Below are 144,179 nucleotides of genomic sequence, written 5' to 3' on the forward strand. Positions count from 1 at the left end.
AATGTCTGGTATTAATATGTTTTATTCATCCAGAGTAGCCACTTCTTTTGGTTAAGTTAACTGCACCTGTGTTTCTCAGTGTAGTGTAATGGGTCATTTTCAGGGCATGAAGGGATTTCCTTTTTTAACCTCTGTAGTCAGAGTGCCTCTTGACTGGTCGAACCAGGGCCATGTATTCAGCTTCAGTAATTGATAAAGCTACTGCGGGTTGTTTTCTGCTGCTCCAGAAACTACAGCTCCATGCGTTTTAAACCGAAAACCAGTGAATGACTTACGGTCTTCTTTGTCTCGTGTCCAGTCCACAACAGTATATCGTGTGACGATTTTGTTCTCCTTTCCATTAAATTGCAGCTTTAGGTTCTTAGTCCCTTTCCAGTGTCTGACGATTCTTTTAACTGTCTGCTAGTGAGGCATGCCTAATTCATTGTTGAAGCGACTTACAACTGCGATTGCGTATGCGAGGTCAGGTCTGCTTCGTAACTCCGCATACATCAAACTGCCTATAGCTTCTCTGTAGGGGACATTTCTCATGGCCAGCACCGGTTTTTAAGCACAAGCGATACAAACCGCCGCTCGTGGCGCCAAGCTGCGAGTTGCGCAAGGGGCGCCTATGTGCAAGATTTGTATACGATGCTTATCACAATTAGTAGCTAAAACTAATACGGTAAAAGTGTCGAGAGAAAATGAAGAAGGGAGGGAGCCAAGTGACTGCGATCTATTGTTCTGATGCCCAAGGAATTTGGCTTCTACTGCCTCTTTGAGTTTAAATTGCTCTTTGAATTTCTTCTTGAAACTTTCCTTCTCTTGTAGGTTTTTACTGAAAACAAAAAGTACCGTCAACATAAATTTCAGTAGTTAATATGTTACACCTATTATTGTTCTGATAAATACATCGATCAGCTATTGTAAAGTTCAAGTTTAAGAGTGCTTCATGTTGCTTAATCCCAGACTGGAAAATGCTCTTATTAAAGCACAAAAAAAGGCGAATATGTCCTGACCAGAGTTAGAGATATAAAAGAAGGAAGCTAGTTTTTCGACTTATATGGCACCTTCAAAGACACATAAACCCAAACATCTTGACATATTCGGTACTTTTACTTGTTAGCATTAGCACTTAGGTCATGTAAAATAATACATTGTGTCCACACGATACGTGATGTCATGTCGAATAACATGACACATGCCATCATGTTGTCCAACATGACATTTGTCATGTCGTACAATATAACACATGTCATTTAAGTTAAATATACATGCAGCCCCACTCTGGGATACTTTCTATTATAAATGCACCCCTACTCTTGGATACTCCCTGTCGTACATGCATATCACTCTCTAGCAGTAGTATTTGTCCTTACACCCTCACCATACATATAATTGAGGGTGGGTTTGGGGAGGAATGGCCCCCTCGGGGAGAAAATCGATCCTTCCCCCACCCCACTCAGAAATCAAAAAATGGGTTTTCATCCCTCCCAGGAGCAAATCCACCCACAGAAATTTTATCCCCTCAGAAAAACTTTTTTACCTATTACAAGTATGCTCTTCAGCCATATGATATTCTATATTGTTTACTATGGCTGGTGAATCTTCTGGATTTTGGGAACAGCATCATGGACTTGCGCAACACGCAGATGTGCAAACACCTGGCAGCTAAGGGAGCTTACTGCGCTGGGAAGTAGAGTTAACTCGTGAAAAAAGTGCGAATAAGTCAAGATGTTTTGACTTTTTACATCCATAACTCTACCCAGGTCATATTCGCCTTTTTTTGTACTACGATAGGAGAATTTTTCATTCTGGTTTCCAACATTTACTCTACCATAATTTGGACCCCCAACCGATGTAGATTCTTGTTGACTCCGGCGTCGATTGATCCGGTATAGTCTTTTGTATGACCGATCGAACAATGTTGCTTATATCGTGGCCACGGATAAAGCTTTCACAAAATTACAAGACGATCATTAATTGCGTGTATTTCTCTTCTTCTTGCGAAATTTGAACTGATGCGTACAATTTTGAAACACTATTTGTCGCGCGTAAAAAAACTCACGAAAAAAGGTTTTTCTTTGCAAGTAAAATACGAATGAAGCTAGAGTTTTGAAAACCAGTTTTCAATTTTATCGCAAGAATGCTTCTTTTTATTTGACTCACTTTAAAACGTTTCTGCTCATTCAATTAACATTTGCGTATTACATTTAACTCGACTTTAAACCATCGTATTTCGACGTCGGGTAAAGGTTATTGGATAAAAAAAGTATTGTTTTGATTTTATCCATTAATCTACCTTCGTGCGAAGTCTGAACCAATTCACAGAATAACGTGTTTTTTTTGCACGTAATATCCGAAAGAAGCAAGATATTTTTAAACGGGTGAAACTTATCTTAGACACTGGTGTACCAAATTGGAACCATCAGTCGCGCTCCAGTCCGGGGTTATTAAAGGGTGACTGTTTTTATACATAAAATCCGAACAAGGGTACTGTTTTTGCACGTAAAATCCGAACGGTACGTATACAGATGGTGCCATTAGCTGAACGTTAATTTCTGTCCAATTAAAATCTTTTGCAAAAGGAATTAATCGATTGGCACAATTTGCCTGGACGTCAGCTCCGGTTCGTCGTTCAAATCTTGCTTAAAGTAATGTAACATAGCTACAGTAAGACAGATGTTCGAAATGCTATACATATGTCCTCTGATCCGTGTTAAATCAAAAAATTTTTACTCAACGTTCCTCACATACAGGTGGTATCAAGCAGCAAGACACCGTCAATTCGCTCTGTAACGATTTCAGTTGCGACTAAGTTGCTTTAATCTGTAAACTGCTTCTTAAGTCTCACGATATATTTGTACTTTTTTTTTATAACCGTCCGTCGTGCTCACATATGTTATACAGTTCACATTATCGGTTTCGACTTATTGTCATCATCAGATCAGATTTGATAATGACAGTAAGCCGAAAACGGTAAGTGAGTTGTATAACATTTGTGATCAAGATGGACATCTGTAAATAAAGTGACAAACACGTCTGTGGACCCGTCTACAGACTGCATGTCTTCGATGGATACCTTTATCCTTAAGATTCCTGGTGTTAAAAGCAATCTCTGGGACACTGACGTAAATTCCCGCTTTCAGATAGAATTTTGGGAATGCTATAACAATGTCTACGAGATCCATGTCTAGGTCATGTTTAGTAGATACAGGAAACAAATACCTTAATGAATTATAGTGAATCACTGGGACATATGTCTCTTCGTAGTTTAAACCCTTTGTTTGTGCACGCCCTTAAAGTATTAGCCGTACCTTTTAGCTAAAAATGTGTCCTTAGAGATTCTTTTTAGTTTTTAAAATCCATTTGGTGTCCATTCCCCTTAACGCTCGAGCGGGCGCTCTGGCGAGCGGAGTGCACCACTCGTTAAGAAATCTCTATAAAATATAATCAGTTGGTACCTCTGTGTTCTTCTCTCGTGTATTCTTTCATTGTTCTCTTGACTTCTGCTGTGAGCAATCATTTCTGTCTGTGATCGTTAAAAGTGGAGTTATTTCATATTTCTTCTGCCTGTGTGTAGCTGGCGCACAAAGTGCGCCGCGCGCCTGCTGATGTCCCGATACCAGTAAGTTTTCTTTTTTTTTTCGTTTTATGTGCTGTACAAAACCTTAACGTTATAGTACTTAATTGTTTTACATATTTTGTAATTATTTTTGCTTTTATAGGACTAAAAGATGCCTTAATGGCGCCGAGGTTGAGTGGCTACTCAATGAGGATCCAGTTTTTCTTGTATCAAATTTCGAGTTTGATGATTGTGAAGATGAGGACGAAGAAGAAGAAGAATAAGTGATCACACAGAGTGACCATGATTCAACAAGTAAACAAGAATGTGCTTCTGAAGCCGAAGAAAGTGATGTCGAATCTTTCAAATGACAAGTATTCCATTAGAAGAGACAAAACGTGTAAGTGGAAGAAACCTTGCAGGACAGCCGCAACAGAGACAAAAAGTAAGATCATTGTCAAGATACTTTTCCAGACCTAAAGCCATAGCCAGGGATGTCAAGGATGATATAAGTTCAAATGGTTCAAATGGCTCTGAGCACTATGGGACTCAACTGCTGAGGTCATAAGTCCCCTAGAACTTAGAACTACTTAAACCTAACTAACCTAAGGACAACACATACATCCATGCCCGAGACAGGATTCGAACCTGCTACCGTAGCGGTCGCGCGGTTCCAGACTGTAGCGCCAGAACCGCTCGGCCACCAGCGGCCGACGATGATATAAGTGCATTCACTAAAATAATCAGCATTGACATGATCGATGAGGAGGTCAAATGTACTAACATGTATATTCAACATAAAAATACTAGTGCAAATTATGTGCAAGAAAGCGATGCCAAAGCCACGACGAGAGATGAAATAATAGCGTTGTTTGGATTGATGTACATCTTCGGAACGAAGAGGGCTAGCCATACAAATGTGAATGAACTTTGGACGACTGATGGGTCAGGCATGCAGATACTTAGAGCTATGATGTGCTCCAAGCGTTTTCTGTTCCTATTAGGTGTCTCAGATTTGACGATAAAAGAATACGACAAGCGAGACAAGAAACGACAAGTTAGCCGCTATTTGAACAATTCTTGGCGAGTTTATTGGAAACTGCAAAAACAGTTACAGCGTGAGTGAATTCGTAACAGTGGATGAAAAGTTACAAGCATTTAGAGGACTCTGTAATTTCATTCAGTATATCCCAAATAAACCTGCGAAATATGGGATAAAGATGTTTGCTCTCTGTGATGCGAGAGCTTTTTACACCAGTAACTTGGTGGTCTATTGTGGCACGCAACCTCAAGGGCCATATGCTGTTTCAAATTCTCCTTCAGATGTGGTCAGCATGCTTACCAGTCATATTGAAGGAAGCAATAGGAATGAGACTACGGATAATTGATATGATAATTACGCACTAGCATTCTCCTTAATGACCAGAAAACTCACATGCATTGGAACAATGAGGAAAAATAAACGTGAGATTCCGCCAGAATTCCGTCCAAAAATTCGTCTTTACTTGGGTACCAAAGAATATTACTTTGGTGTCCTACGTACCTAAAAAGAATAAAGCTGTGATTCTCCTATCTACGATGCGTGATACTGCAGCTATCAGTAAAGAAACTAACAAGCCTGAAATCATTATGGACTATAATGTCACAAAAGGAGGAGTTGAAATTGTTGATCAAATGTGTGCCTCCTGTTCTGTAGTAAGAATACGAGAAGATGGCCTTTGGAAATATTTTTTGCGCTGATGGACTTGCAGGTATCAATGCCCAAACAATTTACCATGAATACTCTAAGCATCCTAAAATTCGATGAAGAATATTCCTGAAAGGCTTGTCATATATCCTAATGGAACCACGTCTGCTATAGACAGCTAAGATTCCATCTCTACCATCTCACATTTCAGCTTTCCTTCCAAATAGCAAAGAAGCAGAAGTAGCAAAAGTTGGAGAGTCTTCTTCAAAGAAGCTTGGACGATGCGTAAACAGCGGAAATTCTTCTAAGGATGACGGATATGATGTTCTGTGACCGTATAGTAATATGTCACGTAATCATTCATCCTTACTGGTTTCCTATTCCTTGATGAACTTCTGAGCGTTTGAGAACTTTTAACATTGAGCGTTTGACTTTTCTGTAAGGATGCAGAATTTTTATTTGCATCTGATGGATTTGAATCTTCTGAGGTGCTTTCATTGGAGCTGCTTTGACCAGATAAAATACATTTTGCCGCATGATTATTCTCATCCGTAATAGGCTCCGACTCAACTATTTCTGTTATATATTGCTTAATTTCGGCACTAAAATTCCTGCTCCCGAGAATTTTCAGGCACTGCTATACAGTATCATCGTTCTTCTGAACTGTATTTTCTTTAAATATCACCTCTCTCGCCTTTATTAATTTTCGTTGATTAGGTTGAAATAGCCGATACGTTTTGCTCTATTCGCAATATCCTACCAGTAAGCATTCAATGCTCTTTTTATCCCATTTACATCTGCTTGCTTTAGGTAAAGAAACGAATGTCTTGCTGCCGAATATTCTTAAATGCCAAAGTTTTGTTTTTATTCCGGTAAATGCCTCTTCTGATGTCATGCCTTTTAATGATGACCTATTGATGAGATAAGCAGCTGTAGAGGGTGTTTCCCCAGTATGCTTTTGGTAAGCCTGCATCAAATAACTAGCACCCACCTTTTTCTACTGATGTTCTGTTATACTATTATACCTTTTTGCTACTCCGTTTTATTCTGGTGTGCAAGGCACTGTTGTTTTATGAATTATTCTTTCATTAAGAAGTCTGCTAGTTCACGAATCACATACACCCTACCATTGTCTGTACGCAAGACACGTATTTTGCACTGAATTTTTTTACCACTAGCTTCTTCAAATTTCTAACAGTTTTCGGTATTTGATTTCGCCACTTAGTGTACAAAAATATCTTCCTCGAACAATCATCGAATCAAGAAATAACTGGCGCCTCCAATTGATTTTGTTTTCATCGACCCACACAAGTCAGAATGTTTTCATTGAAGAGTACTTTTCGCTCTCGACTCAGAATGTTGGGAAGGTAACCTCGTCCGTTTGCTTTCCAGGCACGTTAACACATGGAGAATCAATGTTCCCGTATAATGCCATAGGTCATACAGTTCCGCAAAGTTTCCATTCTGCGGGGCTTAAATATCCTAATCTTCTATGCCACAAGTTAGTCTCATTTATAAGTGGCTTTAACTAAACAACTATCTGGTTAATCCAATTTATACATGCCATAAGAAAGTGTTGCTGTTGCGAATACATTCTTTTGCTTATCTTAAATGCGACAGCCTTGTGTATTAAAGATAATGGTATTTCCATTTTCCACTATCTTACTTACAGAAAGTAAATTCGCACTTAACTGTATCATGTAAAGAACATCTATTACTTTCATTTTCGTATTTTTTTCAGTCAAGTGGGGCATCGATGTGTGTGTCTTCAATTCCATATTCACCATCATCACACGCGAAGTTAATATCGATCTACATGAATTCATTTCACACGAGAGTTCAGACTTGTGTGCTAAAGCACTAGAGTCGATATACCAGTCATTATTCACAAATTTATCTGCTGTAACGAAAAAGTTTTGTAATTTGAAGTCCCTCCCAATGACTTTCTACTTCCATTTCTTTTGCTACAACAGCTTTTTGCAACATGATCAAACTTGGAGGTACTCTGCGAAAAATTTTTCATATCTTCTCCTTCTCTCGTAGAACTGCGTCGCTATTCATAGAGTGGGCAATGCTTCTTGTACTTCACTTCCTGCAACAATTCAGTTTTATTAGCCTCCAGTTACTCTCTTACTGGAATTTTCTAGGCCCATAACCATTGGTTGCAGTCGTCTGGTAACCCCGCCTAAAAACGCAAGCTATCCACTCACCTTCCACTTTAAAACTTATTAGAAATGGAAATTATTTTGGATACATATTCGTCTACTAAAGAACAGTTCTCCAGTTCAGTTGTGAGGAGTGTAATCAGCAAACCAATTCCTCTGTAAATTCAAGAGTCTTCATGTGCCTGTTTTAATTTTCCGCAGGCATATTTTGTGTTTTGCAGGCGCATGTAAATTGCTGGATCAGCTGACAAAATTAATTTGGTTTCAGCATCACACACTTTCGACTAGTCCTTTACTTCACCTGAAACACAGTCTCATTGCCTTTCATGTTGATGTCATGTTTTCATTGCAAATTGTACGTATTGTAGTTCTCTCTTCCTTTCAATTTCTCTATAAGCGGCAACGAATACAATGCCATAATTCCGGCTTCAAATAGCTCGCTGATTTTCAGTGGCGGCTCGGTGGTATAAAAGCTAGGTGTTCACAAATTTTTAAATTCAGTTAAATATGAGAGTGCGAAATCAATAGCATCTGCTGTATAACAGTTATGCTTATCAACATATTTATACTACTAAAGCCGCTGTCAATAATAATAATAATAATAACTTGTCCGAAACAAGGAAGAATTGCTTTTGTGAAATTTTGTTGTTTTGTACACAGTTTACGCTACTCTCCATTTCGCATTTTTATATAAGCGGGAGTTTTCGTGCTTTCTTATTTTGTGGACAAGTGTACAAGATACCTAATTCATGTATTAGTTAACGAATTAGCTTCTGGGCTGAAAATCAGGCATTCTTACATAGCATCCACACAACAACTTACGCTCCTTATATACCTCTTTCTTAAATGTTCGCTTGTAGTCACACTTATTTAATTTCGTCACTTTCTCAGACAACGTATCTGGTTTGAAATGCCCCAGTTTCTTTGCGGCTAACTTTTCTTTGTAATTTTCTTTTCTGTTAGCGCTTAATACAGGTTCAATAGAGTTCACGTTGACACTCCACAGGAAAGCCGATTCGTGCACAGTAGACAACCAACTCCAAACACAAACTGCCGTTTGCGAAAGTGATTAAATTCAAATAGTACTATCTACCAACAAGGTCACTTGAGTATGATACAAATGATGCGCTGAGAGCCATAAGGGACAAGAGGACAGCGTCTTCGACCCACCATATTTAAATGAATCTCAGAGAAACCCGTGAGACAGCTTTTCGTGAATGCTCACTTGTATGTTCAATGTGGACCTGTAGTACAGATAACGTGACTCACCATAAGATCAACAGATGTCAGAAGCGTGAATAAATGCTACAGTCTCACAATTGACAATGATGTGCTTTACGGTTCTCAGCGCCTCAAATGGACTACTCTAGGATAAAATCCAAAACTTAATATACGCTATGTGATCAAAAGTATCCGGAAATCCCCAAAAACATACGTTTTTCGTATTAGGTGCGTTGGGCTGTCATCTACCGTCAGGTACTCCACATCAGCGATCTCAGTAGTCATTAGACGCCGTGAGAGAGCAGAATGGAGCACGCCACGGATTGATTTTTTGCTTTGATTTGATTTTAACAGGTAAGCTAAAACAGCTTAGGTCTAAACCGTCACTGCCCGCACCGAAACTAAGTTTATTGTGCGGTATCGCTCCCTGTATATCTAGTAAAGCCAACCAATGCCCTTCAATAGTGCAAGGAGTCCCTCTACCAGTTTTTTGTTAGACACAATTTCTTCAGGTCTAGTTGTCCCGAAAATTCTGTATCTTTTACTCTCCAATGGCATGCATTCGAAGATTAAGTGTGATGCAGTTTCTTCATTCTCACCACAGATCCTACATTTACAGTCCTCTTTTGTTATACCCACTGTGTGTAAGTGTATTTTGAAATTCCCATGGCCGCTCATCAGTCAAGCCATGAGTTTGATCTCTTTCCTGTTCAATCCTAGGGTTACAGAGCTTTTTTTAAAACATGGCTTGGGCATCATTATCTTACCATGTTTTGTTTATGGACATTGGTCCAATATCCTAAGGGCTGTTTCCTAAGTCAGTTCCGCAGTTCTGATTTGATCATAGCCTTGGTGATTGTCAGGACAGGTTCCGGTCCAATAAATAGAGTTGTTGCCCCCACCTTAGCCAAGCTGTCGGCTTGTTCATTGCCAAATATCCCTGAGTGGCCAGGGACCCACACTAGGTTTACCCTATTGCTTCCCCCTAGCTCCACCAGAACGCTGTGGCAATCTGCAGCAATCTTAGATCTTGTTGCAGGAGCTGCCAATGATTTCAGGGCTGCCTGGCTGTCTGAATAGATGCAGATGCTACGGTCCTTGTAGCACCAAGGCATATTCTCCTCCACACATGCCCTGATTGCAGTAATTTCAGCTTGGAATACAGGGGTCTGGCTGAACCCCGTACACCCCTGCCCCAACGCCTTGGTCTATTTTCGACCCATCGGTGAACCAAAGATGTCCCCCGTACAGTGTCGAACTGCTTTTTCCTCTGCTCCCTGCTTCCAATTATTGTATTTTAAGGCTTGTCGAAGCAGTTGGGAGTTGTTATATAGTCGGCAGGCATTTCCCCAGCCATTATTATATATACCTCACTCACTATGTTAGTGTGTGACTCTGGATATCTGAATGAGGCCCAGTTTTGGCCAGTTAAAGTCTGTGTGGCCCAGCTGCTGCCTCCATCTTGACCCAAAGGTGCAGTGGATTCATGTCCAGCATGGCTTCCATTCCAGCGGTTGGTGTGCTGCTAATTCCGCCTGTTATGGCTAAGCAGGCCAGTATCTGCACCTTAGCAAGCTCCTTAGCAGCTACCCGCTGTTCTACCTTATTCCACCACACTACGGCCCCATAGGAAATCCTACGTCTAAACACTGTGGTGTATATCCAGTGCATACCCCTAGGGCTTAGGCCCCAGTTTTTGCCACAAGCCCTCCTAGTACTCACTAGAGTACTTTTTGCCTTGGAGCAGATACTCTTAATGTAAGGGGTCCATATTAGCTTCTTACCTAAGGTTACCCCTAGATATTTCACTATCCCCTTCACAGGTAGAGCTTCATATTCCAACTTGATCCACTGCAAGTACTATGATAGTTATGCGGGAGGTGAGAAAACTTGGATTTCACGGTCGAGCGGCTGCTCATAATCCACACATCACGCCAGTAAATGCCAAACGACGACTCGCTTGGTGTAAGGTGCGTAAACACTGCACGATTGAACAGAGAAGAAAAACGTTGTGTGGAGTGACGAATCACGGTACACAATGTGGCGATCCGATCGCAGGGTGTGTTTATGGCGTATGCCCAGTGAACGTCATCTTCCAGCATGTGTAGTGCCAACAGTAAAATTCAGAGGCGGCGTTGTTGTGGTGTGGTCGTGGTTTTCATGTAGGGGGCCTGCATCCCTTGTTGTTTCACGTAACACTATCACAGCACAGGCCTACATTGATGTTTTAAGCACCTTCTTGCTTCCCACTGTTGAAGAGCAATTCAGTGATGGTGATTGCATCTTTCAACACGATCGACCATAATGAACGGCCTATGGTGGAATGGTTACACGACAATAACGTCCCTGCAATGGAGTGGCCTGCGCAGAGTCTTGACCTGAGTCCTATAGAACACCTTTGGGATGTTTTGGAACGCCGACTTCGTGCCAGGCCTCACCGACTGACACCGATACCTCTCCTCAGTACAGCACTCCGTGAAGAATGGGCTGCAATTCCCCAAGAAACCTTCCAGCACCTGATTGAACGTACGCCTGCGAGAGTGGAAGCTGCCATCAAGTCAAAGGGTGGGCCAACACCATACTGAATTCCAGCATTATTGATGGAGGACGCCACGAACTTGCAAGTCATTTTCAGCCAGGTGTCCGGATATTTTTGATCACATTGTGTATCTCATTCAAAATCCCGCAAAATAAGTTTTTCTATCAGTATAACTACAACATATACTGATATCCGATCTAATTTTACTGTGTAGTGGTTGAATTTGCATATCTGTGAAGTGTGTTACCGCCCAGCGGGATTAATGCGAGTGAAGGTAGATAAACATCTGCTGCAGTGTCCTACCACCTGATGACATTGACGCAAACTGACAGTTAAAGTGCACGCAATGCAATGTGCACTTTATCAAATCCGTATGTATTTGGCCCTTAAGGCAATTACGTCACGGCAGTTGCCCATATGTAGAAGCGCCTTAAAACGTGCGGTAGTGAAAGTGTATTCGTGACCCTGATGCCAAGTTTCACTGTGTATTGAGAAGAAATATGTAGCACAGTGCGTCAGATTTAGTACCGCGTATTTCAGACTACCGCATCTACTTTACGTTTAACAGCATTCAAAGAAAAATAACCAATAAATCCTCAAGGTGTCTAAAGTTACGGTGTTCACATGCTCTTGTGCTCTTTCACAGCAGCCGCCACCGCTGAATTTTGTTATTATTTGTTTCGTAATTTTTAGCCAACTGCATTTATTGCGTAGACAGTGTAGACTGGGCCCATAACAGGTTTTTGGCTTTAATATTCAGTAAAGCCCTTAAATAAAGCGATCACGGTTCGAAGTAGCACACAAGAAACATTCTATAGCACGCATAGTATTCAGAACATACACATATGAACAAGAATAATGAACGTACATGGAGATTTATGGCAAAGAACATGTACAACAGCAGAGGCATAGATTCTCATTTCTGACAGAAACTAAATTATTTTTGAAAGATCATTACTATTGTCACCATTTCATAAAACTGTGGCACTGATTACGTCTTTATCTTACGTAATCAGTGCTACAAATACTAGCATTAATGCATGACACAACATGATGAAGGTAACAGCCTTTGAAATGAATATATGAACATATTCCTCATACTTTCGACTCACTACACACAAAATTTGTTCTTTATAGCACGCTTCTCTGACAGTATGCATGTTCCTCTCATATGCTTAAATATCTCATGAAAATACCTCTTCCGAGCTGTAGATAGTTCCCACAATAAACTCACAATTGCTTCATTATTCACTTTGAAATAATAACGTGGTCAGCATATTTCTTCATTTCAGTCTTCTATTAGTCTATCTCCTCCTCGCCCCCTCTCTGTCATCTCTTCCTCTCCCCCTCCCTCTCTGTTCGGTCTCGCGGTTCCAGACTGTAGCGCCTAGAACCGCTCGGCCACAACGGCTGGCCACATCAGACACTTCCTCTTTCATTTTGTTTCGGTGATTATCATACAATTTCATTCGCCTTTGGGGTATCTAAATTTTCCCTGATTGATATTAATCTGATAGACTATTAGGGTTAGGGTAAACCATTGATTAATCTCACAGTGCCAGCCGGTGTGGCCGTGCGGTTCTAGGCGCTTCAATCTGGAACCGCGCGACCGCTACGGTCGCAGGTTCGAATGCTGCCTCGGGCATGGATGTGTGTGATGTCCTTAGGTTAGTTAGGTTTAAGTAGTTCTAAGTTCTAGGGGACTGATGACCTCAGAAGTTAAGTCCCATAGTGCTCAGAGACATTTGGATTTCAGTCAGTTTGGTTTAAATCACTCCAGTAGTTTAAGAGGATATGTTAAACATGCATACATACATAAATGTTTTTTAATATGATACTAGCCCTTTACCTATGGCTTCGACCACATACCTGTATGGAACTAATATTGCACACATCCCCTCCTCATAGCCCAACTCCTCCTCCTCCCCCTCTATTTCCATATCTTCATCTCTTTCGTCCCAATCTGTCTATCTCCTCCTCTCCCCTCTCTCTGCCCATCTCCTTCTCCCCCACTCTCTCTCTCTGCACCTTATCCTAACCCCTCTTTCTGCCTATTTTCCTTCCTTCTCCCTCTGTCCATCTATTTTTCCCCTTCACTATCTCTGTCTCCTCCACCCCATCTCTCTGTCCATCTCCTCCTCATCTTCTTCTTCTTTTTTCACCTGCCCACTACCCCTCTCCATTTTCCAACTGCCTCCTACTTCTCCACCTCCTTCCCCTCTCTCTATCTCCACCTTCTGTTCTCTTGGACTGTCTCCTCCTCCCTCTCTCTATGTACATCTCCTCCTCCACCCTCTCTGTCTGACCATCTCCTTCTCCCCTCTCTCTTTGTCCACATCATCCTTCCATCTCTATTAATCCATCCCCCTCGTCCCTCTTCTCTTCTGTCCATCTGCTCATCCCCCTCTCCCTCTCTGTCCATCTCCTCTCTTTCTCTGACCACTTCATTTTCCCCCTTCTCACTATCCATCTCCTTGTCCCCCTCTCTGTGTTCAGCCATGCCCATCTGCAAGTGTAGCCCCTGAATACATTCTGAGACTGCAGTTGTGTAGGACAGGCTAGATGTCAGGCATTAATAATCCTTTTCAATCCTCTTCACACCTCTATGGGAACTGGGTAGTTATTATCGCCACAGTGCTTCAGTCCAGACAATAAGTACTGCATACCAAATTTGCTTAAAATTGATCAAAAGAAATATGAATGTTTTAGTTGGACCACTTTTTTCGCTTTGTGACAGATGGCGCTGTAATAGTCACAAAGGTTACTTTACCGGGGCAATCAGAAAATATGTCCTCATAATGGGACAACAATTCACATAACTCCTTTTTCTCTACCTCCGATATACCCTCGACTGCTTCTACTGTTTCCTTTACCTTGTCACACATACTGTTGTCTTCATCCCAACCATGTGTAATTATGGTGTGCGCAATATGGTTGTCCCCCACCAAAAGATCCTTAAATTTTACTTTCCTTTTTCCATCCTCAACTTCAAAATCCAAGCACATTCCCACACAGTTAAGTGAAGTTTCATATTTACATGAGAACTATGTTCCCTGCACCACATCTTTTACAAGTCCATTCACTACACAGCATCCTATACTAAAATGATTCTCTTGAAACATCCCCTTAGAAAAATTATGAATGACAGTGCTGGTAAACCTCTTATGTTATTTGATTTTCAAACAGCTGAACAAAACTGAATGTACTCAGACATTTCTCTCTTTACTTTTTCTGATCAACACTAAACTAACACACAATATTTTTAGCGCAACGTAATCTGACTTTCAATCATCCCTGCAAAAGAATGGCCCTGACCAACAATAATCTATACCTTTCATGAATCACTTACCTCACAAAAATCTTCGTGACTCGAACTACTGCAATACAGCGAGCGCCAATACGGCCAGCTAAATAAAAGATTCGACTACTGAAGGCACTGTACTTGAGGACAATATTATGGAAATGGAAGAGGATGTAGATGAAGATGAAATGGGAGATACGATACTGCGTGAAGAGTTTGACAGAGCACTGAAAGACCTGAGTCGAAACAAGGCCCCCGGAGTAGACAACATTCCATTGGAACTACTGACGGCCTTGGGAGAGCCAGTCCTGACAAAACTCTACCATCTGGTGAGCAAGATGTATGAAACAGGCGAAATACCCTCAGACTTCAAGAAGAATATAATAATTCCAATACCAAAGAAAGCAGGTGTTGACAGATGTGAGAATTACCGAACAATCAGTTTAATAAGCCACAGCTGCAAAATACTAACACGAATTCTTTACAGACGAATGGAAAAACTAGTAGAAGCCGACCTCGGGGAAGATCAGTTTGGATTCCGTAGAAATGTTGGAACACGTGAGGCAATACTGACCTTACGACTTATCTTAGAAGAAAGATTAAGGAAAGGCAAACCTACGTTTCTAGCATTTGTAGACTTAGAGAAAGCTTTTGACAATGTTGACTGGAATACTCTCTTTCAAATTCCAAAGGTGGCAGGGGTAAAATACAGGGAGCGAAAGGCTATTTACAATTTGTACAGAAACCAGATGGCAGTTATAAGAGTCGAGGGACATGAAAGGCAAGCAGTGGTTGGGAAGGGAGTAAGACAGGGTTGTAGCCTCTCCCCGATGTTATTCAATCTGTATATTGAGCAAGCAGTAAAGGAAACAAATGAAAAATTCGGAGTAGGTATTAAAATCCAGGGAGAAGAAATTAAAACTTTGAGGTTCGCCGATAACATTGTAATTCTGTCAGAGACAGCAAAGGACTTGGAAGAGCAGTTGAACGGAATGGATGGTGTCTTGAAGGGAGGATATAAGATGAACATCAACGAAAGCAAAACGAGGATAATGGAATGTAGTCGAATTAAGTCGGGTGATGTTGAGGGTATTAGATTAGGAAATGAGACACTTAAAGTAGTAAAGGAGTTTTGCTATTTGGGGAGCAAAATAACTGATGATGGTCGAAGTAGAGAGGATATAAAATGTAGACTGGCAATGGCAAGGAAAGCGTTTCTGAAGAAGAGAAATTTGTTAACATCGAGTATAGATTTAAGTGTCAGGAAGTCTTTTCTGAAAGTATTTGTATGGAGTGTAGCCATGTATGGAAGTGAAACATGGACGATAAATAGTTTGGACAAGAAGAGAATAGAAGCTTTCGAAATGTGGTGCTACAGAAGAATGCTGAAGATAAGCTGGGTAGATCACATAACTAATGAGGAGGTACTGAATAGGATTGGGGAGAAGAGGAGTTTTGTGGCACAACTTGACCAGAAGAAGGGATCGGTTGGTAGGACATGTTCTGAGGCATCAAGGGATCACCAATTTAGTATTGGAGGGTAGCGTGGAAGGTAAAAATCGTAGGGGGAGACCAAGAGATGCATACACTAAGCAGATTCAGAAGGATGTAGGTTGCAGTAGGTACTGGGAGATGAAGAAGCTTGCACAGGATAGAGTAGCATGGAGAGCTGCATCAAACCAGTCTCAGGACTGAAGACCACAACAACAACAACAACAACAACTGAAGGCACTAACTACTGATAGGCATAATTAGCAAATGAAAGATTTTGATAGAGAACAAACAATGTATTTACCTTAATAATCTTCAAAACCTTTCAATCCTCTTCACACCTCTATGGGTACTGGGTAGTTATTATCGCCACAGTGCTTCAGTCCAGACCACTGTGTCATCTGATATCTCTCAGAAAGTACTTTAAATCCAGAATGTATTTTCAAGTAAACCAAAATGTTGCATTAAAATCTCATTAGCAGTATCGGTATATGTTCTAAGTACGTAACCATGCAACGAACAAGGGAGAATGTACACACAACAACACCATGTCGTCTGTTCACTACAAAAATGCATTCGTAATTACTGTCTAAGTTCCCTAGGTTCTTGATTGGATAGTTAACTTTAAAATATAGTAGCATGTTAACAGTTTCTAAGTGTGATAAAGCGTACTAGTAATGTGAAGTGAAAAATTTTATGGCAAAGACTAAATTAAAAAGGCAGATTATCTCTCAATAAACTGTTTTTTCATGTGAATTGTGGTGCAATCCTTTACTCTTCCTAGTATGCAAGTTTCAACTTCAACGCAATTATCATGTGGTATAAGTCAGATTCTGTAAGGTCCATTGTAAATCAGAAAGAATTTGTGACTCAAGTGTTTCTTCTTATGTGCTTTAATAAGAACTCTGACCAATATATAGTTTCTTTGCATTTGCTTTACCGTGTAGTTTTCTCCTTTTTTCTGCAGCAGAATTTATATTTTTAATAGCCAAATCAATTATGTATTTGTGTCGGAGTTTACGTATATTCGGAAAAGGTACAAACTCCCTGATTCTGTTCGGTGGTTCTTCATTCTTCAGTACAAGAATAGGTGGTAAAGCAGTGGAGTCATGAGGCATTTCATTCAGCACATTTTGAAATAAGTGTAAATATCTGTCTCAATACTGATGCTTTCTGTGACAATAAAGTCTGCAAAGCTTATTGATTTCTTTCATAATACGTTCAGACGGGTTACAATGTGGTGAGTACAATGAAATAAAAAGATGTTTGATTTTATGATTCCGAAGCATGCGTGACCAAACAGTGGATCTGAATTGCGATCCGTTATCTGAAATGACTTTAGCAACCTGGCCAACGTCACGTAAGAAATTTTTAACAAAGGCGTTGGCTGCAGACCGTCCAATGGCTTTACATAACGGTGTGAAAGAAACAAATTTTGAAGTAAGTTCAACAGCGACTAGAACGTACGAAAATCCATTCGATTTTCTGACAAGACGTCCCTAGAGATCAACAGCAGCAAATTCTTTTAATTTAGAAGGAATGATAGGAAACAACAGAGCACGATGTGAGCTGGTTTAGCTTTTTGACAAAATTTACAAATAGACAAGACTCTTCGAAGTCTCTTTTCCATATTGTTAAAATAACAAGTCGTCTGAAGAATATGATAACATTTTCTTGGACCAAAATGTGCGTAGCTGAAATGAATGCACCAGTAGCCATAGCTTGTCATCAAAAGTGCAGCGTTTGAAGAGTATGTTGTTTCTAACCGGATAATAATGCCGAATCTGTGTGTGTGTCTTTACATGCCATTTAGTTTTGATGTCTTTCCAAATCGGATCTTTATCTTGCTCATGAGCAATGTCCTTTAAAGATATGGTGATGAAGTTGTCAAAGGCGAATTTTCGAATGTAAGGAATACTGAAATTTTTCTCCAGGTTGCCTTCTGTGTTTCTTTTCTCAAGCCCAGCCGGTGCGCGTGACAGTGCGTCCGCAACAATGTTCTCCTTGCCGGAAATGTAGACTATTGTGAAGCGGAATTCTTGCAGAAACAATGCCCAACGTTTTAACCTGTCAAGATTTAATTTTGAAGACATAAGAAATTGTAATGCACGATGATCACTGTATACATTTACGTGGTTACGAGAAAGAAAGAAACGGAATTTGTTAAATGCCCAAACGATAACTGAAGCTCCTAATTCAGTAATGGAATAATTTTTTTTCAGATTTTGTTAGCACTCGGCTAGCAAAAGCAATGGTAGTGTCATTTTCTATGGCTTCTTGAAATAAATGGGCACCAAGACCGACTTAAGAAAAATCCGTGCTAAGGCAGAAATCTTGTGACAGATCTGGATGAGCTAGTATTGGCGCGTTAAGTAGCGCTTCTTTCAAAGAATTGAATTCCAACTGTGCCTGTTGGTCCCAGTTCCAAATAGTATTTTTTCCAGTGAGAGAACAAAGTTTTGGTGTAACTAGAATTTGCATATTCAGAATACGACGGTAAAAATTCACGAGACCTAGAAAATTGTGGACTTGTTATTCTTTTTTTTTTTTTTTTTTTTGTGGATGGAACTGGAATGGCTCTGATTGCTTCTAACTTTTCAGGATCCGGCTGAATGCCTTCAGAATAAATAATGTGTCCCAAAAACATCACTTTTGTCCTACCGAATTCAGACTTTTCCAAGTTAACTGTAATTCCAGATTCTGCAAAAATACGTAACACACTGCTGAGGATGCGATTATGTTCTTCCCATGAGGGTTCTGCTATTAGAATAACGTTCCCATATAAGGTGATGTGACGTTTTAAGAACTCAGGTAATATGGAATTTACCCCACGAATAAATGCTGCCGAAGAAATGTTCAAAACAAAAGGAAGTTTCCGAAATTGGTAACAAACGCCGAAACAAAGAAAAGCTGTGTATTTCCTACATTCTGTATGAAGTTCGATCTGATAAAAGCTGGATCTGAGATCAATGGAAGGCAACACTTTACATCATTAAAATTTTGAATAAGTTCTTCCAACGTTTGTGGCCCTTCTGTTTCAGGAATGATGATAGTATTGATTTGTCTCGAATCTAAGACAAGCCTGATCGATCCATTTTTCTTCTCAACAATATGTAATGGATTGTTGTATGAGCTTACTGCAGGCTCAATAACGCCCTCGTCAAGCATAGATTGTATTTCTGTTCTAACACGGTCCCTATAATGTGCCGGAATTACGGATGGTCTAACAAAAAATTTAGTATGCTCACGAACACGAAATTGGTATTGAATCCCTTGATTGTTGTTGTTTTGTGAGTAAAAACTGTGGAATGTGCTTGTAAAATCTCAAAAAGGTCCTGCCTATCGGTTTCATTACACTTCTCAATTGTGTGAATTTTATTCTGAATTAATTCATTAGTATCAAATACGCCGTCGATATCATCCCTGTCAATATTTGCAGAGTGATTGTTAGTGTCAAGTTCCGTCGAAAATTCCGAACTGTTGTCTAACAGGAGGTAAAGCTGATTAATTTCCTCGTCATGGTTTGAGAACCAATCTTCAAATTTCAAAGCTATTGACTTACCTTCTTTCTCTAAACTTGTTTCAGCATCGTGAAAGTTTATGATTGCTTTGTATTCATTCAAAAAGTCTACTCCCAATATAACTTCTGTTGACAATAATGGGACGATAAGAAAGTTCATAGTGAATCTGTGGTTCTGACAAAAGAATTCTATGTTGGTTTGTTGGTGTACATCTACGCTTTTTCCAAAGATTGCACCTTGTAATTTAATCTTACGTAACGGAAGTGTGGGTCAATCGTTCGATTTGTTTGATAAGGGCTGTTTCACTAATTACTGAAATGGGACTGCCAGAGTCAAGTACTGCCGAAAATTTTACATCATTTACTGTAATGTAAACTACGGGATATGCAATGTTGTTCTGTTTTATGTCGTGTTCCTGGAGTAAGATGTCCTTAATGTCTTCCATGTTTACGTAACTAATAGCCATGGCAGCTGCGTCATCAGCTTCGTAAGTACGTTTTGTGGCTGCCAGCGATGTGAGTCATTGTCTATTTGTTGTAGCGCATTGTTATTGGGATTTAACCTCTATAAGTTCACCTTGCCGAAAGTGCCCTGTCCTGTTTTAATTCCTCCAGTTCTGATTAAATTCTGGTCTGTTGTTAAGATTATATCGTCTGTCGTCATGTCGGTAGTTTCTGTAATATCTTTCCTGTCGGTCACATGGTGCAGCACCTCTCCCTGAGTCGTAACTGCGTGGTGGACCGTTGCGTCTGAAGTTATTCTGCCTCCCTTGATAATAATTATTTTGGTTCCCATATTGTCTGTTTCTCTGCCATAGTCATTACCGTGGAGAGGTGATCTTTCCCTGTAATTATTATTACTCTACCAACGGTTGTCATGCGATTGGTGTCCGTTTTGGTCACGATTTGCGTTGTAAGAATAGCCTTGTTGTGTCCAGTTATTATTTCTGCCATCGCGGAATTGTGACGGATGTGACCTGTTATTGTTGTGTTCCTGTTATCGCGTCCCGCGATTGTAAGTGTCAATTTCCAATTCTTGTAACGGTCCCTGAAAAGCTTCGATGTCGTCTTTGCAACGTCCTGCCAAAATAATATGTCGTAAATGTTCGGGCAGTTTGATTAAGCAAATGCGAATAAGTTCTGAGGGGCTGTATGGGTTTGACAGATACTGATTCTTGTGCAACATGTCTTCAAAATATTTGACAAGACTGGAAAATTCAGATTGTTCGAAATGTTTCATCATTATAATGCTATGTTTTACGCGATCTTGAGTAGCTTGAGACCAATATGCTGAGAGAATGGCATGATAAAATTCTCCTTCACTGTGAAAATCGTGAATGACCGATCGCATTCTTACAGCTGGTTCATTCTCTAAATAGCCACACATAAATTCTAACCTGTGCTCCAATGACCAGTTGGGAGGAAAACAATGAGAGAATTGATGAAGCCATGCTTGTGGATGAATGTTGTTGCCGGAATTCTTAAATGTTTTTAATTTACGTGTAGTAATGAACAGCTTATAGTCAAAATCATGTCGGCGAGTCGCATATCGGTCATTGTTACGTCGTTTCGGTGGTTCCATCTCAAAATTCGGTGTACCTTGCCAATTTCTTTCATAATTTCCGGAATGCCCTGCGTTATTATTTTGTGGCTTTTCCGTATTTCGAAGTCCCTCTTCCCGTGTTGGAGCGCGAGTCTCCTCTGAAATATGCAATTCTTGTATTATCTGTGTCAACTGATCTTGTACTTGCCGGATTTCTTTTTTGTGTTGCGTATTAATTAGATTTTGATTTTGTTTAAATTTCTTCATTTGTTCATACTCTTCTGTGTCAGTGAAGGCTACGGGTCTTGTGTCATTCAGATCATCATCTCCCTATGTAGATAAGTTTTTTAACTGATCCGAAAGTTCTACTACTTTGTCTGATAATGAACTGATTCCCTCGGTGTATCTTTCTGAACCAATTTTCAGAGTATCTACTTTGTCCTTTAAGTTTTCCTGAGTGTTTGCAAGTTGCGTAATCGAATCGGTAGATGCAACTGAGTCAATTTTAGCTTACAAGGTGTTGTGATTTTCATGAACAATAGTTTGCCGTTCTTTTATGGCTGCTTCATGATTCTGTAATGTACATATTTTCATGACGCGAAAAAATAGGTTGAAAATCCTCACAAATTTGTGTTTTTACTTCATTACAGACTTCTTGACATTTAGATTCAATTTTATGTAACTCTGCAGTTAAATCTTCAAGCGTTTGTTCCATTGAGTCTAACTTTTGAAGCTGTTGCTGTGTTTGTCTCTCGTGTTGTTCCATTGTGTCTAACTTTCGAAGCTGTTGTCCCATTTGTTTCTGATTTTGTTCAACCGTTGTGTCTAACTTTTGAAGCCTTTGTCCCATTAGTTGCATTAATTGTAATAACAATGCACTGGTGTCTGAAACATGTTCCTCAGTGCTATTCGGCAGTGCATTTGAACCGGCAATATTCGCAATTTGAAAAGCAGAAAATGTGTCTTGACTTATTTGAGAAAACGGTGAGGATGCAAAACCTGAGTCTACAGTATTTGCAGGATTGTGTCCTGTCATTTCAGATTCCTGATGCGAGCTGTTGCCGACCAATCGATCGATAATGCTTCCCTGTTCACTAATTGTTTCACTGTCTACACCATTATTTTCCGCCCGCTCCATTTCCTACGCACAATTACCAAATTACTACGTTGAATGTCTGTTAATTCATTACACGGTGGTGCTGAAAAGCTACGTTCGTCGTCACTATCATTTCTCAATTTACTTTGGAGCCTAGTGTTACGTTTTTCACACGCCATAATTATCACGTATTTCACACAATAACAAGAACAGCACAACTTGAAGAGTAAAATAAGAAAACACATTAGCATAGCACTGAAAATAATATCTAGTTAATTGCAAGCGTAGCTGCGAAATACTTTGTTGCAAATCTGCATGCATGCCACAACTGTTTTAATGTACAACAATGAAAAATTACAACTACAAAGGAAATTCTCTCTACAATTACGCGCTAGCAATAAACAATAGCTACACTAATTATACAAAGTACAAGAAAAAATCAGAAGATTCCAGTGAGGTATCCTCGGCTAGGGGTCGACATATGTAACGTCCCCTTAGAAAAATTATGAATGACAGTGCTGGTAAACCTCTTACGTTATTTGATTTTCAAACAGCTGAGCAAAACTGAACGTTCTCAGACATTTCTCTTTTTACTTATACTGATCAACACCAAACTGACACACAATATTTTTAGCGCAACGCAATCTGACTTTCAATAATACCTACAAAAGAATTGCCCTGACCAACAATAACCTATACCTTTAATGACTCACTTACCTCACAAAAATCTTCGTTAGGCCTACTCGAACTGCTGCAATACAGCGAGCGCCAATACTGCCAGCTAAATAAAAGATTCTAACTACTGAAGGCACTAACTACTGATAGGCATAGTTAGCAAATGAAAGATTTTGATAGGGAACAAACAATGTATTTACCTCAATGATCTTCAAAAGTCATCATATATATATATATATATATATATATATATATATATATATATATATATATATATATATATATAAAACTGCCGACACGTTACTTCCAGAATCGAGCTGCGCGTCTAGTTTCTCATCATTTACTTAAATTTCAATGATAGCCTGAACATTATTCATTTCTTTTCGCTCTAAACACTGTTTCCTCAATAAATCATTCTCTTATATCTCGTCTCTTCTCTTCCATCTCTAGAGTACACGTATCCTGTTCGATCGACTCCTCAATTCCGTACTCGTCCCAAAATAATTCATTAAATGCTTCTTTCGCTACAATTTCATTTTTTCTCGCTTCTAGACCTCGCACTATCCTAAACTTCTCTCAAGTCCACAAATGAGGCAATAATGATCGTCATGTTCTACCATGCCATCGCCAATCAGTTATAGTAAAATCACATTCCTCCTTAAGATACCATCCCGTCCAAATATCCCTTTCTATATTAGAATCAAACTCGCTGTATTCCACCTTAAAATTATCGACATTAGTAGCTACAACATCATTATCATGAAATAAAGCATAACTTTTTACTTCCACGCCATTACAAACACCTTCACTAACAGCACTTTCAGCATCCACTAATACATCATACAACTCGCTACATAAAACCTCATTTACCTCCATTGACAAATCACCAATATAAGAACCGTTTATAGCTTCACCATCTTCTGCCGTCACATCACATAAATTGTAGCTATAACGTCGTGCAATTTCAGAATCAACAGTACCATTACATTCCACTGCGTTTTAATTTAAACCCGATCATAATACCTTTTCCTCTCCTACACGCTTCTGCGCCACATTAATTTCAGATCGCACATCAAATTCAGACCCACATTCATTCTCAAACAAACATTCAAGATCCACAGATCCATCCAGAATTTCGGGTTCACCTCCATTAGTAGAAAGATATGCACAGATATCTTCCTCTGAGGTATCAATACCAGCAGCTTCAACTTTCGAAACTTCAACACATAAAACATCATTACTACCTTCCTTCAAAAATAATTCACCATTATCCGCCGGTGCACACACAAATTCATCAACAGCTGACGAGAGTAATGTTACGCTGCCCTTATTAACCTCCGTAACAACTTTTGCCGTCACAATAACACCTGAAACACCATCACCTTCATCACTATAATCGTTACTGCTGGTTGGTATCTCTTTACAATTTCTTATACCATCTAACTCCACAAAATTCAGCTCCACCTCAGCCTCGTTTTGGCACATAGAATCTCTCATTGTATTAAGATTCAGACACTCTTTCGTCTCACATTCATAAAACAAATCATTTAGCCCTAAATCGTCGTCATTGCCTTTATCGTTATCTTTCATTATCTTAGGATTACGCCTTATACGTACAATCTGATTTGAAAATTTACTTTTTGATTCTCATCTCTTACTAATTTCATTTCACATTCTGACGCCTTTCTGCCGGTTTATTGACACCTATCACATTTCCATTTACTCGCGTCCTATTCATCACCGGTTTATTTCACCAGCTCCGGACCTGAGATACGGCGAAACTTAGTCTCCCGATCTCCCATTAAGCTGGCATTTCGCCAGGTGCCGGTCCCTCAAATCCACATTCTTGGTGTCAGTCCATGTCACGAAAGTATCCGTTCCCATCACACCTTTGAAATTTATTATTGGCTGTGTTCCTGTTACCATTTCCCTTATCAAAACTGCTGTTTGCGTTCTGTCTTTTCAGATGTCTTTCATAGTAAATACTCGGACTGTTGTTATGATTTCCACTCTGAAAACTATTTGTCTGCTTACTTTACAGTTTAAGTTTCAACACCCATTCTAATTTTTCTACAAAGTTCAAAAATTCGTCTATTGAGTTGCCAGGACTGTACAGTAGATCCCTCTGCAAATTTTCCAGTAACCGCCTTTTCAGCGTCGTAATTTCAGTAAGCACTCCCAGTGGACGTTTCACATGCGTTAATTTCGCAAGTTCATGTTTACAAAATTCTCACATCGGTTCGTTCTCGTATTTGAATGTTGTCCCATTCAGAAACTCATTTTGAAGTCGCGTTTGCTTCGCTTCACTCCAGAACTTGTTCAGGAAACTGATTTCAAATATTTCATAGGTAGTGAACGTGTCACTGCGTATATTTGCCCACGATTGCGGCTCACCTTCCAAATGTCTTCACAAATTTTATCTTCGCCTTGTCGGAGATTCCCCTTATAAACAAACCCATCTCTGCATGCTGCTAGAAAATTTACTGGGTGATATTTCCTGTCGTCTCCAAAACATTTGACTGTTCCCGAGTTCATTCACAGAACACTGATCACTGTAGAGGTTTGATGTGCAGCTAAAGAATTCAATTCGCTTTTTATTTCATTGATATGCTTCTTAACGTCACAATTTTCAATTTTAATGCCAGATTCTACTTGTTCTACTTTTTTTATCTACGTCTTTCTCCCCTTTACCTATTCGAACGGATACGTTGCTGATAGCCTCTGTCGTCTCACCCATTAGAGCATCTTGCCTATTCATACAATTTCTAACGTTGCCTCACAGATCTGCCTGCAACTTCTCCACCTTATCACTGAAATTTTTCTCCACTTGGTCTACCTTAGAGTCAAGTATCCCAACTTCATCAGAAATTTTACCCATTTCATCCCGAATGGTTTTTAATTTACCGTCTACAATTCCTCTATTCCACTAGCAATTTTACCTGCTTCGTCTTTCACAACTGAAGCTATTTCAGATTGGACCGAATCAATTTTTAATTTCACGTCACCCATATCAGTTTTAAGAGAATCAGTTCTGGATGCCAATCCTCTTATCATTTGCATTAATTGCGACATCATGTCTCGCCCAAATTCATCCCCTTTGCCTGATTTTTTACTATTTGCTCTATTAAATTAACTGCGGATCACTCTCTCCCGTTCCGACTTCAGGCTAAGCGGCTCGCTAGTATTTTCGGACCCACACAAACTGGCCGGCTGCTTAATATTAGCGACGTCTATTATTGGCGATTGAACTACAGAATCATACATAGTCTCGCAATCAGCGCAGGTACTTAGCTTTGTCGTGCTGGATCCTTCTGCCACGGTATTGCTGTCGCTGTTGCAATTGAAGCCGACGCTGAAGATCTCGTAACCCCTGCTGTGGTACTGCAATCGTCGCTGCGCGATGAACTGCCGTTGAAGATGCCGCTGCTGGCTGGAAACACGAGCTTCCGATGTCGCCTCTTCTTCCGCATTACTTTTTTATCACTCCTAACCACTGCCAAAACTCAGTGCACAAAACTGTTGCAAAATTCGTAGCTTAGAGACCCCGTACAAACTGCCTAAACTGCCACGGACTTGGAACCTTGATCACAGAATATCGTTAACTGTGAGAATTGCAACTGATATTTCACAACTATTAAAGAAACCTAACATTCAGTCCTGAACCGACTTCACATTTAACTTTTGCGAGAGATCCTGCCTATCGAAGTTCAGATAATACTTTTGGAAACACTTTGCAGAATTCAAATCCAGTTCTAAAACTTTCCAGAGTTCATATTCCGCAACTAACACTTTCCGAAACCCAATCCTGTTCCAACACTTTGCAAGGTTCTTATCCCTCAACTAACACTTTCCAAATTCCTATCCCGGAGGAGCACCCAATTGCGAGCTAACATCCCAAAGATGTTTGGGCTCACATGCGGTTCTTCTTCGTCGAAATGTATTGGCTCTAACTCGTCTAGGGGTTAAAAAGCACGTGTCGCATTACACGCCCTAAATTAGACACTTGTGACCCTTTGGTTAAATTGGCTGGCTGATGGCATGTTTCCGAAATTGTATGAAACATACAAAGTTAATATAACAAATAATAACAATAATAATAATATCAGGAACTAAATTTACGACCCATAAATGATGTAGGCCACACAGTTGCTATTTGGTTAGAATAATGTTTATTCAGAAAGCGAAAGTGGTCGTATTTAGAAATACTGTTACACTCGAGCGCATATGTATTTGACACAGTTCGATCATTCACAATCTCATCGCGAAATACAAGTCCAATACTCCAGCTCGTTACCTACACGAAAAGTTAAGATTCACACCAGATGCGCGGCTGCTCACCGCTCAGAGGCTAAGTCCCGCAGTACCACACAATGCGGCATTTTGTAAGTCGTTTCACTTGCTAGCTACCTAAAGACCGACTGTCCGCTTTCACATGTCAGACCGAACTGTACCCTTTAGTGTCTAGACGAGAAATGTACACTTTGGTGTCTCCAGGCGAACTGTCCGCTTTCTCGTCCCTCTGTCCGTCTCCGGCCGCATCTCCCGCGTGCCGAACATCGTCGCTCAGCTGACCAGTGCAATTCCCTTCCCTGAAGCTGTCCATCTGATTGGCTACAACTTATTCTACATTATTTTACATTTTAACATATTTAAATAATCAAAGCTTGACCACTTTCATGTTCTAAATAAAGTAACAATAATATCCATTACACAATAAACATTAAATTCTTTTACATAAAACCAGTACAATTTTCTTCTTAACTTTGAATGTCACGGCCAGTACCATTGCACCAGTGTGCTTTCTGATAAATAAATAAAGAACAAAAGTAACTATTATGCACTAAACTTTACAACAAATATTCTGTTACCGGACCCGCCAAGGTTGCCAAGAGCGCTAGCGCGCCACTTCCTGGACTTGGGTAGGCGCGCCGGCCCCCGATCGAATCCGCCTGGCGGATTAACGACGAAGGCTGATGTGCCGACCAGCCTGGATGTGCTTTTTAGGCGGTTTTCCACATCCCGCTAGCTGAATACCGGGCTGGTCCCCATGATCCGCTTCAGTTACTCGGCTCGCAGACATTTGAACACATTCTCACTATTCCATGGATTACACTCGACGCAGACAGTTGGGGTACACTAATTCCGTCCTGGGGGGTACGGGGTGGTGGCAGGAAGGGCATCCGGCAACCCCTTCAACATTAACATGCCAAATCCGATTAACGATGGCTGACTCTGCGGGACAAGGCTCAAGCGATAGATAGATATTCTGTTACCTAATGATTCAATAATGTGTCATGCTGTCGTTGTTTAATGTGTTTTGTGATGCTTAACTGAAAACACTGATAATTTAAATTTACTATAGCTTTTAAACAAATGAAGTTACAGACTTGATGTTTACAACATTTGTCTTTTTAATGAAGCATTTTGTACGAAATGTCGATTGTAAAGATCGACAAAAGTGTTCAGATTTTATCATTCAGGTCTTTGTTACAAAACTTGTTAATTTCACTTTAACAGTAAATCCTAAACTTTTATAGATATGATCAATATTCAAGTTTTATTGGGATCACCATGAAAATTTAAGAAGGATGGTAGATTATAATTACTGTGGCTTCAGTCCCTGAATTACTATAGAATTAAATAATTTTAATGACTGTTTCCCTTTATGGCCGATCTTAGGTCCGCTGTACTTAACACTGCTACGCCTCCCTGGGCACAAACAGCTCCTAAGAGGTTTCCCTATGATGTAGGTTCTCGTCTGTCTCACTCGCAGACTACAGCACTTTGAGCTGATCAGCCTGCCCTCATTCAGAACAATAAATGCCTGTGAATTTCCCCATCTCGTGGCATATCTACGCTCTTTGTGGCACACGGTCCTGGACGACAGGATTCGTTTCACAATTCCTGGAAGGCTGTCTCTTTCGGCCATATACTTATGAGAGCGAAGTGCTCGTTAACACACAAGGGGATAGTTGAAGTTAGTCTCTCAAGACCCACCATAGCTCATATATTTTATACCGTTGAAGTGTCATGAACCTGTGCGGCTTGTATGCTGCAATATGGATCAACATGGATCGACTCAATCTATGGAGAGCATATGTTAAAGCACTCTTCGATGATGTCGAGCATGTAATACACAGTTCATGAGGAGGAGAGGAGTTAGAGAAGTGCATAAGTCTGTATATGTGTATTATACCTACGTCTGCTAATATTACTCCTATAAACAGAAATCCCATACAAGCAGAGTTTACAGACAACATACCTATGTCTGTTAGCAACTCCAATTGGTTTGATTGCAAACCTAGCTGAATTTTAGGCATACAAAAACAGTTAGTTGGAAAATATTGCAGAGTGATGAATGAGGCTGATGCAGAAAAAAATGACAAAGTTTTAATGATGAGTAGTTACATTCCACAGATAGCAAAGTACAAAATATGCATATGAACAATGTACAAAACTTGCATCAAATTATGTAAAACAATACAGAACAATTTTACAAGTTACACTATGTTTTATTCTGTCATACATATTTCCCATGAGACATGACAGTTCAGTTATTGGAGAGAGAGTCTTAGCAATTCATACGTTTTTCAGTTGTTGTTGGGCTTAGAAGTTCATTACTAGAAGAGACAAATGATGAATGAATATAATGCAGTTAAATATTTTACATGTCAAAATTGTTCATTGCTAATGAATTTATTACAACCAAACCGCTATTACTATAGCTGAAGTAGGATTCTGAAACACAGCATATGAGGAAATGAAAGGTGTTCAACTAATGCAAACAGCAATGTGTCTGCATAGAAAGAATAACACCCCTTCTGCTGAAGGAGATAAATTTTACACAGGCAAATGTTGTTAATAACATTCATAGTCATATTGTAAGATGTCGTGGTCTCCTGACCTTCATTGCTTACATATTCTGCCCTCACAATCATATTCCGCACATCAAGATGCTTCATTTGAACCCAAACTCGATAAGATAAAGTCAGTGTTGTATGAATTCATGTAAACGATATGCAAATAACAAGCAAGCGCACTGTGGTTGAAATACTCGAGGCTGGCATATACACATACATTCCAGACACAACGGTCACAAAAGCTTTTAGTTCAGGAGAGCAACCGCATGCCAGGAGGCCGACCCCAACCTACCTACGTCGGTCGGTGACTGCCCATGGAGCGGACAGCGTGTGTCCGAGTGAAAGGGGGAACGACCCCGTGTTCGGCTTAAAAGCAAATTCCGCTACATTGTGTGGGAGCACCCAATCTACGCATTCTTTACAAACAGAGCAAGCAGTTCAGAGATTTTCACAGGGAGACAGCAAACGCCAAACGCCGATGCTACAGATTTCCGGATTGGTCGCCTTAAACGAAACGTCATTCTCCCATTTTAGAAGAGCAATGCTGATTGGCAGACGATATTTCTGACGCCTTGAGCTGAAGGAGTAATGGAATAGACTGAAAGATATACCCCTTCACATCTGGCGTGGAGCGGGGCCGTCCTGTTGTTGCTCTTGGAGTGAGAACACGTAACGAGAGCGAGCACACTCGTACGTGTACTCGAAGAGCGAGGAACAAGTCTCTCCTCAGTACTTCACTGGGAGAGGACCTCTGTCGAGAGCAAATCGGAGTGCGACTCTACATTGAGTCCTTTGATTAAGCGTTGTTCACTGTGTTGGCCACCACACTTATTGTGCGGTGTGAACGGACAGAGTTATAGTTAAACGCCTGCGAGCGAATTTTTGAGTGGCATCGCAGTGGACTGCTTATCTGACCGGTGTACCACGCCAATAGTTAGACTAGGGCGAATAGGAGTCCTTGACTTCATCAAGGCATAAGGAGAGTTTGATTGGCGGAGGTCAATCCAGATAGAACGAGAGTTATCTTATTTGTCAGCAGCGAGAGGCGCCGACAGCAGTCATCGCAGCTTACGGTATTGTGCGCTACAGCTCTTGCGAGCCCCATATTTCCTCCACAACAGTACATTTCACTGTATTTTACACACGACAGCCTCGACTGTACCTAGCAACATTCTAACGGACAACTATTCAAGTTGAGTAGGCACGGCTCTCAGCCATTCTGCCAAGTCAATAACAATCTTGAACTTTGTATAGAAATTTGTATAGAAATTTCATTGGCTAATCGTATCCTTAAGAGGTAACTTCACATTCCGAAAAGAACCCGGAAATAACTTGTTAAGTTCATAACTAAAAGTGCCATTGTGATTTCTCAGAATTTTTGCAAAATAAATAATAATTTTCGAGAGTTTCATGTTTTTCTTAACACTAACTAGCACTACTCCAGTACCCAAGTATCCCACTAGTTACGTAAGAAATTTTGTGAATTTTTGTGTCATTTCCTTACAGCAGACGACTCCAGAAGATATTTATTGCTGAAAGTTTTTCAGGCATTTCTCTTTAGAACGTTAGGAGCGTCTGTCTGACTTCCGTAGTAGTGTGGGGGGTGGAAATTGCATCTTGCAGGAGCCACACGGTAAAGGGTACATCTCAGATTAATCCGTTGCGCAGAATGACAGAATAGCACCCACACCCTCGCAATATGCAGTTCAGATTGTGATGCACTTGATGCTTTTGGATTAACAAATGGTTCAAATGGCTCTGAGCACTATGAGACTTAACTTCTGAGGTAATCAGTTGTCTAGAACTTAGAACTAATTAAACCTAACTAACCTAAGGACAGCACGCACATCCATGCCCGAGGCAGGATTAGAACCTGCGACCATAGCGGTCGCTCGGCTCCAGACTGTAGTGCCTAGAACCGCACGGCCACTCTGGCCGGCCTTTCGGATTAACAACCAATACAGTTTCCTGAAGGTTTTGGAATAATTTTAATATTAGCTGCATACTTTGCTATAATTCATACATCTTTGTTCTGACATACAGTACCTATAACATCTTTACCCTTTAGCTCATGGATCATGCATTTCTTGTAAGCCTTCAATGCTTCCACTATAACACAAATATATAGTCTGATCTCTGTTACATGTATAAAAGAATCCTGCTTCACTGAGTTTGTCTGGACACTGCTTAATAGCTAAAGACCAGCCATCGAAGGATGCTAGCCTTGTCTCATATATTTTATATTTAGGCTGAGCTGATCCAATGTAGGTGATGGTTTCTCACACATCGTGAACCGAACAGCACAAAAGCGTTAGTTCAGGAGATGGATGTGGACATATTTTCATTATGTACTGGCTAAAAGTATTATACAGCATTTGACTCAGTACAGTCTTCTCCCACAGCCCCTAACCCGCCCCCCACCCCTGCTGTCATGGTTTTTCATCCCCTCGTCTCAGACAAGCACTACATAATATCTGCAAAAGCATAATATTACACTTAGAAAGAGAGACTTTACAGTCCAAGTTGTTGCTACGTTGAAGAGACTCGGAACGCTTTACACGAGATGAAACTTAACAGTTCAACTACTGCAATGTCAGAGAGAGTGAGAGAATTAACAGTGTGGGGTCTTTCCCACTCTTCGCTCATAGGGTGCTTAAGGGAAGCAGCGTTCTCCGAATGCTATTCAACAATTGAAACAAATAACATTAGTAGTATTATTTCTAGAAAGCAACTGACAATACTTAACTTTGGAGATTTACAAGTAGTAGTCGCAAACGAGGGGCGACAAGCAATATAATTGAGAGTCCTTGATATGTGAACTGTTTAGGCAAGTTGACACACGTCACTGATAACTAAATTCCGCGATCTGGTGCCGATCTCACCCTGAGGCTAATTCCGCGCACCATTGGCCGCCGTTTCCTCACCGCCTTCTCTGCTCTTGCATTCCGCATCTTCGTTCTGGTGTATGTGGTTACGCCAAAACATTCCTCTCCCCGCCCCCCCCCCCCCCCCACCCAAAGCGACGGACCGTCGTCGTGTATGGAGTGCGACCACGGCAGGGGATGCAGGAGCGTGGACGCTCTGATGGACCAGAAGCTGCGCCTGCGTGGGACTTCCAGCTTCTGGCCTAACCCGCCATCCAGCCTGCGCTCGGCGGAAACGTCCAACAGAAAACGACCAGAAGGGTACGCGTCCACCTCCTGCTGCCATGAACCAGATGAAGGCAGCGATTGCTGCGGTGTGGGCGCGTCCAGCTCCATCGGTAGGACGAGAGGAGGCGAAGGCTCCGTCTCCGTGGGGTCGTCCGTGGTGTCGCGGCTGCAGTGGTCGCGCTGCCCTCTGGACCCGTGAATCTGGGGGAAGAGAGACTGAAAGATCACCGTGTATGTGACAGAGGCGAAGTTGATTTTGATGGCGGCGCTGCAAACCATCTGGACCTGAAAGAAGATACATGCAAGCGCCAATTCGACCGTCGATCTTGCCTCGCTCCCACTGTCTGCTGCCGCTGTAAACCCTGTAAAATACCATATCATACAGCGCGAAGCGATACTCGCGGCCGATTTCGGGGCCGGATGCTGAGGAGGGTGGAGCAGGTGGAGCAGTGTGCGATGGCGGCGGCCGTGATGCAATTCCGCCGGCGATGATCCATCTCGTGGCTGCGAACGATACGAGGCGAGAAACAGTTGCAATGCTTGTCCCTTGGTGTGTGCGGAGCGCAGTTTGACCATTTGCTGCTTGAATGTTCTGACAAAACGTTCCGCTTCGCCGTTTGATTGTGGATGGAAAGGGGGACTAGTTAGATGCAGTATGCCATTGCGTTCACAATGTTTCAAACTCATGGGACGTGAACTGAGATCCGTTGTCTGACACTGACACTATTACTTCAGGTAAACCTTCTAGGCAAAAAAATCGAAGACAACACCTGAATTGTGCTACGTGACGATGTCGAGTTCATGAGCACAGCGAAAGGAAACTTGCTATATGAGTCAACCACAATCAACCAGCGAGTGTTCCAAAAGGGTCTCGCAAAGTATACATGCACACGTTGTCGTGGCGACTGCGACTTAGGCCAAGCAGAGAACGTTTGTGGCAGAGTGGACTGATTTTCCGCACATACGTGACACTGTGACGTCATCTGTTTTATTTGGGCGTCGAGACCCTGCCAAGTACAGTGTCGACGCGCTGTTTCGTACGAACAATCCGCCAGTGTCCTTGGTGAAGTAACTGCAACACTTCTTTTTGCAAAACTTTAGAGATCAACACACGTGACTGTCCACTGTCACTTTGAACAAGAATTACACCTTTCTGAACAGCGAGGCTATGCCGACCTGCAAAGTATCGGAGCGCTACAGAATTCTTTATGCTAGTCAAGGAGTGAGGCCAATGTGTGTGAATGTATTTGAGCAAAACGTTCAAATTTGGATCAGCTTCCGCAGCCCTTGCAATTTTCTTATAATTTAGCGGGAAAGACTGAAGTAGTTCAGAACCCAGTGCACCGATGTGACAACAAGCTGCAGCAGAAGCCTCAAACTCTGTGTCAGGGCCAATCGGAAGGCGTGAAAGTGCGTCCACATTTACCCTGTTGAGCCGTCGGACGATACACAAACTCATACTGGTATTGAAACAACAACAACGCCTATGTTTGCAATTTTTGAGCAGTTCATACAGGAACCGGTTTCGTCAGATTACACATGGACTGCAAAGGCTTGTGATCTGTTACTAACAAGGGAACCTCCCCATCACACCCCCCTTGTGGCATAAAAGACTAGGTCATCTGCTTTCTGAAGCTATGGATGCACTTTGTAATGCAATTTTTCACTCGAGGGAAAACTTGAACCAAGGCCCTCTCGTTCTGCAGCTGCTCACGCTAACCACGGGACCACGGCGTTGCTAATCACACACTCTCCTTGATGTTGCCTATGTTGCACATGAACTACTCAGTTTGCTTATTTTGCTTATTTTTTTCATAGTTCCACACAACTTCTTCCTGTTTTCTCGATCGATCTGTGTTCAGTTTTTCAAGGCTTATCCACTGTGCCAACTTATAACTAAATCTGAGGGGGGTGCGATGGGGAGGTTCCCTTGTAAGTAGAACTTTCTGCCATGCAAATAGTGGTGGAATTTGGTGACACCATACACAATAGCCAGTGCCTCTTTTTCAATTTGTGAATAATTACACTGAGCTTTGGACAACACTTTTGATGCGAAAGCAATAGGCCGTCTTTACCACCAATTCTGTGCAAAAGCGGTGTACCGATTTCATAAGAGGAAGCGTTAACTTTCAACACAACTGGATTTTCAGGATCAAAGTGAAATAAGCATCGATCATTGAGTAATGCATCTTTAATTTTTTGAAAAGCTACTTGGCACTCATCTGTCCAAACAGAGGGGACATTCTTGCGACGCAAGCGATGCAATTCTGTGATACTGCGGGGAACCGGCAAGTCTCGTGTGGCTAACAAATGCGACTGCAGAGGATGTACACCCTGACTGTTTATAACATGACCAAGATACTGGATCTCAGGTTTTAAAAAATCACACTTGTTCAGTCTACACTTTAGTCCCGCAGCAGATAACACACGAAACAAAGCACGTAAGTTTGCAATATGTTCTTCAGGTGTGCGACCTGCGGCCACAATATCGTCAAAATAGTTTGAACAGTTTGGCACTTGTGCAGTCAGCTGTTCCAAATACCGTTGAAAAATCGCGGGTGCGGAAGCACTGCCAAAAGGCATACACAAATATTTAAACAAGCCCAGATGAGTATTTACTACACACAGTTTTTGAGATTATTCATCGAGCAGTATTTGAAGATACGCGTCGCGCAAATCAATTTTTGAAAAGTAGCATCCAGCGCCTAATCTGTCCATGAGATCCTCTGGGCCTGGGAATGGATAAGTATCAATGACCGTTTGTGGGCTGACCGTAGGCTTAAAGTCAACACAGAGGCGAATGCCACCTGAAGGTTTGGGCAGCAAAACCAGTGGACTTGTCCACTGACTAGCTGATACGGGCGCAATAACTCCATCTTGCAAGTCATTAAGTTCAGCCACGACTTTGTCCCGAAATGCAATGGGAACAGTTCTGGCCTGGCAAAATTTCAGCTGAGCATTGTCTTTCAGCGTAATATGTGCAACAAAATTGTTAGCTTTGCTCAACCCTTCAGAAAAGAGTTCTGAGAATTCTTTCAGCAAGCTAGCTACACTGCCTTTGGGATTGAATGCAGACACTGACAACACATTGTCCTGAATATTAAAGCCAAACAAATCGAAAAAGTCCAAATATGTTCTCACACTCGCGTGATTGTAGCACTGCAAAAGTCACTGTTCGCGTATGCAAGCGATGCATGGCAGGCAAAGTACATGTTCCGAGAATGGGAATGTCTTGCCCATTATAAGCTGTCAGTTGCGGGCTACTTTTAAACAGGCGTGGAGAGCCTAAGAGTTCATATGTGTGACGATTTAACAATGTGACAGAGGCACCCGTGTCCAATTGAAATTTCACACGTTTCCCACAAATAAGTAAATGAACAGAAAGTTTGTTTGAGTGACGTATCAAAGTAGAAACTGCATGCTTGCTAGTTGCAAACTTGGAATATACTGCATTAACGACATAGGACTTGTGACGAGAGTTTTGTGAGTGGGCTGAATTCTCATGTTTGTTCCGTTGCAAACATACGGATTGCTCGTGCTCTTTCCTACTACGAGTGTAACACTGAGCCTGTTGGGAGGGCAGTCTTGGCGTTTGTGCTGTGTATAACAGCGAGGGCAAGACTTAATTCTGTTCGCTTATGTAGTGTTTAGTGAACTGCGTACGCGCTGTGGAGGATTGATAACCCAGCGTGGCTAGCGCACGCCGCCAGTGCGGAATGGGGCGATCACAACTAAAGCCGGGTTCACACACGCAACGAAAGTATCGCCACAAGTCAAGTCATTCTGAAGTGGCGCTGTGAGCTACCGTTCACAAAGGACGCCACAAATTCGTCGTAATTGCGCAGTTTCCAAAATGGCGTCACCTGTATCAGCTGATTAAACGGCTGTACATATTACTAAATAAGATGTTTTGGAAACATAATAAATGTAAAATATTACTTACCAAAGTGTTTCTCGTCTCTCTTGTCTCGACTACATGTTTTAAGAACCGGTCTGCAGCTTCAAACCAAGCAAGGCTGGGTTTATAAATACCGTCTGTAGACGCACCACTCTTAAGTGATTTCAGTACTTTTTTATGTTCAGTCATGTAAGCATTTCGAATGCTTCGAATTTTTAACTTTCTCATTTCTGTCTTTGTATGATTCGCTTTTGTGGTTCCAAAGGCATTCTCGTTCTTGATACTCCCCCAAGAATCTCATAATTGTCGCTGTTGACCACTTTTTCGACATATTAATAGCAAACGCACAAACAAAAGCACTATCTGCGAACGAATACGCACTAGAAAGGTTTGAATCCAGCCGCGAGGTAGCAATCGAATGACATTATTCGATTGTGGAGAAGGCAAAATGGCGCAACAAAGTAGAACCAAGTTCAACTTTTTGTGGCGTGACAAAAGTTGCGCTTCTTAAATGGCGCCACCGAAAACTAGGAGTTCACACATGCAACTACAAAGCAACTGCAGTTCGCCATTCGCAGTGGCGATACTTTTGTTGCCTGTGTGAACCCAGCTTAAGGGACTCAACCCGAAAATGGCTGGCGGCTCAAATGTATGAGCCGACGAGGCACTGGAATCGTACTGATCTAATGTTTGCACTATCTATTTGTTCTCTGATCTTGACATCAGGCATATTGTACGCGATCGCATCACGCAACATAACATCTAAATATATAGAACCACAAGCACATTTGAATTTGCATTTTCTCATCATACCCTGTAAAACTGTTACCCACTCTGGTGCAGTCACTCGAGCCATTCCTCGTCTTGTTCACTAAACTGCCGAAAAGGTGGTATAAAAGCTGTAGTAGGCGGTGCTTGTTCTGTTGGGTTGCTGCACCGTGCTGAGCAGGGTAGAAATCCGATTCGTCTGGAACTGAAACATTAGTTGTGTTGCCTCTAACGCTTGTGGCTACGGCGCCTGAGCAAGGGGAAGGACAGTGGGGGTGGCCATATTGGAAGACACAAATGCAAAAAATATCCAAGGCAAACAAGGTAAAGAACGACAAAATCAAAGAAATTTTCTGCAATGCCCACCTGAAAACACTTATTACCAAAAACGACAAGAAACATGCGCTCCTGCAAAGAAAGACAAGAGAGAATCAAGGCACCTGCAAAAATTATGGCCATGGCCATTGGCACGTAGTTCGGTTGATGACTCATCGCCAGTTGTGGGGTCTTGCCCACTCGTCGCTAATATGGTGCCTAAGGGAAGCAGCATTCTCCGAATGCTATTCAACAATTGAAACAAATAACATTAGTAGTTTTATTTGTAGAAAGCAATTGACAATACTTAACTTTAGAGATTTACAAGTAGTAGTTGCAAACGAAGGGTGACAAGCAATGTAATTTAGAGTCCTTGATATATGAACTGTTCAGGCAAGTTGACACACGTCACTGATAAATAACATCCACGATCCAGTGCCGATCTGACGCCGAGGCTAGCAGGAGCGTCACTTACATTCATTGCTTCCAGATGTCACTCTTGTTGTGGCGCGGTCCAATTCTGCGCACCACTGGCCGCCATTTCCTCACCGCCTTCTCTCCTCTTGCGCTCTGCATTTTCGTTCCAGCGCTTGTGGTTACCCTAGAACAAACAGTTCATACATTTTCAGCTGTTTTAGCAGTTCATAACTTTTCAGCTGCTGTTGGACTTAGCAGCTCGTTATTAGAAAAGACAAAATGTGTACACAAATTATATTCTTACCACTACCTGGAGGAGATCTTATGGATCAGTAGTACCCAGATGGGTTAGTATGGTGCAGTACACGAAAGGGATAATACTCTGATGGGGTAGTATGGCAGGATGGTACTCAGATTAGTACAATGCATCACCCAAATGGTATTGTATGACTTGGTGCCCAAACATGATAGCAGGATTATGTGGTACAGAATGGGATGGCACTAGACGACAGTTTCAGCATTCCCTGCTCAACAGAGCTGAAGTGTCCAGAAAGGGTGGTGTCCTCAGGGTGGGCACAAAGTTCAATCCTTTCCCCAAGACTGAAACCACCATGTCAGACAGAGGTTTGTCTGTAAGGTTGTACATAGTCCATATACAAAGTTTATCTTCTAACTTTTCTACTTGCAGTAAATGGTCTCTGAAGCAATGAAACCTTTCAATTTGACGTGGTACATCATGTTGTCATTTCCAGTCTGGAAACACCCAAGTAGCACTATCAGGCCACACCCAAGAATTTGCTGATAGTCGAGACAAAATATTCAGGTGAAGGGCCAATAAATCTCTGGATACAAAGTCCAGTTCCTGTTACTGATAAGTATCTCTTTGCTATTGGCCATTCAATTTGGCGGCATCATGCCTGCACATTTCCCACTTAGACTTGCATAAATAGAACAATCCCACTTCAACAATGTGTTCATCACATCTCAAGATGTCATTTGCTTCGATTTAATCATTTACCCAGAGAGCATCTTAGAGTGAGGATTTGTCATCATACCACAATGTAAATTAACAGCTCAAAAAACATACATATCAAGTATATGAGTATTATTTTTTTTGAGGTAGATGCAGCTAAAAACCAAAAAATCGGTACGTAAATGACAAGTTCTATTTTTGAAACTTGCAGAAAACTTGATACCTCATAATTTGATACAATTAATCTTTGTGTTCATCAGTGTATTTGATAAATATGTGCTATTTTGGTGTTTCATCCGCTTTTGGATCGAACACTTGTGTTTTATATTCCTCTTATTTAGTTCTTGGCACAGCTTTACTGCCATAATGGGCATGATGCCAATGATAACTGCTCATATTTTTTTAATGCAAGTCAGAAACAAATGCAATAAGTGGTAACTATGTTAGCAGAGTAATTTACGGGTGGTTTATGATTGGAACAATTTATTAATACATTAAGCAAGCTACATGAATTACACACATAAAGCTTAATACATGGAATAAAATAAATCATAGCGTCCGTAGTTGCCCATAGCAACACGAAAGATATTCACATACCAGGGAGGCATAGATTCTAAAATCCCACACCCCCACTAGAATTACGCCTGCAAAAAAGATACACACACACACAACAAAAAACTACTTTCTCAGTCAAAATCTTGCAGTAGCAGATGATGGCGTGCCTTCGTCAGAGATTTTGTCATCATTTCTGCTATCATTTGGTCTGAAGGTATGTGCTCCACAGTAATTTGTGCTGACTCTATTTTTTTCGTTATGAAGTGGTGTCTTGTATCTATATGTTTGGTTTGACTCTTATAGCCGCTAGTCTTAGACAGGTCAATTTCTGCCTTGTTGTCACATAATAGTTTGACAGGGTCTTTTGGGGGGTTTGTTGATATTTCGTTGCATAGCCTTTGAAGCCATAGAGCCTTCTGACATGCTGAGGTCAGAGCCATATATTCTGCTCAGTTGTAGATAAGGCCACTGTTTGCTGTTTCTTACATTGCCAAGATTTCACTGCTCTTTGAGATTTAAAGAGATATCCAGTTGTTAACTTTCTGTCTTCAGAATCTCCAGCCCAATTTGCATCACAGTAATCTACTATGTGGCAGCCCTCTGACTTAGAAAACAAAAGTTTCATATCCTTAGTACCTTTTCGATATCTGAAGATTCTTTTGACTGCTTACCACTGCAGTATGCCTGGATTATTACAAAAACGGCTAACAATTCCTATTGGAAACGCTAGGTCTCGTCTTGTTCCTAATTGAACATACATTAAACTACCTATTGCTTCACGATAGGGTCTGTTCTCCATAGCTTCTTGCTCACACATATCATGAGTGAGCATATGATTACTGTCCAGTGATGCACATATTAAGTTATATATGACGGTAGTATCTGTTCCCGAAAGAACAATTACCGTGGATGACAATGCAGCTTTGCTAGAAATGAATCATTTCATTTCTAGCAAAGCTGCATGGTCATCCACGGTAACTGTTCTTTCGGGAACAGATACTACCGTCATATATAGTTAAAATATGGCTTCCCGGCCATTGACCTTCTTGTGTGAACGCACACGCAATGCCCAAACTCGTACGGGACTTGGTAGATTAATCTGCCACGAGTAATGAGTATGATGGGCAAACATCTATTAGGCGCACTACAAATGTAGTGGTGTGGATATGTTGGGAATGTGGATCTCACGGGGAGCGTGCAAGGGATAAGTCCTTGCAGACGCACTGTCCTCTGTGCCCACGGTGGCTCAGATGGATAGAGCGTCTGCCATGTAAGCAGGAGATCCCGGGTTCGAGTCCCGGTTGGGGCACACATTTTCAACATGTCCCCAATGAAGTACATCAACGCCTGTTTGCAGCTGGGCTGTCCATTTAATTATCATTTACATATTAAGTTACTCTCTTTCATATTAAATCTGTTGAGAATTTGTTCCACATAGTCTGTCTGATCCATCCACAAATAAACTTTTTTGTGCTTTCTAGTAATTCGGATGCCTAAACAGTTTGTAACTTCACCAAGATCTTTCAGCTTAAATTTTTCTCTGAGTTTGTTTTTAAAAGCGTATATGTCTTGTGAGCTGTTACTAAAAATGAGCATATCATCCACATAAACAGCAACTATTAAAATGTCTGAACCTTGATTTTTATGGTAGACACAAGAATCAGCTGTTGACCTTTTGAAGTTTAGATTCAATAGTGTACCATCTAATTTCAAGTTCCAGCAGCGACCACCTTGCTTCAATCCATATACTGTCTTTTTCAGTCTTTTTACACCATTATCTTTCACTGTCTTTGTAACTGGATCTCCTTCTGGAACTTTCACATAAATCTCTTCATGTAAGTCACCTTGTAAGAAAGCTGTGACAACATCTAAGTGATCAATGTCAAGATCATGTTTAACAGCCATAGCAAATAAAGAGTTATATCTTATGACTGGCACATATGTTTCATCGTAGTCCAGGCCTTGCTTCTGAGCACAACCTTTTATCACTAGCCATGCTTTGTAGCGTACAATGAAACCTTCCATATCTTTCTTTCTTTTAAATACCCATTTTGCTTTTAATGGTTTTTTATATGAAGGTAAATCAGCAGACTCGCAGGTGTGGCTATCTTTGCGATATTGTAACTCATCTTGTATTGCCTTCAGCCAGTTTTCAGCATTGTCTGACATCATCGCTTCTTCTAATGTCAAAGAATCAGAGTCATGACTGTTTAGACTGATAAGTTACAAAGTCATGCACTTTGTTTGGCTTTGGAATTCTCGATGACCTTCGTATTTGCTGCAGTTGTTCATTATCATTAATTGGATCGTCTGGACTTGTTTCGTCATTGCTGCTAGTATTCATTGAACTGCTACTTGATGTTACACTTTCATGTTCAGGTTCAATTTATTCTAATCCAGTTGTAGTTACTTCATCTTGCTTTTTCTCTGTCAGTGGGAGAAACAGTCGACTTGGTTCCATTGACTCAGTTCCCTCTTTACACTGTTCGAAGCATCTTCATCAAAAATCACAACTCTCGTTTTTATGATTCTCTGACAGTTAGGTTCAGAAAGTCTGTATGCTTTTGAATCTTCGCAGTATCCTGCCAAAATACACTCAACACTTTTTTGCCCCATTTTCGTCTGTTGGCTCTTAGATTGTGAGCATATCTAAGATGCTTAAGATTCGGCTTCTTGTTTGTACAAGCTTCCTCTAGGGTCTTATTCTTTAGTGAATTAGTTGGGGGCCTGTTAATTAAATAAACAGCAGTGGAGACTGCTTCTGCCCAAAATTTATTTGGCAAATTGGCTTCAAAGAGCAGGCAGCTTGCTTTTTCTACTATTGTATGGTTGTAATGCTCAGTCACTCCATTTTGTTCTGGTGTATATGGCGCTGTAGTCTGGTGTCGGATTCCTTCCTTTCTGAAAAATGTTATCAGATGATCATTCACATATTCTGTGCCATTATCGGTGCATGGAGTGTAGATCATTTTCCCAGTCTGCCTTTCTACTAGATTTTTGAAGTCTCTTATCAGTTGTACTACGTGATTTTTATTTCCGAGGAAACACACAAATACTTTCCTGGAATAAACATCAAGTAGAGTGAGGAAGTATTTTTCTCCTCCAATTGGTCTACTTTGCATCAGCCTACACAGATCCGAGTGAACTAGCTCGAGAATTTCTGTGGGTCTTGAGCCAGATCGTGGAAAAGGTAGTCTTGTTTGTTTTCCCTCTAAGCAAATTGCACAGGGAATATTTATTGTTCCCTTATATGAAATTTCACTAGCCAGGCCATTACAAAGTGCATCCATAGCTTCAGAAAGCAGATGACCTAGTCTTTTATGCCACAAGTCTGCACTATTTGCCTGCAATACGGATTTTGCTTCATAATTTCGATCATATGCTTGGTCTAGTCGGTACAGTCCGTTTGCATGCGTCGTGAATACGACAACCTTGGTTGTCAAATAAAAAAGAATGACCTTATTCTACTATTTTACTAACAGACAGTAGATTTTTGCTTAGCTGAGGCACATACAGAATATCCTCTACTTTGATTCTAGGTTTCTTGTTACCAGTGAGAACATCTACAAATGAAGACTTACCTTTTACAGGTAAGTTTTCATTATTTGTTATTAAAACTTGCGAGCCTGTCAATGCTTCAACACTACTTTCATTACAATGATATTTAGACAAGTGTGCTGATGCACCTGACTCTACGTACCATACTGTCCGTGTATCTTTACCTGCAGCTGCTGTTGCGAGAAACGTCTGGTAGTTGGCTGTCTTGGTCGAAGTTTTTTTGTCGTTTTTCTTCTTACTGCAACAGCTTTTAGCCAGATGCCCATACTTGTTGCAATTATAGCACCTAGGACCCTGTTTTAATGTTACGTCGCTCTTTTTCTTGTTGACTCGCAGAACAGCATCGCTAATCGAATGTTTATTTCAAGCTTCATCGTTTATTTCTTGCAGTAATTTATTTTTTATGGAGTCTCACAGGTAGATGCCGTGTTTCTTGACTTCCGCAAGGCGTTCGGTACAGTTCCCCACTGTCGTTTAATGAACAAAGTAAGAGCATATGGACTATCAGACCAATTGTGTGATTGGATTGAAGAGTTCCTAGATAACAGAACGCAGCATGTCATTCCCAATGGAGAGAAGTCCTCCGAAGTAAGAGTGATTTCAGGTGTGCCGTAGGGGAGTGTCATAGGACCGTTGCTATTCACAATATACATAAATGACTTGGTGGATGACATCGGAAGTTCACTGAGGCTTTTTGCAGATGATGCTGTGGTGTATCGAGAGGTTGTAACAATGGAAAATTGTGCTGAAATGCAGGAGGATCTGCAGCGAATAGACGCATGGTGCAGGGAGTGGCAATTGAGTCTCAATGTAAACAAGTGTAATGTGCTGCGAATACATAGAAAGATAGATCCCTTATCATTTAGCTACAAAATAGCAGGTCAGCAACTGGAAGCAGTTAATTCCACAAATTATCTGGGAGTACGCATTAGGAGTGATTTAAAATGGAATGATCATATAAAGTTGATCGTCGGTAAAGCAGATGCCAGACTGAGATTCATTGGAAGAATCCTAAGGAAATGCAATACGAAACAAAAGAAGTAGGTTACAGTACGCTTGTTAGCCCACTGCTTGAATACTGCTCAACAGTGTGGGATCCGTACCAGATAGGGTTGATAGAAGAGATAGAGAAGATCCAATGGAGAGCAGCGCGCTTCGTTACAGGATCATTTAGTAATCGTGAAAGCATTACGGAGATGATAGATAAACTCCAGTGGAAGACTCTGCAGGAGAGACGCTCAGTAGCTTGGTATGGGCTTCTGTTAATGTTTCGGGAACATACTTTCACCGAAGAGTCAAGCAGTATATTGCTCCCTCCCACGTATATCTCGCGAAGAGACCATGAGGATAAAATCAGAGAGATTAGAGCCCACGCAGAAGCATACCGACAATCCTTCTTTCCACGAACAATACGAGACTGAAATAGAAGGGAGAACCGATAGAGGTACTCAGGGTACCCTCCGCCACGCACCGTCAGGTGGCTTGCGGAGTATGGGTGTAGATGTAGATGTAGATTGGCACGTTTGAATTTTCTAAGCTCATAACCATAGGCTTATATTCGTACAGTAATCCTGCAATCAGAATACATCCAATCCATTCTTCTTTAACTTCAAAATTCAAGCCATTTAATTTTTGTGACGTGGAAATTATCTTTAACATATAATCTTCTACTGATGAACAATTCTCCAGTCTGGTCGACAGTAACGTTTTTAATAATCCTATCCTTTTGAAGATACCAAAATCTTCATAGATTTGCTTTAGCTTGTCCCACACTTCTTTTGCTGTAGATGTATCTTGCAAGTGAACGTATATCGACGGATGGACAGAAAGTATAATTTTGGCTCTTGCTGTACAAACTTTAGTTGCATCCTGTACTTCGCCACTGATGCATCCCCACAATTGTTTGTGTTCTAGATATGTTCGCATAGCGAACTGCAGGTACTGTAGTTTTCTCTTCCCATCAGTTTTTCGATCGTAGGCAACGAATTGGTATTTACTGATACCATGATTTTAGCGATTATGTCGTTCCAAATTACCACGTGCTGCTAATAATTTTCCTGAGATGGTGATCTCATAATTTTTTTTTTTTTTAGAATATTACTCCGATTTATAATTCTGGGCCCATAATCTGTTAGCAGAGTAATTTACAGGCAGTTTCTGATTGGAACAATTTATTAATAGATTAAGCAAGTTACGTGAATTATGGACATAAAGCTTAATACACGGAATAAAAGAAATCATAGCGTCCATAGTTGCCCATAGCAACACAAAAGATATTCACACGCCAGGGAGGCATTGATCCTAAAACCACACAAGCTACAATTGGAAGGTAATGAAAGAAAGAATTATCAAGGTACACTACTGTTGACCAAAATCCTGCAACCTCAGTTGTGCTGAGAATCACAAGCAGTAGATCTTCTTGCATGATGCATGATGCAGGGCATAGTTGACAATGCGGTAGGTGTCCATAGTGTGTGCTTCCTTGCAGTCAGGGTTGGTGGTATCAGCAGAGAAGCACTGTTTGTGGAGATTACTCCAGGATCTTCCAGTGTCGGAAGAAAGACAGTTGAGTCACATCCACACCCGCCATTACTCACAAACTGAGCTGTGAGGATTTCCAAATGGAGATGCCAGGTAGAGTTATGCTCAAGTCGAGAAATCCATAATTGTTTCCTTCCTGTAGCTGCTGTTGTTTGCAAAACTGGAGTGACTTGAGGCAACTTCTTTGGTACCTCACCCTTGGGATTGCTGGAACACGCCCACATAATGGGTGGTTTTAATGATGAGCCTGCTTTGTTGTCTCCAGACTGGCAGCTAATTTACCACAAATATCTAATGGTGCTGTGCCTGCGAGATGGTAAAGTTTTACAAGTGACAAGGTTCAAACAACTTGTAGTTACCCTACACGTTTCATGTAATACCTTGTCAACTATGTCTGCGATGGTAGTTTTGTGTCAGACTGGGTACGCAGAGGGCCAGTTCACATTGGCGTCATGTCACACCATGTCTCAATACCGTCAAATCAGTGTGTATTCACACTGTCCGTCATGTCACATCATGCCACGTCAATTCACTGATCCCAGTAGCAGCCGGTGAAAGTGAGGTTAAAAGAAGAGGTAGAAATCGGAATTGAGCAACTAGCAACAACGAAGTTTAATAATGGCCAAAGCAAACTTCGTAACTTATGTTCTTGATCAGTTTTGTGTGGTTAAGTGTTGAGAAGTGAAATAACATACAAACCATCGACATTTATTTTCCAGCGGAAGTGTATACATACAAGCATATCAAAGGAGATTTATCAGGGTATAAACAGAGCCTGTTTAACCTTATCAATATGTTTTTTTCTTATATACCATAACTAATAATGTCATAAACATCTCTATTTTTCATTGTTGCTAATTTGTTCAGTTAATATGTTATTTAATGAAAATTACTTGATCAACGTATGTTCTTTTTTATATACAGCGCGGGTACCGCCTCTGTTCAAGTACTGTAAAAGCAAAACAATTTTTCGCTTTTAGATATCTGACTTCAGCTGTAAAAGAATGGCCGACGAGAAAAATATCCAAGTCATCATGCAACATTTGCAGTTTACGACAAAAATAAATCACAATATAAGATTAAGATACAAAATCCACTACTATCACAGGAGTAAGCGCAGCAAAAATAGGTTAACTTCCGATGCTAATAGACGACAATAGCGTCAAAATTCTAATCCGGAGAAACCTTGGCGTGACATGACTGTCCTTTGAAGGCCTATGCGATTGCTACCAGTTGAAATGCACTGTGGAATGTTTTGATGTGACGTGACGTGGTGTGACGTGACGATCAGTGTGAAATGACGTATACTCTTCAGCTGGTTTCACAGTTCGTAGCCGAGAGCTAACAGGTCTCGCGAGAGCTCAACATGCAGACAGTGAAATTGGAAAGGATACTTATTCTGGCATTTACTTTCATTCTAGAATTTTTGCAGCAGCTTGTGACAACGCAGCTAGACACAAATCACAATAGATCACCCATCCTATCATTTGTGTAGTACCGTTTTTTTTTCTTACGTTTGTATATATCTTTGCTGTTCGTGCTTTGCTTCGTGTTTACTGTCGTAAAGGACGCTGTTGATATGTTGTTGTTATGTAGTTGAGCCATTAGGTAACAAGTGAACATGAAAAGCGGTGTGTTATCCAGCTGTGAGAAGTCGTTTGTCCTTCAGGCTTTGACTGAAGGGAGGGTGAGTTAATGGCATTACCGTAGTTGCCAAAAGTTTGTAATAACAAATCCACGTTGTATACAACTTTGGTGCAGACAGACAGCATCAGACTTTAATATGAAGACAGCAAAGCCTTCTACAACACTTTTACAGTCAGTGAGACTGTATAGCTCCCATTTATGATTCAAGCATAGCACTCAGCGTCATCAGAGGCGAAAAAAATGATCATCACGCGTTTGTTGAAAATAATTCTACTGGTTGTTATATGCCATAATTGTTATTGCATTTTGGTAGATTTACGTATCAGCGCACATTACACAACAATAATTATTGTCATAATCACCTAAGCAATTATTCGTGGCATTATTTTCAACAGCTCCCTGCACTGCTGTCACCAACGTTCGTTTCATTAACACACATCGTGGAACTGATCTGCTGCAAAGTCATCGATGTTAATGTATGACTTCATGTTATTGTTTGAAATATATACTGCCAGTCAGAGAAAATAATTTTGAGAGTGTATAATCAGTATTTCTTTGATTATTCTGGCACTAAAGGCATAATTTGAATGTACTGAAGTCTTCATGCAATTTAAGTAAGTGGTCAGTATCTAGAGCATCTGTTCCTTTTAACTGATTATTGAATTACTTACCGGATTGTTGAAGAGTCCCATTTTGGCACTGCCATTGCCAGTTTGTTTAATGAAACTGACTTCTGTTCTTTTTGATTGTAGCATGACAAATTAACTATTTTGATATGGCACCATTTTACCAAGTGTCTCGAGAGACAGTACTTAGTTCGAAATTTCCATCAGGACATATAAATCCTTCGGAACAATTTGTTTAATAAAGAGATTTTTATTCTCATTTAGGAGACATCAGACACCTTTATACATAGAGTATATTGGTTGGCTTCTAGGCGTACTCAGAATTTACTGTGATTCTTCATAACTAAAGTGTCCTGATTCTGCCAATTAGAATTTCTGTATACAGGTCACACTGGGCTTCATTTCTTCGCAAGGATTAGTAGGACCCCATATTTAGTTTGAAGATACTTGCAATATTGTGCCGCATTCTGTTATACTGCTTTATCAGCAAGTTATTGTTACGCAGTAAATATTGGATTAAGTATGAAACTTTGGTGCTGCTACTAGAGTGAGAATTTCAGATCTCCTTGGTTTCAAAATGGAAGTTGTACATTGAAAAAAAAATCCAGGTACTTCTCTCATTAAAGTCTGACTGCCATCATAAACACGGTAAAAATTAAGGATTTTTTGCACGTAGGACACACAAACCTATTCTGCTGACAGTTGACAAATTTTTTCAGTCTACTTTGTGCGTAAAATTAGGACAGAATGAGATTCTCACATCATTAAGAAAAGTTGACAATATTCCATAAGAATTTGAGTGTGCTTATGTTTGTTGAGACACTTATAATTTAAATTTTTAGTGTTGTTGTACATAACTGATATCAGTAATTATTTGACTTTCAGAGACTTGATGGCCGAGCTTTTAATCAGCACAGAGATCTGAAAATCTTTTTTGGCAGTGATCTAGGCTGCTGTCAAGTTTTATTGGGGCTGACCAGGTATGACGTCCTTAAAATTACATTTGTTTTTCAGCTGGTTTTTTGCCTCATGTAAATATTATTCACTGTTTTAGAGTTATAGCACAGGTGTCCTGTGAAGTTCAACAACCCAAACCAACCCGTCCAGAGGAAGGTCTGCTTCTAGTTTATGTGGAATTGAGCCCTATGGCTGCACCTGATTTTGAGGCAGGACGACCATCAGACCTTGCCGTTCAGTTGAGCCGGGTTTTGGAGAAATGTATTAAAGATAGCAGGGCTGTTGACTTGGAGTCTCTGTGCATCAAAAGTGAAGAAAAAGTATATTAATCATGTGTGTGAAAGTATATTGATGCTGTTTTGTAAACGACTGTCAGGTTTACATTTTTTTTTTTTTTCCGCAGGTGTGGGCACTTCGTGTAGATATAACAGTATTAAACCATGAAGGAAATTTGGCAGATGCTGCCTCTGTTGCTGCTCTGACAGCATTGGGTCACTTTCAGCGCCCAGATTTTACTGCTGAGGGTGGCAAAATAATCATCCATAGTGCAGAAGAGAAAGACACGGTACCAATAACGCTTCATCATTACCCAGTATGTGTCTCCTTTGCCGTGTTCAACAATGGGTGGGTGACTTCTCTATTCAGCTTTCTTTTAAAGCAAATAAATACAGGACAGTTATAATTAAATTTTCACTACTTGAACCAGTGTAGACAGAAAACTATTTACTGTCCTGTATTCAATTTTATAGGACTGATGATCAGACTGTGCAGTACAGGATTTGTGTTGTTAGTACAGTGTGTTAACTGTAAGATGACAGAGTTGTGAGGGGAGTGCAGGGAGAAGAGGAAGCAAGCATTGGCTGGTGAGGGGAGAGGAGCCGTTGGGGAGGGGGGGGGGGACAACAAGGCACACCTACCGGTTGCAGTGCTGGCACTACAAATTGCACGTCATGCTTACATGAAAGCAGACGAAAGGCTTGGAAGTAAAACTCGCTTTAAATCTTGTTCGTAAACGAAACTGAAATTGTCATGTGCATTAAAATCTATATGTATAAAAATGAATGTATGTATGTTTGTCTACAATGCGCTCACAAACCATTCATCCGATTGCAATGAAACTTTGGTGAATTGTTCTCCAAACGCCCGAAAAGAGTAATGGACAATATTTCAACAGTTAGGTCACAGTAGCATGCGTAGCGCAATTGATTCTTTGACTGCTGTAATTTATGACTGCAATTATCTGTCACCTTATTTATGTCATTTCATTGTAGCCATTTTTGTTGGTGTTTTTGTGGAACAAAAAAAAAAAAAGATTAGGTAAAGGCTTGTCATGCAGCGGACCCAGGTTCGATTCCCACTGCTCACAATTCTTTTTTTTCTTTTATTTCATTCCCCGCAATGTTAGTTAAACTATTAATTATAAAATTTAAATATACTTAAACAGGTCATATAGTATAACGTAACTGTCAATCTCTATATATAAAAATGAATGAATGAATGAATGTATGTCTGCCCTCTGTGCGTTCCCAAACCATTCATCTGATTGCGATGAAATTTTGGTGATTTGTTCTCCGTATGCCCACGAAGGTTCCTAGCTGAAAAAAAAAAAAAGAAATAAGACACATTCTTGAGGAGACATGACGTCATAAACAATGAGATGCCACCGCGGGAAAATACCCAGATTTATGCATCCACTATTTGAGAATGAGAGCACTTGGTGACTAGCAAGAAATGTTACATACAATTTCAAACCTTTACGAAAATTTTTCTCGCTGGCACCCTCCACAAAATAATGAAAGGAAAAAAAGTTGTCGCTTACTACATTTTCTCAGTACATACCGTAAATCTGCTGCAGTAGGCATGACGTATTAATGTATTATTTCGTTACTATTAACTCTAATGGCAACATATTTTGCATACAGTATCCACATGTATCAGTAAATGCGCCGGCAAATTTATGTCTCTTTACGACATATAATTCAGGAGATATTATGTGGTAAACATCAAGATGCGTGAAAAAGTGCCACGTCAGGCATGACATTTTGTTCTATTATTTCTTCACTACTAACACGTTTCGCAAACGTGTTACAAAAAATATATAAAACCACGGGCGTATTCCTAAAAAACATTGTGCCAAAATTTTAAATCAGTCGGTCAACAACTTTCCAAGATTTCTTCCATTGCGAAGCACGGGCGTACAGCTAGTGTTTAATAAATATCTTAACTGCAGCAATGAAGTACGCTTATCACAAGGAAAGGGAACATTCTGAAATAGAAATAAAATTTATGACACAATGAATGGCAGATTGTTTTTCGTATTTATTCGAGATGTCGTGCTTTTGTAAAATCATTTAAAGCCATGTGGTCCACCGCTTTCGCTGTCACTATGTTCCGTTTCTGTGTTTGATTAAAATAGAACAGAAATACAATTTACAACAAACTAATAGGAGATTGTTTTTGTTATTTATTCAAGCCGTGATCTTCTGTAAAAACATTTCACGCCATGTGATTAATCGCTTTTACTGTCACTGTCTTCCGTTTGTGTGTCTGAGCCTTCCTCACTTACATCTGATGTGGCTGTGTTAATGATAATTTTGTCCACAGCAATTTCGATGACACCATCACGTGCCCAATATTCTTCTTCTGTTTCTTTAACTTTCTTGCAATATCCCTTCCAATCATTGGCAGTAACTGACTGGAAAGCTGTGTCCACAAGATTCAGCATGTTTGTGGCAGCCAAGTCCCCTGATATGTTGTGCTCCCTAACATACCTTTTTATCTTCGCCCATGCTAATTCTATTGTGTTTAAGTCGCAGTTGTAAGGTGGCGAGCGAATGACCTGGTGGCCTTTGCTTTCAGCCAACAGGTTTACAGCAAAAGACTTCTCAGCTGGCTTATTCGCTCATACTTTTGCATACAGCTCGTCCTTCCTCATACTCTTATCATAGGGGATATTTCTGCGTTGCAGCCACTCCAGCATTCGCACTTTCATGTCAAACTTCGTTGGAGTTCTCTCTGTTTGCCTGTTATGGTAAGGAGCGTTACCCATAACTATTACTGAATTAGGCGGGAGATTTGGCAGTACCTTCTCTCCGAACCACTTCGCAAAGTTTGCCGAATTCATCTGACGCTGATAATCGCCCTTTGTCGACTTTGCCCAGAACATAAGTTGCCCTTCCTTGACGAACCCATTCTTGGATCCGACACTTGCAACTATCAGTCTTCTCGATGAGCTCCCCCATGCAGTGACACCAATGACACTCTCTTCACGTAAGTCACCCTTCCTCTGCCAACATTTATTAAACGTTAAGTTATTATCGATCCATGATTCATCGAGATAAAATATTTCTCTGCCTGCTTCCCTGAAGTTCTTCATGTCAACAATGAAACGAGATAGTCAGTGCACAATGTCTGGACGTTCTAACAACACAATCCTCTTGTTTTCCACCTTACGCTATATGAATCCCATACACAAAAGTACTTTTCTCAGCGAGACAATACTCCACTTCCAACCTATTTTGTCGTGCAAAACTGGAAGCGGTGTTCACAGGCTCGGCACAATCTTCCACACTCAATAAAATGCCGCTATCGTGTCGCAAATGACACGCTGGTTGAAATCATCGATCATTACTTCGATTTCTCCACTTCTTTTCCTAAGTTAAAAGAGAGAGAAAGATTTATAAGAAAATGCCTTCTTGACTGCATGTATTTTTTTGAATTTGGAAATGTACTGTAATATGAATGTGTTTTGAAATAATACAGTAACCAGTGGTGTATCCATACAAAGCAATACGGTAGCAAGGAAAAATGAAATATAAGGTAATTCGGACGAAATAGGAGGCTCCTTCAAAGTGATCGCGAACAAAATATCTGAAATGGGAACTCACCTTTTCTTTCCAGGTGTTTGTGGCGATACGCCAGGATGATTCTTGGAAAACTGTTTGAATCTTCCAATGCTACGCATGCTTTGTCCTGTGTATGTAGCAGCTCTCACTGAAGATTTGTAAATGGGGTGAAGCAATTTTTTCTGCTTCCTTTCCCTTTCGCAGCATTCAATCACATGCAATATAATTTTGCGAGCATCGCTATGTGATACTGGTTTCCTTCTAACCGTAGGCCTACCGGTAGGAGTTGTTGGTGACTCCCGAGATGGGGCCAGCAACTGCCTCTTCACTCATTTTGATAATGTTTAGCACAACTGCACAATAAAAACACGCAGAACAGTACAGCGCGAAACATTAACGAAGCAGACGACAATGGCTATCTTGTACAACACAGTCAGCTACGTAATGTTGGCAGCAGTCGAAACTGCGTCCTACCGAAGCCTCCCGACATTTACCGACTTCTACTGATTCAGGACTGGGGAGAGTGCCATCTAAAAGTTTATACACTGTAGCATTAGCTTCGAGACTTGCTCTTAGGCATCGGTACTGGTACAGCAACATAGGGTTGAAACCCAAGCATTAGTATGCATTACAGTTGTAGACAATCAACATAGGTGTGGTTAAGGTATGTAGGGCTTCATTTGAAAGGCTGTCCTATCAAAACATCAGTAATAGTGCTGCTGCTCATTAAAGGAATACAGGCAAGTCCTCTTTCCACATCAGCATTGAAGAACATGATTCGGAAGTTCGAATTAACAGGTGATTTTGGAATTACTTCTGGGAGAAGCCAACAGCCAATTGCACCCTGAGCTGTTGAAGAAGCTTCTGTAGCCATGGCAGAGATGCTCAATGCAATGTGTGATCCTCATGCAGTACATTAGCTGTACGAGATGGCTATACATTCCTGGGTCCACAGTTCGAAAAGTGTTGTGAACAATGGTGAAAATATGTCCATGCAAGCTTCCAGGCTGTTGTGGATGCAGATGTTTGTCACACTGAGCAGTGTTTGTAACCTGGATGTAAACTTGGTACACAATTAAAGTGTGTTTCTTTCAATGGTTTAGTCATTATTTTTTTCAATGGTTTATTCAGTATTTCTCTTCATCGTGTGGTTACAAATGTTTCCACAAAGTTTCATTGTCCTATGATCACTTGCATCTCATAAGGGCCCTCCCAATTAGTGAAAGTTTAAATACAACTGTCCCGTAAATATAATTTGAGACATCTGTAACCTGCCTTGTAGTTATTCAGCATAAATTTTGTTCACTATATACAGTATTTTACTTCGTGTTAAGTAAATGTCCTTTTGTTTCTTCATTTCTGTTTGTTTGTAAGGATTGGCTTATAATATACTAATGTTTTTTGAACTGTCAATATTGTATCACAATGTGGACTTGTTTCTTTTTTCCAAGGGAGCATGTAGTGGCAGATCCTACGGAGCTAGAAGAGCGTGTTGCTGAAGCTCATATAGTGTTCGGTATGAATTCATACCGTGAGCTTTGTGGTGTTCACTTGGGAGGCAGTGCACTTGCAAATCCCGAGATGATTATACAGTGTGCAATTCAAGCTGCTGTACGTGCATCTCGGGTTGTAGAGATAATACGGAGTGCCTTGGAAAGTGATGCCAAAGCCAGGTGATTTTCAAACATATTTTATAAACTTCTTGAGTTTAGTAATAGGCCATTATGGTTCATCAAAATACTTCCGGTTGATTGAGAGTGTCAACTGCTTTGTTTACAGGCAGCAAAATTAAATTCAAATTCTGTATACAAAGTACAGCAATACTATTGCTAATAGTGATGGTGGGGTGGTGGCGATAGCAGTGGTAAATGTTAATTTACTTGTAAGTGGAAGTACAAAAATAAGAGTAGCTCTGTGATAGAAATTTGGGTTACTTGCCCCTGTTAGGGACTTTGTGATAATGAAAAGATCTAATGTAAACGGAAGATACTCAATTGTGATAGTATAATGAATACATTTAACAAACAGGGAAGATAGATCCATACAGCAAAAGAACCTTGACAGCTTGCAGCATCGTTTCCACCTTTGAGCATGAGGTGCAAAAAGCTACCACCAGTACTGCCTGAAAGCCATAGTTGTCTACAAATGCAGCAACCGATCGAACAAGAGCGCCCATCAGCTCAACCACAGGTAGGCACCGGTTGGCTAGGCTATCTGCCAGGCAGTTCTGTTTGTTCACTGCTGTGTTGAGTACACATGTGGACACACCTGATGCTTGGCATCATATGAAGGTTAACACTTCCTAATGAATTTAGCTAGAACAATGACTTCTCGAAATAGGTCGTCGTCATTTTCCCATTGTTGGGAAGAACAATTCTTACTTTTTGGGGGAAAAAAAAGATGGGTTGGCTCAGTGTCCAGTGTGCCATATGATGCTTAATCCAATGAAGAAGTACAGTACTTGTCCCTTCACCCCACAAAGTTTGGTGAGTTGGATGGCACTCCAAGGAAACAACTCATTACAGCACTGAAAGGCGAAGTAAAGCAATGGGTAATATTGAGGCACAAAAAAGTCATAACGTAAACATTCTGCATGTTAATTGAATTCATTAATTTCAATTGTTACATGTGTTTGATGCAACTAATTTTAGATCATGACATGGAGGGATGTGCAACATTACAAACAAGCTACAAGGTTGCACACATTATTGCAACAAGTGGCTTGCCATGAGGGCTGTTAATGAAATATTGAAATATCCGCATTTTTCTCCAAAAAAGTATCGATGTATATTGATATTTTCCATTCAACTTTTTCCAAAAAATATCGATATATATCGGCGATATTTTCCCCTGATATATTAATATCAAAGTGGCAATATCAAGTGCTGATATTTTTATTTTATGTTACATCTTCTCACCTTTTTTGGTAAATATTTGAAATTGTTCTTGAACGTAATTTGTGTAGGAGTTTTACTACTTTTTTTGCTTTCACCACATCCAGTCTTTCTCTTTGACTGTGTGAAGCAAATATATACAGCACAAAACAAGTAGTCCGATTGCACAGTTTGGGGTGGGGGAGGGGGGGGGGGGGAGTGGTGGTTCGAATGGCATAACAAGATTTCCAATGTGAAAAAGTAGCATTAAAAACAATTTTTAATTCAACTAGTGTGCTATTCCTTCACACTGGCAGTCTTCAAAAACAGTTGCTGAAAATGATGAACAAAAAAGCTAAATGACAAGATTGGTCTTTGCGTTGGACAGAGGCGTATAAGGGGAAATGCTGATGCTATCGACACTTGGTGCTATCAACAGAAATTGCAATGTTTAGCTTCACCATACAATTTTGACACAACTGCTAGGTTGCTGGCGTTAACAGAAATGAAAAAAAAAAACAGGGAAGTTGACATGAAGTGTTCCGGACAAATCCAATACATGATGAAACTGAGCAACAGACACATCAGACAACTTTTATTGTTCCAGTTACCTGCAACCTTTGTCAGCAAAGTGGTTATTGCCAAGTGTGAAGATGCATAGTTTTCATTTTAATTCTTGCTCTGGGCGAGGTAGGCAGGCAGGGTGCTAGTTTGTTGATGTATAGAATATCTAATAATAAATCAATACTTAAATATAGAGCTCTAAAACTGGCAGTATATTTACATTGCGAAGCTTATATTTTTATGGCCCGGTATGTCAATATTTTTTCCCTCGATATATCAATACTTTTTCTCAATATATCGCGAGCCGATAATGATGTTTTTTTAAATATCGATATATCGGAGTTTTGAAAATTTTTAAAATATCACAGTCCAATATGCCATTTTCGATGGGCTCCTGTTCATATTGTGTCTACTGGCCATCGTAGGGCGCTTAATGCCAGTAGAGGTAAAGAAGTTTCTAGCAGTTGGCCTCTCCAAGAAAACTCATTGGATCTGAGATATGGGTGTGGAACTGGAGAACCAGTGGACGAAAAGAGGCCGGCTTTTCTTCCTTATTCATTAGCACTTGATAAAACCAGTGATGTAACAGACAATGTGCAGCTTCCATTATTTGCACAGTTTGTTGACTTGGAACAACAGGTTTTTGTGGAGCTATTTGATATTGTACCTATGGATTACATAACTGCAGAACGCAGTACATTGAGGTGATATTTGAATGGGCTGAAAATGTGTTTGCCGTGGGACAGGCTCTGTTCTGAGGTGTCAGTTGGAGCACCACAGATTTTGTGTTTAAAAAAGACGGGGGAGGGGGAAAGATAAGAAACAAGATTAAATGCCCCGTCAACAATGAGGTCATTACAGACAGAGCATCTGTAGTGCCTTAGGGAAGTCATGGAAAATCGTAATCTGGATGGCCGGACATCCTGCCGAATGTGAGTCCAGTGTGCCATCTCTTCATCTCGCTGCACCATCTCACTCAGAGATTTTGTGCTTCGTATAAAATAAAACAAATCAAGTCCGAATTTGGAAAAGACATATCAAGTATACACAATTTTATCCACCAAGAGGTCCTTTGCACAAAAAGTGTGCAATATGGTTACTTCATGAAGGTTGTGGTGCAATGTGTGAACTTTGTAAACAGGTGTAATGTCAGTCACTGCCAGTTAAAGCAATTTTTGCAAGATTTGGAAGCAGCACATGATGACATACCTTATCATTGTGCCGTGTGGTGGCTTAACAAAGCAAAATTCTCAACATATTTGTTGCAACCTGGTAGGAAATCAACACTTTTATGGAAATAAAATCAGAGACGCAGCCAGCACACAGTGAGGACAAATGGGTTGCAGGCTTGACCTTTCTCACCAACATTACAAGACACTTGTTGTTGTGGTCTTCAGTCATGAGACTGGTTTGTTGCAGCTCTCCATGCTACTTGTCCTGTGCAAGCTTCTACATCTCCCAGTAACTACTGCAACCTACATCTTTCTGAATCTGCTTAGTATATTCATCTCTTGGTCTCCCTCTACGATTTTTACCCTCCATGCTGCCCTCCAGTACTAAATTGGTGATCCCTTGATGCCTCAGAACATGTCCTGCCAACCGATCCCTTCTTCTAGTCAATTTGTGCCACAAACTTCTCCCCAATCCTATTCAATACCTCCTCATTAGTTATATGATCTACCCATCTAATCTTCAGTGTTCTTCTGTAGCACCACATTTCGAAAGCTTCTATTCTCTCCTTGTCCAAACTAGTTATCGTCCATGTTTCACTTCCATACATGGCTACACTCCATACAAATACTTTCAGAAACGACTTCCTGACATTTAAATCTAAATTTGTCACTCCAAGGGAAAGGTTTGATTATTCCTAATGTGTGTGATGTTCGTGGATGAACTCCATTTATTTGACTGGCAGCTTGCTGCAGGGAATGTTACAGTTATATTCAGACTCTTGTTTTACAGCTTATTATCAAAACATTGTGCAACTCTTGTCAGTCTTTTGAGACAAGCATTAAGGTCCAGCATAGACGACAAAATGAATTAAAACTATTTAACACTTAAGTTTCCATAATACCAGTTGCTGTGCTTTTGGAAACACAATTAGAGCTGATTGATTTGCACTCTGCTGTAGGACAAATATAACAACAGAACCAATTTGGTAAGATGGTATCATGATATTCATGCAGAAAAGTTTCCAAAGCTGCACAGGACTGCTGCTACCATTATATATCTGTTTGTCTCAACATATACTGAATTGAAGAACAACCATAGCTGACAATTATATTGATTAGATTGAAAATCTGCTTCAGTTGTGAATAATATATCTTTCATTGCATGACTAGTTTCGGAGACCTAAAGCTCCATCATCGGGTACCACACGTAAATAGAACGGCCAATTGAGTTTGTACCCTTTATTATATGTCCATTTGTATAATGGTCATAGATCAGCTTTGACAGTCTCCAGACTGTCCTCATCACATGTGTAGATGAAATGATGTGTCATTGATGTGTAATGAGAAGCGTATTGAATCTGTTACCAAATCCTGGGGATACATTATATTTCCTGTTTGCATTGTGACTTTGTAGATCCAAGCTGGACAGTAGGTATTAGCAAAACCATCTAGTATGCATGGAGAATAATTTAAGCTGCTAAGTATGGTGAATGAAGTATCAAAATCACAGTATCAAAGGCTGTTCTAAAATAAAAAAAGAACTTGATAGTTGCTTCTTATCAGTTCATACCTGCCTGCTACTTCTTTTAAAGGCGGCTTTTCTTTTTCCATGTTGTGGAAGGTGCCATTTTGGATTCCGTGAAATTGCTGCCCCTGATAACTTAAAAGGATGGCCGGTGTGGTCGAGCAGTTCTAGGCACTTCAGTCTGGAACTGCATGACTGCTACGGTCGCAGGTTCGAATCCTGCTTCGGGCATGGATGTCTGTGATGTCCTTAGATTAGTTAGGTTTAAGTAGTTCTATGGGACTGATGACCTTAGATGTTAAGTCCGATAGTGCTCAGAGCCATTTGAACCATTTTGATAACTTAAAAATATGGTCTGTTATTCATTTACATCCAACACACAATCAGAATTGCAGAAACTTTCAATTTCTGTCTTTCACTTTTTTTGGAAAGTTAGTCCTGTACTATGTCTTTGATGAAGTCTGATTTCTGTAGGTCCATTTTCCTTAACATTGTACCAAACTTCTGATAAATACATGAAGCCTGTTTTAGACCTTAAACTTCTTTCCTTGGTTTGGAATCCTTCATCTCCTCCCTGTATGTTGTGTAACATGTGAATTGGTGAGCCTAAACTTCTCGGAAATCACGCTGAAGGAACATGCATTGAACATCCATGTGTTCAGTGTAAAGATCAAGTTCAGCTGCTAAAGCCAACCGGTTACAAAGTGAAGAATGATGAGCAACAAATGAGAATGATTCAGCGAAGTCCACATTTGTATGAGGGAATAACTTTTTGCAACAAAACAATCCTTATAATATTCAGTATTGCCATTTTCCATTTCTTGCTCTTCGAATACCTCTTTTGAATAAATTGTTTGTTTGAGTGGTGCTAAATCATCAGTGTCCAAATTTCTTTGCTAAGTAACAACTTATAATCATTATTTATGGCATCTTTCCATTTTCCCCAATCATCATGACAACTTTTTTTAAATATGAATTTGGCTCTCAAACTATACCAGAACATCCCAGATCATCATAAAAATATTTGGGTTTCAGTTTTCATTGGTGTGATGATTATCTAATATCTGGCTGCACCACATCAGTATCTGATTTTTGATCAGTGTCCTGCTCAGTGCTAATGTTCACTGTCTGCTCAGTGTTACTCTATGCCAATTCAAGGTGAACTACTACTTGATTAACATCAGTGAAATTTGCAAACTTGGCCCTGAAGTCTGTTTGAATGACTTGAATATCAGATGTTATTGCCAATGTACTAGTGTTGTACCACTGTTTGCTACAGCATGTTGAAAGTCAGTTATTTTCACATTAAACTTTTTCTCTTCCTATGTCTTCAGGGCAAAAGACTCAGTGTTTCCTCAAAAGTGTTGATAAAGTGCGGCAAAGATGCTGTAGTTTAGCCACCTCCTGTTACAAAATGGGTGATTGTAGAGAAGACAATATTGCCACACATCACAGTGTAGGACATAATCAAGTCAAACATTTTGTAGCCCATGCTGGATCTAAAACCTTAAATGTAAAAAAAAAAAAAAAGAAAAACAAAGACAGCAACTTAGATGCACTTTGAAGCAGAACATCCATAACAATTACTGATTCTTTGTGTTGACTTATCATCCCTCAAAGTTCGTTGATGGTATTCTGAAACACCCTGTGTTTGAAAATAAGTAATGCAGTAATCAGGGGCACTCATGTTACAATTTCATTGAAATAAGAAATGTCAATAGCAAAAAGAAGGAAATAGTTTAGTATTGTTTCAACTTGGCTGTATACCATCTCCCACCATTGGAATAAAATGACCATTAATATTTCATTGGAGGATTTGTGTATTGATATGTATTTACATCTGTACTTTGCAACTCACCCTATGGTGTGTGTGGTGGAGGGGATTTTGTGTACCTCTGTCGTTTCCCCCTTTCCTCTTCATCACAATGGTTTGCTGGGAGAATGATTGATAGTAGCCCTCCATATGAGTTTGAATCTCTCTAATTTTATCTTTGTAGAACCTTGTTGGAGTGTACATCCTTGGAGTTTTAACAACAAACCACAGAATGCCCCACTTACCGTATCTGGCACTGGAATTGGGTTGGCATCTCTGGGACTCTTTTGCACTTGTGATGAAGCATGCTGCTCTTGTTTGGGTAAGCTACCTTTTTTGTGGGTGGATTACACTTCCTGAGGACTCTCCCTATGAGTATCAGTCTGCCAGCTGCCATTCTCACAGTTAGCCTTATGTGGTGGCTCCACTTTAAATTGCCCCGCACATATACTCCTAGGTATTTAATGGATGCAATTGCTTCTAGCAATTGTTCAGCATTTGTGTATTCATAAAATGGCAAGTCTTTCGCCTATTCATGTGAAGTACAATGTGTTTCTTTGTTTTGAAGGTTAACTACCAATCCCAGCTCCACTTCTTTCCAGAACTTCCAGCATTTCGGTACAATTTTCTAACATTGAGACTTCTCTGTATACTACAGCATCATCTGTGAAAAGCCTTACAGAGTTTCTAGTTTTATCCACTAGTTCATTTATATATATTTGGAACAGTAATGGTCCTATAACTCTCTTGTAGTATAGAATTACGTTAACCCCTGAAGATTTCTCTCTATTAAGAATGACCTGCTGTGTACAGTTTGCTAGGAATTTTTCAGTCCAAACACAAAGCTGGTCTCATATAATGTACACTCCTTTATTAGGTGACAGTGCTAAACTTGTATTGCATGCCTTCAGGGCCTCATGGACAAATGAAACAAGCAGGGTTTCACACAGTCTTTGTTGCAGAATCGACATTGAGTCCTACAGAGATTTTTGGTATCCAGTAAGATCATAATATGTGAACATAAAGACATTCAAGAATTCTAGCGTGTGTGTGTGCTGTGTGTGTGTGTGTGTGTGTGTGTGTGTGTGTGTGTGTGTGTGTGTGTGTGCGGGTGGGTGGGTGGGTGGGTGGGTGTGTGCGTGCGTGCGTGCGTGCGTGCGTGCACGAGAGAGAGAGAGAGAGAGAGAGAGAGACAGGTACTATAAAAAAATTAACGTCTTTCACATTCTTGATATATTGTGATCCCTGCCAGCCATCCGGATTTAAGTTTTCTGTGATTCCCCTTAATTGCTTAAGGCAAATGCTGGGATTGTTCCTTTGGAAAGTGCACAGCCGATTTCCTTCCACATCCTTTCCTAATCTGAGCTTGTGCTCCTTCTCTAATGATCCTTTTGTTGACGAGGTGTTAAACTCTAATCAACCTACCTACCTACCATTGACACAGTGCAGCTGAGACTAGGCAGCTGTTCATTATCGTGAACTGGATTTGTCCAGCTCTGATGCATACAATTTTTCATTTCATAAAGATCTCAGACTTAAAGTCAGTGTGTTAAATTATCAAACTTAATTTTAAAAAAATCAGATGACAGGTCAAGCCTTGGATGTTTGGCAGTATGGTAGCTGTTCCTATGTAATGTGTGAGAGACTCCTCCATAATGCTTTGACCATCCATGATTATTACTCATATATTTCATAGGTTTAGCGTTGTTGAAGATCATTAAAATACTTGTAAAGGGTTATGCTGGGAACTATTCCCATTTTATGGTCAGACCAGTGGAGTCATTTTCATTTGTGATCTGATTAATTTTTGTCTTTTGTAGGCGGAACAGAGGGTTTTCATTCATTTTGCCTTTAGCTGATACAGTGAAAGAGTTGGTGTCTGGTCACTGTCTCGTTATTTATGCAGCAACACATTTGAGCAAATGTTTTCCATGGTATTTAAGAGCCTTTAAAAATTTGTATGTTTATCTGATTCTTTTCATATTTTGAAGCAATTTGTTAAATATGAAGGCTGCGAGTCCATGAGTGCATAGCAGGATTCGCCATTTCTTGATATTCATTGAGCAAAGCAACTTGAATCAGCTATTTGCTAAAACTGTTTGATTTTGTGTTGCCACATTCCCTCCCTCTTGTTACAGAAAGGTTTCTCTACAATCTATGTTGACCATTGATCACTACACTCACCTTTTTATTAGATTAGAATAGATTCAGTTTTAGTTCCATAGACGAAAAATTGAGATGATTCTCGTGGGTGTGGAACATGTCAAAAAGTATAAGATAAAAAACATAAAACATTTGAATATAATACTTACTACCCTGGCCATTTGTTAGGAGATCCTCAAAATATTTACAGAATTAATATGTTGTCAGAATGAAACATTGCTATGTACTGTTAATAAATTTATCATACACAAAATACCTAATCTTCACTGTTATGACCAAGTGCTGTCAAAACTGAAATCTAACATACATTTTTACTTAAGCTGGTGTAACAGTCCCTGTTAAGATATCCATCTATAGATTAGAAGGAGTTGCCTATCAAAAAGTCTTTCAAACTCTGTTTAAACCATGCTTTATCTGAAACCAAGTTTTTAATGTTTGCCGGCAATTTATTGAAAATGTGTGTTCTTGAATATTGGACCCCTTTTTGGACCAAGGTAAGTGATTTTAGGTCTTTATGTAAATTGTTCTGATTCCTAGTATTGATACCATGTATTGGGCTATTGGTTGGAAATAGAGATATATTACCTGCAACAAATTTCATTAAGGAATAAATGTACTGAGAAGCAGTGGTTAGAATACAAAGTTCCTTGAACGGGTTTCTACGTGATGTTCTTGAATTTACACCACAAATGAATCTTATAACATGCTTTTGCACACTAGAAACTTTTTCTGGGTTTGATGGGTTACCCCAGAATATGATCCCGTATGACATAATAGAATGAAAGTAAGCAAAGTATGCAGGTTTTTTTTTAATGTTTATATCTTCTACATGTGACATCATTCTCACTGCAAATACAGACTTGTTTAGGCACTGAAGCAATTCTGTGATATGCTCTTCCCAACCGAATTTATTATTGAGTTGTAAGCCCAGAAATTTAACAGTCAACCTCTTCAATTTGCATGTACCTTACACAAGGGCTGGAAGGAAATCTCTTACAGGTTCTGAACTGCATATAGTGGATCTTTTCAAAGTTTAATGGCAGTGAATCAGCTTTAAACCATTCATTAATGTCAGTGAAAATTTGATTAGCAGCTATTTCTAAGTCTGTTCTTGAAATTGCTGTGTATTGCAATGTTTGTATCATCTGCAAACAATGAAGACTGTTTACTGCACAGATATGTTGCAGTCACACCCTTGTTTCCTGTTAGTTAAAGAAGACTCAAACAATTTCACAGCATTGCCAGGGACACCTTAATATTCTAATTTACTTAAGAGAATGCTGTGGTTCACACAGTCAAAGGCTTTTGACAGATCATAGAAAATGCAAGTAGCCTCTAATTTATTATCTAATGAATTAAGTACATTCTCGCTGTAAGTTTAAATAGCTGTCTCTATATCAGAACCCTTAAGAAACCCAAACTGTGACTTCGACAATATATTATTTGCAGTTAGATGCTTAAGGAGACACTCGAGCACAGCCTTTTCAGATATTTTTGAGAAAGCCAGCAAAAGTGAAATTCGTTGATGGTTTGATGGTATCTCTTTATCCCCCTTCTTGTAAAGAGGCTTAACTTCAGCATATTTTAGCCAGTCTGGAAATTTTCTGCCAATAAGAGATTGATAACACAACTTAAGATAGAACTCAACTCACATGAGCACTTTGATTTACTTCGTTGACATGACTGTACCCACTAGAATACTTCGATTTTAAGGATTTTATGATGGATGCTACTTCTTTGGGAGACATTGAGTGTCACTTCCATTTTTAAATACTGGTCTCAGATACTCCATTGCACTGTTCACCGAACCTGATAACCCCAATCTGTCAGTAACAGAAGTGAAATACTTGTTTAGGAGGTTTGCAACATTACATGCATTTGTTACCAAAGTCTCATTTATTTTTAGAGCTATCTGGTCCTCTTCCTTTATGGCCCCAGCTGTCTCTGTTCACTATATCCCATACAGTTTTTATTTTGTTGCCTGATGTAATTATCTTTTTCTCATAATAAATCTGCTTTGATTTCTGGATTACTTGCTTCAATATTTTCCTGTATTCTTTGTAATGCATTACAATGCTAACATCAGAGCTGTCCCTGTATGGTAGATAGTCTCCTTTGTGTCACACATGATATCTTTATTCTTTGTGTAATCCCTGGTTTATTTTTTGACTTCTGTGTGATTTGAGTTACCTTTAGGGGGAAGCAATTTTCAAAAATTGAAGTGACTTTAGTAATGAGTGCTTTGTATTTTCGATTTAAGTCAGAAGGTTTGTAAATGTCTATCCAGTTCATGTCTTTGAGCAGTTTTGAATTTCTCAAGTTTTGACTGATTTATTACCCTCCTGTACTCAGATTTAATAGACTTTTTATCCTGACAAGTTTCAACATTTAACACAAGATGCTGCACGTCATGATCAGATAGCCCATTTACTATTGGTTTTGTGATATGACTTTTTTTCCCTAGATTTGTCTACGAAGATATTATTGATAGCAATCTCAGAACATTTACATATCCTGAAACTTCCTGGCAGATTAAAACTGTGTGCCGGACCGAGACTCAAACTCGGGACCTTTGCCTTTCGCGGGCAAGAGCACTTGCCCGCGAAAGCCAAAGGTCCCAAGTTCGAGTCTTGGTCCGGCACACAGTTTTAATCTGCCAGGAAGTTTCACATCAGCGCACACTCCGCTGCAGAGTGAAAATCTCATTCCATTTACATATCCTAGTTGGAAAGTTCACAGTAGGAACGAAATTGAATGATGGTGTTACTGATTGCAATAATTATTCACTGACAGATTTTCAATAAACCCTATGGCTTTTGAATTCTCAAAATCTTCAGTTTGTGTAAAAAGAAGAAAGAAACATATAGTTGATTCAGTATCTTGTAGGGTAACTATGTTACCGCATTGGCTCTAGAGTAAAACACTTGCTTCCTTGTATACAGTTTGTGATTGAAAACTTTCAGTATCATAAATAGTTTCAGAAATATTTTAAGCTATGTGACTAATGTAATATAAAATTAGAATTGTTCTTCAAACTATTGTGTTATGATAGCCATCTGATCAGTACCTGTGGTAACTATAAATAGATGCATTGGCTATCAAGGTAATCACATTACTTGTAAAACTGTGCATATGGATGTATCACTGTTGCATTGTTCTCCAGAATGTCTTCATAATGGTAATCCCCTCCCATCTACCATTATCCTTTGACACAAAACATACTAGGTGACAGAGTAATCAGAACTTTGGACTACATATGTTTAGGACTGATAGGTATCAAATCGATATCTAGCAGTCCAGAAGTAGATTTGGAAAAAATGATGTACTGTCCTGAGATTAAATGTTTGACTTACATTCTTTTCTTTTTTTATATTTTTCACTACAGATACACATAAGCATTTCACAATGCCATAACCAATTTCAAACAGCCAGTGGTCATATTCAGACTTTCAGTAGATACAAAAAAGGAAACAAAGATTCATTTTATATTTATAAAATCTAGCCAGGAACTATCTATGTAAGGATAAAAAAGAATAAAATTGTTAATTTTATCCATGATGGATGCTGCTGAACTCCGTGACTGTTCCTTTAACAGGAAATGTTGAAGAAAATCTGCAGTCAGTCACTTTTGAAGGCAGTTTATTTGAAGCACAATCAGTTTTGGGCTTATGCTCATCTTGAGGGTAATTTCGTGTTTCACTCCAAAGAAGTCATATGAAGCATCACATTTCTATATTCACACTCTTAATTCTACGTAAAATGTTTTACCCACAGCTTATAACATTTTTAGTGAAATTAGTGTATGGATATAGAAGTATCGTGTTTCAAATAACTACTTTACAGTCATATATGCATTTGGAAACTTGATCCATATTGCGCTCTGATTTTCAATGAGCAAAGACAAAACTGAATTTAATCACCTGAAGATCAGCATAATCCTTAGTAGTGTTTTGAATAAACCATATCCAGAAGTGACTGATAGTGGATTTTACTCAGTGAATAAAATCATACCTAAAGACACATGCTGTAAGCAGTTTCTGTTGTTTTAACAACAATACTGAAGGAAATAGCTGGCAGAGGTTAAGGCTATGTAGGCAAAGTGAAGTCCTCTCTTTTTGGTTGGTTGGTTGGTTTGTAGGATTAAAGGAACCAGACTGCTACGGTCATCGGTCCCTCCTCTCTTTTTCTGTTGATAAGTATCAATATACGTGAAAGGTATATCAGCTCCGACAGATTTTATTGTTATAATTATTAGAGTCTGCAATGTAATTTTTTAAACCATTCATTCATTTTTAAAGCTGTCTAAATATCACAATACTCTAATGTATGTGCAGTACCTATAAAATGTGGGGATACTGCAAGAAGAATTGGACAGGGCACTGAAAGACCTAAGTCGAAATAAAGCACCTGGAGTAGACAACGTTTCCTCAGAATTATTGAGATCTTTGGGAAATCTAGTCATGACAAAGCTATCCCATTTGATATGGCAGCTACGCCAGTCAGGTGAAATACCCTCAGGTTTCAAGAAGAATGTAATAATTCTAATGCCAAAGAAGTTAATTGCTGACAGTTGCGAATATCACTGAACCATTTGTTCAACAAGTCACAGTCACAACATATTAACACAGATTATCTAGAGAAGCATGAAAAGACTTCAAGAAGCTGGCTTGGGAGACCAGTTTGGACTCTGGAAAAAATGGAGGAACAAGCAAGACAATACTGATCACATGAGTTGTTTTAGAAGGTACACTTAGAACAAGTAGATCTACATTTTTAGCATTTGTATATTTAGAGAAAGCTGTAGATTATATTGACAGGAAGGAAGCTTTAAAATTCTGAAGATAGTGCCGATGAAACACAGGAAGGAAAGGCTATCTACAACTAGCACTGAAAGCATGCTGCAGTAGGTTCCTCTCGGAGTTTGCTGATACAATAGCTCCATACTTAACAAACATATACGACCATTCACTCGATGAAAGATCCATTCCCAAAAGCTGGAAAGTTGCACAGGTCACACTAATATTCAATAAAGGTGGTAGGAGTAATCCACTAACATTATAGGCCCATATCATTAATGCCGATAAGCAGCATGATTTTGGAACATGTATTGTGTTTGAACAGTTGAATTAGCTTGAAGAGAACGGTCTATTGACACACAGTCAACATGTATTTATAAAACATTGTTCTCATGACACACAACTAGCTCTTTACTCACACAAAGTGTTGAGTGCTATTGACAGGGGGTTTCAAATTGATTCTGTATTTCTAGGTTTCCAGAAGGCTTTGGACACTGTACCACACAAGCGGCTTGTAGTGAAATTGTGTGCATATGGATTATCATCTCAGTTATGTGACTCGATTTGTAATTTCCTGTCAGAGAGGTCATAGTTTGTAGTAATTGACAGAAGGTCATCGAGTAAAACAGATGTGATTTCTGGCGTTCCCCAAGGTAGCATTATAGGCCCTCTGCTGTTCCTTATCTACATAAATGATTTAGGAGACAATATGAGCATCCGTCTTAGTTTGTTTGCAGGTGATTCTGTCGTTTATCGACTAGTAAAGTCATCAAAAGATGAAAAAAAAATTGCAAAACAATTTAGAAAAGATATCTTTGGTGAGAAAATTGACAATTGATCCTAAATAACGAAAAGTGTGTCATATCCACATGAGTGCAAAAAGGAATCCGTTAAACTTCGGTGACATGATAATTCAGTCAAATCTAAAGGCCGTAAATTCAACTAATTACATGGGAATTACAATTACGAACAACTTAAATTGGAAGGAACACATAGAAAATGTTGTGGCGAAGACTAATGAAAGACTGTGTTTTACTGGTAGGATACTTAGAAAATGTAACAGATCTATTATAGAGACTGCCTACAATGTACTTGTCCATCCTGTTTTAGACTACTGCTGCGTGGAGTGGGATCCTTATAAGATAGGATTGATGGAGTACATTGAGAAAGATCAAAGAAGGGCAACACATTTTGTAGTATCACGCAATAGGGGAGAGAGTGGCACTGTAATGATAGAGGACGTGGGTGAACATAATTAAAACAAAGTCGTTTGTCATTGCAGCATAATCTTCTCACAAAATTTCAATCACCAGTTTTCTTCTCTGAATGCGAAAATATTTTGTTGATGCTGACCTATATAGGGAGAAACGATCATCATAATGAAGTAAGAGAAATCGGAGATCGCAAGAAAAGATGTGGGAGTTCATTTTTCCAGCGGGCTGTACGAGATTGGAATAATAGAGAATTATTGTGAAGATGGTTCGATGAACCCTCTGCCAAGCACTTCAATGTGATTTGCAGAGTATCCATGTGGACGTAGATGAAAGAGTTGAAGGGTGTGAAAGGGGAGAAGTAGTGCGAAAGCAGTAGGACTACTTGTAGCCTATCCCTGATGTTACGCAGTCTGTATATTGAGCAAGCAGCAAAGGAAACAGAGGAAAAATTTGGAGAGGACCTCATATTTCAAGGACCGGAAATAAAATCTTTGAGCTTTACCAAAGACATTGTAATTCTGTCAGAGACTGCAAGAGGATGTGGAAGATCGGTGGAATGGGACAGATATTTGCTAACCAATTTTCTGGGTTGTATGGTAATGCTTCATGAATTTCTTTGTTCCTGACATTTTGTCCAGAGCTGTGTTGGGCATTTTCAGAGACGCTCCTGGTTCCATTGAATCTTGCCTATTCACATGTTGGACATCAGAGAGTGACAAAAATATTGTGATAAGGAGCCACTGTGAAGTTTACATGTGATCAGCAGAGATAATGCTAGTTAAAGATAAAACTTAACTAACAAACTGTCATAGACCAAGATAAAACCTATCTATTAATTCTATGGAGCTGCTTTTCATGTATTACTAAGTTTCTTGGCTTCTTCTTTTCTGTTAAAACTGTCCAGATGTTAATATTTTGATGTGTTCTGGATAATAATTGAAGACATGTGTGGAAAAATGGGCTAACTCAAATGTAAAAGCTTAGAAGTAAGTGTTGCCATCTGTTGCTCAGCAACACTTAATCTCTAAGCTGTTAGCGCGTTTTTCCACATGTCTTCAATTCATCATTGAACATAAAATCTTGGATTTGAAAAACTGCACTTGATAGTTGCCTGACTGAAGAGGGTGCTATGCTACAGCTGATTTTTGTAATTACCCTAGTCAGTAAAGATTCTTTTTTATCTTTGTTGAATGTTAATTCACACTTCTGTTTGTAGTTCCAATGTAGACTTTACTACAGATACATGAAATTTTATATACACCACATGCCAACAGAGGAGGCCTTTAGATATTATCCTTGTCAGCCTAAAAATGGTTTGATGTTTGTATTTCTTTAAGATGTCACCAATCTGATCAGTTACTATTTAGGTCTTCATACTTCATTTGGTTAGAACTGAACGCTTATAGGATCACTTTATTATCTGTCTGTATGTCTGACTGTTAAGACACCTTTTTCTCAGGAATGGGTAGAGGTATCAAGTTAATATTTATGTCACGTACAAAGGACTGCGGTCCCTTGGTGATGCAGAAAGTTAAGCTTCTAATCAATCCAATCCAAAGATATGGCCACTAACAGCACATATTTCAGTACTTGCAAACTCACTCATTAAAACTTAGATTGTACTTCCCATTGACCCAGAATCATGAAATTTGACAAGAAGCAAGATTTCCCAGTCAGTATAAGTAAAGGAAAAGATTCAAAAATTGTTAATCTTTAACTATAAAAAAGATTTTTTTGCCATTTGTTGTCCATCTGTCTGGCCATCTGTTAAGATCTCTTTTTCTCAGGAATGGGTTTAGACATCAAGTTGACATTTATGTTGGGTACTGATGTCTGTGGACCCTTGGCAGTGTAAATAATTTAAGCTTTATCCAGTCAAAAGATATGGCCATATACAGGGTTATTACAAATGACTGAAGCGATTTCACAGCTCTACAATAACTTTATTATTTGAGATATTTTCACAATGCTTTGCACACACATACAAAAACTCAAAAAGTTTTTTTAGGCATTCACAAATGTTCGATATGTGCTCCTTTAGTGATTCGGCAGACATCAAGCCGATAATCAAGTTCCTCCCACACTCGGCGCAGCATGTCCCCATCAATGAATTCGAAACCATCGTTGATGCGAGCTCGCAGTTCTGGCACGTTTCTTGGTAGAGGAGGTTTAAACACTGAATCTTTCACATAACCCCACAGAAAGAAATCGCATGGGGTTAAGTCGGGAGAGCGTGGAGGCCATGACATGAATTGCTGATCATGATCTCCACCACGACCGATTCATCGGTTTTCCAATCTCCTGTTTACGAAATACCGAACATCATGATGGAAGTGCGGTGGAGCACCATCCTGTTGAAAGATGAAGTCGGCACTGTCTGTCTCCAGTTGTGGCATGAGCCAATTTTCCAGCATGTCCAGATACACGTGTCCTGTAACGTTTTTTTCGCAGAAGAAAAAGGGGCCGTAAACTTTAAACCGTGAGATTGCAGAGGCATCCAGAAGCTTTAAACTGCGCATACCATCACCGAATGGAGTTAGCAGTCCTGAAGTGTCGTTACACTGTTATGACTGACTGATGTGAGTGCATTTCAAGCATGACATACGCTTTCTCGGCTCCTGTCGCCATTTTGTCTCACTGCGCTCTCGAGCGCTCTGGCGGCAGAAACCTGAAGTGCGGCTTCAGCCGAACAAAACTTTATGAGTTTTTCTACGTATCTGTAGTGTGTCGTGACCATATGTCAATGAATGGAGCTACAGTGAATTTATGAAATCGCTTCAATCATTTGTAATAGCCCTGTATGTCTCATATTTTGATACAATCTCATTCATCAAAACCTTAAGATGGATTAGCCATATAACTGTCAGGCCAGTCTAGTGGTAAAGCATATATCTGGAAACAGAGATGTCGCCAGATCTAATCTTGGTCTGACTACGTATTTGTATCATCATCATCATCATCATCATCATCATCATCATCTATGTACATAATTAAGTTTATATGGAACCTTCAGAACATGAGTCATACTTGCACTTGTCCAGTTTTTACATAAAAGGGAAAGAACCTGTATTCTTCCCGCATTGTTTTTCATCTTTGTCCTTCAGCCTGCTGCTGTTATTTGGTTGCAGAACTCTATTTACTTCTTTTATGGAATTATCATTTTTATGTTTAATTCATACTTTAATTCATTCTGTAGGTGCTCTGGTGCACAAATTCTTTTGGTTCTGTGGACAAGACTCTCAATGACACCCCTCTTTTGCAGTGAACAATGGTTGGAGCTCTTATGTAAATATCTGTCTGTATATTTGACCATTTCCGTGGTAAACTTGACCTTTGAACTTAAATTATTTTAGATAATGAAATAATTGCTATAAAGCTTTTTTACCTTGTGACTAAACTACAAAAAATCCTTCCATGAACCAATAACAATGAGATTTTGTTTTCAGCGCTGATTGTTTAAATTTTTCCCATATCGAAGTCAGCAATTGCAGAATGCAGTGGGTTACCCACTGCAACACTATCAACTTGATCATTGAATTCACTATTCATACAACCCAGAAGAAACACCAACAGCTAAGACAGGCAGTCATGAAAGCCATAATTGAAACTGATAGTATCTTGAAAAAAGGTTGAGAGATGAATATTAACAAAAGTAAAACAAGGATACCTGAATATAGTAAAATTAAAATCAGATGATAAATCGATTAGGAAGTGACACCCTAAAAGGAGTAGACAAGTTTTGCTATTTTGACAGTAAAGTAATTTAGTATGGCCAAAGTAAAGAGAATATGAAATGCAGATTCTCAAACACTTTACTTGCTAGTAAAGTGTTTCTGAAAAAGAGAAATATTATAACCTACTTATAACATATAATACAAATTTAAGTGTTAGAAAACCTTTTCTGAAAATATCTGCCTGCAGTGTAGCATTGAACAGAAATGAAATGTAGACAGTGAACAGTACAGAGAAGTAGAGAATTGAAGCTTTTGGAATGTGGTAATGCAGAAGAATCCTGATAATTAAATTGGCAGATTGTGTAACTGATGAAGAGATACCGATTCGAATTGGGGAGAAAAGTGTGTTATGACACAACTTGCCTAAAAGAAGGGATTGGTTGCTATGAGACATCAAGGACTAGCTAATTTGGAAATGGAGGGAAGAGAGAGAGAGAGAGAGAGAGAGAGAGAGAGAGAGAGAGAGAGAGTGTGTGTGTGTGTGTGTGTGTGTGTGTGTGTGTGTGTGTGTGTGTGTGTGTGCATGCCTTTATTTTGCACACTTTTCACAACTTCTTCCAATAATTTGCTTCTTTTAATTAGACTGGGTTCACTTTTTTAGCCTTACCTTCTACTTGCTTGATGCCCTTAGTCATCTCGTTACGTACATTTTATTCTTGACATGTGTAATCTTTTGTGTTTATTAACTAATATTGTTTTTATGTCTCATCAATTCTACACTGCTTCGATGACAACCTGCCTCTTCTCACAACTTGTATCCGTCTCACACTTTCGACAATCGTGTTATTCATTAGCACTGATGAAGATCCTCAATTTGTCAGTGTTTCAAAGTGATTCTTGCTGCTGTTGATCATATGACATCTTTCATTCATCATCTTTTATTACTTTTACCTTGTTCTTTGCAGGACTGAAGGAGCAGATGTTGGCTTTGTTAAAAGCATAGAAAAAGATAGTCTACTGTCCTTAGTGCGTGAAAATGTACACATCTGTCTTGATGCCACTGAGCTAAGGACATCTGCAGTGAATGCTGTTGACAAACTGAATGACTTTAGAGAAGATATGGATCTGGATTTGAATAATGGTAAGCAGCATGTATCCACCTAAATAGCTTTAAAACAGTCCTTAATGGGTAGTTAGTTGTCTTCAGCAGCAGTGCAAAAAGCATTATTTTGGAAAACTGCCTTGTATTTACGATGTATATGTCTGTATTTTTAGTAAATTTTTTGACTGTTTTATTTAGCCAGTAGTTTTTCCAGATATTCCATATGCTGTCATAAGACTTAGACACAATAACACTACATACCCCAAGTAGATTTTTGATGGTTGTCACAGATACACGAGCTAAGTGGGCACTGGCAGTTTATACCAATACGTCATCACAATGAGTAGATTGGTGGTCAGAACTCTTTCACAGATGTAATAGTGTGTATGAGATATCAGGAAGTAAATGAAGTACTTTCCCCAGGAGGTTCATTTTAATATGTCCAACCTTGTAGCTACCATTGTCTAGAGATATACATGTGATACTTTTCTCAGCTCAAATAATCTCTTTTGGTCAGTTAATAGCCTGCACATAAGGTACAAGGAGATCAAGTATGTCTTTTCCATGCAGTTCACATACACTCATAACAACTGGTTATTCTAGCAGTATTATTTACTCACCCATGTGACAAGTAATGTTCAGGGTTGATTCAGTGTTCCAAAACCACCTCATTTACATATTCTGAACCCAGTCAAACTTATGTGAAGTAAAGTAAATGAATTTTTACCCAACGACTTTTTAGAAAGAACACTGTGGCTAAACTAAACTTCAAGAGGTCTTCCATAGACCCTTTATATCGATACATGGTCACAGTGCTGCGATTTCTGATTCCCGAGTTCTTCTTCTTTTTCTTCTTCTTCTTCTTCTCCTTCTTCTTCTCTGCCTTCTCCTTCTTCTTCTCTGCCTTCTCCTCTGCTGTCTTTTTATAGAACACTGATGATCATTGTAGAGTCTTCTTATTTAGTCTCAGCTTTCTTAAACAATGTGGCAATATCTGAGATGTTGAGTCAGTGCAACTGTGAAACTCTTCTCCAATCAAGTCCTTCTTACTTTCAGTGTATATGTGAATGGAGCTTTAGTTTTCGCTTCAAAATCTGTGCCCAAAATATGAAACTGTTCTGTATTTGTGGTTGTGATTGCAAGTTTTTGCCGGCATAATGAAGTAGCTTGCCACTGGTCACATGATCTACTTACTTAGGGTGAACCAATACTTCCACATGTCAGTTGCCTTTAGTTTATATAAGGGGCATTCAAATGAAACCCAGTCACTAGTGTAAAATAACGGTAATGATTTTATTAACTCAAAAATGTAGTTGTACACAGTACACATACTCAAAAATAGTCACCAAAATTGATGGCACATTTATCCCATTGTGTCACTAGCTGGTCGATTCCATCCTTGAAGAAGCTAGTAGGCTGTCGTCGGATACAGGCCTGGACCCAGTCACACACTTCATTGTCCATTGTAATTGATGTGTGCAAATAGCTTGTTTTTCAAACACATGAAAGTCACACAGTGAAAGGTCGGGACTGTACGATGGATGTTCCACCATTTCCCACGGAAACTGCGGCAATGTCATCTTGACGGCATTGGCCGTTTATGGGCAGGCATTATCACGCAGGAAGATAACGCCATTGGACAACACGCCTCAGCATTTCGACTTGATGGCTCCTCTATGGTTCTGCAAGGTGGCTTGATAAAGCTGGGCATTGATAGTGGTTCCCCGTTCCATGAACTCGACAAGCAGTGCGCCCTTGTGGTCAAAACAGGAGGACATCATGACCTTACCAGGTGTGCACAGCCTTTGGTTTCTTTGGAGGTGGCGTAGTTGCATGTTTCCACTTCTTGCTCTGACGCTTGCTTTCCGGTTCAAAATGGTGACACCATGTTTCATCACCTGTGACAGCACACGGCAGAAAGCCATATTCCTATCTATGATCATGTTTCAGATGACTCAAAGACAGCGCCATTCAAGTATTGCGCTTTTCAGCGGTCAGTTGGTGGGGAACCCACTGCGCACAGATTTTTCAAAAGTTCAAGTGTTGATGTATATGGTGTGGGTGGCGCCCACGCTAATACCCAGTAACTGATGGATCTCATCCATGGTGATTCTGTGATTTTCCAAGACTAAAGCATTCACTCTTGCAACCATTTCCGGTGTGATGACACGATGAGCCTATCCAGGACGAGCATCATCTTTCAGTGACTTGTGCCAGCAAAGGAATCGCTTGTGCCATTCCACATCACTTGAACAACTCAGATTGTACTCACCGTACACAGCCTTCTTCCATCGATACATTTCACGGCCTCCAACTCCCTCCACCGCCAAAAATCGAATCACTCCTTGTTGTTCCTGCTTACTCGCCTGCCTGTGCGGTAGTGTACGATAACTTGTGTGACCACCTTCTCTTCGGTGTGAAACCACACTGGCCCTATGCAACAACAAACGATGCATACATGTCAGTCTCTCTGCCAATAGATGGGGTCACACACAGTTAAGTGGTGCCACCTTACGTGTAAGGCAAAGGTAGACACAGTGACCAGGTTTCATTTGAATGAACCTCATACATAAATGAGGTTTTAATTGTATTAAGATCCTACTCCTTGTGTCAGTACAGATAACACATAGCACTTAACAGTTCGTCAGTGTGTGCAAATTGAAAATCACAATGTTATATGTCACATATTAAGAGTTTCTTAAATGCTGCCCATGCAGTGCTAATTTTAGTGTTTATACTACGGTATATTGATAATTTTCACTTATGGACCGTCTGACAGCAACTGAATAAAACACAATTTTAGTGCCATACGCGTTTCGCCTTTATTTTCTGCAAGGCATCATCAGTGGCCTGGAATATGTACATATGTTAGCTATTTTATTTACATTTTTGTCACTGTGCCTATAGGTTATAAACAGTTCTAGTGGTTGGTATTTCCTATTAAGTAGTAATGTTTTGAACTGTACTTACAGGTTGCGTAGACAGTTTCTTACATATTACGCTCCTGTTGCATTTTTGGTGTTGTTCTTCTTCCTATGAGCGCCAATTTTCTGTTTTTTCCGCATTCCACAGCACTAAGCACTGAGCGCTTGTTTTAATGCAATGTTTTGGTTTCTGTTGCCGACTGTCAAATGTTTTTGCCAAAGATCGAATATTACTGCCAAACTTATGAGTGTAACTATTGAAGTATCTGTGGTGTGTGTGTGTGTGTGTGTGGGGGGGGGGGGGGTTTGGTGTCGTATTAATTTAATTTAATTTAATTTTATTGTATTTATTTATTTATTTTTGTTTTTGTCCTATGTATGTATGTGTCGGTGTGTGTGTGTTTTGGTGTAATATATATTTTTTTGTGCTGTGTGTGTGTGTGTGTGTGTGTCTGTCTGTATTTTGGTGTTATGTAATTTTTTTTTTTTTTTTTTTTTTTTGGAGGGGGGCTTTGTGTGTGTGTGTGTGTGTGTGTGTGTGTGTGTGTGTGTGTTATATATATATTATGTTATCATTTCCTTTATTAAGTGTAGTAGGGAGCCTGTGTTGATGTGTGTTTGTTCATTTATCACATGTTTGTTTTCTGCTATGGCTTTCTGGATGTGAAAGTTTTCTTGCATTTGTATAAGATGTTTGTCATGGTTGCTTATTCTCATTATTTTCATTTCTTGTTCCATGTTTGTAGGATGATGGTTGTAGTGTTTTAAATGCTCTGCAAATGTGGAATGGTTTGTTTCATACTTCCAACATCTGATATGTTCTTTGTATCTTGTTTCAAAATTCCTGCATGTCATGCCTATGTATACTGCATCACAACTTTGACACTCAAGTTTATATATTCCTGATTGTTGGAATTTGTCCCTCTTGGTAGTTGGCTGGCTTAGGTGTGATTGAAGGGTTTGCCCAGGCTTATATGCTATTTTGAAGCCCTGTCTCTTCAGGATGTTTGCAACTCTGTGTGTTAGTTTATGTGTGTAGGTCATGGTGTACCATCTGGTTCTTTTCTGTGTGGTGTTGTCATTGTGTGTGTTTGTTGAGTGTGTTTGTAAGTTTTCAGCTTGTGAATTCTTTTGTATTGTGGAAATGTTGTGTTTGTTTTTTATTTGTGTTTTTATTTTTTGATTGAGCCTGTGTACCACATGTGTGTCATATCCGTTGTTCCTAGCTATTTGTATGATCGTGTTCATTTCTTGTTCATAGTTTCTCTTGCTGAGTGGGATTCTGTTTAATCTATGTAACATGTGTCTTAGTGCTGCAAGTTTCTGGCTTTGGGGGTGGTTGGATGTGGAGTGTATTATTGTGTCCGTGGCTGTTGGTTTTCTAAAGATGTTAAATGTATGTTTTCCATTTTCTTTTTTAATTGTAATGTCAAGAAAATTTATTTGATTTTCTTTTTCTTTTTCAAGTGTGAATTTTATGTTCTTATGAGCTTTGTTTATTTCTGAATGGAGTTTATCTATTTTTTCACTTGGCTCGTCTACCAGACAAATAATGTCACGTGGATGACATTATTTGTCTGGTAGACGAGCCAAGTGAAAAAATAGATAAACTCCATTCAGAAATAAACAAAGCTCATAAGAACATAAAATTCACACTTGAAAAAGAAAAAGAAAATCAAATAAATTTTCTTGACATTACAATTAAAAAAGAAAATGGAAAACATACATTTAACATCTTTAGAAAACCAACAGCCACGGACACAATAATACACTCCACATCCAACCACCCCCAAAGCCAGAAACTTGCAGCACTAAGACACATGTTACATAGATTAAACAGAATCCCACTCAGCAAGAGAAACTATGAACAAGAAATGAACACGATCATACAAATAGCTAGGAACAACGGATATGACACACATGTGGTACACAGGCTCAATCAAAAAATAAAAACACAAATAAAAAACAAACACAACATTTCCACAATACAAAAGAATTCACAAGCTGAAAACTTACAAACACACTCAACAAACACACACAATGACAACACCACACAGAAAAGAACCAGATGGTACACCATGACCTACACACATAAACTAACACACAGAGTTGCAAACATCCTGAAGAGACAGGGCTTCAAAATAGCATATAAGCCTGGGCAAACCCTTCAATCACACCTAAGCCAGCCAACTACCAAGAGGGACAAATTCCAACAATCAGGAATATATAAACTTGAGTGTCAAAGTTGTGATGCAGTATACATAGGCATGACATGCAGGAATTTTGAAACAAGATACAAAGAACATATCAGATGTTGGAAGTATGAAACAAACCATTCCACATTTGCAGAGCATTTAAAACACTACAACCATCATCCTACAAACATGGAACAAGAAATGAAAATAATGAGAATAAGCAACCATGACAAACATCTTATACAAATGCAAGAAAACTTTCACATCCAGAAAGCCATAGCAGAAAACAAACATGTGATAAATGAACAAACACACATCAACACAGGCTCCCTACTACACTTAATAAAGGAAATGATAACATAATATATATAACACACACACACACACACACACACACACACACACACACACACACACACACACACAAAGCCCCCCTCCAAAAAAAAAAAAAAAAAAAAAAAATTACATAACACCAAAATACAGACAGACAGACAGACACACACACACACAGCACAAAAAAATATATATTACACCAAAACACACACACACCGACACATACATACATAGGACAATCCAAAAATAAATAAATAAATACAATAAAATTAAATTAAATTAAATTAATACGACACCAAACCCCCCCCCCCCCCCCACACACACACCACAGATACTTCAATAGTTACACTCATAAGTTTGGCAGTAATATTCGATCTTTGGCAAAAACATTTGACAGTCGGCAACAGAAACCAAAACATTGCATTAAAACAAGCGCTCAGTGCTTAGTGCTGTGGAATGCGGAAAAAACAGAAAATTGGCGCTCATAGGAAGAAGAACAACACCAAAAATGCAACAGGAGCGTAATATGTAAGAAACTGTCTACGCAACCTGTAAGTACAGTTCAAAACATTACTACTTAATAGGAAATACCAACCACTAGAACTGTTTATAACCTATAGGCACAGTGACAAAAATGTAAATAAAATAGCTAACATATGTACATATTCCAGGCCACTGATGATGCCTTGCAGAAAATAAAGGCGAAACGCGTATGGCACTAAAATTGTGTTTTATTCAGTTGCTGTCAGACGGTCCATAAGTGAAAATTATCAATATACCGTAGTATTACGCGCAACTGAGGAGGACAGGACCAGAAAAGTTTAGTGTTTATATCTTCATCATAATCCCATTTTTGTGTTACCCAGCATCTTAGGTTTCTGATTTTGGTGGTTTGCAAGTATTTTCCCGTAAAACTTGATAATCATGCTGTGTTTCCCGTTCTTGCTAACAACCAAAATTTAAAAAAAAAATACATTAATTGTATAATTCAGTCTATCATGACCATTATTTATATCTTTGGTGACATTGGTTTTATGTTTATCAGACCATGGTCTAAGGCATGTTTTCTGTCTGTACTGTTTTGTCCTCTATTGTAGGAAATACCCTCAGAGGCTATACAGATGTAGTTATTTAATTTTCAAACGTAAACTTGTTTAGCTGAAAAAACATCTTTCAAACGTAAACTTGTTTAGCTGAAAAAACATCATGAAGTTTAATGGTGATCATGCAGCTGACAAGTTATGACATAATCTGACTGCTGCCCAAGATTAGAGAGTCATGATGATGTGTATTATGGAGATTGTGCAACAGAAAAGTTGACACTGGTTACTTTAATTAACCCTAAAGTTTGCCATGGTCCAAACATTACTATGCTAGAGGTCATTGGTTAACAGAAAAAAGACGATATAAATTAAACAAGTAGTAGGCCTTAATGCTTAATAAAGCAAACAGTGCAAACTCTTCCTGCGTTCAAATTCTGTGAGACACTACAGCGCAAATCTGTAATCTTTGGCAGCAGTCGGATGACATCACTACTCAACCTTTTGATAGTAAGCAATAAAAAGTGGAAAGTTTGGCAGTTCCTGGTAGCTAAACAAGTCTGTTGAGGATTAACTACACTGCCTGATAAAGAAAAGTGAAAAAACCAGAAAGGGAGGAGGAAACAGAGGGGGTATATGATGTTATTTCAGTGATTAAAAAGTCGAGCAAATTTACAAGAAATTTGACAGTATGAGTCCACTTACCAGTGTGACATGGCAACCCGTCTGGTCTGGATGGATGCACTAATTCAATTGAGAAGAGTCACATTCCTGAGGCAACCTGACTCACAACTGTTATAGCTGGTCCTCGATATTCTGGATATTGGCGCTGAGACAGAGTGGACATCGATGTTGTACCACATTTGCTCTATTATGGACAGGTCAGGAGTCTTGCTGGCCTCAACATCACGCAGTGAGTTTGTATAGAGATATGTACCACCTTGTGTGGACAAGCATTGTTCTGTTGAAAAATGGCACGACAAAACTATCACATAAGAGGTAACACTTGAGGTCACAGGCTGTTAGTGATATACTATTGTACCACCAGAGTTTCCTCAATTACTACCAGCTGTGACCCAATCCATACCAGATAGCTCTCTACACTGGGCATCAGGTGTGACACCATTGTGCCTCTCCAAAATATTGAAAGAATGGAATATTTCTGCAGGTTGTGAGCATATTCACTGACTGTGGTCATCCAGATAGTGCAGAACTGTGATTCATTGTTGAACACAACCATTTGTGTTGTGGTACCAGTACTGTAGCCTGTGCATGGGATGGTAATTACCTAGTCTGGCTGTGGCTAGCCTTTGAGCAGTGATGTGAGGTGACACAGAATTTGTAGAAACGAAGACAGTCTTTGATCACAAATTTCTTTATTTACAAGGTGTACAACTTTGCTTCTGCTGTTTGTCGATAGGTGGTGATAATGGTAAGTATCGGTCGAAAGAAACAGATCGCAGACGTCAGGCAGTTAGCTTGGACCTCAGTTAACATAACCTCATTCAAACATTTGTCGATTTGTGTCTGAATCATAAAGTTCTTCTTGATTGAAAATGTCAGTTTACGAGCCTAATTCTCGTCATTTGCGGGAGGTGTTGCTGTTTAGTTTCAGTATGAAGAAAACAGTGGCTGAGTCTCATCTAATGCTCTCAAGTACATATGGTAAGGAAGCTATTAGTGAAAGAATGTGTCGTGAGTGGTTTCAACACTTCAAGAACAGTGATTTTAACGTCATAGATCGGCATAGCGGTGGAAGAGAGAATGTTTTCAAAGATGCAGAATTGGAGACATTGCCGAGTGAAGACTCGCGTCAAGCTCAAGAAGAATTGGCAATATTAGTGGGAGTGACACAGCAAGCCATTTCAAAATGTCTCAAGGCTATGGGCATGATTCAGAAAGAAGGAACTTGGTTCCTGTGCGAGCTGAAACCAATAGACATTGAACGGCATTTGTGTGTTTGTGAACAGTTGCTTCAGAGGCAAAAACAGACCGGATTTCTGCATCACATTGTGATTGGGGACGAAAAATGGTTTCATTACAATAACCCTAAATGCAAAAAATCATGGGGATATCCTGGCCATGCTTCCATGTCGACGGCCAGACCGAATATTCACAGCTCCAAGATCATGCTCTGTATTTGGTGGGACCAGCTCGGCGTTGTGTACTATGACGTGTTAAAGCCAAGTGAAACAATCACAGGTTCTCATTATCGAACACAATTAATGTGTTTGAGCAGAGTATTAGAAGACAAACGGCCGCAATACAGCGAGAGGCATGATAAAGTGATTTTGAAGCACGACAACACTCGACATCATGTTGCAAAAGAGGTCAAAAGGTACTTGGAAACGTTAAAATGGGATGTCCTACCCCAACTGACATATTCTCCAGACATTGCTTCCTCTGACTATCACCTATTTAGATCAATGGCGCGTGGCCTAGCTGGCCAACACTTCCGATCTCATGAAGAAGTCACAAATTGGATTGATTTGTGGATCGCTTCAAAAGATGAACAATTTTTTCGACATGGGATTCGTACACTGCTGGAAAGATGGGAGAAAGTGGTGGCCAGCAATGGAAAATACATTGAATGATACATGTGCAACCAATTTGTTTCATTAAGGTCTAAAATGTTGGGGAAAAACAGCTGAATCAAAGCTATACACATTGTAGTTTAATTAACTGTTTTGATCATTATGATCATCACCAGATTGATCTAGAAAAAAAAGGACATGCATACTTATGAGCAACAGCATTATGATAAATTACAACAATATGAGTAGTTGTGTTGATTCACATGACCTGAGAAGCACCTGACAAATAAAAAACCTGTATCCTTAAACTTAGTAAAACAAGCAAACAAAACTGTTAGCCGTGGTTGGCTTCCTCACAAGATACAGAAACATGATCATACTGTTACGTACACCCATGGCCCATGATGTAGGGCCACCATTAACACACTGTGCTTACAGATGCAATGCAGACAATGGAGAGTGCTTAGTTGTTAAGTATTTCTGACCATAAGCACAGTTTACAATGGTATGTTACAATGGCATTTGACACAGAAGATGTCCATTAGTTGTTCTCAGATGACACCTACAGAGTGAAAGGATTGGATGTGCTTAGTGCACGAAACAATGATCCTCCCTTGTGGTGGTCAGATGTGTTCGACCAGAACCTTGACATTGAGTACATTTACCCTCATTCCCATGCGGTCCAACATTGGAACACTGTCATATGTGAACCCCGACAGATCTGGATACTGCACAATTTGATCAGCTGGTCAAATGGAGATGCACAATGTAGCCCCTTTCAAACTGTCAGGTGCTGATAACGCTGTGTAACACTAGTATGCAATATGTATGTGTCCTTAATAGTGATCGCTCAATGTCTGATGTTGCTTACGCCACTAGTGTACTCTCATGGCCATTTTACCTGTCACAGAGAGTTGTAACTCTAATCATTTACATACCTGCTGGGTATGTTTGTGTGTATGAAGTTATTGTGACATCTGACCTTGTCTTATGGGTGCTTCAATTTTTTTTTTTTTTTTTTTTTTTTTTTTTTTTTTTTTTTTGTCAGGCAGTGTAATTACGTCTTATGGCCTCTAAGGATAGTAGAGTATGAAGCATTAGGTGTTGAACATGTCTTAGGTGATGGCCTAATACCTATAAAACCAATTTCAATGGGGATGTAATTGGTAAGATATCCAAATCCTTGGTTACTGATGCTAATTCTGTTTAGAACAGACTTAGTTTCTGTGTTATCTGAGAGTGTCACAGCGACACTTACGTGTAATGTATGTTGTTTTATCATGTGCCATTGATCTTCATTCCTTTATCAACATCATCCAGTGGTTGACAAAAAGCTTTTCAGTATAAGTAGAAGAATTAATAATACATATTCTTCTTGTGTATCTTAACATACATACCTTGTAAACACTCAGTCATATGGCTGACCTTTTCTCTGGGGAATGGAAGAGTGGAACTCGTTATTTTAATTAAGGCTTCTTATTAGAATAGTAGCGCAGTTTTAGGCTTGTGGCAGTTTTAGGTGGGGTCTGTTTTGAACTATGGGTGCTTAAGATACCAGTACAGTTCATACCTGAACTACCACTACCAACCACAACAAACATTTACACTGTAGCTACTGCCAGATGCATTGTGTACTCAAGTTTGGTTTGTCTTGTGGATTGCTTGTTTTTCTTATTTTGAAATGAGTAAGAGACTAATATTGGTGCATAAAAAGATTTGAATACAACTCTCACCACGACAAAAGGAATCAGCGATTCCTATGACCATTTGTCAGTTCTGCTTTCATGAAAGCACAGAACGCGGACATAGGATAGCAGCTTTGCGTGAGGGAGGCAGGGCTTGTTCCCCCTCACCGCTCCTCTCCTCTCGGCAGTCTAAGTTATTTGTTTTTGGTCACAGCTGACTGCCACACTATAGTCCACATAATAACTCCATTTAATTGGTTACCACAGCTATATTGTTTTTTGCGTTATCATTTCTATCAAAGATTGTCATTTACAATGCAGTTGGATTACTTGGCAATATATTTTAAGTACCGAGTAGCCTTCTGTTGTTCTCTAAAGATTTGTTGCATAATTCATTTTGTTGGAAGCAGTGGATTTTGCTAGTAATCTGTAGATGGTTTGTCAAAGACTTTTGTCCTAGTCATTCAAGATTATGCAAATGACGCAGAGAGAAGATAGTGAAAAATAATGACTACATGAAAACTGACTTGTTTTGGAGAATCCTGAAACTAATTTCACTCCCAGATTGTAAGTGTTTAGATTATGAGCAGGATGAGGCATTCCAAGGTGAGAATTCTTGATCTGTTCTGTAAACTATCTCTCTGACACGTGTATTGGAGACTGGTTTATACTGGAAACAGATTGCTCCCTCAGAACAGGGCTAGTACAGTGAAGTTACGACAACGTTACGCGTAAGTCTGAACAACATCTAGCTGGCCCATTCTGTTGGACGTTCCCAGATCATGAGACACACCCAGCTCCATACTGTCTCACAATCAGACAACCAGTGAGGGACAAATCTTAGGTGTATCTGGGGTTGAAATGGGCTATACTGTTACCAGATCTTTTTTTTTTTTTTTTTTTTTTTTTTTTGTAGAGAATAAATTAATTTTCCCCAAAATATAATATAATTGGATAGACACATGTTCTTACCATGCGGCAGCAGGAAAAAATGCTTATAAAAGTTAAGGAAATGTGCAAGCTTTTGGAAGCAAAGGCTCCTTCTGGCTAAAGAGTTGAAGGAGGAGAAAGATGGATGAAGGAAAAGAACTGGGGACGCTTAGGAAAAGGGGTAGAGTTATGGAAAAGTTGTGCAGAACCACAGGTCAGGGGATGAGAAGGAAAGACATTGTTGAGGGCTGCATCAGACGAGATTTCAAAAACCTGAGAGTTTGGAGGTGGAAGATAGGGTAATAAGCAAGGCAGAGATTACTGACAAAACACCATACAAGAGTTAATAAGAGCAGAAAGCTAAATATATTATACATGATTGACAGGTCATGAGGGGGAGGAGGGAGGGGAGAGAGGAAACATAGACTGGCCAGAAAATGAGATGTATAGAAAACTTAAATGGAATGTAGAAAGAAATAGTTACTGAAAAGAAATGCTGACACTGAAGAAATTAAAATAAATTAAGACCTGATGGGAGGCAGGAACCAAGGACATGTTATAACACCAGTTCCCACCTGCTGAGTTCTGAGAAAGTGGTGCCTGGGGGAAGAATCCAGATGGCACATGCAGTGAAACAGGCACTAAGGTCACAACTGCCATGTTGCATAGCATGTTCTGCAATAGGATATTGTGTGTTGCTAGTGTACACCCTCTGTCTATCCCCATTCATCCTGCCTGATAACTTGATGATAGTCATACCATTGTAGAAGGTGGAACAATGTTACATAATGGTTTGTACATGACATGTTGATTTGTGATAGTATATGTTTTGCCAGTTACAGAGCTGGTGTAGTTGGTGGGGATGGTAGGGTAAAAAATGAGTGCAAAAGATACTAAGGGCCTGCTCAGGACCCCCCCCCCCCCCCTTTTTTTCCCTGGGGGGGGGGGGGGCAATTAAAAGTTCTTCTAGATGTGGTGGGCATAATTTCAGACAGACTGGATCTCATTTCAGGACATGATTTTAAGAATTCATAGCCTTGATGAAGTAGCTGATTAATACGTTCATGATCAAGAGAGTACTGAGTGATAAGAGGTGTACTCTTAAGTTCTTTTTTCGAAGCAGCAGGAAAGCACCCTCTGAGCATCCCATGAAAACAATGGCTTAAGAAGGAGCCATCCTGGTTCCCTTGGCCATGCCTGTGCTCCTGATGTGCTTGTATGTCTGCCCCTCAAGCTATCAATCTGCAAAATCCTGCCGTTATCTGCTTCATACATTTCGTTGCGTGGTATCATCTGACAATCTACTTTACCTTTGAAGAGTAGATGTACAGACAGACTAGCGGCACAGTCATGGGAACGAGAATGGTTCCTTCCTCTGCCAACCTTTTCATGGGTTGGTTGGACGAGGTTTTCTTGGGATCTATAAGCCTTTAAATTTTGGTATGGCTTAGATACTTTGATGACACATTTGCCATATAATCTCATGGTTGGACAGAGCTATTAAGATTTTTGGAATCTCTAAATACATTCTTGCAATTAAATTTCACATGGGGCTATTCTAAACACCATGCCACTTCCTTTGATGTTGACCTCATTCTAACTAAGGGTTAGCTCTCCACCTCTGTTCATATTAGTCATACTAACAAATAACAGTTCTTACATTTTGACAGTTGCCATCCTTCCCATGTCAAATGATCCCTCTCTAACAGCCTTGGCATTCAAGGCAGTGATGCAGACTCTTTATGACAGTACACCATCATTCTCACCTCGGGCATCACTGGACACAATTACCCCACCAGTCTAGTTCAAAAGCAGATTTCCTGGGCCATCACATCCGGTCCTGGTCTTGAATGTGTTACCGGCTACTTCAAGAAGGCTATGCCCTCCTAATATTGTGCCCTGAAATGAGATCCAGTCTCTCTGAAATTTGCCCACCCCACCTAGAATAGCTTTTTGTTGTGCCACCCCTACCCCCACCCTTCCCACCTTATCTCCACAATATCCTGATCAGACCCTTAGCGTCTTTTGCAACCATTTTCCTACCCTACCCTTGACTTTCTCTCGTACCGCCACCTGTACTAGTTCTGTAACTGTTTGGCTGGTTTATTTGGGGGAGGGGACCAAACAGCGAGGTCATCAGTCCCCTTGGATCAGGGAAAGATGAAGAAGGATGTCGGTCATGCCCTTTCAAAGGAACCATCCCAGTATTTGCCTGATCTGTAACTGGCAAAACATGTAGTATCAAAGGGAGTGCCACCTGCGAAGGGACACATCGTGTGCCAGCTGCTACATAACACTGTTCAGCCTTCTACAATGGTATTACTACTGCCAAGGTATCAGTTAAGATGAATGGGCATAGGCAGAGGGTGTATACTGACAACATACAATATCCTGTTGCAGAGCATACTCTGCAACATGACAGTCATGACCTCTGTGTCTGTTTCACCGCATGTACCATCTGGATTCTTCCTCGAGGCGCCATTTTCTCAGAGCTCTGCAGGTGAGAATGGCCTTACAACATGTCCTTGGTTCTTGTCACCTCAGGTTCTTAATTTGTGTTAATTTCTTTTCAGTAACTATTCCTATGTACAATTTATTTTAGTTTTTTTTTTTCTGATCTGCCTACCACGTATAACATGCACTTAATTTTCCTCTTTAACTCAGTTAGACCATCAGCGACAGCACACCACTAGTTCCTGCTACTAATAAGGCGAGTACACCATACGCTTGTTACATATTTTTACAAGCTTCATACAGGAGCGACTTATTTTCAGTTATCTATGTAGTTAGTAGTTTATTTTTGTAATTTCTTGCATGTTCAAGTGCTTGCTAGGCACAACCTTTTATTTCAATAACAGTTTAGTGTACAGTACCGCCGTTGCTATCGACCGTTGTATCTACCCTCATATCGTACAGGCTTTTGTTTCTGTGGTTAGAACAGCTCAGTGTCAGTTAGACTGTCAGTGATAGAGCACTTCAATTTCCTGCTGCGAATAAGACGAGTACACCGTTCATTTGTTGCATATTTTTATGAGCTTAAAACAGGAGCGACTGCAGTAATGGATAGGAACTGTGATTGTTGTGTACAGATGCAAGCTGAGTTGGCGATCCTTCACTCACAGCTCCAGACTGTGTTAACTTCCATCACACAGCTTGTGGCTGCTGCCAAGGGGCGTCACTGTGGGGGATTGAACGCGGGGATGCGAGGGACGTCGAGCACGTCCCATGTTTCCTCCGATTGGTCCACTGCTGTGAGTGCCCTGGGTACTGCCTGCACTGAGGTTGACCCCTCACCCGTGGTCGAGTGGGAGATCATTCCAAAGTCTGGCAGGCAGCGAAAAACTTTCCGAGGGGCCGATCGTAGGGCTTTTCCGGTTCGTTTGACGAACAGGTTTCAGGCGTTATCTGTGGCTGACGGTGTCTCTGAACCAGATGCAATCGTACACCCTGTTCCAGAAGAAGCTTCTTGGCCCACAAGGTCTGCGCATTCACAGAGGGTGGGTTTGCTGGTAGTTAGGAGCTCCAGCGTTAGGTGCGTAATGAGGCCCCTTAGGAACATGGCTGCTAAGAAGGAGAAGGAAGCCAGTGTGCACTCCGTGTGCATTCCGGGGGAGTCATTCCGGATGTGGAAAGGTGCTTCCAGATGCCATGAAGAGTACAGGGTGCAGCCAACTGCAGGTGGTGACTCACGTCAGTACCAATGAAATGTGTCGCTTTGGATCGGAGCAGATTCTGTCTGGTTTCAGGCGGCTAGCGGAAAAACTTGAATTTCATTTCAATTAAGTACCCTGCTCATACAATTATAGTTGGTCGTGATTTCAATCTACCCTCAATATGCTGGAAAAATTATACATTTCAAGCCGGCGGTAGGCATAAAATGTCATCTGAAATTGTACTCAATGCTTTCTCAGAAAATTATTTTGAACAATTAGTTCATGAGCCCACTTGAAGTGTAAATGGTTGTGAAAGCATACTCGACCTTTTAGCAACAAATAATCCTGGACAAATAGTGAGTATTGTGACGAATACAGGGGTTAGCGACCACAAGGCAGTTGCTGCTAGGCTGAATATCATAGCACCTACAACCATCAGAAAGAAATGCAAAGTATACCTATTTAAAAAAAGCTGATAAAAATTTTCTTGACGCCTTTTTAAGAGACGATCTTCACTCCTTCCGATCTGATCATGTAAGTGTAGAAAAGTTGTAGAATGTTTTCAAAGAGATAATTTTGACAGCAATTGAGAGATATACACCATGTAAATTAATAAGTGATGGTACTGATCCCCCATGGTACACAACACGGGTCAGATCGTTGTTGCAGAAGCAACAAAAAAAGCATGCCAAATTTAAAAGAATGCAAAATCCCCAAGATTGGCAAAGTTTTACAGAAGTTCGAAATATAGTGCATACTTCAATGTGAGATGCTTTTAATCATTTCCACAATGAAATTCTGTCTCGAAATCTGGCAGAAAACCCAAAGAGATTCTGGTCATACATAAAGCACACCAGTGGCAAGACGCAATCAACACCTTCACTGCGTGATAACAACAGTGAAGTCACTGATGACAGTGCCACTGAAGTAGAGTTATTAAACAAGGTTTTCCAAAACTCCTTCACCAAAGAAGATGAAGTAAATATCCGTGAATTTCAATCAAGAACAACTGCCAAGATGAGAAACATAGAAGTAGATATCCTCAGTGTAACAAAGCAGCTTAAATTACTTAATAAAGGCAAGGCCTCTGATCCAGATTGTATACCAGTCAGGTTCCTCTCAGAGTATGCTGATAAAATAGCTCCATATTGAGCAATTATATACAACCACTCGCTCACAGAAAGATCCCTACGTCAAGACTGAAAAATTGCTCAAGTCACACCAATACCCAAAAAGGGAAGTAGGAGTAATCCGCTGAATTACAGGTCTATATCACTAACGTCGATTTGCAGTAGGGTTTTGGAACATATACTGTATTTGAACATTATGAAGTACCTCAAAGAAAACGATTTATTGACACATAGTCAGCACGGATTCAGAAAATATCATTCTTGTGAAACACAGCTAGCTCTTTATACTCATGAAGTAATAAGTGCTATCGACAGGGGATGTCAAATTGATTCCATATTTTTAGATTTCCAGAAGGCTTTCGACACCGTTCCTCACAAGCTTCTTCTAACCAAACTGCATGCCTATGGAGTATCGGCTCAGTTGTGCAACTGGATTCATGATTTCCTGCCAGGAAGGTCGCAGTTCGTAGTAACAGATGGAAAGTCATCGAGTAAAACAGAAGTAATATCCGGCGTTCCCCCAAGGAAGTGTTATAGGTCCTCTATTGTTCCTGATCTATATTAACAAGATAGGAGACAATCTGAGTAGCCGTCTTAGATTGTTTGCAGGTGATGCTGTCATTTACTGTCTTGTAAAGTCATCAGATGATCAAAACGACTTGCAAAATGATTTAGATAAGATGTCTGTATGGTGTGAAAAGTGGCAGTTGACCCTGAATAAAGAAAAATGTGAAGTTATTCACATGAGTACTAGAAGAAATCAGCTAAATTTTGATTATGCGATAAGTCACACAAATCTGAAGGCTGTAAATTCAGCTAAATTCCTAGGGATTACAATTACAAATAACCTAAATTGGAACAATCACATAGATAATATTGTGGATAGAGCAAACCAAAGACTTTGATTCATTGGCAGAACACTTAGAAGACGCAACAGGTCTACTAAAGAGACTGCTTACACCACACTTGTCAGTCCTATTCTGGAGTATTGCTGTGTGTAGTGGGATCCATATCAGGTGGGACTGATGGATGACATCGAAAAAGTACAAAGAAGGGCAGCTTGTTTTGTATTATTGCGAAATAGGGGAGATAGTGTCACAGACATGATACATGAATTGGAGTGGCAATCAAAAAAAAAAAAAAAAAAAAATGCGTTTTTCCTTACGACAGGATCTTCTCATGAAATTTCAATAACCAATTTTCCCCTCCGATTGCAAAAACGTCTGTTGCCACCCACCTACATATGGAGAAATGATCATCGTGATAAAATAAGAGAAATCAGGGATTGCACAGAAAAATTTAAGTGCTCGTTTTTCCCTCGTGTCGTTCGAGAGTGGAATGGTAGAGTGACATCTGGAAGGTGGTTCATTGAACCCTCTGCCAGGCACTTTATTGTTAATAGGAGAGTAATCACGTAGAAGTAGATGTGTGAACTTAATTCTTCCCCCATGCACCACTTTCTCAGAACTCCACTGGTGGGAACTGGCCTTACAAAATGCCCTTGGTTCTCATCACCTCAGGTCCTTAATTTATGTTACTTTCTTTTCAGTAACTATTCCTATGTACACTTCATTTTAGTTTTTAAAATTTTTTTTATTTTATTTTCTGATCTGCCTACCACGTATAACATGCACTTAATTTTCCTCTTTAACTCTCGCATGAGGTTTTGTCAGGAATAAACGTCTTACTTATTACCCTATCCTCCACCTCTAAGCTCTCAGGTTTTCAAATCTCATCCAGTGCAATCCCCAGCAATCAGTCTTTCCTTCTCATCCCATCTGGTAAGGCTCCCCTACTACAGTGGTCTGCCAGAGCCGCTATCTCTGAAATCTTGTACATGTCCATAATTTTTATACATTTTTTTCTCCTGCCACCACTTGGTGAGTAGATTTGTTGTCATTCCAATTATATTATATTTTCATTGATATGGTAAATTTCCTGAGCTATAAAAGATACTACAGTCAGCAAATGTTTGGCAGTAAAGTAGGTGTTCATCTGGGAACCGCTCCCTGATGACTGGAACTTTGATTTGTATGGTGCGGACAATATAAAGCTGTAGTCAGTAGTGAGTGTAAACAAATGAGACAAATGAGACTGCCCAGAGGAGAGGAGGGGTTCAAGGAAAAAAGCCTCACGTCCCTCTTCGAGAGCTGGCAGTGTACACCTGTTTTATATATCTGTACAAAAGCAGAACTTCTGCCTGCTGATAGGGATCACAGAACCCTTATGGTGTTGTAGGATTCATATTTGAATACCATGACTCACGATGATAAGTCTCTTTTTCATTTCAAAGTAAGAAAACAAAACAACAAGAAACAATACTCAACTCAAAACTTAGTGGAATACACTAAGCATTTAGTAACAGCTAATGCAAAATAACTCGCTGAGGTTAAGAGTGGTTGTAAACTTAGGCCTGATCTCCACCGGTATCATCTAACACAAGTGTAGTTCAGAACACCCCACACCTCAAACAGCTGTGTTAAGGTGTCTGCATAATAATTCGGCATCCCAAAACAGGAGCTGAACTTGTCTCTAGATTCTAAAGATTTGGAAGGCACATTAAAGTAACCACGAAGTCACATTTTCAAATGTGTGATCTTCTGATATGGTGATAATGTATCACTAGCCTTCAAAAACACATTTACTGTAACCAGATCAGAGTAATAAATTTACTGACAGCTAGTTGTTTACTGGAGAGTTACTATAACAACAATCACATATCACCTGTTCTCTGTTGTCATATTGCTCTGCTGCCTGAGGTGCCTGTTATGACAGTTGCAAATTATGTTTGTGGGTAGTAATCTAAATTTTATGATTTATTTGAAAAGGGGCTTTGTTACTCTGCAACACATGGTCTGAAGAGAGCAGAGAGAATGCATAAAAACTGATAAAGCTAATTATGACCCTGTAGAGGGAACCATATCAGTATATGCAGTGCAGATCGGAACAGTTGCTGCTGCTGCTGCTCTAGTCATGCTGTAATAACAGTGACTGATGTTGCCAGCTTTCAAGATCAGCTCTGCTCAAGTATCAATAACTTTCTCTGATCCATGTGTATGAAATAAGAAAAAATGCACGATAAAAAGAAAGTAAAAGATTCACATACAGATCAGTAATTGCTGTCATAGTGCAATGGTTTTACATTAGATTAGTGAATATAAAATCTTTGTGTGTGGCTATTTTGTGTGTGTCGACTGGGCCACTGCTTTGTTGGTCAATCTGTCTGTTAAAATGACCAACTGCCACTTATATAGCCTGCCAGTCCTCTGTTGCAGATGATGCTATACATTGAGGAATGGGAATGTCAGTTAATGGCTGCACTGGCATAGTGTTGGAGATAACTACACAAATAAATAATCCAACTACAGCAACTGCATTTTTTATAGTACTCTGACATAACTGAATACAAATAGCATTTCCTGGAATAGATAACTTCTAGAAACTAAGTCCACAACCTAACACACAGTATAAGTCTGATAGTCCCCCTGACAAGTCCATATCTACCTAGTTATGAAATTTTAAACATTTTATTGGCTGTGATCCAACAACCGCACGCTATTTAATTACAGGATGTGTATACAGCCACTTCGGTTGTGCGCAAAATTTTTTCAGTTGACCACAGTTCCGATTGCACTAGAGCGATCTTCTTCAGAATAAAAAGGTACATGGAATACATGTAATCACACCATGGTTTAAAACATCTGAGCAAAAGTATTCTCGTCAAACAGAAATATCATAGGAATAAAAACTATACACATCAAAACAAGTTTTACGTCACCTCGGTTTACAGAACTCCTGAACATAGATGTTGACTGTGGATACTGTATCACAGACACAGTCCCTTTGACTGTTCAGAGATGTCACTAAACCCACCCAAAGATGTAATCAACCATGCATGAGCATAGCCTATTAGATGGAGGGAGTCCAACAGCCAATCAGTTCCAGTCATTCCACCAGGAAGGAGGCACACGTCTCGTGTTGTCTGTAGTTCAACCATGACTTGATGGTCAGTACTGCGGTTCGATTGCGTCCGCATTGTTACCTTGTGGCAGGAAGGGCTCTCAACAAGGGAAGTGTCCAGGCGTCTCGGAGTGAACCAAGGCGATGTTGTTCAGACTTGAACTGTCGATGACATGCCTCGCTGAGACCGTCCAAGGGCTACTACTGCAATGGATGACTGCTGCCTATGGATTATGGGCACGGAGGAACCCTGACAGCAACGCCGCCATGTTGAATAATGCTTTTCGTGCAGCCACAGGATGTCATGTCGACTCAAAACTGTGCACAATAGGCTGCATGTTGCATAACTTCATTCCTGACGTCCATGGCGAGGTCCATCTTTGCAACCACGACACCATGCAGTGTGGTACAGATGGGCCCAACAACATGCCGAATGGACCATTCAGGATTGGGATCATGTTCTCTTCACCGATGAGTGTCGCATATGTCTTCAACCAGACAATCATTGGAGATGTGTTTGGAGGCAACCTGGTCAGGCTGAATGCCTTAGACACACTGTCCAGTGAGTGCAGCAAGGTGGAGGTTCCCTGCTGTTTTGGGGTGGCATTATGTGGGGCTGACGTAAGCCACTGGTGATCATGGAATGCCATCCTCTGACCGATAATGCAACTATAGCGGCAGCATATTGGCGAAGCATTCGTCTTCATGGACGACAATTCGCACTCCCATCATGCATATGACTTCATTAGAATAACGACATTGCTCGAATTGAGTGGTCAGCATGCTCTCCAAACGTGAACTCTTATCAAACATGCCTGAGATTGATTGAAACAGGCTGTTTATGGATGATGTGACCCACCAACTACTGTGAGGGATCTACGCCAAATTGCCGTTGAGGAGTTAGACAATCTGGAGCAACAGTGCTTCGATGAACTTGTGGATAGTATGCATGATGAATACAGACATGCATCACTGCTAGAGGACATGTTACCGTGTATTAAAGGTACCGGTGTGTACACTAATTGGGACTACCACTTCTGAAGGTCTCGCTGTATGGTGGTACATCATGCAATGTGTGGTTTTCATGAAGAATAAAAAGGGCAGAAATGATGAAACTTCCTGGAAGATTAAAACAATGTGCCGGACCGAGACTCAAACTCGGGCCCTTTGCCTTTCGTGGGCAAGTGCTTATCCTTTCTTCCTGGAGTGCTAGTTCTGCAAGGTTCGCAGGAGAGCTTCTGTGAAACTTGGAAGGTAAGAGACGAGGTACTGGCAGAACTAGAGCTGTGAGGACGGGGCGTGAGTCGTGCTTGGGTAGCTCATATGGTAGAGCACTTGCCCATGAAAGGCAAAGGTTCCGAGTTCGAGCCTTGGTTCAGCACACAGTTTTAATCTGCCGGGAAGTTTCATATCAATTCTCATTCTGGGTGGAAATGATGTTTATGTTGATCTCTATTCCAATTTTCTGTATAGGTTCCGGAACTCTCAGAACCGAGGTGATGCAAAACTTTTTTTTTTATGTCTGTAAGATGTAAAAGTATAAGATGATTGTCAACCAGATAAAATACTCCATGGGATATAATGACAACCACAAGGTTGCTTTGGACCAAGAGAAGCATAACACAGCTGCTACTGTCAGATGGTTTCCAAAATAATTTAACCATAGTGACAAGGGAATTAGAATTCAGTCTGACTGTAGGATAACGAATTTAATACAACTTTTAAATAACTGAATCTGTTCAATAATTAGATATGAATTTTATGACTGTAGTATTTGCCCCACTTCTTCTTCTTCTTCTTTTTCTTCTGTGGCTCTGCAACTCGTAATGAGTCTTAGCTTCTTCGAATATCTCCTTCCATTTATTCCGGTCCCTTGCTAACATTTTCCAGTTCCTGTAGCCCATCTTCTGAAGGTCTTGTATGACTCTGTTCTCCCATCTAGTTTTCTGCTGACATTTTCTCTCTGTCCACCTGGCTTTTCTTGTAATACCTTTTTTTGGTATTTCTTTATCATTCACCCTTGCCACATGTCCAGCCCACCTTCGACTTAGATGACTTCACAAATCTAACGGGCTGGTCTTTGTAGATGGCATACAACTCATAGTTGTATCTCCTCCTCCATCTTTCCCTTTCGCAAATTGGGCCAATGATTCTCCCGAATATTCTTCTCTTGAATGCATCCAATAATTCACCATCCTTTGCTGTCACAGCTCAGGTCTCAGTGGCGTGTGTAAGCACTAGTCTGATCGGTGTTTTATAAGTGGTTAGTTTTGTGTCTTCGTCAGGAGCCTTAGAGATAGAAACTTTGTTACGGTGAAATAAACTTTATTGGTTGCAATTAGTCTTTGCTTTACTTTGTATGAGATATCATTTAAGGTGGTTACAGTCGAACCCAGCTACTTGAAATGATTGACTTTTTCAATTGTATAACTACACACGATTATTTCGGCTGACATGTTCTCCTTGTGCGCTTTCCCAGCAGCTCGGTGTATTGTTTTCTGCTCATTGATATTTTGTCCTACTATCTTGCTGGCCTTTTTAGTGCTGTGAATGTCCCTTCCATTGCCATCAGAGTTCTTGCTAATATGTCAGTGTCGTCTGCATAGGCCAGTACCTGCACAGATATATGAAAAATCGTTCCCTTATTAAAGATATTTGCTTCTCTCATCACCTTCTCCAAGGCAGCAGTGAATATGAAGCATGCCAGCACATCACCTTTCTATACTCCATTTTTAATTTCCGAAGTATTGGACAACATTCCTCCAGTTTTTATGCAACCTTGCATTTCTCTCATTGTCTCACTATCCTTATCAGTTTTTTTGAAATATCCTATTCACCAAGAGCTTGATATAGTTGCTCTCTGCCTATACTATCGTACACTGTTTTAAAATCAGTAAAAAAATGATATGTTCCAACCCTGTATTCCTTTGTTTTGTGCGGAATTTGTCTTAGTTTAAATATCTGGCCGATAGTTCACTTACCGGGGTAAATGCACATTGGTACAGCCCCGTTTCCCTGACTAGTGTTGGAAGGAGTCAGTTGTACAGTATGTTAGAGAGGATTTTATATCCCAGATAAGTAGTGTGGTCCCTCTAAAGTTACCACATCCTATTTGGTTTCATTTCTTATATGTAGGGCATAGAACTCCTTCTTTCTATGTTTGGAGCATTTCCTCTTCTTCCCATATATTAGTTTAACCCGTTTCAAGATGTTCATTTCCAATTCAGAGCCTCCTGGCTTGAAAAGTTCTGCTGGGATGTCATCTGTTTCTGCTGCCTTCTTGTTCTTTAATTTCCTCAATTGCAGTACATGATTGATCTGATTTATTGTATTTCCATCTGGTGCTATCCATGTTTCCTTATGTATTTCCTTGTGTGGGAACAATGTTGAGCCTACCACCATGTTTCTAGATGTGGCAAATAGTATCAACCCTGTCCCATAGTCTTTACTTATGGCGTGTTTACAATAGATGCTGATTCTTCGTCTATAGATCTGTTCTCTTCCCACCTGGACATTTAGGTCTCTGGCTAGTATTTTTATATCGTGCCTGGGGCATTCATCCTATGCTATTTCCAGAGATTTATAGAAATCTTCTTTCTCCTTATCCTCTGATTCTTCAGTTGGTGCATGGTCATTAATTATGGGGTAATTGAAGAATTTCCCTTTTATCCTAAATGTCAGTAGTCTTGGGTTTACGGGGTTGAATCCAATTACTAAGTGCTTTAGTTGATGATGCACCAAAATCCTGTCCTGAACTCATATTTCTTTTCACTACAGCTACAAAATATGTTTACTACTTTCTGTTCTAGGACTCCACTCCCGATTTTATTTCCATTAATGCTATGATGCTCTGCTTCAGGTTCATTATTTGGTCTACCATCACTTTCAGAGCACCTGGATGGTATAGTGATCTCACATTCCAATTACCGATGAATAAATCCAATTTATGCTTTATATTGTTATTCTTCCTTTTCTTTTCTTGTCTCCCATCGTTTGGTTGCCTTTCCTCTATAGCCTTGTCCTTGCCATGTCTATCATCCTTTATCCATTCGGCTTTTTTGTTGAAGTTTCGTGACAGGTGTTTTTTTTACAGAGTAGGCTGTCAACCCTACATTAATTTTTTTCAGCGTTTTCTTCCCTGAGCCTTTGGATACCCAACTCCCAAGGCAAGGCAGCAGTTTGCTAGTTTTGGTCCGCCCCGGGTATTTTATTTCTTCGGTGTCCACCATATCTGGGTAAAATTCCCCTAACCACCACCTGGGCAGGCACCCGATGGGAGACTAGCAGACCCAATTCTGTTTACTTAAGTTTAATCAAAAGTCTTCCCTTATTTATCATGGCTGTTAATGGTACTGTAGTTTTATGTTGCAGAATGATAATGGGTTAGCCTCTTCACATCTGCTGAGAGATGGAATTAATTTTTTACTACCATGCCGCTTGTGGTAGCGATTTTCCTTTTCATGTTGCATTGGCTCCAAATTCCATCATAGATTAATGTTAGATATTATTGCTTTCTAAAAACTACCATTTCTGTAGATGACTTTATGACAAAAATTCTGCTTTCAAACCAACTTTCGCTTGATTATGCACAATTTTAGCACTCAAAAAATATTATCATCGCCGCACATGACACAGCTATGTGTGCACTACAGGCTTACCCTGCCTGCAACTGCTGTTTTTTTCATTCCATTCCATTGCATTGTACCCACGTCACTTAGCGCGTAGGTCATCCATACAATAGCAGGTTGAAAACCCAAAATGGATTCCTGACTTTCTTTTTTGCTTTGTCAAAAGTATTACATATTTTCAATTAACCTATGAATATTACAGTCATCATAATTATAAAAACCATTCATTATTATGCTTTGGGTTTCTATAAACAATCTCTGTTATTTCATTTACTTTTAACAGATTGTCAAAGACAGTTAACATAGTTAGAAAACATTGATACATTTAATGTAGTTTGAAAACATCGATACTTTTATCTATTGATTTTTAAGGTTATAGTTTAATCAAAAAAATTTAATGAAATTTTGCTCAAATTTAGGCTCTTAAATTACAAACAACTTATCTGCTAAGTTATATTCCGAGATGATTTCCTGCAGGCCAGCTGTACTATCAGTGGTGCCACTTAATGATGATTGTAAACAGTAGCCCACTATCTCCTTAGTGTAGACTCCAGCCGTGGACTGACCATGCCGTCGACTGACTTTAGACTGACTTGTAGAGGCCTGTTGCAGCTGAGTGTATTATCACACAGAGGAGTAGACTCAATCCACAGGATTGACTGGTGCTGGCTGGGTGATGAGCTACATATTTGTTGGTTCTCTGTGTAATGTGATGCCATCAGGCGAGTGATTGGCATCTGCAGAATGCATGGCAAAGTAGTTCTGTCAGCTGTGGTGCCCTGGTGCCCTTTTGAGGCAGCAGTCACTGTCAGTCTTGCAGATTGGTTGCACCTGCTAATTATGCAACCAGTGACACAGCACTGCACAAAGGTATGTTGTAGAGTGGGCTCTTGAGGATGCAATATTGACAAATCTCTCTGTCCTTGCCTCCAAGAGATCCACTTCAAACCGCTTGATGGCACACTGCTAAAAGGAGACCAGGTGGGGAATATATATATTATTTATTTTTGCGGTGCGCTGCATGGCTCCCTGGTAAAATGACGCGCCTATGATGTTGACAGCCTGGTTCTCTACTTAGCCATCATAATGTTTCAAACAAATATGCATTTTTCTTGAGCATTTCCATAAAGAGTAAAATATATAAATATGACAAAATTTAATTTGTAATGTTCTTTTTTATTTATACTGTTTTTATTAACAATCTGTTATAAAAGATCAGTAATTCAACATTTATATTTGCAATGAAAACTGGACTTCTGTGTATGATGTGTAATTAGCAATAAGAAGACATGCATTTTTCATAAAAATGATAGATAATCATCAATTAGCATATATTAGATGAATTTTGTATTTAAATGACTTACGTATTTGAACTCGATGGGTGAAATAATAATAATAATAATAATAATAATAATAATAATAATAATAATAATAATAATGATGATGATGACAGAAACGAGACTCAAACCAGTGATATAACGGTCTTAGGCCCGCAGTATTCCTGCCTGTCGTTAGAGGCCACTAAAAGGAGTCTCAAATGTTTCGGCCTTATGTGATGGTCCCCTCTCGGGTTTGACCTCCATCTTTCTAAATTATTCCGAAGAGCGAGCCAATTGGGGAAGGGTGCCTTACATGGTGCACACGAAAATTAGTATACTTCGCATATTTTCATACACTTATTATTTTTTGGGGTAATTCTTCTGATTCAAAAAGGGTATTTTTGGCTCAAAAACGGGTTGTTCGAGCTATGTATGGTGTAAGTTCGAAAACCTCTTGTCGACCCCTATTCAATAGTCTGGGAATTTTGACATTGCCCTCACAGTATGTATTTTCTTTAATGTCGTTTGTTGTTAGCAATATTAGCTTATTCCCAAGAGTTAGCAGCTTTCACTCAGTTAATACTAGGCAGAAATCAAATCTGCATGTGGAATGCACTTCCTTGACTCTTGTGCAGAAAGGAGTGCAGTATTCTGCTGCATCCATTTTCAATAAGCTACCACAAGAACTCAAAAATCTTAGCAGTAGCCCAAACACTTTTAAGTCTAAACTGAAGAGTTTCCTCATGGCTCACTCCTTCTATTCTGTCGAGGAGCTCCTGGAAGAGCTAAAAAATTAAGCAAATTCCAGTGTTACATTCTTGATTTTCTTTATTTAAACTAACGACTTGTCGCCTAAATATGTTTCTTATATTTCATTTTATCTGTTTCTACAATCGTTTTATAATTTCATGTATTGACTCGTTCCATGACCATGGAGACTTCTCCTAAATGTGGTCCCACGGAACAATAAATAAATAAATAAATAAAATAAATAAATATCCGTCGTGCATTGAGACCTTTAGCCGGCTTTTTCGTCGTTGCAATGGTGTCCCGCTCGTTTTCCATCTGTTGGGTGAGGATACGTCCCTGGGTGCGATTACCACGCTGCACTCTGCAGTGTTGCTTTTAACTGCGACGACGACCTTGGACATTTTTGCACCTAAGATCCAGCACGGTAGCCAGTCCGTTGTGGTGGGGCCGCCATGTACCCTGTTGGTTGTAGCCCCCTGACAACACAGGGATCACTCTACTGATGCCTGCGCCGTTAACTCCCCACGTATGCCAAGGAGTAGATGCCCATCTCCCTGGGGCATCAGGACTCCCGGCAATGGCCATCCTGCCAGGTGGCTATTGCTGCGGCTGGGTGGCGCCCGTGGGGAGGGCCCTTGGTTGGAGTAGGTGGTATCAGGGCGGATGACCCGCAATGAAGCGTGGTACATCATCTCTCGCTGGCGGCCAGCCACCAGCAGTCTCTAAGCGTTCGAGGGCTCATTTTAAAGCTAACGTTTATGACCCCAAATCGTTCCCATCCCTGGCCACACCATGGGAGGAACGAAAGGCAATGAATGACAGTGACGTGTATTCGCCCAGGTATCTCGTCTGTACCAGAGCTGATGGTGACTCGTTTCTATCCATGAAGCCTCAGTTCTTTGTAGAGCATTTAGAGGACAAGTTTGGGGAGGTGGAGGGCTTGTCCAAAATGTGCTCTGGGTCAGTTTTGATAAAAACGGCATCCTCTGCCCAGTCACGCAGGTTACTTGCTTGTGACAAGTTGGGGGATGTTAACGTTACCATCACCCCACATAAGAGTTTAAATATGGTCCAGGGTATTATTTTCCATCGGGACCTACTTTTGCAGTCTGATGACGAGCTGCGCGCCAATTTAGAGCGCCGAGGTGTACATTTCGGCCGGCGCGTTCATCGGGATCCGAGAGACAATCAGGTAGCTACCGGTGCCTTCATCTTGGACTTCGAAGGTGATACATTACCAGAGAAGGTCAAGGTAATGGTCTGCCGATGTGACGTCAAACCCTATATCCCTCCCCCGATGCGGTGCTTTAAGTGCTGGAAGTTCGGTCGCATGTCCTCTCGCTGTACTTCTAGCCTCACATGTCGAGATTGTGGACGCCCATCTCATCCCGATACTCCATGTGCTCCGCCTCCCGTCCGTGTCAACTGTGGAGAGCCTCATTCCCCTTGCTCGCCGGACTGCAGTATCTTACAGAAAGAACGCAAAATCATGGAATATAAGACCCTGGACTGACTGACCTACACTGAGGCTAAGCGGAAATTTGAACGGCTACATCCCATGCGCATGATGTCATCTTATGCCTCCACTGTCACTCCTGCTCCAGCTCCTTCAGGTGCAAGACATACAGTCAGCTCTCAGAGTCAGAGGACCTCACCTGCCCCCTTGACGATGGGGGCCCCTTCTCTCGCTGTTGCTCCCACACCATCTACCTCGGGAGCAGCACCCACTAAACCACTGGCGACACCAGTCCCCACGTCTAAGCCGGAGAAGCGTAAGTCTTCTTCGGCTTCTCTCGCTCGGAAGGGATCCCTTGGGTCACTCCCTTCCCAGGTTCCTTCCAGCGGCACAGCAGACACCAACCAGTGGCTGAAGAAGCCACAGGTCGCTGGTCGACGGGCTTCGCGATCCTCTTCGGTCCCGGAGACTGACTCCAATAAGCGCTCTCAACAACGGCAACCAAAGGAACAGCAAGAGAAAACGACTTTGAAGACCCGTAAGACCAAGACACCTGCGGTGGCACCTACTCCACCGCTACCTAAAAGCTCTGCGTCTGAGGATGAGGTGGAGATCCTTGCATCCGCTGAGGACCTCGATCTCGCCGGTCCCTCAGACACCATGGATAGCACTTGCACGGGTGCTCCATCGGAGGCAGCAGGTGACCCAGGGGCGTAATCTGCCTTCCCAGTCCCGTCACGCCTTTCTCCGCCATGGAATATACCATCCTCCAGTGGAACTGTAGCGGTTTCTTCCACCATCTAGCTGAGCTCTGCCAACTTATCAGCCTTCACCCTTTCTTCTGCATTGCTCTTCAGGAAACTTGGTTTCCAGCAATGCGAACCCCCGCCCTCCGTGGCTATCGGGGTTGTTATAAGAACCGGGCAGCATATGAAAGGGTGTCTGGTGGCGTCTGCCTCTATGTCCTTCGCACTCTGCACAGCGAGTCTGTCCCTCTCCAAACACCTTTAGAGGCTGTCGCTGTTCAGGTGTGGACGCCACAGGCTGTTACCGTCTGCAGTCTTTACCTTCCACCAGATGGTGATGTCTCGCAGCATGTCCTGGCTGCGCTGATAGCCCAATTGCCACCACCTTTCTTGCTATTGGGCGACTTCAGCGCCCATAACCCTCTGTGGGTTGGGTCAGTGGCAACAGGTCGAGGCGCCACCGTTGAGCATTTATTGTCGCAGCTCGATCTCTCGATTTTAAATGATGGTGCCTCCACACACTTCAGTGTGGCGCATGGCACATACTCCGCCATTGACCTTTCAATCTGTAGCCCTAGCCTCTTACCGTCTGTCCAATGGAGTGTGCATGACGACCTGTGTGGTAGTGACCACTTTCCGATCTTTCTGTCACTACCACAGCGTCACTCTTCTGGGCGCCCTAGCAGATGGGCCATGAATAAGGCTGATTGGGACTTGTTTTCCTCCACTGGCGCTATTGAGCCTCTCTCTAATGATGACATTGATGCGGTGGTTCAATCGGTCACCACCAGCATCGTTACTGCCGCCGAATCTGCCACTCCCCGTTCGTCTGGGTCCCCTCGGCGGCGGACTGTGCCTTGGTGGTCGCCTGAGATCGCTGCAGCGATTAAAGATCGCCGGCGGGCGCTACAGCTTCACAAGCGACATCCCTGCATTGAACACCTCATCACCTTCAAACGGCTGCGTGCGCGCGCGCGCCGTCTTATCCGCCAAAGCAAGCAGGAGTGCTGGGAGCGGTATGTGTCCACCATTGACCTCCATGTCTCTCCATCGCAGGTCTGGGCCAAGACCCGACGCCTCTATGGCTATCGAACCCCTGTCAGCGTCCCTGCACTCTCACTGAATGGAGCAGTTTGTACAGACTCCGACGAAATTGGCAACAGCTTGGCAGAGCATTTTGCTCTTAGTTCCGCTTCTTCCAATTACCCACTGGCCTTCCGCTCCATTAAAGAGCGGATGGAACGTCGGAGCCTTTCGTTTCGCACCCACCACCCAGAGTCTTACAATGCTCCATTCAGTGAGTGGGAATTTTGCAGTGCCCTAGCCGCTTGCCCTGATACCGCTCCTGGGCCAGATGGCATCCACTGTCAGATGCTGAAACATCTTTCAGTGGACTGCCAGCAGCGCCTCCTCGACCTTTACAACAGTCTTTGGGTCAAGGGGGAGTTTCCGTCGCAATGGCGGGAAAGCATTGTCATCCCCGTTTTGAAACAGGGCAAGAGCCCTTTGGAGGTGGACAGCTACCGCCCCATTAGCCTCACCAACGTTCTTTGCAAGTTGCTTGAACGGATGGTGAGCTGGCGCTTGAATTGGGTACTGGAGTCTCGGGGCCTTCTGGCTCCGTCTCAGGGTGGGTTCCGTAAAGGCCGCTCCACCACCGACTATCTGGTGAGCCTGGAGTCGGCCATCCGTACTGCCTTTGCCCACCATCAGCACCTGGTCGCTGTCTTTTTCGACATGCGGAAGGCGTACGATACGACATGGCGTCATCACATCCTTTCTACGCTTCATGGATGGGGTCTTCGGGGTCCTCTGCTGCTTTTTATCCGCCATTTTCTGTCGTATCGTACCTTCCGCGTTGCAAGTCGCGGCCTCATATAGTTCCTCCCACGTCCAGGAGAACGGTGTGCCACAGGGTTCTGTTTTAAGTGTCTGCCTGTTTTTAATAGCCATTAACGGGCTCGCTGCAGCCGTGGGCAATTCTGTCTCCGCTTCCCTGTATGCTGACGACTTCTGCCTTTACTATAGCTCTATTGGCATTGCAGGTGCTGAACGTCAGCTACAGGGCGCAATCCGCAAGGCGCAGTCTTGGGCTGTAGCGCGTGGTTTTCAGTTTTCGGCTGCCAAGACACGCGTTATGCATTTCTGCCGGCGCCGAACAGTCCATCCTGCGCCGCGGCTTTATCTTGATGGTGAACTTCTTGCTGTGGTGGAGACCCACAGGTTTTTGGGTGTACTTTTTGATGCCCGGTTGACTTGGCTGCCTCATATTCGGCAGCTTAAACAGGCGTGTTGGCGGCATCTCAATGCTCTGCGATGCTTGAGCCACACCAGCTGGGGCGCCGACCTATCTACCTTATTACGGCTCTACCAGGCGTTAATCCAGTCCCGTCTGGATTATCGGAGCCTGGCTTATGGCTCCGCTTCCCCATCTGCGTTGCGGATACTGGACCCAATACTACACAGCGGGATACGACATGCCACTGGTGCCTTCCGCACCAGCCCTGTGGACAGCGTACTAGTGGAGGCAGGAGTCCCTCCCCTGCGGTTACGGCGCCAACGTTTGCTGGCCACTTATGCTGCCCATGTTTTTAGCTTGCCCGGGCATCCAAACTATCGTCTCCTGTTCCCGCAATCGGTCGTCCATCTGCCAGAACGTCGGCCCCGGTCTGGTTGTACGATCGCGGTCCGAATCAAAGAGCTTCTCTCTGGGCTTAGGGTTTTCACTGTTCCACCTCCTTTCCGGGCCACTTTGCGTACTCCCCCATGGTGTGTTCCTCGCCCTTGCCTTCGGCTCGACTTGGCACTGGGCCCGAAGGACTGAGTCCCTCCAGAGGCCTTCCGCTGCCGCTTTTATTCCATCCTGGCCACGTATCACGGCTCTGGCATTGTTTACACTGATGGTTCGATGGTTGCTGGTCGTGTCGGGTATGCGCTAACTCTAGGGGACCATTCCGAACAACGTTCCTTGCAGGATGGCTGCAGCATTTACACTGCTGAGCTGGTTGCCATCTTTCGTGCCCTAGAGTATATCCGCTCCTGCTCAGGTGAGTCCTTCGTTATCTGTAGCGATTCCCTGAGCAGTTTACGATGTCTCGACCAGTGTTTCCCTCGTTCTCGTCTGGTGATGGCTATCCATGAGTCCCTGCATACTCTTGCCCGTTGCGGCCGCTCTGTGGTCTTTGTGTGGACCCCCGGTCATGTCGGTATCCCAGGCAATGAACGTGTTGACCGCCTGGCCAAACAGGCCACCAGTGAACCCACTCTAGACATTGGCCTTCCGGAGACTGATTTGAGGGCGGTCTTACGCCGCAAAGTTATCTCGCTCTGGGACGCTGTATGGCGCGGTCTGACTACCCGTAACAAACTCCGTGCCGTCAAGGAGACGACGACTGTGTGGCACTCCTCCTTGCACGTGTCTCGCAAGGAGTCTGTCGTCCTATGCCGACTGCCCATTGGGCACACACTGATGACCCACGGCCACTTATTGCGCCGTGAGGACCCACCTCTATGTCGCTGCAGCTCCATTTTATCTGTGGTCCACATTTTCTTGGAGTGTCCGCTTTTAGCTGTGCTCAGGCAGACGTTCGCACTGCCTGACACGCTCCCTGCCCTTTTAACTGATGACCCTGCTATGGCTGGCTTAGTTTTACGTTTTATTCGGGCAGGGGGTTTTTATCATTTAATCTGAGTGTTTCTGTTTTTTAGTGTTGATTCTGGCTTTTGGCCTCCGATTTTAAACTGAGTTTTTAATGTGTTCTCGGTGGTTGGCTTTTCCCTTTTTTTCTCTATGGTCGGCCAACCACCGTCACACTCTGTGTGATTTTAATTTGTTTTGTCTGATCTCTGTCGGCGTATTTCTTGTCTCGTGTCGTCTGACGTCTTTCCTGCTGTTCGTTTTTATTGTCTTTGGGTGGTTTTAATTTTTTGGAGAAAGGGACCGATGACCGTTGCAGTCTGGTCCCTGTAATCCCACAAACCAACCAACCTATAACGGTCTTGAGTGCTACTCCCCCCCCCCCCTTTCAAGTATGACCCCATTGTTATGTATTTTTCACTTCATGGAAATACTTGTAGAACATGAAACTTCATTAAAAAATTTTCGTTGTGAGGAATCGAATCTGTGCTGCGCTTGTGGTATACGAGCGCTCTGCCACAGATCCACACTGCCTTTAAAAAAATTGATCTCATTTTATTTTATATTAAAGATGCTCAGGAAACTACAAAGTCAGTTTCCTTGAGAGTGTTTGAGAGTTGCATTGAACTGCTATGGGCAGCATCGAACTGCTATGGGTGATTGGTATTTGGCTTCTGAACTTAAAATACTATGAATTAAAAAAAAAAATCTTATTGCCATGTGTCTCTTTGTAAAAAGCTACAACATCCACATGAAGGATGAGTGTATGATGCAGAGAAGCCTAAAGATGGTATGGCTGTGTTCATCGAGGACACTTGCCTTCAATCTCCACAACAACTTTCAACCAGTAACAGTTACTATTCATGCACCCCAAAAGACCATCTCTGACCACTGTTCAGCTCTTATTGAACTGATCAAAGAACTTCCTCATCCATTTCCTCTAATAGATTTTAACACTCACACACTTGATGTGGAGCTAAATGCTATATGGCCATTTCTGCCACATGTTTCGATACTCACACTCATCAGAACCTATATAGTACTTCCCATTTATGTAGGATCATGAAATTTGAGACGAAGCGAAGTTTCACAGTACAAGTAAGGAAAAAAATACAATAATTGTTAATTTGTAATTATATCACATAAAAATATTTTTTCCCATTTGTTGCCCATCTGTTAAGACCCCTTTTCCTCAGGAGCAGGTATAGGTATCAAGTTGAAATTTATGTTACATACTAAGGTCAAAAGTCATTTGGCAATGTGAAAATTTTAACTTTTAAGTCAGTGCAATCAAAAGATGTAGCTATATGTGCCATATTTTGATACAAACTCACTCATCAGAGCCTATAGATGAAAGAGTCTACTTGTATACACATGTTTGGCATGGTGGTGTAGTGGTAAAGCAAGTGCCTAGAAGCAGAAATGTCATGGGATCAAATCTGTCAGAATACGGATTTTTCAGTCTTCGTTTTAACCTAGCCTTCTCCTCTCAGCTTCCTGAGGAGTCATCAGAAACAACATATGGTTTGGATTTCACATTCAACTATAGGTCCCTTACACTGGTTGGATAACTGGAGTAGATTAGGGACGTACAAGTTGCCGAAGTGGTGTCCAGCAAAAAGATTTGCACCAGGCAAAGTAAGGTAAAGTAAGTTTGTACGGTAGCCTCAGAGCATGAGTGTTATCGCACTTGCCGGAGTTTTTTATATGACATCAGGAAATAAGCAAATAGCCTGTGTTTCTGTGTTAGAAGAAGGCTGTAAAGAGAGGACATCTGGACTTCTGCTCAGCTTCAATAATGAATAAGAATGGAAGGCTCTTCTTTATTTGAGAACTTGAATCCATCATATCTGTGATAAAGTTACAGCTGTAGGACCTAATGGTACTCAGTACTTTATAAGGTATCATCAGCCTATGGAACCAGTTTTGGGACAGTTATTACACTGAAGTGCTAAAGAAACTGGTATAAGCATGCGTATTCAAATACAGAGAGATGTAAAGAGGCAGAATACGACGTTGCAGTCAGCACCGCCTATATAAGACAAGTGTCGGGCGCAGTAGTTAGATAAATTACTGCCGCTACAATGGCAGGTTGTCAAAATTTAAGTGAATTTGAACATGGTTTTGTAGGTGGCGCATGAACAATGAGACACAGCATCTCCGAGATAGCGATGGAGTGGGGATTTTCCTGTATGACCGTTTCACGAGTGTAGCGTATCAGGGATCCGGTAACACATATAATCTCCAAAATTGCTGCGACCAGAAAAAGATCCAGCAAGAATGGGACCAACGACGACTGAAGAGAATCGTTCAATGATACAGAAGTGCAACCCTTCCACAAATTGCTGCAGATTTCAGTACTGGGTCATCAACAAGTGTCAGTGTGTGAACCATCCAACAAAAAATTATAGATATGGTCTTTTGGAGCCAAAGGCCCACTTGTGTGCCCTTGATGATTGCACGACACAAAGCATTACGCTTCACCTGGGCCCGTCAACACCGACATTGGACTGTTGATGACTGGGAACATGTTGAATGGTCGGACGAGTCTCTTTTCAAATTATATTGAGCAGCTGGACATAAACAGGTATGGAGACAACCTCATGAATCCGTGGACCCTGCATGTCAGCAGGAGATTGTTCAAGCCGGTGGAGGCTCTGTAATGGTGTGGGGCATGTGCAGTTGGAGTGATATGGGACCCCTGATATGTCTAGATATGACTACAACAGGTGATACGTATGTAAGCATCCAGTCTAATCACATGCATCCATTCAGGTCCATTGTGCATTGCGATGGACTTCGGCAATTCCAGCAGGAAAATGCAACACCCCACACATCCAGAACTGCTACGGAGTGGCTCCAGGAACACTCTTCTGAGTTTAAACACTTCCACTGGTCACCAAACTCCCCAGACATGAACATTATTGAGCATATCTGAAATGCCTTGCAATGTGCTGTTCAGAAGAGGTCTCCACCCCCTCGTACTCTTACAGATTTATGAAGAGCCCTGCAGAATTCATGGTGTCAGTTCCCTCCAGCACTACTTCAGACATTTGTTGAGTCCATGCCACATAATGTTGAGGCACTTCTTTGTGCTCACAGGGGCCTTACACGATATTAGGCATATGTACCAGTTTATTTGGCTCTTCAGTGTATATCCCAACTTGCCGGGGGTTCTTATCTTCTCTGCCTGCCCAAAGCTAGGCATCCACAAGCAGATATTTCATTGTTGCCCTCAACAGCTGCTTAGGAGAGAGTGTTGAATGATTAATCAAATGGTACTGCACTTGGATTCTCAAATGATGAAATCTTATCAGTTGTTTGCAGTGAGTTCAGGACTCACTCCTTGATAGCCTGACTACTAGAAGCAGCTTATATAGAGACACAAGTGACATCTCAGAGGGATATTGGATAAGCATGTGACACAATGTGCTTCACCCACATCTACATTTACTTGGCTACTCTGCAAATCACACTTAAGTGCCTGGCAGAGGGTTCATCAATCCATCTTCATAATACTCTGTTATTCCACTCTTGAACAGTGCTCTGATACAACTAATGCCTGTATCTTTCTGTGCGAACTCTGATTTCCCTTATTTTATTGTGATGATTGTTTCTACCTATGTAGGTGAGTGTCAACAAAATATTTTCGCATTCGGGGAAGAAAGATGGTAATTGAAATTTGGTGAGAGAAGATCCCGCTGCAATGAGAAATACCTTTGTTTTAATGATATCCACCCCAAATCCTGTATCATGTCCATGATACTCTCTTCCCTATTTCTCGATAATACAAAATGTGCTGGTCTTCTTTGAACTTTCTCGTGGTACTCCGTTAACCATACCTCATAAGGATCCAATACCGTGCAACAGCACTCCAAAAGAGGGCGGACAGGCGTAGTGTAGGCAGTCTCTGTAGTAGATCTGTTGCATCTTCTAAGTGTTCTGCCAGTAAGATGCAGTTTTGGTTCACCTTGCCAACGTTTTCCTTGTGTTCTTTCCAACTCAAGATTTGTAATTCTTAGGTATTTAATTGAATTTACAGCCTTCAGATTTGATTGATTTATTGTGTAATTGAAGTTTAATGGATTCGTTTTAGCACTCATGTGTATAGCCTCATACTTTTTGTTATTTAGAGTCGGTTGACAATTTTCACACGATTCAGATATCTTATTTAAATAGTTTTGCAATTGGTTTCGATCTTCTGATCACTATACTAGAAGATAAACGACAGCACCATCTGGAAACAACCTAAGGTGGCTGCTCTGATTGCCTCCTGAATTGTTTATATAAATAGGAGAAACAGAGGAGCTATGACACTACCTTGGGGAATGCCAGAAATCACTTCTGTTTTACTCGGTGACTTTCCACCAGTTACTATGAACTGTGTAACCTCTCTGACAGGAAATTATGAATACAGACATATAACTGAGATGATATTCCATAAGCACGTAATTTGATGACAAGCTGCTTGTGAGGTCTGTTGTCAAAAGCCTTCTGCAAATCTAGGAGTATGGAATCAATTTGAAATCCTTTGTCGCTAGCACTCAACACTTAGTGTCAGTAAAGAGCTAGTTGTATTTCACAAGAACAATGTTTTTTAAATTCATGTTGTCTGTGTGTCAGCAGATCTTTCTCTTCAAGGTAATCATAATGTTTGAACACAATATATGTTCCAGAACCCTGCTGCATATTGGCGTTAATGATATGAGCCTGTAATTTAGTGGATTACGCCTATTGCTTGTCTTGTTTATTGCTGTGACCAATATAACTTTCCAGTCTTTGGGTACGGATCTTTTGTCGAACGAGCAGTTGTGTATGATTGTTAAGTATGGGGCTATTGCATCAGCATACTCCGAGAGGAACCTAATTGGTATACAGTCTAGACAGCAAGATTTGCTTTGATTGTTGTTGTTGTTGTTGTTGTTGTTGTGGTCTTCAGTCCTGAGACTGGTTTGATGCAGCTCTCCATGCTACTCTATCCTGTGCAAGCTTCATCATCTCCCAGTACCAACTGCAACCTACATCCTTCTGAATCTGTTTAGTGTATTCATCTCTTGGTCACCCTCCACGCTGCCCTCCAATACTAAATTGGTGATCCCTTGATGCCTCAGAACATGTCCTACCAACCGATCCCTTCTTCTAGTCAAGTTGTGCCACAAACTTCTCTTCTCCCCAACCCTATTCAATACCTCCTCATTAGTTATATGATCTACCCATCTAATCTTTAGCATTCTTCTGTAGCACCACATTTCGAAAGCTTTTATTTGCTTCTTGTCCAAACTAGTTATCGTCCATGTTTCACTTCCATACGTGGCTACACTCCATACAAATACTTTCAGAAACGACTTCCTGACACTTAAATATATACTCGATGTTAACAAATTTCTCTTCTTCAGAAACACTTTCCTTGCCATTGCCAGTCTACATTTTATACCCTCTCTGCTTCGACCATCATCAGTCATTTTGCTCCCCAAATAGCAAAACTCCTTTACTACTTTAAGTGTCTCATTTCCTAATCTAATCCCCTCCGCATCACCCGATTTAATTTGACTACATTCCATTATCCTTGTTTTGCTTTTGTTGATGTTCATCTTATATCCTCCTTTCAAGACACTGTCCATTCCGTTCAACTGCTCTTCCAAGTCCTTTGCTGTCTCTGACAGAATTACAATGTCATCGGCGAACCTCAAAGTTTTTATTTCTTCTCCATGAATTTTAATACCTACTCCGAATTTTTCTTTTGTTTCCTTCACTGCTTGCTCAATATACAGATTGAATAACATGGGGGAGAGGCTACAACCCTGTCTCACTCCCTTCCCAACCACTGCTTCCTTTTCATGTCCCTCGACTCTTATAACTGCCATCTGGTTTCTGTACACATTGTAAATAGCCTTTCGCTCCCAGTATTTTTTCCCTGCCACCTTCAGAATTTGAAAGAGAGTATTCCGGTCAACATTGTCAAAAGCTTTCTCTAAGTCTACAAATGCTAGAAACGTTGGTATGCATTTCCTTAATCTAGTTTCTATGATAAGTCGTAGGTTCAGTATTGCCTCACGTGTTCCAACATTTCTACAGAATCCAAACTGATCTTCCCTGAGGTTGGCTTCTACCAGTTTTTCCATTCATCTGTAAAGAATTCTTGTTAGTATTTTGCAGCCGTGGATTGTTAAACTAGTAGTTATGTAATTTTCACATCTGTGAACACCTGCTTTCTTTGTAATTAGAATTATTATATTCTTCTTGAAGTCTGAGGGTTTTTCACCTGTCTCATACATCTTGCTCATCAGATGGTAGAGTTTTGTCAGGGCTGGCTCTCCCAAGGCTATCAGTAGTTCTAATGGAATGTTGTCTACTCCCGGGGCCTTGTTTCGACTCAGGTCTTTCAGTGCTCTGTCAAACTCTTCACGCAGTATCGTATCTCCCATTTCATCTTCATCTACATCCTCTTCCATTTCCATAATATTGTCCTCAAGTACATCGCCCTTGTATAGACCCTCTACATACTCCTTCCACCTTTCTGCTTTCCCTTCTTTGCTTAGAACTGGGTTTCCATCTGAGCTCTTGATATTCATACAAGTGGTTCTCTTTTCTCCAAAGGTCTCTTTAATTTTCCTGTAGGCAGTATCTATCTTACCGTTAGTGAGATAAGCCTCTACATCCTTACATTTGTCCTCTAGCCATCCCTGCTTAGTCATTTTGCACTTCCTGTCGATCTCATTTTTGAGACGTTTGTATCCCTTTTTGCCTGCTTCATTTACTGCGTTTTTATATTTTCTCCTTTCATCAATTAAATTCAATATTTCTTCTGTTACCCAAGGATTTTTACCAGCCCTTGTCTTTTTACCTACTTGATCCTCTGCTGCCTTCACTACTTCATCCCTCAAAGCTACCCATTCTTCTTCTACTGTATTTCTTTTCCCCATTCCTGTCATTGTTGCTTTATGCTCTCCCCAAATCTCTGTACAACTTCTGATTTAGTCAGTTTATCCAGGTCCTATCTCCTTAAATTCCCACCTTTTTGCAGTTTCTTCAGTTTTAATCTACAGTTCATAACCAATAGATTGTGGTCAGAGTCCACATCTGCCCCTGGAAATGTCTTACAATTAAAAACCTGGTTACTAAATCTCTGTCTTACCATTATATAATCTATCTGAAACCTGTCAGTATCTCCAGGCTTCTTCCATGTATACAACCTTCTTTTATGATTCTTGAACCAAGTGTTAGCTATGATTAAGTTGTGCTCTCTGCAAAATTCTACCAGGCGGCTTCTTCTTTCATTTCTTAGCCCCAATCCACATTCACCTACTATGTTTCCTTCTCTCCCTTTTCCTACTACCGAATTCCAGTCACCCATGACTATTAAATTTTCGTCTCCCTTCACTATCTGAATAATTTCTTTTATTTCATCATACATTTCTTCAATTTCTTCGTCATCTGCAGAGCTAGTTGGCATATAAACTTGTACTACTGTAGTAGGCGTGAGCTTCGTGTCTATCTTGGCCACAATAATGCATTCACTATGCTGTTTGTAGTAGCTTACCTACACTCCTATTTTTTATTCATTATTAAACCAACTCCTGCATTACACCTATTTGATTTTGTATTTATAACCCTGTATTCACCTGACCAGAAGTCTTCCTCCTCCTGCCAGCGAACTTCACTAATTCCTACTACATCTAACTTTAACCTATCCGTTTCCCTTTTTAAATTTTCTAACCTACCTACTCGATTAAGGGATTTGACATGCCACGCTCCGATGCATAGAACACCAGTTTTCTTTCTCCTGATAACAACGTCCGCCTGAGTAGTCCCCGCCCAGAGATCCGAATGGGGGACTATTTTACCCAAGAGGACGCCATCATCATTTAACCATACAGTAAAGCTGCATGCCCTCGGGAAAAATTACGTCTGTAGTTTCCCCTTGCTTTCAGCCGTTCGCAGTACCAGCACAGCAAGGCCATTTTGGTTAGTGTTACAAGGCCAGATCAATCAATCATCCAGACTGTTGCCCCTGCAACTACTGAAAAGGCTGCTGTCCCTTTTGAGGAATCACGCGTTTGTCTGGTCTCTCAACAGATAACCCTCCGTTGTGGTTGCACCTAGGGTACGGCTATCTGTATCGCTGAGGCACGCAAGCCTCCCCACCAACGGCAAGGTCCATGGTTCTTGGGAGGGTTTGCTTTGATTAAGTGATGTAAATTGATTCACTATTTTGAGGATATCTACTTCTAAATTCCTCGGGTTGGCCTTCTAAGTTACTCATGTTGACAGCTCTTCTTGATTTGAATTGTGGAATATATACTTCATCTTCTTTGATGGAGGAATTTCGGAAGGCCGTGTTTAGTATCTCTGCTTTAGCAGCACTTTCATCGATAGTATTTCCATTCTATCGTGCAGAGAAGGCATTGATTGTGTCTTGCCCCTAGCATATGACCAGAATCTCCTTGGATTTTCTGCCAGGTTATATAAGCTATAATATCCTGAGCCAACCTAAAAGAAGGAAAATTTGTGGCTGTGCATCATTGTTATTGAGGTCCCTTCTCGGAAAATAGTTATTTGAAAGTTGAGTGTGAAACATGATCTCAGATAAACTTACTCCATAGAATGGTGTCGCATAAGGTAGTGTGTTACGCGCCCTTCTCTTTGCTCTAAATAACATAAGCAGGACAATAAAGAGCGCTATGACAAGCTTGCTGTTTGCCACAATATTATGAAATATCGCTATTCCTACACTGTCACAGTGACAACTCATCAAAATTTCAACTTGTTCTTGTAGTGCTCTCCTTATATCTCCAAAACACAAGTTTTATTTTTTACACTGGATAACATTTGTGCCAATTACTGCCATTTGCAGTGGATATTTAATTTATCTCACTTGTGATATAAGGACATCCTTCTCAGTTTCAGCAACTCTGAGGGTTCTGGACCTCATGTACAAGGGAAGCTCATCTGGGTATCACATTTGTATAACCATAGGTGAAAGCATTGAAGGCCATGAATATTCTGGAGTGCCTCCATTAGAAAAGTTATAATGCTGACAGATCGAGCTTACTGCAATTTTACAGGACATTCATTCACTCTCAAGTGGACTAAGAGTGTAACACTTATGGATTGGAACAAATTCTTATTTGAAAATATTAAATGAAGTGTATCATGATTCAAAGACTTCTTGATGGGGCTTATAGGACAAACTCCACCCTTTTGAGCTAACAATCTGGTGGCAGCATGGTACAGTGAAACATACATTTAGGGCCATGTCAGCTACAGAGTTCCCTACGTTCAGTACCATTGCTCACCACCAATAAAGTAACTAAGTAATCACCTACAACCTACATAGTTCATCTGGAAACATACATAGTTGTTAGGGATCCAAGGGAAGCATCATAGCCGCGCGGGATTAACCGAGCGGTCTAAGGCGCTGCAGTCATGGACTGTTCGGCTGGTCCCGGCGAAGGTTCGAGTCCTCCCTCGGGCATGGGTGTGTGTGTTTGTCTTTAGAATAATTTAGGTTAATTAGTATGTAAGGTTAGGGACTGATGACCTCAGCAGTTAAGTCCCATAAGATTTCACATACATATGAACATTTTTGAAGCATCATATGTTCAGTCTCAGCATAATAGGCATGGGGGTCCCACACAGAAATGGAACAAACTACTACCATGGTTGATCAGTATGCCCCATATAATTTTATTTTAAACATGCATACTGGCTGTTCAGTGGTTTACGCTGATGGCTCCAAGCAATGGTCGTAATAGTCTGCCTTAAAATACATTTATTAAGGTAATTTTTACTGTCTTTCTAGCAGAGTTGTATGTAGCCATTGCAGCTCTCAAGAAATTGTTTGTTGCACTAGCTGAGAAACCCAGAGTATCCTGGGTATTTATTTATAACTGTGCACAAGATTTTGTATGCATGGAATTTATTTGTTACTTATAAAGCTTCTTTGTATACAGTGTTTAAAGTAGTATGATTGGGGATGTGAATTACGAGCTTGCTTGCTTCACTAACACGAGAGAGCCACACAGAGCTGGGAATTCAAAAAGCACCTGACACTAAGGTCCATGCCTGCAACACAGCATCTGGCATTGTGTTTTGGATATGGTTATGACATAACATAATCTCACTGAAAATTGTACATGTTTAAAGTGAAATGGTAAATTGGTAGGAATAATCAGGATTTGGGGTGTAAAAACTCATTCACATGTCCCACTTGCTATCAAAATTTCAACTCGTATGATGTGACATTGAAGAGAAGTAACTTTTAAACCTCTGTGAATGAAAGGTTCTGAGGAGAGAGATAATGCATGACATTCTTGATCAGAGTTAAGTCACGCCTTGGTTTTGCAAGGAGTTTCCATTGGTTTCCTGAGACCACACAGTCTTTTAGCTGTTCCAGTATATTGAAGAGACTTGACCATTTCTAGGCATTTTTATTCGTAAACAAAACAAAATCAAAATGTAATGAGTAAGCACCCAAATCACAAAGCAAACTTGTGAAATTTGTTTTTCATAGAAAGAATATAAATGAAACCTATCGAAAGAAACAACACTAAATCTCTGTGTCCTGGACAAGTAAATTCACTGTTAGTTTGTTTTTATGATTGCTGCATGTAATTCCGTCACTGATGCAAACTTCCAAAAATACATGTCACTGAGTTTAAACAAACTAACAGTGCCATATATATTGGTTTTTTGGTGTACTTCAGAACTAACAGCACCATCTATTGGTTCTTTGAACCACCAAGGTGGGCAGATGATTATAGATAAGACTTATAAGTTAAGATATCTTTTTCTAATGTTCCAGGCTGCACTCAAGTTACCTGTGAAAACTCCATGGAATTTTGTGTAGTTCTTTTAGAGATTAGCATGTTCAAGCAGAGACACAATGGCTTTAAAGTTTTATCATCAGTGAGGATTGCAGACAAATTTCTCATCTGATTCTCTGTTCCTCTTCTGAACATCTGGTGAATGTACCCAATAGAAAAACTTCATCAGCCTTTTCTCCTTTCAAAACCACAGTGGAAAGCTATTCTGTGAAGTACCGGGGCATATAGCAATCTATGATAATTGGATGGCAAGTGCAGTAGCTGAAGAGACTTCGGAGAAAAGTACAGTGGCTGTAGATGCCTTCCCCTTACATTTGTGAATGTCTTCATGAAAAGGTCAGTCGTTGAGAAGTGGGAAAGAGAGTGGCTGAAAATGTGGAGAATAGACTCCATATTCCCAAAGCAACCACTCAGTCATAGTGTACCTCCAGCCAATCGCTTGGGCAGAATGATGGGATTCTAGCTCATCTCCATATAGGCATTGTTCATAAACTGGTAACTTCCTACTGCATGTAGAAGAGTCAGTATAGTATTATTTCTGTGACACCAGCATACCAGTACACCACAATTTGGCAGTGTGTGGTCCGTGTGTTGAGCAGTGGGCATCAAGACAAAGCTAGCAGTACATCTTGATTTAGGCATTGACACTGTCATTGGTGGTAAGTTCCTATGGGACCAAACTGCTGAGGTCGTTGGTCCCTAGACACTGTCAGTAAAATTTTGTGAGGCCAGCTCTAATCTCTAAATGCTGAAGAGAAAGATATGAGTTTTCTAAACTGGTTGCTACTACTTATGCAGTATTTGTTGTATTAATTTTTATCCATAGTGCTTTTCAATTTCTTAATGATGTAAACTTATTTTTTTACTTCACTGTCTTTGCCTGCTCCTTAACAGTAAGAGATTATCAAATTTAGAAGAATGCTATTGACAACAAGATTGAGTGCTCTAAAACCAACTGCTACGATCCAGTTGCTGAGAGTTCCTCGCTGCAGCACAGACTTTTGTGTTCTTTTAATATCTGGTTCGCTTCCTTATTTAGCAGTTAGGCAGCTGATGGTTGGTATGGTTGCAAAAACCACCATACTTAATAACTATCAGATTTCGTATGTCTTAAGACTGGTCCCTAGCTCTAGATTTGTTGGTGCTAGAGGTACGCTCATGTCTCAGGTACGGTTCTGCAAGACATTTATGAGATACCCAGCTACCAGTTTCACATCCTTTGGCACATTCTCTTTGAAGAGTGCCACTGAATAGTGATAGACTATTTCTCAAAACTAAAAATTATAAACAAAGATGATGAGAACTTGTGGAGGAGTAAGAACATTGTATGTGGTATGACTGATGATGTTTTCTTATTATGCAAAGTAACATAATAAAATATATAAGCCATGACATATTAAAAAGGACACACAGCAAATTTTAAATTTCTTTGAAATTGTAATGTACAAAGACTTAATTATGTTTGTACCTTATTTGCAGGTGAAGTGGAAAGGACTAAGGAGGAAAAAGTAATTTTCTTGGGTAATGGCACAGCTGAACTGGTGGAAGTCAAAGAAGAAAAAAGACAAAACAATGTAAAGACAGAGGTCGAGGAAGTGGGAACTGGAGGACCGAGCAAGTGGGAGGTGTCCAGCAGCAGCAGTATTGAAGAAGTTAGCATTAACAGTGATCAGTCACGTGAGAAAGATGATTCACCAGACATTGAGGTAGTCAAGGAAGTGAGCTTTGAGGAGAGGCTGAAAATAGTTGATAGCATTGGTATGTCATTTCCACGTTTATTGTATCTATTACACCTGTTTACCAATCAGTTCTGATGAGTCCCATTTTCACTTTTTGTTAGAACTGAGTGGCGACAGTGAAGAAGAGGAAACTAGTGTTCTACACGCAGATGACATTAATGAAGTTATGGAAGTGGGAAAGAGTTCACGGTAATTATTTCTCTAATTATTTGTGTGTGTGTGTGTGTGTGTGTGTGTGTGTGTGTGTGTGTTTTGCACAACACTCATAACTTATCCATTGTTTCTGGTTCCAGAAAAGCAGTAAAGGATGAAGAAGTAGAAGAAAAAGAAACACCTAGCAGAGGATGGTATAAACCAAAGTGGTAGCAAATATATCTTTCCTACAAAAAAGTGTCATACAATGTACAAAATGTGAAATTTTTTATTGTAATGTTGACTGTTTTGTCTGAGATATGTTTCATCTTCGTTGTTATAAAGCTTTTGGGAGATACAAACTTTTATTGTGTATTAGCCAGCCTTGCACATTAATACTTTTTGACACTGTAAGTAATTCTTGTTACACAGCAGTAGGTACACTTCAGATAAGTGAAAGAAATTGCTTCAGTCTTTGTTAGTGCACACTTTTCACATGCCAACAGAGGATGTGCACTTTACAGTCATACTGACAACGCAACATAGTTTATGTGCTAATGCAATCGCAGCATCATATTAAAGGCATTAGATGAAATAAAGTGTAACATCAGTTGAAAGATTCTGAAGATATGGGTAAAGTGTAGAAGAAAGTCATCCAGGATTTGAATATGACATCAAGCTCTGAAAGAACTGACATTTTTGCCTTAAGAGAACATTGAACAATCTCACATCCAACACCTTTACCAGTTGGATTCAAGACTGTTTGCTGCTTCCCATTAAATGACCATCATGAGATTGTAATGATGGGAGAAAGAATAGAGACAAAAGTAAAATCAATAATAAAGTACAAATTCACAGGATTTATTCAGGCGCACACAACAAGTGCAATTAACAGGTAGCCATTTCAAGTACACACCAGCAAAGAGATTAAATGGAAGACTACAATTCTTGTGGCTGCAAATGTATATCCAGCAAAGTGTGGCATTTCTACTCTTGACGTGACAGTTTCTATCTTAAGCTATCTTTTCACTCAGTCAGTGACACAGGTGTATTTCATGAAAGACTAAGTATGCACTAGTAGTGCTTATTTATAAAATTGAAGCAAAGCAAGTAATGCCTAATTACAAACTATTCTCAGTACATCCCGTTATTTAAATCTATTGAGAACAAAATTTGTGATAGATTACTGATCCTCTTTCCTCCCAGTAACTTTGCAATGACTTCATTTTTCCCTATTAAGTGTGCTCTGCAGAGGAAGCAAATTTATAAAATTTTACTTGGCTATCTGAGGTATTGTGGTATTAATGTCACAACAATTGCATGGGTGGAGATGTCCATCCAAACTTCACAAGCAACCTTTCATTTTATTTATTTATTTACACGTCAAGTTCTGTAGGACCAAATTGAGGAGCAAATCTCCAAGGTCATGGAACATGTCAGTACATGAAATTACAACATAAAAGTAATAACAGATAAAAATAAAATATTTATGAACCTGAAAACAATCAGTCCATAAGTTTAAGTAAACACAATCAACAATACAACAAGAGTCAGCTTAAGTTTTCAAAGAACTCCTTGATAGAATAGGAGTGACCCATGGGAAAACTCTTCAGTTTTGATTTGAAAGCATGTGGATTACTGCTAAGATTTTTGAATTTGAGTGGCAGCTTATTAAAAATGGCTGCATTAGTATACTGCTCACCTTTCTGCACAAGGGTGACGAAGTCCAGTCCAAATGCAGGTTTGATTTCTGCTGAGTATTAGCTGAGTGAAGGTTGCTTATTCTTGGGAATAAGCTAATATTGTTAACAAGAAATGACTGTAAGGAATATATACATTTGAGAGGCCAATGTCAAAATACCCAGACTCGAGAACAAGGGTCAACAATAGGTTCGTGAATTTACATCACTTATTGCCTTAACCACCCATTTTTGAGCCAAAAGTATCCTTTTAGAATGGGAAGAGTTACCCCAAAATATAATACCATATGACATAAGTGAATGAAAATAAGCAACATAGATTAATTTTCATGTCGAACGATCACTCGCTTCAGATACCTTTCGAACAGTAAAAATGGCAGTATTGTCATTGAACAAGATCCTGAACGTGGGCTTTCCACGACAGCTTACTATCTATCTGAACACCTAGAAATTTGAACTGTTCAGCCGGCCGGTGTGGCCGTGCGGCTCTGGGCGCTTCAGTCTGGAACCGCGTGACCGCTATGGTCACAGGTTCGAATCCTGCTTCGGGCATGGATGTGTGTGATGTCCTTAGGTTAGTTAGGTTTAAGTAGTTCTAAGTTCTAGGGGACTGATGACCATAGATGTTAAGTCCCATAGTGCTCAGAGCCATTTGAACCATTTTTTTTTAACTGTTCAGTTTCACTAATCATATGCCCATTCTGTGAAATTACAATGTCAGGTTTTGTTGAATTGTGTGTTAGAAACTGTAAAAACTGAATCTTACTGTGATTTAGCATTAGTTTATTTCCTACAAGCCATGAACTCAGGTCATGAACGGTACTATTTGAAACCGAGCCAATCTTGCACACAACATTCTTTACTACCAAGCTAGTGTCATCTCATCAGCAAACAGAAATATTTTAGAGTTACCCATAATACTAGAGGGCATATCACTTATATAAGTAAGGAACAGGAGTGGCCCCAACACTGAGCCCTGTGGCACCCCCCACTTGACCGTACCCCACTCAGACCCCACATCACAGCCATTCTCAACATGTGAATAATTACCTTTTGCTGTCTTTTGCTAAAGTAAGAGGTGAACCAATTGCGGGCTACTCCCCGTATTCCATAATGGTCCAACTTCTGGTGCAATATTGTGTGATCAACACCATCAAACGCCTTAGTTAAATCAAAAAATATGCCTAGCATTCGAAACCTTTTGTTTAACCCATCCAGTACCTCACAGAGAAAAGAGAATATAGCATTTTCAGTTAAACAACTTCTAAAGCCGAACTGTACATTTGATAGCACATCATTTGATATAAAATGATCAATTATCCGTACATACACAGCCTTTTCAATGACCTTCGCAAACAATGTTGGCATATAAATAGGTCTAAAATTGTCTACATTATCCCTTTCTCCCTTTTTATAAAGTGGCTTTACAACTGAGTACTTAAATCATTCAGGAAACTGGCCATTCCTAAAGGAAAAATTACAAATATGGCTAAACACAGGGCTAACATGTACAGCACAGTACTTTAATATTCTGCTAGGCACTCCATCATATCCATGAGAGCCCTTAGTCTTCAGTGGTTTAATTATTGACCCTGCCTCCCTCTTATCTCTATCACAGAGGAGTATTTCAGACATCATTATCGGAAAGGCATATGCCTAGCAAGTCATGTGATTCCCTGTAGAAACTAAATTTTTATTTAATTCACCAGCAATGCTCGGAAAATGATTGCTAAATACTGTAAATATATCTGACTTATCAGTAACGGAAATATTTTTACTACGAACTGACTTTATATCATAGACCTTGTGCTGGTGACCAACACTTCCTTCACAACTGATCATATGGTTTTAATTTTATCCTACTCTTATTGCATACCACATACTCTTTGCCTTCCTAATAACATTTTTAAGCACCTTACAATACTGTTTGTAATTGGGCTACTGTAGCTTGAGTGTGACTACTTTTAACATTTTGATATAATTCCCGCTTTGTTCTACAAGATATCCTTATCCTACTAGTTAACCACATGGGCTGCCTATTATTGTTAGTACCCCGTTTAGAATGTTCTAATGGAAAGCAGCTCTCAAAGAGCATGAGAAATGTGTTAAGGAAAGCATTATATTTGTCGTCTATGTTATCGGCACTATAAATATTCTGCCGCTCTTGTTCCTAGGTAAGGTTTAGAAAACTGTCTATTGCTGTTGGATTAACTTACCCACATAGTTTGTGATTAAATGTGACATTTGTTTGAGTACAGAAGCCTTTTAGTGTTAAAATTTGTGCATCGTGGTCTGAAAGGTCATTCACCCTTTTACTATCAGAATACCCATCTATTAATGAAGAATGAATAAAAATATTGTCTATGGCTGTGCTACTGTTCCGCTGCACCCTAGTTGGAAAAACCGTCTGTGTCAGACCATATGAATTTAGGAGATCTACCAACATCCTTTTTCTTGCACCATCATATACAAAATTTATATTGAAGTCACCACATATGACTAATTTCTGGTACTTCCTACAAAGTGAATCAAGAGCCCTCTCTAGCTTGAGCAGAAGTGCTGTGGAGTCAGAGTTAGGGGACCCAGAAGTTTAGTTTCACTAAATTCAACTGCCCCTGCACAACATTCAAATATTTGTTCAGTGCAGTGCCGTGATACGCCTGTGGACTCAACGGAATTTATATTATATTCATGAGTAGCTTGACACACCTCTGTATGAGCTCAAATTTTTGTGATTTTTCCCATTATTGACATTTTACTAGATGACTTGTGAGGAAGCAATATGTTGCCCTTCTTTAGGATGAAATATTCAGTTGTTTTTAATGATTTCCCTGGTGATGGAATATCTTATCACTTTGTTGTTGAGTGAATTTCTGAGGCATATTTATTTCATTGTCTGAGATTTCAACTGATAACTTTCCAGCCATTGTCAGAGTGAGTTAGTGATTGGACTGTAAGTATGAAAATGAACCCACTTATTCTAACAGATTACAAAAGCACATTTGATGTGCATGAGTCACTGGTTACATAATTGTACAATTGCAGAATGGATATATAAATGTTTAATATGATATTAATAAAATGCAGAAGCATCGCAGGTAAGATCTCATAACTTGTAGTTAGTAACACTTATTGAAGTTTACAATGCCCAGTTTTAGGAACACATAATTGGTTGGAATCAGAAGTGAATAGCAACAAAATTCCAAGTTAAGAGTGGAATATTTATCATAAGAATAGGTTAGTTGACAATGGTGGTGGCATATTTACTGCAGTAAAGAATAACATCTAGTGATGTTATCATTGATTCCAGATGTAAATTAATCTGGGTAAAGTTAAGCATCAAAGGTCAGTCAAAAATGGTAATCAGATGTTTTTATAGACTCCTGCGGTTGGAAGCTGTAGTTGTAGAGTGCTTCAGAGAGAACATATAGATTATCGTTAATAATTCTCCTGATCGTACTGTTGTTAATAGAGGGTGAATTCAGCTTGCCAAGTGTAGATTGGAAAAATCTTAGTAGCAAAACTTGTGCCAAGGACAGGGATTCATGTGATATTATTCTGAATGTGTTGTCCAAAAATTACTTTGAGCAGATAATTAGAGAACCAATTCATGAAGGTAATTTCTTAGACCACCTGGCAGGAAACAGGCCTTAACTTATCGAATCTGTTAATATGGAGGAAGGTATCAGTGATCATAAGATTTTGATAGCAACAATGACCACAGGTTTTACGAGAAACATTAAGAAAGGTAGGAAAATATTTTTATTAACAAGAATGACGGGATACAAATTGAATAGTATTTTAGTAGTCAGCATCAAATACTCAGTGCTGATGATGAAGATGTGGAGCACAAATAAAAAAATTCAAAAGCATCATTCAGTATGCCTCAGATGAGTATGTTCCGAGCAAGGTCCTAAGGGATGGGAAAGACCCACTGTGGTTCAATAACAGTGTTAGAAAACTGCCACGCAGACAGAGAGAGCTTCATTACAGATTCAGGAGAAGTCACAACCTAGCTGCCAAACAAAAGCTGAAAGAAGCGAAAATGAGCATTTATTGAGAGAAGCTGTCGATTACTTTGGAAGTAAAATGTTCTCAACTGAGCTGAGTAAACACACTAAGAGGCTTTGGTCTTACATAAAATCAGTAAATGGTTCAAAATCCCATAGTTATTCACTCAGTGATCATAGTGGCACAGAACTGGAAGAACAGAGAGGATTCTGCATACAAGTTTTGCTCTCTTCCTCCATGAGATCTGTAATACTATAGACAGTGCTGCCCAGGTTGGTGCCTTGTTCCTTGACTTCAGGAAGGCATTTGATACTGTCCTGCACTGCTGCTTAGTGAAAAAATATGAGATTACTGAATATCAGACCAGATTTGCAGTTGGATTGAAGACCTCCTTGCAGACAGAACTCAACACGTGACTCTTAATGGAACAAAATCAGCAGGTGTAAAACTAATTTCTGGAGTAATTGAAGGAAGTGTGATAGGATCATTACTGTTAACAATGTATGTAAATGATGTAGTAGAAAGTGTTGGAAGCTCCTTAAGACTGTTCACAGGTGAAGCAGTTGTCTGTAGAAAGTAGCAATGCCAGAAGACAGTTTTGATTTGTAGAATGACCTGCAGAGGATTGATGAATGGTGCTGGCTCTGGCTGTTGGCCCTGAATGTAAATAACTGCAATGTATTGTGCAGACATAGAAAAGAAATCCACTACTGTGCAAATACACTATTGGTGGCGAATTGCTGGAAACAGTATTTACTGTAAAATATCTTAGAGTACATATCCAGAGCGACCTTAAAGGGAATGATCACATAAAACAAATAGCAGGAAAAACAGATGCCAGATTGAGACTCATAGGAAGAATTTCAAGGAAATGTAGCTCATCCACAAAGGAAGTCACTTCCAAGGCACTTGTTTGGCCTATTGTTGAGTACAGATCAAGAGAGAGGGATGGAGAGATAGAGAGAGAGAGAGAGAGAGAGAGAGAGAGAGACAGCTGGCTCCATCAAAGAGCATGTATTGTATTGGGTTTGTTTAATCAGCGCAAGGGGTTTACAGAGATGCTCAACAAAATCTGGTGGCAGACTTACAAGAAAAGTATTGTGCATTACAGAGAGACATACTACTGAAATTTCAAGAGCTCATTTTCCTGAAAAGTAAGACAACTTATTGCTTCTTCTCACATACATTGTGCAAAAAGTCCACAATCAGAAAATTCAAGAAATGGTAGCTAATACAGAGGCTTACCAATGATCATTCTTCCTATGCACCACTCACAAGTGAAACAGGGTAGGGGGCTCAGTTGGTCGTATCAGAAATACCCTCTGCCACACACTCTTAGGTGGCTTATGGACTATGATGTAGATTTAAATGTACTTCCTTCACTACAGCAAATCTTCCTGCAAAGTTCGTACAAGCACAGGGGGGGTGGGCATGTTGGTCATTGAGAGACAGACAATGGAGTCCTTAATGAAAATAACTGGCCAGACAATTAAGGAGATCTAGAGTACAATTGGTATGTTTGCCATTGGAAGGGGGGACTGGCTGGATGAATAGGGATGAGGAAGGTAATTTATTGTGTGCTTTTCAAAGCAATAATCCTGGCATTTGCCTTAAACAATATAGGGGAACCATGGAAAGCATAAATCTTAATGGTTGAATGGGGAATCTTCATCCTGAATGCAAAGGTGGACTAGACGTTGGTGGTGACAGCTTATTTATTGCTATAAAGATTCTGAATATGAAATAATCTGAATGAAGGTAAGTGTTAAATGGGGTAAAACATGATGTGTTGAATAGAAAATCAACTAAAATTGTGTGGCAGAGAAAAGCAACTGGACCTGATGGGTTAGCTTTACGATTTTGTACAAAATTATGCTTAAGCACTCGGTCCCCTACCAGCAGCAGTTTTAACAGTTCATTAAAACAGCAGATTTCAAGAAGGGACATTAGACAGACCCATGTAGCTATGGGCCTATTGTGGTGATGTAAATTTTTTTTGTTGCAGGTTCCATACCAAGATGGGAGGGAAGCAGCTCAGCTGTGATTATTCACTTCCGTTTATTCACTTTGCTTGCCCAGCCATTGATGCAATTGATTTTGGGATACTTGAATAGCAGAATTGAGCATCTTCTAGAGAATGCCAGTGATTGAATTCACAATCCCACATGTGTCACAAAAGTATGGCAGCAAGTGTCCAGTAAACCAACCAGAAAGCTTGAGGTCATGACAGGGATTGTGTTTGTGGGTTCTGTTACTGGTAGCCTCTGGAAGTGTCTGAGGATGGGATTTAAGAATCCTGAAATCAGTTGCGTTTGAGTTAAGTTTCACAGATCACAGCTGTGTGGATAAGTGAATTGAAGAAATGTAGTATTGTATATCACTTTTAATGCTTGTGTATTTTGAACTATTTGGAAAATGAAAATCTCCTCTAATGGAATCAACATAGATTCTGCAAGCAGTGATCTTGTGAAACTCAACTTGCTCTTTTTTTTCCCATGAGATCCCAAATAGATAGTGGCACCCAGGTTGTGGCTGTGTTCCTTGACTTCCAACAGTCATTCAAGACAGGTCCACACTGTCTCCTAATGAACAAAATGCAAGGCCACTTATTATTGGATTTAATGTCCCTGTCTGTGGATATGATCAATAGTGGATCAGAGGCACTACAGCTATCATCTGCAAGGTGCCAGAGATGTGATCACAGGGTCACGTGGGTAAGGCTGATGGCAGCTTAAATCTAAATGAGCAGCTGTGAGCCAGTCTTGTATGTAGTCCAATTCACAAACGATGGCAGTTCGCCCAGATTGATGCCAGTTCCAAGTGATAGATGTGGTACGCACGTACACCCTTGGAGAAAGCATGTATCCTGCAAATTATGTCTCTCGCTTGCTGATGTAGAATTTGTTGCTTACCACCACTATCAATGATAACTTGCAACAAATGGTATAGAAATACACTATGTGATCAAAAGCATCCAGACACATGGCTGAAAATGACTTAAAAGTTCATGGTGCCCTCCATCAGTAATGCTGGAATTCAATATGGAGTTGGCCCACCCTCAGCCTTGATGACAGCTTCCACTCTTGTGGACATACGTTAAATAAGGTGCTGGATGTTTTCTTGGAGAATGGCAGCCCATTCTTCATGGAGTGCTGCACTGAGGAGAGGTATCAATGTTGGTCGATGAGGCTTGGCACAAAGTCGGCATTCCAAAACATCCCAAAGGTTTTCCTACGGGATTCAGGTCAGGACTCTGAGCTGGCTAGTCCAATACGGGGATGTTATTGTCGTGTAACCACTCAGCCACAGGTCGTGCATTATGAACAGGTGCTCAATCGTGTTGAAATAAGCATTCGCCATCCCCGTATTGCTCTTCAACAGTGGGAAGCAATAAGATGCTTAAAACATCAATGTAGGCCTGTGCTGTGACAGTGCAAACCCCCTCCATGAAAAACACGACCACATCATAACACCACAGCCTCCAAATTTTACTGTTGGCACTACACACACTGGCAGATGACGTTCACTGGTCATTCGCCATACCCACACCCTGCCATCGGATTGCCACATTGTGTACCGTGATTTGTCACTCTACAGAACATTTTTCCACTGTTCAATCGTCCAATGTTTACACTCCTTAGACCAAGTGAGGCGTCATTTGGCATTTACCAGCATGATGTGTGGCTTATGAGCAGCTGCTTGACCATGAAATCCAAGTTTTCTCACCTCCCACTTTACTATCATAGTACTTGCAGTGGATCCTGATGCAGTTTTGAATTCCTGTGTGATGGTCTGCATAGATGTCTGCCTATTACACATTACGACCCTCTTCAACTGTCGGCGGTATCTGTCAGTCAACAGATGCTGTTGGCCTGTACACTTTTGTGCTGCACATTCTCTTCATGTTTCCACTTCACTACATCGGGACCAGTGGACCTAGAGTGTGGAAATCTCACATGCAGAGATATGACACAAGTGACATCCAATCACCTGACCACATTCGAAGTCCGTGAGTTCTGCGGAGCGCCCCATTCTGCTCTCTCACAATGTCTCATGACTACGGAGGTCGTTGATATGGAGTACCTGGGAGTAGGTGGCAGCACAATGCGCTTAATATGAAAAATGTATGTTTTTGGGGGTGTCCGGATAATTTTGATAACATAGTGTACCTCACTATGATCACGTTTAATACTTGCATGGCTACGACGTTCACAGTACTGTATCAAAACACTACTGAATGCTCTTTGACAGTCGGAGAATGCATGATGTAGGTTTGCAGAGCAAGCCTGGACTCAACCACCATCATTCATAACTATAGTTCGCTGCATGAGCTCAATTAAATATTGCCAAGCTGCTATTCGGATATTGATCCTGCTTTGAACATTGACTCTCTGGCATATATTCTAGAAGTTTATACAGTGATCTGCTCATGACAACCTTGCCTTGTTCAAGGATTATATGTTTGTATCACATGCAGACACCTGACTGGCAAAGCTTCATGATTGATTTCAGAACTTCCTAGTTGATATAACTTGGCATGTTGTTGGTGAACCCAGGGTTTGAAAGTTGGGCATCAGTCATTGGTGCCAGGCCCACCATAACCATAACCTCTGTAGTCTATACACTCAAAATAATGGCTGCTTGGATTGCAAGGACGATTGAACCCACTTAAAACTACTATCACTCATAAATGTATACTGTGGGTTAGATAGTTCTTAAGGCAAAATGTTTGTTAGCAGGCATCAACTGAAGTTCAGTTACACAGTTTTGTTGAACCACAAGAGAGCTTGTTAACATGTTGACTGCCACGAGGCTGCTGCCTGACACTCTGCTGATTCACGCCTGATACTGTGTGTCCGTCAGTGGCCTCAAGCCTCCACCCTGTTGAGTACAGTATCTCTGGACGACACGTTTGTAATATAGTCAAAGTAACATGCAACTTGTTGAAACATGTACTGTAGATGAACTTACCCTGCTTACCCTGTAGAGGCCATTTTGGGTTGATGAAGTGTTACCAGCTTAACTTTGGTCTTAGTTGCGGCTTTTACCCATTATACTTACTGTACATTTCTTCCAGTTCATTGCCGTCAACATTACCAACACAGCCGTCATTATCACTGCTGTCATCATCAGTTGTGTCAGAAAACTATGATAATACTGGATCAACGAAATCAAAATATAATTCTTCATGAAGGAAACTAGCCATTTTTCGAATTTTACAGTGTCGTTCCATCTCACTGGCTGATGGTACGGTATCCATTTGAGCTAAAACTAAAATCAGTTATGCTTGTATTATGTGGTAAAGCAAAACTCACTGTTCGTACCTTAATATAAAGTAGCAGTAAACTTTATTGTGGATGAAGATTGAGGAAATTTTGTGGGAATTAATTAAAAAAGCACTGTTGAAGATGAAGTTGCAAAAACCAAAACTCAAAACATTGAACAAGATATTGTTTCTGTACAACAGTGTCAGCTCAGTCAAGAAATACAAATTAATGACAGTAGTGTGCTATATACAAGGGTAAGTCAATTATTATCCACAAAGTAAGAACATCGTTTTTTGACATAGTTTCCTGCATTTCAAAGCACTTCGTCCATCACTGTACAAGCTTCCTAATGCCCTCATAAAAGAAGGTTCTCGGCTGAGCTGCGAGCCAGGAATGAACTGCTTCTTTCACTGCTTCGTCCAAGGCAAATTGACAGCCGCTTAATACCTGTTGGGTGGACCAAACAAGTGATAGTCAGAAGGGGCAAGATCAGGACTATATGGAGTATGATCCAGGACTTCAAATTAGAGTTTCTGAAGTGTTGCAGCAGTGTCAGCAGCAATATGCTGACGGGCATTGTCGTGCAACAAGACACCTTTTGACAGCAATCCTCGGCATTTGCTTTGAATTGCAGGCTTTAGCCTGACAGTGAGCATCTCACTGTAAAGTACACTGTTTATTGTTGTGCCCCTTTCCCCATAATGTTCCAGTACTGGACCTTGTGTGTCCCAGAAAACCATAAGCTTCAATTTTCCTGTGGACAGTAGGGTCTTGAACTTTTTCTTGCACAGCAAATTTGGATGTTTCCATTCCATACTCTGCCATTTACTCTCTGGTTTGTAATGATGGATACATTTTTAATCACCAGTAATGATCCTGTCTAAGAAGTTGTCCTCTTTGTTACCATAGTGATCCAAATGGTTTTTTCACATGTCCAAGCGTGTTTGTTTATGCAACTGTGTGTGCTGTTTTGGGACCCATCTTGCACACACTTACGAAACCCAAGTCTGCTGTGGATGATTTCATAGGCAGAACCATGACTAATTTGCAAATGATGTGCTTATTTGTCAATAGTTAATCGTCTGTCTAAGAGAATCATTTCACGTAAACGCTCAATGGTTTCTTCATTTGTGGCGGTAATTTCTGATCTCATTTGATTGCTCAGATGAATCCTGAGCTTATCTCCATTGTCCCCCTTTTTGATTGGATTGGATGGGGAACTTCCAAGACACTATACAATTCCAGAAAACGGGGAGACAACTTACTAGGAACATTACTGCGTGAATTTCTGCCCCCAACATTTTAGACAAGGACTACATCCCTGACCTGAATGTAGTCAAGGAAGACACCCCTTGTCGTACAAGGCGTGTTTTTTAAGTAAGTACTGTTTTGAAATTAAAAAAACATGTGCTAAGATATCTCAATAATTTTATTTTTACATGAAAACCTGTACCTTAATCTAATTTTCTACATAATTTCCATCAATATTGAGGCACTTGTCATAATGTTGTACCAGTTTTTGAATACCCTCCTCATAGAAGTCTGCCGCCTGACTTGTTAATCACTGCATCACCACTGTTTTGACTTTGTCATCGTCTTGAAGACGCTTACCGGCCAGGTGTTTCTTCAAGTGCAGGAACAGATGGTAGTCACTGGGCGCAAGATCAGGGCTGTACAGAGGATGATCTAGAGTTTCCTATCGAAAAGATGTGACGAGATCTTTGATGTGATTCGCCACATGCGGAAGGGCATTGTCTTGCAGCAAAACGATGCCCTTGCTGAACTTCCATGGACTGTTGCTTTGATTCTGGTGTAACATATATAAATGTTTGGTTTTGTGCACATCCAACAACATTTTCAGTACCCAACGTGCGTACAATTTTCGGTAATTCATGTGCTCGCTCACAATGCCATACAAAACACTACGAGAAACATTAGGAAAGCCATCCCGCAAGGAGGAAATCGTAAAATGTCTGTTTTCTCTCACCTTATGTCCACTTCCTGCACCAAACTTTCATTAACGACCGAAGGACGCCCACTCCGTTGTTCATCATGCACATTTGTGTGGCCATCTTTAAATGCTCTCACCCACTTTCTTACCATTCCATCACTCATAATGTTTTCTCCGTAAACTGCGCAGATTTCATGATGAATATCGATCACTTTTAGGCCTTTAGCATTAAGAAATCTTATAACAGCCCGTACTTCACCGCCTGCACCACTCACGATTATTAGAGGCATCTTAAACACTCAGTACACAACGTAAACAAGGAAGAATCAGACTGTAATGGCGTCAGTGCGTAGATTAAGGTACAGGCTTTCATGTAAAAATAAAATTATTGAGATATCTTAGCACGTCTTTTTTTAATTTCAAAATGGTACTTACTTAAAAAACACACCTCATACCATGCCGCTTCCCTGCTATGGGCATACTGAATATTAGACTTAGCCAGACATCCTTGATAGACTTAATGGTGCAGTTGTTGGGAGCAGATCTTGCGCGCGTCGCAGGTTGGCCAAGGGAGAATCATAAGCAAAGCGGGAGTAGGCTGCTGGGTTTAACTCCTAGCACTATTAAAGGCGAAATTTAACCGGGACCAGGTACAGTCCCAATTACTTTGAGCTTCTTCAGAGTGGAAGGCAATAAGCAACAATTTTAAATTACAATTGACCCGTTCTGCAAATGATGCTGGTGATAATAGGGCATAGTGGTGACGTATTTAACTCTGGAGCAGAAACAAAAGTTACAAAACTCCCTAGAAGTAAAAGCACAAGCAGTTTCACTAACCAGAACTCTGGAGGGACCAAACCAAGCAAAAGTTCTCCTCAAATGGTTAATATTCTGTGCAGCCATAATACCCCTACTATGTAACAACCAGTTAATTTTGGTAAACCCATCAATGACAACAAAAATATATCAATACCTACCCTGGTATGAGGCAGAGGACTGGTGTATTCGATGAAGAGGCATTCCATGGGTGTCTTGGCTCAAGTAGATTGATGTAGCCCCCCTTTGGCCATCAGGATTTGGTTTGGCTATCTGTCAGTCCTAACACAGAGCAACCATCCTCCTAACATCTCCAGCCAGTGTAGGCCAGGTAAGGGATTCCTGGATTTTATGGATAGTTTTATAAACTTAGGTGGCTTCTTGCCACTGAACTATGATAGTACTTAAATACTGTTGGAATCAACATGGCCAGAAGGCAGATTTTTGCCTTCTGCCCCTGACCCTCACTATGACACAAGATGTTTCTCCTCAGCTCATACCTGGGGGCCGATTAGCCAGATGAAGACTGCCCCCTGGTACACCCCAGCTCAGGGTCCTTCTCTTGATGCCTGACCAAATCACCAAATAATGCAGGAATATCAGTAAGAACAAAATTAACCTGCTCCTCCACTGGCTTGGCGATGCCTACAGAGCACTCCTCTTCTTCTTGCTCCTCAAACATGTGACTCAGGGCAACAGTTACAACATTATCATACCCTTTTACATGGTGCACATTGAAGTAAAAGGTGCAAATCCTAACTGCCCAACGAGCAATGCATCCAGTTTTATGAGGATGGGCCAAAACCCAACTGAGAGCCTGATTATCAGTCTCTAGCATAAATTCTCAATGTTTCAAATAGTACTTAAACCTCTCGATGGTGAAAAGAATAGCAAGTGCCTCCAACTCATATGTAGAATATTTTTTCTCTGATGCCGTTAAACATTGGGAAACATAGGCCATTGGCCCTCATTCACCTTCTTGCTCCCAAAAAAGAATGGCAGCCACCCCAGAGATGGAAGCATCTGGCTGAGTGACAAAGGGACAGTCAAAATTGGGTATGGCAAAAACATGAGTATTACTTAACGCAAACTTGAGAAAGTCAAAGACAGCTTGCTGACTGCCCATCCACACAAATGGCTCTTCTTTCTTGCACAAAAGATTCAGAGGAGCTGCAATTTTGGCGAACCTGGATACCAATTTCCAGAAATGTTGGTCATCCTGATGAACCACACATCTTTCTTAGTTTTGGGAAGATGAAAGCTATAAATGGCCTAAGGCCTTAACTAATCTATTCCAACACTGCCCGCCAAAACCAAATGTCCAAGAAAGGAAATCTCCCTTTGAGCTAGAGTGACTTTAGTCGGCTTTAAACATTCAAAAACCAAATGCAAGTGCTGAATTTGATCATCAAAGTTGGGACGATAGATAACAAGATTGTCCAAATAATTATAGACACATTTGAACTTAAGATCACCTAGCTCCAAATCAAGTAACTTTGGCAGGACTGCTGCCCTGATGGACAACCCAAATGGAGCCTGATTACATTCATACAGGTTCCAGTCAGTGTAAAAGATAGTGGCTGGCTTGGATTTATCAGTTAAGGGAATTTGATAATAAGTCTGGTTAAAGTGAAGGACCTAAAAATACCCCCCCTGCGGGTTCGGGGGTAAGAATAGGCCCGCGGTATTCCTGCCTGTCGTAAGAGGCGACTAAAAGGAGTCTCATCTGTTTCGGCCTTTAATGTGATTGTCCCCTAAGGGGTTTGACCAATACCTTTCCAAATTTTCCATTAGTGCGTACCATTTGGGGAAGGACGCCTTACGTGGTGCATCTTAAATCCATCTTGCCCTAAGATCTGGCACACCCGATATTTTCATGGAGTTGGACTTACATTGAGCTTCCGGCCACATCCGCTGCAGTGTGTTCTGGATAGCATACATTCCCTCCATTGTGCACTTCCATCTTTGCCCTTGTGATGTACATGGATATTTCAACACCCGACATCCAGCACGGTAGCCAGTCTGTTGTGGTGGGGTCGTCATGTACCCTCTTGGTGGTAGCCCCCTGACTACACAGGGATCGCACTGCTGATGCCTGAGCTGCTACCTCCCCACGTATGCCGAGGAGTAGATGCTTATCCCTCTGGGGCATCGGGACTCCCGGCAAAGGCCATCCTACCAGGTGGTCTTTGCTGTGGCTGGGTGGCGCCCGTGGGGAGAGCCCCTGGTCGGAGTGGGTGGCATCAGGGCGGATGACCCGCAATGAAGCGTGATACATCATCTCTCGCTGGTGGGCCTCCACCAGCAGTCTCTAAGCGATCGAGGTCTAACCTCAACGGGAAGAAATTTGATCCAAGATCATTTCCCTCCCTGGCCACTCCATGGGAGGAACGTATGGCTAAAGAAGGCGGTGCAGATTATTCACCTTGGTATCTAGTCTGTACCCGAGTCAATGGTGAATCTTTTATGTCAACCAAGCCCCAATTTTTTGTGGAGCACATAGAGGACAAGTTAGGGGAGGTGGAGGGCTTGTCTAAAATGCGCTCTGGTTCCGTTCTAATCTAGACAGCATCCTCTGCCCAGTCATGGAGGTTCCTCGCTTGCAATAAGTTAGGGGACGTTTCTGTCAGCATCACGCCACATAAGAGTCTCAACATGGTCCAGGGTATTATATTCCACAGGGATCTCCTTCTGCAGTTGGACGATGAACTACGCGCCAAAACCTAGAACGACGAGGTGTTCACTTCGTCTGGTGCGTCCATCGGGGTCCGAGGGATAATCAGGTAGCCACTGGTGCCTTCATCTTGGCCTTCGAAGGTGATGTTTTACCCGAAAACGTCAAGGTGATGGTTTACCACTGTGATGTGAAGCCATATATCCCTCCTCCGATGCAGTGTTTTAAATGCTGGAAGTTAGGGCACATGTCATCTCGCTGTACTTCCGGCATCACATGTCGAGATTGTGGACGTCCTTCGCATCCCAATACTCCATGTGCTCCGCCTCCCATCTGCGTTAACTGCGGAGAATACCATTCCCCCTGCTCCCCGGACTGTCGGATCTTCCAGAAGGAAAGGAAGATAATGGAATATTAGACCCTGGACCGCCTGACCTACCCCGAGGCTAGGCGGAAATATGAGTGGTTACATCCTGTGCCAGTGCCAACAAGTTATGCCGCTGCTGCAACACCGGTACGATCCACTTCCGTGTCGTCGCGTACAGTTGCCTCTCAGCTATGTCAGACTTCACCGGCCCCCTTGGTTGTGGAGGGCACTTCACTCCCTGTTGCTCCTGCTCCATCTACTTCAGGAGCAACACCCCCCAAACCATCGGGGACATCAGTTCCCCCTTCCCAGCCGGAGAAGTGTAAGACTTCTTCGGCTTCTCTCACCAGGAAGGGGACCCTTGGGGACCTCCCTTCGCAAGTTCCGACCGGTTTGAAAGTGGACACCCGCAAATGGCTCAAACAACCACCGGTCGCTGGTCGTAGGGCCTCACGGTTGTCGTCCGTCCCTGAGACTGAACCTGGGAAGCCCTCCCAGCCTGAACCACCGAAGGCACAGAGAGAGACACAGAAAAAGAAAAAGGTTCGTAAAAATCACGACAATGCGGTGGCACACGTCCCACCGCTTCCTACAAGCTCTGCGTCTAAGGAGGAGGTGGAGATTCTGGCGTCCGCTGAGGACCTCGATCTCGCCGGTCCCTCAGACACCATTGATAGCACTAGCGCAGGTGCTCAATTGGAGGCAGCAGGTGACCCAGGGGCGTAATCTGCGATCCCAGTCCCTTCACGCCTTTCTCAGCCATGGACATCATCATCCTCCAGTGGAACTGCAGTGGTTTCTTCCACCATCTAGCTGAGCTCCGCCAACTTATCAGCCTTTACCGTTTCTTCTGCATTGCTCTTCAGGAAACTTAATTTCCAGCAATGCGAACCCCCACCCTCCATGGCTATCGGGGTTATTATAAGAACCGGGCAGCTTATGAAAGGGTGTCTGGTGGCGTCTGCATATATGTCCTAAACTCTCTTCACAGCGAGTCTGTCCCTGTACATACAGCTTTAGAGGCTGTCGCTGTTCGGGCGTGGACGCCACAGGCTGTTACTGTCTGCAGTCTTTACCTTCCACCGGTTGGTGATGTCGCACAGCATGTCCTGGCTGCGCTGATAACCCAATTGCCGCCACCTTTCTTGTTACTGGGCGACTTTAACGCCCATAACCCTCTGTGGGGTGGGTCAGTGGCAACATGTCGAGGTGCCACCGTTGAGCATTTATCGGCGCTTCTCGATCTCTCGATTTTAAATGATGGTGCCTCCACACACTTCAGTGTGGCTCATGGCACATACTCCGCCATTGACTTATCGATCTGTAGCCCTCGCCTCTTACCGTCTGTCTAATGGAGTGTGCATGACGACCTGTGTGGTAGTGACCGTTTTCCAATCTTTCTGTCACTGCCACGGCGTCACTCTTCTGGGCTCCCCAGCAGATGGGCTATGAATAAGGCTGACTGGGACTTGTTCTCCTCCATTGCCGCTATTGAGCCTCTATCTAGTGATGACATTGATGTGGTGGTTCACTCAGTCACCACCAGCATCGTTACTGCCGCAGAATCTGCCATTCCCAGTTCTTCTGGGTCCCCCCGGCGGCGGACTGTGCCTTGGTGGTCGCCTGAGATCGCTGAGGCGATTAAAGATCGTCGGCGGGCGCTACAACGTCACAAGCGACATCCCTGCATTGAACACCTCATCACCTTCAAACGGCTGCGTGCGCGGGCCCGCTGCCTTATCCGCCAAAGCAAGCAGGAGTGCTGGGAGCGGTATGTGTCCTCCATTGGCCTCCATGTCTCTCCATTGCAGGTCTGGGCCAAGATCCGACGCCTCTATGGCTATCGGACCCCTGTCAGCGTCCCTGCGCTCTCACTGAATGGAGCAGTTTGTACAGACTCTGACGAAATTGCCAACAGCTTGGCAGAGCATATTGCTCTTAGTTCCACTTCTTCCAATTACCCACTGGCCTTCCGCTCCATTAAAGAGCGGATGGAAAGTCGGAGCCTTTCTTTTTGCACCCACCATTCTGAATCCTACAATGCTCTATTCAGTGAGTGGGAATTTCACAGTGCCCTTGCTGCTTGCCCTGATACCACTCCTGGGCCAAATCGCATTCACTGTCAGGTGCTGAAACACCTTTCAGTGGACTGCAAGCGACACCTCCTCGACCTTTACAACCGTCTCTGGGTCGAGGGTGAGTTTCCGTCGCAATGGCGGGAAAGCATAGTCATCCCCGTTTTGAAACAGAGCAAGAGCCCTTTGGAGGTGGACAGCTACCGCCCCATTAGCCTCACCAATGTTCTTTGCAAGCTTCTCGAACGGATGGTGAGCTGGCGCTTGAATTGGGTACTGGAGTCTCGGAGCCTTCTAACTCCGTCTCAGGGTGGGTTCCGTAAAGGCCGCTCTGCCACCGACAGTCTGGTGAGCCTGGAGTCGGCCATCCGTACTGCCTTTGCCCGCCGTCAGCACCTGGTCGCTGTCTTTTTTTGACATGCGGAAGGCGTACGATACGACATGGCGTCATCACATCCTTTCTACGCTTCACAGATGGGGTCTTCGGGGCCCTCTGCCGCTCTTTATCCGCAATTTTCTGTCGTATCGTACCTTCCGCATTCAAGTTGCGGCCTCCCATAGTTCCTCCCGTGTCCAGGAGAACGGGGTACCACAGGGATCTGCCCTCAGTGTCTGCCTGTTTTTAATCGCCATTAACAGGCTCGCTGCAGCTGTGGGCAATTCTGTCTCCGCTTCCCTGTATGCTGACGACTTCTGCCTTTACTACAGCTCTACTGGCATTGCAGCTGTTGAACGTCAGCTACAGGGCGCTATCCGCAAGGCGCAGTCTTGGGCTGTAGCGCATTGTTTTCAGTTTTCGGCTGCCAAGACCCGCGTTATGCATTTCTGCCGGCGCCGAACAGTCCATCCTGAGCCGCGGCTTTATCTTGACGACGAACTTCTTGCTGTGGTGGAGACCCACAGGTTTTTGGGGGTAGTTTTTGATGCTCGGTTGATGTTGCTGCCTCATATTCGGCAGCTTAAACAGGCTTGTTGGAGGCATCTAAATGCTCTGAGATGCTTGAGCCACACCGGCTGGGGTGCCGACAGATCTACCCTGTTACGGCTCTACCAGGCGTTAATCCAGTCCCGTCTGGATTATGGGAGCCTGGCTTACGGCTCAGCATCCCCATCTGCGTTGCGGGTACTGGACCCAATACTACACAGCGGGATACGACTGGCCACTGGTGCCTTCCGGACCAGCCCTGTGGACAGCATACTTGTGGAGGCTGGTGTCCCTCCACTGCGATTGAGGTGCCAACATTTACTGGCCGCTTATGCTGCCCATGTTTTTAGCTTGCCCGGGCACCCAAACTATAGTCTCCTGTTCCCGCAATCGGTCGTCCATCTGCCAGAACGTAGGCCCCGGTCAGGTTGTACGATTGCGGTCCGCGTCAAAGAGCTTCTCTCCGGGCTTCGGGTTTTCACTGTTCCACCTCCTTTCCGGGCCACTTTGCGTACACCCCCATGGTGTGTTCCTCTCCCTTGCCTTCGGCTCGACTTGGCACAGGGCCCGAAGGACTGAGTCCCTCCAGAGGCCTTCCGCCGCCGCTTTTATTCCATCCTGGCCACGTATCAGGGTTCTGGCGTTGTTTACACTGACGGTTCAATGGTTGCTGGTCGGGTCGGTTATGCGCTAACTCTAGGGGACCATTCCGAACAACGTTCATTGCCGGCTGGCTGCAGCGTTTACACTACTGAGCTGGTCGCCATCTTTCGTACCCTAGAGTATATCCGCTCCTGCTCAGGTGAGTCCTTCGTTATCTGTAGCGATTCCCTAAGTGGTTTACGAGCTCTCGACCAGTGTTTCCCTCGTTCTCATTTGGTGATGGCTATCCAGGAGTCCCTGCATACTCTTGCCCGTTGCGGCCGCTCTGTGGTCTTTGTGTGGAACCCCCGGTCATGTCGGTATCCCGGGCAATGAACATGTTGACCGCCTGCCGAAAGAGGCCACCAGTAAACCATTTCTGGAGATTGGCCTCCCGGAGACTGATTTGCGGGCAGTCTTACGCCGTGAAGTTCTATCGCTTTGGGACACTGAATGGCGCAATCTGCCCACGCCAAACAAACTCCGTCCAATCAAGGCGACGACGACTGTGTGGCGGTCGTCCATGCGGGTCTCCCGCCAGGAGGCTGTTGTCCCCTGCCGGCTGCGCATTGGGCACACTCGGCTGACGCACGGCCACTTATTGCGCCGTGAGGACCCACCTCTATGTCGCTGCGGCTCCGTTTTATCTTTGGTCCACATTTTATTGGAGTGTCGGCTTTTAGCTGTGCTCAGGCAGACGTTCGCACTGCCTGACATGCTCCCTGCCCTTTTAACAGATGACCCTCCTATGGCTGGCTTAGTTTTGCGTTATATTCGGTCAGGGGGTTCTTATCATTTAATCTGAGTGTTTGTGTTTTATTTTATTGTTTTGTGTTGATTCTTGCCTTTGGCCTACAATTTTAATCTGAGTTTTTAATGTGTTTCTTGGTGGTTGTCTTTTCCTTTTTTCTTTCTATGGTCGGCCAACCACCGTCACACTCTGTGTGATTTTAGTTCGTCTTGTCCGGTGTTTGTCTAAGTTTCTCTTGTTTTGTGTCATCTGTGATCTATTCTGTTAATCGTTTTTATTCTCTGTGGGTGTTTTTAGTATTTGGAAAAAGGGACCGATGACCGTAGCAGTCTGGTCCCTTTAATCCCACAAACCAACCAACCTATAAAAAATTGGACCCCAGGAACCACTAGAAACATCCATGCAAATTGGGGAAAGGTACAGACTCCAAGATCATCTTGTGACTAAGAATTCAATAATCAACAACTGCCCTAAAGCCACACATAATTGATTGGAACCAGGAATATTTGTGAGATTACGGTAACGTGGACATCCTTATAACGCCTTCTGTGAGCATATTATTGACTGTAACTCCAGCAATATTTTCATTCTAGGAGATGACAACTGATAAGGCAACAGCCTAACCATAACCTGATCAGACAACAAAATCTTATGCTCTATAAAGTTGGTAACACCCAGCTTGTCAGTTAGAACCTCAGGGAAGTCGCACAACATCTCAAAGAGAGCCTGGGCCAGTTCAGGTTCCAAATGTCCCACATCAGAATTCCCTCCCTTGATCACACTACTATGGTTGCTACACAATGCCACTGCTTAGGATGATCGCACTCGACCTCCAGATGGAAACCAAAGTAGAACCTCCTAAGTGCATAATTCAGCACAAGCCCCATTTTACCGACAAAATCACAACCTAGTAAAAGAACACTATTCAGATCCTTCAAGACCAAAACTTTTACATGCCAGAAAAAACCAATATGACAAAAGACCAATGTACACCCCAATACAGGAAGGGCTTCACCATTAACAGTTCTGCAAGAAAAGCCCAGCAAATCCAAATCTGTAAACTTACAAATGTGGCAATATCTAATGTACCATCACTGGCTCATCAAGGAAATACCACTACCTGAACTGACCAAGGCACAAAGAGGAAGAAGATTAATAGTTACTGCTTTCAATTACTTTCAGTGAGTAGAAACAACAGAGGAAACTCCCCACCCCTGTCGTCTACTCCTCTGGCATCAACTGTTTGGAGCTCATCTAATGTCTGCCTGGCACTCTCGGGTAAGATGGCCAGGCTGGCCACAATTGTAGCAATTTCCTCTAACAGTGCATATTTTACTAAAAGAGCCAACATCTGGATTGATGTCAACATGTGTGTCTCCTCTGGTTCACATGCTTAGCTCCTTCCACAAGCATGACAAGATAATCCAAATCACAGTAAGTTCTTGGGCACTTTACAAGCAAAACTATAGAGCAATTTTCCGGCTTAATGGTTTGCAGGAGAGTGGCAACAATTTCCTGCTCAGCGAGTTGCATATGAAAGACTACAGTAGCAGTACACACCTCCTGGACATACTTAGCCAAACTCTTGTTGATATCCTGAACATGATAGAAATGTTCAACAGGATCACTTTTGACTCTGGCAGACAGATTTCCCCCAAACACTCTTGACATAATGGATATAGGAACCAGAAAACAGTTTCCTATGATAGCTGGAAAATGTTAACTTGCACCTCTAACTTCACAATAAACCACAAAAATTCAACTAATTCCTCCTGGGTATCGGTGCTGAGCCAATGTACTCCACGGAACACCTGCAAAAAAGGTTCAGGTAATTTAGCGCAGGGTAGTTGCGTATCCTTCAACTCCCAACTAAAGGGTCCCAGAAGAACTATCTCCCTTTCAACAACCTCAGAATCTACCTCCCCATCAACTTGGCTGCCTCCCAACTCTAAGATACGCAAATCAATTTTTAAGCTAATCATTTTGCTGTGCAGTTACTTGATAATGGGTTGGGATCAGTAACAACCGCAACAAGATTCTCTACCGTATTTACTCGAATCCAAGCCGCACTCGAATCTAAGCCACACGTGAAAAATGAGACTCGAAATCAAGGGAAAAAAATTTTCCCTAATCTAAGCCACACCTGAAATTTGAGACTCGAAATTCAAGGGGGGAGAAAAGTTTTAGGCCGCTCCTCCAAATCGAAACAATGTTGGTCCATTGTAATATGAGACACAATTTAGGTCGAATGGATGACGATACAGCTACAGCAGTTTGGTTCGAGTCGTAAGCTTAGCAGTGAAGCTATACCAGGTAGCCATTCCTATGCGTCAGGCACTCCGTCAGTATTTATAAGGGTACCCTTCGTTTTTCACGTACTTCATCTGGTTTGAATTGATTGCTTATTTTTCTTTGATATAATAAGTGCCGTTCTCTTTGTTACAGGTGTTTACGTCACTCTAAGCTAAAAATGTATTACTATACTGTGTCATGCATTGTTTGTTGCATTCTTTGTTTACGGCTTGTCGCCGCTCGCGGCATGGCTTGCTTTTGTGCACGCTACCGTCGCTTACAAATTTTTTTTTTTTTTTTTTTTTTAAAAAGAGAGAGGAATCGTCTCATTAGCGAAACAAATGGCAAGAGACTGCTATTTGTTGTTACTTACACTGCTGCTTTCTTTGATAATGGTCAACAAGAACCAAATAATAGAATGCTTATAATAGATGTTCTGAACGAGAGTTTAGCGAAAATTTTTCTCCGTTTGAAAATCTTTGCAGACGCCTCTTTAGTACATTACATTCTGCACAGAAATTAGTCATCTTAGATTTAAAAATCTAGTCAACTGCCGTGCTTCATTTCTGACTATCGCTATTAGGCTCAAGAATAATACGAATATAAACATGACATGATATATATATATATTCTTTCGCGTTTGCTCTAGTTTCGTAGTTTATTACGCAGAGAGGATTTAAATGAGATAGCAGCAAACACGAAACAATACATGGCAAAATGTTTATATTCGTATTATTCTTATGGTGAAGAGAATACTGCACGTGATTCACAATTCATAAAAGTTCCTATTAGCTACCATCTCTTCTCACAGGTAGGAAAAAATTCAGACCGTAGAGTTGGCCATATTGACAAACATCCCAAACAGTCTTGCCAGTCGGATTTTCGTAGTATATTGAAATGCTGCTAAATTCGAAGATGAACAATACTTAATTTGTATTTACTTCGTTGGATAATGTATGAAAATGCAGTGGTCAAAACTCGGGACGGAGAAAAAAGATCGTCTTCCACCTTTTTTTTTTTAATTTATTTACTGGCGCAGAGGTTTTGGCGCCAGTATTTATCTTCGTGCCTGCAAAGCATGCCTGTGTAGCACTACATATATTCGACGGCAGAAGTTAGTTGTGGCGGCACCTACCAACATTTTTCAGAACTTCCGCTTACTTTTCACTCGATTCTAAGCCGCAGGCGGTTTTTTTGGATTACAAAAACCAGAAAAAAAGTGCGGCTTAGATTCGAGTAAATACGGTATCTCTGCAGCCAGTTCAGAATTTGAGCCTGCATGTGGTAAATCCGATGATCTG

General features: G+C 41.0%; 1 protein-coding gene and 1 non-coding gene across 2 annotated transcripts; both read left to right on the forward strand.

Annotated features, from left to right (window-relative positions):
* Positions 1–40,954: 40,954 nt before the first annotated feature.
* Trnat-ugu (transfer RNA threonine (anticodon UGU)) lies at positions 40,955–41,029 on the forward strand. Its single transcript has one exon. It is a non-coding gene; the product is annotated as a tRNA-Thr (tRNA).
* A 6,319-nt stretch (positions 41,030–47,348) lies between these two features.
* Positions 47,349–119,769, forward strand: LOC126199153 (exosome complex component RRP45-like). The gene is made up of 9 exons (XM_049935909.1): positions 47,349–47,506; positions 48,978–49,072; positions 49,147–49,369; positions 49,453–49,673; positions 54,346–54,567; positions 73,654–73,829; positions 119,016–119,294; positions 119,377–119,464; positions 119,569–119,769. The coding sequence occupies exons 1-9, from the start codon at positions 47,441–47,443 to the stop codon at positions 119,639–119,641; spliced, it is 1,443 nt and encodes a 480-aa protein (XP_049791866.1). The 5' UTR covers positions 47,349–47,440; the 3' UTR covers positions 119,642–119,769.
* The last annotated feature ends 24,410 nt before the right edge of the window (positions 119,770–144,179 follow it).

Source organism: Schistocerca nitens, chromosome 8 (genome assembly GCF_023898315.1).
Source record: "Schistocerca nitens isolate TAMUIC-IGC-003100 chromosome 8, iqSchNite1.1, whole genome shotgun sequence".
Classification (NCBI taxonomy): Eukaryota; Metazoa; Arthropoda; class Insecta; order Orthoptera; family Acrididae; genus Schistocerca; species Schistocerca nitens.

Coding starts and splice junctions, on each gene's coding strand:
- LOC126199153 (XM_049935909.1), top strand. CDS start 47,441: ATGAAAAGCGGTGTGTTATCCAGCTGTGAGAAGTCGTTTGTCCTTCAG. Junction 49,073..49,146: donor GTTTTATTGGGGCTGACCAG/GTATGACGTCCT, acceptor TCACTGTTTTAG/AGTTATAGCACAGGTGTCCT. Junction 54,568..73,653: donor GAAAGTGATGCCAAAGCCAG/GTGATTTTCAAA, acceptor TGTTCTTTGCAG/GACTGAAGGAGCAGATGTTG.